This window comes from Mchenga conophoros, linkage group LG5 (genome assembly GCF_057382185.1).
Source record: "Mchenga conophoros isolate Kocher_MC1m ecotype Shallow Benthic linkage group LG5, M_conophoros_male_GT1.1, whole genome shotgun sequence".
NCBI lineage: Eukaryota > Metazoa > Chordata > Actinopteri > Cichliformes > Cichlidae > Mchenga > Mchenga conophoros.
In genome coordinates this window covers 22018544-22126022 of record NC_140530.1, presented here as the reverse complement: position 1 = coordinate 22126022, position 107479 = coordinate 22018544, and the positions used below count along the sequence as shown (strand labels likewise).

Below are 107479 nucleotides of genomic sequence, written 5' to 3'. Positions count from 1 at the left end.
TCTTTTAGCGCACCGGCCGGTCACGACCGGCGGGGGAAAAGTCACTCGAGAGGAACATGGGGTGCCACCATCATCCCACTTCTGACACCAATGTGGCGAGCTCAGACAACGAGGAGATGGAGGTGTCGTTTGGTCTTGCTTCCCGTGAGCTAGCCAGGGAGCACAGCCGTTTATTGACATCTGCAGAAGAACACTGCCGCTAGCTAACTGCTCAGCGCGGCAACCGCACAGCAACAACAACACACAGAGCGCCCTCTGACCCCGGAAGGACACACCGTCGCAGCGAGAGGGCGTCACCCGTCACTATGGCAACATAAACAAAACATAACTGTACAAACAGAACCCCGAACAGCCCTGACCCGCTATGCTGCTGAGAATATAGCCCAGAAGAAGCGTATAGTATAGCTTTTATTTTGGAAAGAGCCATTTCTCTGTAATAAACTCTCTTTTCCAAAGATGAGTGATTCCTCAATCAGATACAGGGCTTGCAAAATCGCTAGCCCGACGTCCTGGGGCTAGCGATTTTTCCAGTCGGGCTACCAAAATCTATCTCTGCCCTGCCCGTCCGGCTATTGTAGGAAGGAAAAATATATGTCAATGCTTTTGCATTCTTTCGGAAATGTAGCTGGGTAATTATGTCATTGGCATCGGTGAGCCACTGTCAATATGTGACATATTGAAATCGCGTTTGAATTTGCGCTTGTTTTTTTGCTTCCACTTTGCAATCGTGCGAACTGTGTATAGAGAGCGACAGTACTGATTGGTGAGTGATGATAATTTGCGCACCAATTCCTCTGACATCGTCTTATCAATCGTTAGCTTACTATGCAAACATGACAAGTGAAATCTCCTGCAGCAAGCTTAAACATGTGAGAGGTTGATAGCGCAGAGAATCGCTGACCGTTATGTGTGTGTGTGTAAAAGCAGCAGGATGTATATTTTAGTTCTGCTGAGCCAAATAAGACAGGTCAGGGTGAAGAAGTGACAGCCAAAGAAAAGCTTACCACAAAACGGAAAAGTTATGACAAATCAGACTATAAGGCAAAAAGAAAGTGCAGCTTTATGGTTTCATGGACAAAAGAATTTCTGTGGCTGCAATATGATGAGCTATATAACCGGGGCTGCACATAAGTGGTCCGCAGGTGCGCATTCGCAGTCAAAATAAAAACAAAAAAAAACGCGCACAAGATATGAAGTTGCAACGCGTGTTTGCATACATAAGATTTTCTGGAGGAGGACAGACATTTGTTTAAAACTCTTAAAGATGTCGAAGAAGCTCCTTTAAGCAATTAGTTGGTGTTCCTCTACCTCCAAACAAATGTCAGAAGGAGTCCGAACCACAAAAGAAGCGCGTATTCTCGGAAAAGTGGTTGCAGGAGGTGAGCTGGCTTCAAACAAATGATGAACGCACAGAGATGTGGTGCGGAATGTGCCGTGAAAATCCCACTCTAGCGGACAAAAACAGTGCTTTTTATATGGACGCAAACGCGCGTTGCAACTTCTTATCTGGTGCGCGTCTTTTATTTTGACAGCGAATGCGCACATGCGGACCACTTATGTGCACCCGTGTAAATAACATAATGTTCTGCCGGGTGTGTTGTTGGTTTTCTCTCGATTTCTGAGTCGACAAGCGCCTTTGTTACTGGGACCAGTCATTTTAAGAAAGGCCCCCATTAGAACCCATGAGAAATGCAAGAAACGCATTATTGCTCAGTCTGCAATATCTTTCCCAGAACAAACACCAATTGCAAATAACATACTAAAAATAAACCTGAAAAATCTGTTTAGAACAGCGTACTATGTTGCAAAGAGTGAACTACCACTGGCAAAATTTAGCCGTCTTTGCAAACTTCAAAAAGCAAATGGCCTAGATCTTGGTTCCACTTGCCTCTCACCCGTGACTTCAGCGGAAATTTCAAATTCAGGATCTGACACAGACTGATTCATGTCCTACACAGTTCTTACAAGTTCATAGAAATTTCTGTTCAATTAGAACCAAGTATTTGAGTTGATGATTGTAATTTTTATACAATGTTGTAATTTGTTTTTCAACAATGTTTTGATTAATGTTTTGTTTCCTTTACAATATTATACTTTAATGTATAATATTGTAAAGGAAACAAAACAGGAAACAAAACATCAATCAAAAAATTGCTCTCTTTTTTTATTCGGGCTACTTACATTTATTTTGGGCTACCAAAAACTGAAGAGTCCCTGCCCGAAGGGCTACCAGGGATTTTGAAATATTGAGAGCCCTGAGATATATTTATTTTTTTAATTACTTTTGTTTCAGCAACATTAAATTTAAAAACTGTACTTTTGAGTTAAAATATATATTTATAATTTTAATAAATGACAAATTAAAAAGGCATGAACATTTTTTTGTATCGAAAAAATATCGAACCGTGACACCAAAGTATCGAACCGAACCGTGAATTTTGTGTATCGTTGCACCCCTAATAATAATAATAATATATATATATATTCTACTATAATTCTACTTCAAAAGTGAGCAAATTTGACTGTTAGGTCGGTGTTTTTGCTACTTTACATCTGTCATGATGAATGTGTCAGAATCACAGACAGCAAGAAAAAGAAGAAGAGAAAGACAAGGCTTGCGTGCAGGCGGTCTTCAGTGCAGTACTGATAAAGAGGGTCAGTGCTGACTGATGTTCAGCAAAAAAAAAAAAAATAATAATATAATAATATAACCCCAAGCGCGCACCATCGTTCCTATTCATCTGGCCTTCTCTGCTCTAATGGGCATGTTGGTGGCGGGTGGATGGATGACTGGTTCTTGTCAGATCAAATCTTTGGGGCTGAGTAGCTAACACTATACAGGACTATTCCAGGAAGTAGACTGGTCACTGAGAAGGCAAGGTGATCTCACCAAATGTCAACACACCAGCAAATGAAAACGTTAAATTATTCAATATTACTTCAACAACCTTGAATACAGAGCCATTAAATATTTGGCATTTATGCTTAAAAATTGCTTTTATGATTATGACAACTTAATTGTTTATTTATTCTCTTCAAATAATATAAATGAGCAATATTTACTAGTTTACTTGGACTCTGATGCATTTATGAGATTTCAATTATATATACATTATAAAGAAGAACAGGTGACACCCTTTAGTGACCAGCTGCTGTCCAAATAAGAGATAAATAAATGACTGAACAGATTAAGATACATCACAACTGCCAGATACAAAATACAATGAGATTACATGCCTGCTCATACTTAATCCTTCATATTTTATACGTTTATTGATTCGTTTTTTCTAGCTATAGCTTTACAGGAAGTCACATGCTCAGTTAATGAAATAATATATTTATTTTTAGATTTATTTTTGGCATTTTTGCCTTTATTATACAGCAACAGTCAGAGGGAGAGAGAAAGAGAGGATGACAATTGCAGTAGGGACTCAGCTTGCGCTCAACAGATGAGCTACAGGAGCGCCCCCCCTCCCCGATTCAGATGTTTTAAAGCAACACAAGCACAGCTTTGAGCTGTGAAAATGAGAAATTCTTGCTTAAAGGCACTTTTACCTCAAAGGACTAAATTAGCTGCCATTGAAGTGTAGTGCTGCTGCACATCACACTGCTGCAAATCCTGCTTAACTGAGAACGGCTTAACACCAGCTTTTTATTACCACACACTAATACATCAAGTTGCCTTAAGAACAAAGAACTAATCGTGACCTCCCTAGACTTAAACAATCCCGCCATACATGAATCAGCAGCTGACAAATTAGCAAGCAATAGGTCCCTCTCCTGGCTTACAGAGGCTACAACACACTTGCAGGCATCCTGATACCACAAGCTGGGAAAAGATGCTGAATAGCTATGAAAGAGCACAGAGCAGTGGGTGTTTGTATAGTATGGCTCTGCCTCATGGAAACAAACCAGTTCAATAAATTACCAAATAATGTGCACAGATGGTTAACATAAATATACCAATGTGCCACTGCCACTTGCTATGTTACTGCTATTGATTTTGGCTTATTCATACAAACCCCTAAACAATTTTTCATTAAAGGTTTTCTAATCAGGACCAAAAACTATTCATTAATCATTTGATGTCTAAAAACATTATTCAGTCCCATGTGTGTCTAACACTAGCCACTCCCATTTTTACACTTTAAGTTAGCAAAATGACAAAATAACTCCAGTATGGAAAGTAGGGCCAGAAAAAAAATGAAAGAGGAGGAGGAGAAGCTTCTATCTTCATACCAAATCTCCTCAGACATATGTAATTATCCATTATTAGACCTAACAACTGAAATCCATTTAAGGGAGGCAATTAGAGCAACCAGCCTGAATGCAAGACTGATAAAAAGTCATCAACATTAAGTTTAATGAATATGCAAAAGATCAATAACATTCCTTGCCATTAATATAAATTTCCCTGTGTGCGATTTCAGTAATTTCTCTTTAACATAATGATTCAAAGGTACTTTGGCTGTACTGCAATTTCTGAGAGCAGATGTCTAAACTTTGGCCAAAAGTACCATACATTAAAACAAACAAAAACTGTGGCTTTTGTTGTTTCTATGGGACTGACTCAGCATATGATGAACTGGTGTTTCAGAATAAAGCTCTATATAAGGCATCAGGAGTGACTAAACTGAGAGTGATAAAGCATTCAGTGATTCTTTAAATATTTAAGTATGTCTTTAGAATTGATGTGGTTGTGACTAATTAATGAAAATAACTGTGTTGCTATGAAGCTAAAAAATGTCACACTTGAGTGTAAACTCTGGTTTCACTCCTTAAAAAGACCAGAAAGAACGATTACGGTTTTAAATATTATCGATGTGTCTTTACCTTGGTAGTGCTGTAGCATCTTATGTGATCTGATGTCCCACACCTTGACAGAGTTGTCAGTACTAGCTGCAGCAATACATGTTCCACTGGGATGAAAGTCCACATAGTTTGCATAACTTTTGAGAAGAGAAAAAAAAACAAAGTAAGGCAAAGTAAAGGAGAAACAGTGATTTAAAAGATTTGAAATCCTGGAATAACCCAGAAGGTCAATTCAAACAACACAAAAGCTTTAGTCATTGGTGGAAAGGGTTAATGATTTAAGGTTTATAGTGAGAAAGTTAACTATTTTAAAACACTTTAAGACACATGAAGGCTTTTGTGAAATTTCTTATTCTAAATGTTGGGAACTTAAAAAAATATATACAGCTTTCTCTGGACCCTTTTTCCCCCAATTTCATTTTTTTATCTTATGCAGTGGCATACAGCACCAAAATAAATTAAGCTGTGATTGGGATGTCTCCATTCCTGTTCACCTTAAACTGCTTAGACTTTCAGTACAACTGTGGGTCATGACACCTATAGAAATACTCTGATGATTGGATTCTCTGAGGAGCACTAGTAGATGATTTTGTTGAGAGGTCGAGAAAAAAAACGATAGATGGTGGTTGACCTGAGTCTATCGTGGGACAGGATGTTGATGCTAATCCTGACCACCCTCTGCATCACTTCCTACAGGCAGGCATAAAGTTTATTCTCTAACAGACTCTGCTGCCACAAGGATACAGGAAGTCTTTTATACCTCATGCCATCATCCTCTATAACAATGCTTTTTACTTGGAAGAGAGGCATTTTACATTAATGGTATTATTATCTCTAGTGTTTCAGCTGCTGTAAGAAACGATATGGGATAAAGTGTAGCTCATCTTATTATCATCTCAACACAATAAGCTAAAACTACAGAAAAGAAAGGAGCTCAGTATGTCAGACTCTAAATAAAACACAATAAAGTTAAAAAGAAGTAAGAAGAAAGATGTAAAACAGGATATTAAATGTATCAAAGACTCACACAGCCAATGTCTCATTAAAGTGTTTCAGTATAACAGACTGCACAATGTACAAGGGAATAGGGCACATGTGTAATGACTGAACAGGTGTTCAGTGCCTTCGTCATAAACATTTGAACAGGATAACAAATGGTTAGGGGATTGATTCTGTCAGATTTTTTCCAGCATTTACTGCCGTTGCATCAGTACACTTGTAAGGATTTTTTCTGACCTTACCAGAACACCAGCAGAAAACTGACAAAAATAAATAAATACTCCTAGCTCCTCCTATTCATCATTCAGGTGCTCGCAAGTGCTCACCCTGCATGTTCATAGAAAGAATGAATGCACTCTCTGCTGTTTTTGTCCCACAGCTTTATGGTCTTATCATCACTGGATGACACAATCAAGCGATCGTCTGGAGAAAACCTGCAATAATAATATAAAAAAATAAATGTAAATGATTAATGCTCAATCTGTATAAAATATGTTCAAAAATGCATGGTGTAATGGAAAAGGTCAGCTATACACCAGGCATCAGGAATAAAATTATGACCACCTGCCTAATACAATACAATACAATACGATTTTTTTTATATAGCACATTTAAAACCAGGGGGTACATCAAAGTGCTTCACAGTAAGGAATAAACAGTAAATGATTACACTGAACTGTAAGTCATTAAAACAAGCTAAAATAGAGAACAAACAAAAGCAAGTAAGTAGAGATAGAGAGAAATCATGATTATCCAGAGAAATGAGTAGCGAGCAATTAATGAGCAGTGAGAATTAGTGAGTTGGAAAAGCCAGGTCGAATAGGTACGTTTTCAAGTGTGCTTTAAAAGATTGAATGGAGTCAGAGGGATGAACAGTAGCAGGAAGACTATTCCAGAGGTTTGGTGCTACAGAGGCAAAGGCACGATCACCCCTAGTCTTCAGACGGTGCCTGGGCTGGGCCAGAGGTAACTGACCAGATGATCGTAAAGAACAGCCGGGAGTATAGAGACTGAGGAGGTCGGTGACTATCAAACACCATAATCTCAGTTTTCTTCTCATTTAAAATGAGAGAATTGGCAGACAGCCACTCTGTGACCTCTTTCAAGCAGTCAGACAAACAATTCAATGAAGGTGGCAGGTCAAAAGATAATTGGAAATAGATTTAATAATGAGTTGGTCCCCCCTTTTGCTGCCAAAACAGGCCAGGCCTATTGAGCCATGGACTCCATCACACCTTTGAAGGTGTGCTATGGTATCTGGCACCAATATGTTAGCAACAGAACCTTTAATTCTTGTAAGATGCAAGGTTAGGCCATTTATGGAACTTATTGTCCAGTACATCCACCAGATATTGGATTGGATTGGGATCTGGGGAAGATGAAACTTCCTTTTTTTGGATTATTATTGTTAGATACTGACCAGGAACAGCCCAAAAAAGATGCATTTTGGAAATGATCAGTGTAATTCTCTTTATCTGTCAAAGGTCATAATGTGATGCCTGAAGTGTAAATCTATCAAAATGTCCTAATATGATGCATTGTATCGTGTTAAATGTGTGTCTCATACTTGGCACAGCGGACCCAGTTGATGTGCTGGTTGAGAGAGAAGAGGAACTTTTGCCTGTGTGTTGTCCACACTTTAATTGTCTTGTCATCAGAGGCCGTGACCAGAGTCTGTCCATCACCAGAAAAGTTAACACTGCGCACAGTGGCAGTGTGAGCCCTGAATACTGTTGACTCAGCCTTCCTGTATGGACACAAGACATTACTTAAGTTTAAAACAAACAAGCAAAACCCAGAAGGTGTTCAGCAATGTGTGTCTTCCTCCATGCTGGCAGAAGGAGACAAACAATATTCAGTAGTTGCTGCTCTTTATGAGTCACCATCATTGTCCTCTGTAGTAAATCTGTGGTGGAATAAAGAACAGAAAAGACAGAAAGATTTTACTTTAACACCTACATGCTTGGCACCCAAAGACGTACAGTCTTGTCTCTGGAGGCAGAGGCCACCAGATGGCCTGATGGGGAAAAGTGGACGGAAAGGACGGCGTCTTTGTGTCCATCAAAACGATACGCTCGCATCTGAGGTTTCATGTTCCAGATCATCACACAGGAATCCATGGAGCCTGTGGCTAGGAGAGGATGAAGCACAGGTGTGAGTGAGAACATCATGTATTTCCAAAAAGGAAAAGACAAAGGCAACAGCAAACAGTTACATCTGAAGGCAAACAGATCATTACCAATTTGTTTCATGTTGCAGCTGAAGTCCACACTTGTTACGGTGTCCCTGTGACCCTTGAAATGTCTTTCTAGGGTTGGATCAGACTATGGGAGCAAACAGAGAGTCACGTCAAAATGTTAAAATGTCCTCATGACTACAAAAGCTACAATAATAAGCAATAAGTTAGACATCTGGGAAACAGAAAATTTGGTACTATTTACTAAGAGCTTATCACTGAAGAAGTGCTATTTCTTCCTCATCACGACTATGTGGGTGTATGATGTGACTAAAACTGGCCTGGAAACATGAGCAAAGAACCCCATAGTTATGATTTGTAGCTAAAATAATGAGGTCCTCTGATTTTGCGCAGTTATTCTTTTTTTACTCTCTTAAGTCTGTGGGAAAATAACACAGAGTAAGTTTCTAACTCTCCATAAAATCGCTAACAGCATCCCAACTACACACGTAAGGTTTAGAATACACAAGGCACTTCTATGACACCAAAGTAAAGTATGGGTTCACTCAATTAATGCTCTTTCAGCTTTTGATTTTTCAGACATGTCACACCAAACAAAGAAAGAAAGAAAGAAAGAAAGAAAGAAAGAAAGAAAGAAAGAAAGAAAGAAAGAAAGAAAGAAAGAAAGAAAGAAAGAAAGAAAGAAAGAAAGATTAATAAAAATACACTGTTTTGGTTTTAGGCTCCTAGAACAGGTTCACGGTCACGACTTAGTATGACACGTGAATGGAAACAAGTCTGTGTTTATGTTAGTAGTAACACTTGTGCTGCTAGTCAAAATGTTTACTGTGAAAGGCACCCACTGTGTGTGATACATCTCATTGCAAAACCCATGGCCAATAATATGTTACCATGGCTGCCTCTGCTATTCTGGGAAAGTTTTCAACAAGATTTTACAAGAAACAGCTGTCGACAAATATGTACACAAAAGCATGCAAACCGATGTTACACCACATTCTGAGGCTCAGCATATTAAGTGACCGAATTGATGCGTTTTGGGGTCATTGAGGTCATTGAAACGTCATGCTAGCCCTCCTCACCTCAACCCTCATCTTCTGAACGGAAGTCACCGCTCTAATACGTGAAAATGTGCATAAACATGCTTATTTATTCCAGATATCATTGTAGTTACTTATTATTATCATTAGCATTTCAAGGCAGTTAATAACAAGCCAGCCAAACAAGAACAGCTGGTTACAACCTAACATTATACCAGCCAGTGTTAGGCTTGAGTGTCTTAAAAATCACAGTTTCCCTTTGATAAACAGTTTGATTACATTCTCATAGTTTAATGTCTGTGAAGGTTCTCAGTCATCCAGGTCATCGTAGTCAAAGGAGCTTGCAAAGAAAAGCGTCTGGACTTCTTTCAGTTGCTTGAAGACGTTTCACCTCTCATCCGAGAAGCTTCTTCAGTTCTAAGGTCAAATGGTGGAGAGTCCAAGATATAAACCTAGTGGGAGTTATATCTATATCATAGTTTAATCACTATCTCAGTCTAACAATGTTCAATCCATTTCAAAGAACGTTTCACTAATGCCAGCAAGATCCTTGCGAGAAATACACTAACTTGTATATCAGCTAGATAAAAACAAAAATTATATGTAACAATTTTGTACAGAAATGCAACTAAAACTATATTCTGTAAGTGGTAAAGGCAAATTACCACTCAAGAAAGTTTTCAAATAAATGAAATAAAATGTTCCTAGGAGTACAATGTGATCTAAAAGTAGCAAGTTTAAATTTATTTAATTTCTTCATATCTGGTTCATTTATATGACAATGTGTCGAATATGTTTAGGCTAAAGTTAAAACTAATTATGCCTAAACAACTATTGCAAAGTTCAATACCTCTTTTTACAAATGTGCAGTCACATTTCACACTACTCCCAACCTTGGGTTTTTCATAAAATATCATTTGTATTTCTCATTTAAAATATAAAATAAAATACTGTATACATAAACCTTTTATATACTGTAAAAGGTCCTCCACGGAGTATAAGACTGTTTTTTCAGTGTAGTAGTGAACTGTGGAGTCTGAGCGCAGTACAGCCGCGTACTGGCGCTGTTTCACAGTGTAATTGTTCACAGACTCCAAACGCCGATTAAACTTCAGAGAAATTGAGCAATAAAGTCAATTCTTCGTCACGAGTTAATTAAAAAGTATTAATATGAAGAGGTGTTTTATGTCTTCGACGAACGGACTTTTGTAAACAATGCATGAAAGATAGAAACAACTCGGTCTATTAGGACAAATTTAACTCTGAGTTAAACCTGTAAGGGTGTAGTTCCAAATTCGTGACACAACCGCGTTTTCACCACACACGTTTATTATAGCTCAGGAATAATTCTGGCAATATTATAATTGGTGAAAATTAATTATTCACTAATGACAAACAATTTTATAAAGGTGAAGCTTAGGGTTTTCATAATGTTGGACGGCATTCGTACCGGAAGTGGTGCCTGCGAGGTCTAACTCAGGGGATTTGTCGAAAATCACGGTAGGCGGTTACCAAGGAGACGTTTAGCCGTTAGTTTAGCTAGCCGCTAAGCTAGCCGTTAACATCGGAGAGACAAAACAGGACTTTCCGTGCCACATTTTCTTGTCAAAGTGAACCAGTGTGGCATGGCAGAGCTGCACATTATAGGGCAGATCATTGGTGCAAGTGGTTTCCCGGAAAAGACTTTGTTTTGCAAATGGGGAATTCATACGGGAGAAGCATGGCGGCTTTTATCCGGGCTGAAGGAGGGTCAGACCCAGGTGGATAGCCCCCAAATCGGAGACATAGCGTACTGGAGCCACCCGATCGATCTGCACTACGCGACCAAAGGGCTGCAAGGCTGGCCGAAGATTCACCTAGAGGTGTGGCATCAAGATTCTTTCGGACGGTGCCAACTCTATGGTTATGGTTTCTGCCACGTCCCTTCTAGTCCGGGACATCACCGAATAAGCTGTGCGACCTGGAGGCCCGTGGGCTCCTGGCAAGAACGGCTGGCGCAAATGTTCGTCGGCGGAGGTCCCCAGCTCCTCAGCCCTGACCTGATCTACAGCGGGGCGGACAGATACAGACTGCACACCGAAGCCATGGGGACTGTGGAGCTGGAGCTGGGCATCATCACGAGACACTTTGACAAATATGGTGTCGAGTGTTGAGATTTTGAAATGGCAGAAAGACAGAAAGTAGAAACAGTTATAGATCATATTTGAGTCACTTGCTTTTAGTAGAATTCTGTACTATTTTTTTTTCTAAACTGCACTTTTTTTTTTTTTACAAACATCTATATGTAAATAAAGAAAATATTCTCTTACTGAAGTTGGTTTCTTGCTGATTTGTATTTTTTAATAGAAAACTGACTCTTATTAGCGATATTCCCTGTAATCATGCCTCATTTAATGCTGTTTTCTTAAATGCATCTTTATATTATATTATGTAAACCCACATTTACTTTTTATTTGGGATTTTAAGTTGTACGACTAACAGGATCGTTACTTGAATTAAGTTAAATGTCATTAATAACCTGCTACAAATTAGGAGTGGGGGCAAATACTGATACTGAAATCTATCATTTTGGTTCCACGTGTGATCCATTCACTGGCAGCAAATATTGTTTATCAAAAGATGTAGGAGTTCCCTGCTAGTCTGGCACACTTCACTACTTTTTAAGAAAATTATACAGTGAGTTATCTTACTTCATATTAACAATAACAACCTCACAAGGAAAGAACGGGAAAGACTTTTAAAGAGTATATTTTTTCCCTTCAGTTACCAGATACTGTGGTGTATGGTGCATGACTGTATTGCACAGAATATATATTGTCATAGTGTCTTATGAGTTACTCTTGGAGTTCATCAAAGAGAGGTTTTGACCAACCTTTCTTGAAAATGAGGTTTAGTTTATGCAAACTTAAAATAAGCTTGTTTTCTTCTTTGTTTGTCACTGGTTACAAGCATCTCTGAATGCACAACTTGTTGAGCCTTGAAGCACATAGGCATACTCAGATCTTAATCGAAAAGAGCACCTTTGGGATGTGGTGGAGCACGAGATTCTCATCATGGATGTGCAGCCGAAAAGTCTGCAGCAACTGCCTGAAGCGATCATGTCAATATGGACCAAAACCGCAGCTTCACATAAAGAATTAAGGCAGGTCTCAAGGCAAAAAGGCTGCTCAACCCAGCACTTGCGAGGTGCACCTAATAAAGTGGACGGTGAGTGTATGGTGGCATAAATTACTCTATCGTTTTTTCTTTTTCTTATAACTTCAATATACTGTAATTACCGTACACAGAATATCAGATTGTTGGCATATTAATTGCTTGTTAGTCACTTTGTCGGCAAAATGATGCATTTAATCTGCAAAGGCAATTTAGATCATGACAAATGAGTGAAACGATACCATTAAACTTTCACAAATGTATCATTTACATAACATATGTGGCTGTCATGACTGCACAGGGCGGTTGTTACATTAGTATAAATGTATATATTACATTGGACACTCAGCAGACTGAGTAATGAGTCACTTTGCTACGACTTCACAGACATTTAATCCAGACTAAGAGTAAAATTACCCTGATTTATAATCTGCTCTCGCTCTAAATAAAGCTAAAACAAGCAGCAAAAAGAAAGGGGTCCATATCAAATAAAAAAATATATGATGTATTGTAATAAATCTACAGATATATCGACCTTTAACTCTTAACCAATAAGCCACATTGTGGAAACCACAAATAAGAAACGAACTTCATCTCAGTGGCTCAAGCAGCAAGTTAAACTCACCAGCGCAGATGTCATTTTTGTTGATATCGGAGGCGAAATCCTGATGGAAGCGACTTGTTTACGTTCGTAGCTGTCCAAGCTAAATGTTACCGTGCTTTCCTCCGTTATTAGGACGAATGGGGTGCAAGATATCGCCTCTTTAGCTCGGTGTCCGGCTAACGCTAGCTAACAGTTAGCTCTTAGTTGCTGACAACAACAAAGTTCAGTTTACGCGCCGCGATTGGGCGCTGAGCAGCTGGTCGCCGCTCTTAAAGGGGCAGTCATCCCTTTAGCAAAGTTTCTGTCGAAACTGTCATTTTACTATTAACGTCAAAGTATTTAAACGATATGAAATATAGTCAAATAAAGTCCACACAGGTTTTACAAAATTATTCATGTGATGCTGTTCCATTAGGATACGTTACGCGGTAAATTCAATATCAGGCCGTTTGTAGTAACTCATAATTGCCACCAGGTGTCAGCAGAGGTACACTAGACAGAGTTGTAAATCAGCTTTATGCAGCTAAGTACATGAAGGCCTGTAACCAAGGCCTAACGTGGGTTTTGCTGTCGCCTGCTTGTGCATTAAAAAGTCTTAACCCTGGAGAACCCATGGGGTCATATTTGACCCCATGGGTTCTCCAGGGTTAAAATATGATCCATTTTCACTCAAGAATATGATATGTGAAGGCTGATGAAAAATAACTGCATTTTACTTTGGGACTGATCAGTCTAAACATGAGCCGCTCTACCTGACCCAAACACAGTGTTTGGGTCAGGTAGAAAATGTAGAAAAAGATAATCTCGGAAGTATTTAACAGAAATAATGACTATGGATATAACTAATGAATTTAAATGTGACCAGGGACCTGGAGTCTGTGGGAATAGCCAATGAGACGTGGTAAGCCACTCAAGGCCTGTGTCACCTAACATTTGATGGTCAAAATGAGCTAATAACAGTGAGTAAACCTGCTCTGTGAATCACAGCTACTGACGTACAGCAAACTTGTTACCATAACAAAGATTAGAGATACATTCCTGAGAACAGGTCAGATCATGATGTCATTTTAGCAGAAGTAATACAGAAAGTTAAACATTCAAATAACAGTAAGCACAGGATGAAAATATTTAGAATGGAGTGATGGAGTAAAAATCCAACACATAAACTAAAACTGAAGGATAATTTATTTAAGACTTATTCTTCTCTGCTCACCTATTCAATGTGTACATAAACTCATTCTTCAACTAAATCCCCACCCATGGTCTTTTTCAACCATAAGGTTGGTCACCTTGTAGCCAGTCATTTATACCACAAATACCAGTAATGCAATAACAAATATCACCACATAGTCATTCAGCATTACGAGCTATAATTATGTTATTGTCGCATTACTTTTAGAGTATGAGGTCATGTTTCTTTTTTCCCTATTCTTTAAAGCAAACTCACGGCAAGGCAGTGCAATCTGCTGCACACTCTAGAGACACTTGTTTAAAAATTGTAATAAAATGATTTATCTATCCACACTTCTTTCCAGAACTTGCTAAAATAGTTCAAATGTAAGGCATCTCATGAAGCTGCAGCAGGGTTACTGTAAGAGAGAGGGGCGCAGCACTCAAAAAATGAGAAATTACGAGAGATGTGAAGCAGCGAAAAGCAAAGATGGTGGTAGAAGTACAAGAAAGTCCAGGAAGCGGGGAAAAAAGTAGGTGATGACTTTGATGAGAAGGAAGGAGGAAGAGAAACAGAAAAACAATCTGAAATTCTTCTCACTGCAGCTAGACACTTAAACTCAGCACAGTTTACTTGCTCCTGCGTGATACAGAGAATCATGCAGCACGTTTACAGGGCAGTAAATATTCATACGTCTATCTGAAAACTGAGCATCTTATCAGTGTATGTGTGCACTGTTTACGGGTAGTAGGATGTAGCTGCAACGAATAATCAGAGCTTTGTCTACAGAAACAGTTTCCTTTTCAGTGCAGCGGGAGGATGTTTTTCATGGTGTGTGTTTTATCTCATGGGGTTCTTGACTCCTGTTTCGAATGGGCCTTTTTGTCAAACACAGAGCCTTTTGATGCGCAGTGAGAGAGGAAGCTGTGGGGACCGTAGCATGGGGCAACAGCTGGCTTAACACAGGCAAAGTTTCAACAGGTCCAGCGCTTTACATTTGCACACCGTGTGTTATGTGTTACACAACTGAGAGACACGTGGCCTTAGACTTCAAAATGACAAGTTCACCTTTGCGCCAGAGTTCATCTGGATAGGCTGGCAATTACATAGCTATTCAGATATTTTATTTCTAAAGATTTATTTATTTAATTTTTTTTTTAAACTATGGGTTGATTTTTCAGTGCATGAAATATTTTGATTCGATTAGCTGTTAAACTTTAAGTTGGGGCATGGGCTTATGTACCCTGCAAATATAAAACCCATATATCCTTAACTCGACTAATGTGAGCTCTCAGTATGTAGCAGTCCTGTTGACAAAGTCAATAATTTGTATATTAATGAATGTTAACGAATGTATTAACATTTTGAAATAATTAGTATTTTAAATATCGTAAAGGCAGTTAAAGTCATCAAAACCACTGAGACTAAAATTACAATATGACAGCATAGACGGATTTCTTATTTCCTTAACTGAAGTTCCTCTTTCCTTGGTATTCTATTCATCAAAAACATGACATTATCATATCATATTCCCTGGAAACTGAGATGTGATGGTGTTCATTTTTCTACCAGTAACAGATATGTCAACAATATGTCTCACAACTGTTTATCTTGTCGATAGGTGACAGCATATTAGGTGAAGCATGTGGTCAAAAGTGTCCTAAAATGCACTATGAACCTCGTAGGTTATGGAAACTGGCTTCTTTTGGAAGAAAGCCCCAGATCTATCATGTCTGACAGCTCTTATAAAACACATATGGTATTTTCAAACAATGCATTGCTTGCAGCAGCCAAGCATTCCTCAACATAATTTGTCATTAGGTGTTGAAAGGCATGCATTAAGCCTGAAAGCTTAACATCCGAGAAGAGAAAATTTTGCTTCTTTGTTTATTAGCTTTTGGGCAAACACAACAATGTAAGACTAGTTGGCTGGTTTATTTATAGCCACCAACCTGAAACAACGATAAACCTCGTGAATGAGGAAATGTGAAGACTGGTAAATCCACTCAACTTTTTACGATTGCTACACTGGTCTGCACCATTGTGCTGGTGTCTGTCACAACATGGTTTCACTCGCCAGTGAAATGCAAAACAGAAACTGCAATTTAAAAAAAAAACATTCTCTCTAGACATAAAGTAGATGAGATAAAGACTGTAAGTATTTAACGGTGGTTGGAGGGTCAAAATTTCTCTTTAAAAATGATAATTTAAAACAGACTTTTTTAGTTCGAGCGCTGTGTACTTTATAGATAAGGCTGCAGATTGCTTGTTACCTTTGCTTGCACTGAGAGAATTGATTGCCCTAAAGGCAATGAAGCTGGTTGTGTCATTATGCCATTCTTAGGGCGATCGTGGCTCAAGAGTTGGGAGTTCGCCTTGTAATCGGAAGGTTGCCGGTTCGAGCCCCGGCTTGGACAGTCTCGGTCGTTGTGTCCTTGGGCAAGACACTTCACCCGTTGCCTACTGGTGGTGGTCAGAGGGCCCGGTGGCGCCAGTGTCCGGCAGCCTCGCCTCTGTCAGTGCGCCCCAGGGTGGCTGTGGCTACAATGTAGCTTGCTATCGCCAGTGTGTGAATGGGTGGATGACTGGATATGTAAAGCGCTTTGGGGTCCTTAGGGACTAGTAAAGCGCTATATAAATACAGGCCATTTACCATGCTTTGGAGTTGCTGCCAACAGTGTTCAGGGTTTATTCAGAGCAGAGGACATTCGAGCACTCTCCGTCTTATTATATGCTGTGCAGTTACACCTGTGCCATGAGTGCTGTCAGCAGCAAACCTCTAGTGCAGTGATCTAAACGGTGTTTCCATGTTTTTGTATTTGACTTCAGAGCAGCAAGTTTAGTATATCAGCTCTGAGAATCTTCAGAATCAGAATCAGAAACTTTATTGTCATTGTCATGAGAACAACGAAATTAAGAATGGTCCCCGATCATTGCATCATCCCTAGCAATATCAAAATATAAATAAAACAATAAAATTCAATAAATAAAATAGATAGAATACTTAAAATACTAATAAGATATAACAGTAAAACATTCACATACATTCCCACACACATGCTTCAGACCGTGCATAGATTAACACAAGAGTGGCGTGATGGACATTTTTTTTGTAGTATTCAGATGTGTTATTGCAGTTGGATAACAGCTGTGTTTGAGTCTATTAGTCCTTGCTCTGATTGCCCTGTACCGTCTGCCTGAGGGCAACAGTTCGAACAGGGAGTGGCCAGGATGTGAGGTGTCTTTTATGATGTTTTGGGCCTTTTTAAAACAGTGGGCGTTGTGTAGAACTTCCAGTGTGGGGAGAGGGCAGCCAGTGATCTTTTGGGCGGTGTTAATGATCCCTTGGAGTGCTTTCCTCTGAGCCCCTGTGCAGCTAGTGTACCAGATGCATATGCAGTAAGTTAGAACACTCTCAATGGTGGCTCTGTAGAAGGACACCAGCAGTCTCTGTGTGATGTTATTCCTCCTGAGAATTCTCAGGAAGTACAGTCTTCCGTGACCAATACAACCACACTGGCTGACTTATTACAAATGCTGGTTGACAAATGGGAACCCATCCCACAGCAGTGTGTGTTACCAAGCTGGTCCTGTTGACAAAGTCAATAATTTGTATATTAATAAATGTTAACGAATGTATTAACATTTTGAAATAATTAGTATTTTAAATATCGTAAAGGCAGTTAAAGTCATCAAAACCACTGAGACTAAAATTACAATATGACAGCATAGACGGATTTCTTATTTCCTTAACTGAAGTTCCTCTTTCCTTGGTATTCTATTCATCAAAAACATGACATTATCATATCATATTCCCTGGAAACTGAGATGTGATGGTGTTCATTTTTCTACCAGTAACAGATATGTCAACAATATGTCTCACAACTGTTTATCTTGTCGATAGGTGACAGCATATTAGGTGAAGCATGTGGTCAAAAGTGTCCTAAAATGCACTATGAACCTCGTAGGTTAGGATTACTGTCCACACAGATGCAACACCCTAATAGATCATTCAGGAAATGATTCACAGTGGCACAAATTAAAAAAAATAAAAACATGGGTTGAGGCTCAGGGTCTTTTTAAAAATTTTACCTGCATAGTATAGCAGCTAGTTGGTGGCATGGAGAAGCACAGACAGGGTGTGGAACAAAGTCAAGCCAGGAAGTTGCCGCCTTTTCATGAAAGCTTAACATCTGAGAAGATTTTTAGTTCGAGCGCTGTGTACTTTATAGATAAGGCTGCAGATTGCTTGTTACCTTTGCTTGCACTGAGAGAATTGATTGCCCTAAAGGCAATGAAGCTGGTTGTGTCATTATGCCATGCTTTGGAGTTGCTGCCAACAGTGTTCAGGGTTTATTCAGAGCAGAGGACATTCGAGCACTCTCTGTCTTATTATATGCTGTGCAGTTACACCTGTGCCATGAGTGTTGTCAGCAGCAAACCTCTAGTGCAGTGATCTAAACGGTGTTTCCATGTTTTTGTATTTGACTTCAGAGCAGCAAGTTTAGTATATCAGCTCTGAGAATCTTCCGTGACCAATACAACCACACTGGCTGACTTATTACAAATGCTGGTTGACAAATGGGAACCCATCCCACAGCAGTGTGTGTTACCAAGCTGATGACCAGCATGACCGGTGGTCTTATACTATTGGCCTTAACATGATGTTGAGGCCCCTGTTTGTTAAATGAATAAAGTGTTAAATTGCCAATATGTTCTATTTCTTCAGACTTGAATCATCCAATCCAATAAACGACACCAAACAGGAATCAGTAGGAGAATATGCTGTTTGGCAAGATTTGGCAAGTTTTTCATGGCCACAACCCAGATGCTCAAGTCTGCTGCTCGACCCACAAATGCAGTTTTCTGGCACCATTTAAAGGGAGATAAACAGAGTTTCCAGTAGTATAAGATTTATTGCCAGGAAGTGTCGTTACAACAAAGAAACAATCAACCAAAGACACATTTCCTTGCTGTCTCTGTTATGTTTGTTTAAATTAATAAGGAAATGTCCACAATTTTTATTCACACATGTGGTACGATGCAGCCTTAGACATTTGTCGATTTATTTGAAAAAGACTACTGTGTAAAACATACTGGTTTGTATACATTTTATTTATTCTATTCTATTTTATTTTATTTTTTTAATTTTAAAACGATCAAAAACTGTGTATAAAAGAAATCTGACAGGAGAACCCTTGATTTAATAGTGCTATCTCGCCTCAGCATTGTACAGACAGATAGCAGCTGTATGTGGCATCCATACAATTAGATTACAATTAGATTCAATATCATCCTAAGTGAGCAGGTTCAAAGGTTCACAGTAAAAAAAAAAAGATTGTGAATGTAGAAAGTGAACGATTTGATAGCTCATGTTGTCATTTTTATCTCTGTGTTAAAGCTATATTTCATTTTGCAAGTACTAAAGTTTTTCCTCTTTTGTGCAGATTCTACTTGCAGAGGACTTTGGACTCAAACAATCACAATGCGTTTTAGGAGAGCTTCAATAATAAGTAATTCTTTTGAATAACAAAGTGTCTTCTGAGAAGTTTAGCAGGAAGAATAGCCTCGCCTTTGTGATGGCTTAAAATAATTCAGGAAATTCACTCGATTATTTTCCCAAATGACTTCCTTGTTGTTTTATGCTTGTTAACCCTCTCAAGGCAGGTGTTGCCGATTTGCAACAGTTAAAAACTAACAACCTGATTACCCCACATACATATTTTATGAGGTTTTTTATACTCAGAAGTACCACTGAAGGACTTGGTTGTGCATTAGCAACAAAAAGTTTAATTTGAGCCTGAGAGGGTTAAACCGGACAGTGCCAAATGAGCGACAGTAATGAGGATTACTGTCCACACAGATGCAACACCCTAATAGATCATTCAGGAAATGATTCACAGTGGCACAAATTAAAAAAAATAAAAACATGGGTTGAGGCTCAGGGTCTTTTTAAAAATTTTACCTGCATAGTATAGCAGCTAGTTGGTGGCATGGAGAAGCACAGACAGGGTGTGGAACAAAGTCAAGCCAGGAAGTTGCCGCCTTTTCATGAAAGCTTAACATCTGAGAAGAGAAAATTTTGCTTCTTTGTTTATTAGCTTTTGGGCAAACACAACAATGTAAGACTAGTTGGCTGGTTTATTTATAGCCACCAACCTGAAACAACGATAAACCTCGTGAATGAGGAAATGTGAAGACTGGTAAATCCACTCAACTTTTTACGATTGCTACACTGGTCTGCACCATTGTGCTGGTGTCTGTCACAACATGGTTTCACTCGCCAGTGAAATGCAAAACAGAAACTGCAATTAAAAAAAAAAACATTCTCTCTAGACATAAAGTAGATGAGATAAAGACTGTAAGTATTTAACGGTGGTTGGAGGGTCAAAATTTCTCTTTAAAAATGATAATTTAAAACAGACTTTTTTAGTTCGAGCGCTGTGTACTTTATAGATAAGGCTGCAGATTGCTTGTTACCTTTGCTTGCACTGAGAGAATTGATTGCCCTAAAGGCAATGAAGCTGGTTGTGTCATTATGCCATGCTTAGGGCGATTGTGGCTCAAGAGTTGGGAGTTCGCCTTGTAATCGGAAGGTTGCCGGTTCGAGCCCCGGCTTGGACAGTCTCGGTCGTTGTGTCCTTGGGCAAGACACTTCACCCGTTGCCTACTGGTGGTGGTCAGAGGGCCCGGTGGCGCCAGTGTCCGGCAGCCTCGCCTCTGTCAGTGCGCCCCAGGGCGGCTGTGGCTACAATGTAGCTTGCTATCGCCAGTGTGTGAATGTGTGTGTGAATGGGTGGATGACTGGATATGTAAAGCGCTTTGGGGTCCTTAGGGACTAGTAAAGCGCTATATAAATACAGGCCATTTACCATTTACCATGCTTTGGAGTTGCTGCCAACAGTGTTCAGGGTTTATTCAGAGCAGAGGACATTCGAGCACTCTCCGTCTTATTATATGCTGTGCAGTTACACCTGTGCCATGAGTGCTGTCAGCAGCAAACCTCTAGTGCAGTGATCTAAACGGTGTTTCCATGTTTTTGTATTTGACTTCAGAGCAGCAAGTTTAGTATATCAGCTCTGAGAATCTTCAGAATCAGAATCAGAAACTTTATTGTCATTGTCATGAGAACAACGAAATTAAGAATGGTCCCCGATCATTGCATCATCCCTAGCAATATCAAAATATAAATAAAACAATAAAATTCAATAAATAAAATAGATAGAATACTTAAAATACTAATAAGATATAACAGTAAAACATTCACATACATTCCCACACACATGCTTCAGACCGTGCATAGATTAACACAAGAGTGGCGTGATGGACATTTTTTTTGTAGTATTCAGATGTGTTATTGCAGTTGGATAACAGCTGTGTTTGAGTCTATTAGTCCTTGCTCTGATTGCCCTGTACCGTCTGCCTGAGGGCAACAGTTCGAACAGGGAGTGGCCAGGATGTGAGGTGTCTTTTATGATGTTTTGGGCCTTTTTAAAACAGTGGGTGTTGTGTAGAACTTCCAGTGTGGGGAGAGGGCAGCCAGTGATCTTTTGGGCGGTGTTAATGATCCCTTGGAGTGCTTTCCTCTGAGCCCCTGTGCAGCTAGTGTACCAGATGCATATGCAGTAAGTTAGAACACTCTCAATGGTGGCTCTGTAGAAGGACACCAGCAGTCTCTGTGTGATGTTATTCTTCCTGAGAATTCTCAGGAAGTACAGTCTTCCGTGACCAATACAACCACACTGGCTGACTTATTACAAATGCTGGTTGACAAATGGGAACCCATCCCACAGCAGTGTGTGTTACCAAGCTGGTGATAGCTAGTATAAGATTTATTGCCAGGAAGTGTCATTACAACAAAGAAACAATCAACCAAAGACACATTTCCTTGCTGTCTCTGTTATGTTTGTTTAAATTAATAAGGAAATGTCCACACTTTTTATTCACACATGTGGTACGATGCAGCCTTAGACATTTGTCGATTTATTTTAAAAAGACTACTGTGTAAAACATACTGGTTTGTATACATTTTATTTATTCTATTTATTCTATTCTATTTTATTTTTTTATTTTAAAACGATCAAAAACTGTGTATAAAAGAAATCTGACAGGAGAACCCTTGATTTAATAGTGCTATCTCGCCTCAGCATTGTACAGACAGATAGCAGCTGTATGTGGCATCCATACAATTAGATTACAATTAGATTCAATATCATCCTAAGTGAGCAGGTTCAAAGGTTCACGGTAAAAAAAAAAAAAGATTGTGAATGTAGAAAGTGAACGATTTGATAGCTCATGTTGTCATTTTTATCTCTGTGTTAAAGCTATATTTCATTTTGCAAGTACTAAAGTTTTTCCTCTTTTGTGCAGATTCTACTTGCAGAGGACTTTAAACTCAAACAATCACAATGCGTTTTAGGAGAGCTTCAATAATAAGTAATTCTTTTGAATAACAAAGTGTCTTCTGAGAAGTTTAGCAGGAAGAATAGCCTCGCCTTTGTGATGGCCTAAAAGAATTCAGGAAATTCACTTGATTATTTTCCCAAATGACTTCCTTGTTGTTTCATGCTTGTTAAACCGGACAGTGCCAAATGAGCGACAGTAATGAGGATTACTGTCCACACAGATGCAGCTAGTTGGTGGCATGGAGAAGCACAGACAGGGTGTGGAACAAAGTCAAGCCAGGAAGTTGCCGCCTTTTCATCCACAGTGTTATCAGACAACTCACAACACAGTTAAACCACATAGAGTTTAGCGGTCAGGACACTTTGACAGTCTGCTGAAAATACCTTTTTTTGATCTTAAAATCAAACAAATGCGCACAGGTTAGTAAACACATGCTGTTTTCCAAGGTTATGAGGGATTTAGCTACATGACAGATTTGTGTAATTGGAGCTTCTTATCAACAGACCTTTAATGCTGAAGAATGATGTGTTGCTTGGCCTACAGGGAGGAAATGGAACGACTGACTTCAGCCAAGAATCTCCTGCTGTGGCTGTTATCCGTTCATCAGCCCCCGGTGTCACGCACAAGCATACACTCTATACTCTGAATATAACAATGCTCTTTCTCTGTCCATGCAAACATGCAATCAAACACACAATCCTTTGTGAAGCGTTTGTGCAGCGCATTTAAACATGGACAGAAACCCTCCCCATCTAAGAAGGCCAGCTGCTCTTGATTTATTGAGTAAACTGTGTGCCTCATGTTTGTCAAACACACATTTTTCATTGTATTTTTTCTTTTTTCATAATTAAGGTTGCAACTTGTTTCGATATTTACACTACTGCACTTTTTTACTCCCCATAAATTAGTGTGGGAATGCAAAACGAGGATGTCTGAGAAAAAAAGCTCTGGAGAAAAGGCTACAGGGTTACCAGCGAAGCCTGTAATGTAGAGTCACAGTGACTGATGATATATAACCTTTATACATCCTTGTTCCTGTGCAGCCAAAGGCTAAGTCTGACACAGGTGAAGGTTGCAACACTTATGTGTGTGTGTTTTTATGGGCAAGTGGGTGTGAGTGCGTGTGTTTGCATATCTGAGTTACATGTTTTGATGTGTTATCGCTGTTTTGTCTAAGATGGCCTCTAATCTGCCTGTGGAGGTGCTTCTGACCAAGGACAGTAAACGTAAAAAGGCAAAGAGGAATATCCAGCTGTTGAGCATGAACTCTGTCCATTCTAGATCAGTCTTCACGAGGGACCGTCTGTGTGAAAGCATCCCTTTGCTACTTATTTACAGTGAGGTCACTGTTACCGTTTGACACTTTACATACCAGTATGAATTTCCACAGAATGTATAAATAAGGTTTCCATGGATTTTCATCTGCTGTGTAGCAAAACCATCCATGGGTATTGTAACTTTTTGTGACTCAAAGTTGCGCACCCATATGAACTAAATGAGTCAGCAACAGTATAATCAACTTCACTATGGAAACCCCACAACAGTTAAGTTACTTGTCTGACGTCATTTCTTTCTCTAAACATTCCTCTCAACTCTTCACCCCTTGAAAGCATACTTGGAAGTCCTTTTAAAAACTGCTTATGGCACAAAATAACTGGGTGTGCCTCAGAAGTTAGCCGGGGCGATCTCTTCTTATGCAGCTACCCTTGGAAAAACTGTGTCAAAACACGTCTCTCTCTATATAAACAGAGACAAAACGTGTCATTAAGGGTTGCATCAATAAGCACGAAACAAGCTTTAAACATCAAAATAAACCTGCAAAGAATTTAAATTTTTGTTGGAAGATGCCTCCGATTTCGTTTCATTGGTCAAATGCATGAAAGGAGTTGAAGCAAATCATAAGGAGGTCATTCATAAGTGTGACTTAGTGATTATTATAAAATATTAATAAAGTTTTTAATAAATGTAGTCAGCTCAGGTCAGTAATGCTTCTCAAAATGTAATTTCTAATGTTTTAGTTTTTAGTGCTGAGTCTATGGCTCAAACCTGTAGTCAAACTGGACATCAATTATTGTAATCAATATAAATGGAGTCCCAGTAAAGTTTAAATGACATCTGTGAGTTATATAATGCAGGATTCCACCACAAAAATTTTTTTATGGGAACTCAATCAGTCAAAAAAGAAAGTCAAAGTATAAGCTCTCAATTCTCGGGTTTACGTACAGCATGGCCAAACAGCCTTCAACACTTTAGAGCACAGCGAATGCATTAACATCTGTAACATAGCACATCTCCCTTTATCTGAATCTTCAAAGGATCTTTTTACATGCATATAATAGCATTAAGTCCATACGGACACGTGCACTCATGCCCTTGTAGATGAAACAGTGAGGTGGTCACATGGTAACATTCCAGGAGGCCCAAGGATGTACAGTTATCTTGACCCCGATGGGAACATTAAGGCAGATAAAGCAGAGTGAAAACCAGCCAAAACATGAGCTTTGCTTGAACAGCATATCATTTTTATTAAACATTAGAGCACTATTTTTTTTTTTTTTTTGCTTTTACAGTGACAATCGGCCTCTTTGAGCAGGATGACGTCTGATATGCTTCCAATAAAGCAGCTTTTATCTATTCTTATTCAGTGAATCCAGGAAAAATGTGCTCATGTTACATTTCAAGAAAGACTAATCTTGACAGATGACAGACACTGCAGTCATAATAAAGGACGCATTGTTTTCAAAATCCACCTGCAATAAGAGTCACTGCCCAAAAACCAGAGCATCGTTCAAAGCTTTGAAATTGAATCCCATTGTAATTATTCTAATCAACTTCATACTGTAGCAGACAGCCACACAAGGACATGGAGGTGGATAGTTTATTGAGAAACTGCATGATTTTGCTTGTTTGTCTAAAACACAGTCATTGTCCTTCAGCTCTCAGTGCTTTCTGTAGCAGAGAGAGACGCTGGCGTTCATTCAGTTGTTGAGGTCATCATGGAGCTAACCACTTTTGCTCTTCTGAGAAATGATAGCAAACTGCCTTTTAATTCAATTTTGTCTCTTCAACAGCCAGAGCATTATACGCTTTAAAGCCTACTTGATAGCTATTTTGTTTCCCTTAACCCTCAGTGGCCACATTTGGGCATCGGCACAATTATACGAATGGTATCGGCTGTGATTTTAAAAAACACAAACCCACAAGACTTAAACTTTAAACTTTCTAAATAATTTCAACAATTTCAACTTACCAAAATATAGCAGCAGAAGAAGATAAAGCTACCTAATAAATACAAATCGATTTATTAGTATATTATATAACAAAGAATATATATTATATTAGATATGTGTGTGAGAGAAAAAAAAAGGTTATTTTAGTCCTGCTTGAAATAAGCATCACACCATTTCCAAAACAACAACAATAAAGCAGGTATAACAAGAGAGGACACGTCTGACTGTGACTGGCCTACTGGCTAATGGTTTGTAAAATGAGATCTTATTGGAAAAGAGCATGTGGTTTCATACCACAATTAATCCTCGATGTTGAAACATGGTGTATCCTGGTCCTTTGCCATACTGTGAGTTTTTTTTTTTAATTAATCCCTCCACTGGTTCAGTGCAAGTAACTAGAATTGTACACAGGAAGTCGCTAAAAAGCTACCACACCTACAAAAACTAGCAAACATTTTATTCAGTTTAAACAGTTTCTGTTTTCAGCACAAATAAACTTCAGTCGAATTCAGTCTCGGTATATGTTCACTGAATGTATTTAGCTTAAAATCTCAAGTTAACACAAAAGAAATTTGTTTCTAAGTATCTGTCTGGTTTCTCATTCTGGGGTTTCCAAAGTGGAGTTACGAGCAGATGGAATGAATCAGTGAATGTGAGAAGTCTGTGACCCTTTCTTAACTCCCAGTGTTAGCCTGCCCTGGGTTTCACTGCTCCTGCTTTTGTCTGCTGTCTGAGAGTCTGGCAGCCATGCATGAGTCAGAGGCCATGGAACAAAAAAATAGCTAAAGGGTCAAACACTCAGTACATGCTGTGTTATAAAAAAAACCCTCAGGTGGGTTCCTCCGGGAAGTTCAGTAAGAGTATGATGAACAATATTCCCGTGTTCCTGAACCTTATCATGATTTAGCCTTGTATTGTTAAAATATGTTACACTTATTATTCAACAAATGATCACTTAGTGAACCAGTATTTCCTCCTATGGTAGAGAAATGCAGTCGTGTGAAAAATTAAGCCACCCTTACTGCTTCCATAGGTAAGCAGCCTCAGGTGAACTTGATAACTTATTATTAGCTATCGTAAGCAAGTCTTTTGGTAGTGCGCTGGTCTGGAGTATTCAGGTCTGTGCAAACACAATGTCACAATCTTCTCAGGACAGGTGGACAACCCACCAGTCTTAACCTAAGGTTAGATTGTGCAATGGGCCTACCGGCCTCAGTTAGCAAGTAATGATTTAAACATTAAAGTTTATTACAGTACAAGTAGAAAAAGACTGAACCTAGGAGGTCCACACATTATTAGATATATATACAGTACTTTGTAGTCTATGATTTTCTTAATATTTTGATATATTTGACATATTTTTCATCTAAAACCAGTTAGCTCTTACTGCCTCAGCTAATGGCCTTTTGATTTTGTGCCTTTTTTTTTTTTTTTGCGCCACTGTAGGTTCACAGATGTGAAGAAGAGTTCGAACACTTTCACATAAATCTTTTTTGATAGGTATAGCACTGCACCTCCCCGAGGTCTGGAAGACTTCTTGCTCAGTACATACAGGTTTTGGTTTTTGTAACTTTCCATCAGCTCTTGTCCGAATTGTAACAAAAAGTCAGCTCAAAAGTGGAAGTGAGCCATTTGTGTAAAGCAGTGACGGCTACAATTTCTTGTAACAACTAAAAGTAGTGGTTCCCACTTCCATTTTCAGTGTATCTCTGGTTTTGATGAGACAGCTATGTTAGAAAAGCTATTATAATTGACCTTTTCAAGACTGAGATTAAACCTTCATATCCTGATTTTTATCAGAATCTGTTAGAAAAATGTGACAATAAATACGTTTTCCTGTTTGTGCCTGTGTCGGTCACATTGCCTGTTTTGATGCATAGTCCGAGGCTTATGTGGACCCAAAGAAAATGGGTATGTGTGCCAATTTTGAGTGTATCATTGTCATTGTGACCTCCTTTATTCTGTGAATCTAGGTCTTACAGCTTTATCTATGTCATCTCCATGTGAATCCATGGGAAAGTAGGTTAGTAGGTTCTCTACACACAGTAAGATTTCACCAGATAGAGAAAGAGAAATTATTTTATTGTGGTCTTAAGTCACTAAATAGATATTTCTAAGAGCGATTATAAAAACAGGACTTCATTTATAATATATCTGATTGCTCATAAGGAGGCTCACACATTCAAACCAACACGCCTAAAGCAGCGTACACATAACCAACAACAAAATCAGTGCATTATTATACTGCAGTACCTGATAAAACTAATGAAGTACCAAATGTCTTGCTCGTTACAAAGTGTCATGACAGGATTGTGTGCTATGGTAAAGCAAAACGTTTTATAGGAAAACAAATTATAGGACAACTGAGATAAGGCAGAAGATGACAGAAATTGGTTATGACGTTGATGTTAATATTAAAGCAGTTAAATATGGTTTGTTTAAAGAAAAAATGGGTGAAGACAAAAGGAGACTCTTTTGGTTGATAATGTGTGTAATAAACACCCATATTTGGAAAACCCGTGCCAAAGGAGTGATAGAACAAAAGATAAGTAGTGATGTGGTGAGTAAACATATCATTACAGATCTATGGAGAAGGAGAACAATCGATCTGAAACTTGCAAAAGTTTTCCCTTGGGATGTATTGAAATTGTAAATTTAAGTTTTTAGTTGACTCAGATGCTTGACTTTCCTTTGTTTTCCTTTTTTTTTTTCTTAATGTATGGTATATGATCATGATTTTGTATACGTAAGTGTATGTAAATTTTATGTCTATCTAATTTTGTATACTTTAACTAAAGTGTTTTTAAAAAAAAAAAAGTAAAGAAAAACAAAAAAACAAAACTGCAACAAGACATTTTTCAGTGTTCCACTTTTCTCACAAGCACAAGCAGGCCAGTGGACTAGACATAATTGGATCAAATTATCAGCAACAGTTTAAAAAAAATAAAAATCAAAAACCTGGCATCTGCCAAGCATGTCCAATTAATGTGACCCATTTTTGTAGCTTTATTCAGTTATCATTTTACCCATCAGTAAAAAACCCATGTGACTGAGCATGATAGCACAGTGTCATCGGAGCCACATTTAATCAGTTTATACAACAGCCCAATGAAGAAATTAACTTAACAGTGGCCTTGAATCCTAGGGCAGTAAAAAGAAAACTGAGTGCATCCCACTCATTTCTTGCCACTCCTCACATCTTTATAAACACTTTCAAAAACCAAACACACACAGAGATTCTTTCCCATATTTTATTTGCAGTATATAGACCATCTGAACATAGATAATTTTAAATATGTGTAGGACAAATTATTAAAGATAATTAATACATTCTACGATAGTGACAGAGGAATGGGGCTTAAGCGTGGACGCGCTGTCTTCAGACTGCAGTGGGTGATTAGTGTTATGCGCAGGCTGAGATGAGGTGGCTGAGCCCATTGAAGTAAGACTTCTCTCGCTCGCTCATCACCTCGAAGTGTAGTGGCTGCTGGCAGAAGGTGCACTCTGCTGATGAGTGGGGCTTCAGCTCCAGGCCCACCTCCTTCCATGTTTGCTCCAGCCTCTCTGAAAGGGGAAAACAGATAAAGAGAGGTCAGTTTTACTTCAATGATAGAAAAGTACAGTTTGTTACAGGTTGGATGAAGTTACTCATGTAATGTAACTTTTGCATAAACAGCTACACAGTTCAGTTCGATCAAATTAAGACATAAATACTGTTTAACTTGTTGTAGCCTTCTTATACACTATCAAGTATTTCAAGTGAAACGTGTTACTTTGTCGGCTTACCAACAAAGTATTTCATCATCTCGGGGGTGTGGTGAGGGGTTGGGGCAATGCGCAGCAGCTCATCTCCCCTGGCAACGGTGGGATAGTTGATGGCCTGCACATAGATGTTATGGCGACGCATCATGATGTCACACACCTCCGTGTTTTTCTCAGCATTCGAAACCTAATTATACCAAAGAGACACACGCGCCATGAGAATCGAGCCGTTGTGACTTCATCTGCTTTTCAAGTTCCACACAATCAATTCAATCGCAGATTACCCGGACAGGGATGATGTGGCTGGGGCAGTGCACAACAGGCAACCCAGAGTCCATCAGCATCTGCCGGAGGAGCTTGACGTTGCGCTGGTGTTTAAGTCTCAGCGAGCGCCCCTCTTCCCCTTTAAGGATCTGGATCGATTCCCTGGCTCCGGCTAGAAGCATCGGGGGCAGAGAGGTGGTGAAGATAAAACCAGCGGCGTAGGAACGCACTGTGTCCACCAGGGCGGTGGTACTCGCAATGTAGCCACCCACACAGCCAAAGGCCTTCCCTAGAAAAGAACATAACGCTGATTATTACAACTCCTCTCGTTCAACATTACGGAGCCAGTGGTCTTAAAATAAATAAATAAATAAAAAATTTTTTACAGCCATTGTAATCTCAAACTAGAACCGCCTGAAATGTCAGCTGTGCAGGAGCTGTAGTGCTCTTGAGTTGGAAATAATTGTCCCCTCAGTCTGACAGTGACACGCAATCTGAGTAATTCCATAGGAGCACAACAAGAGCCTGTAGTCTCCTAGCAACAACAGAGCTGCTCCAGATTCTTTTCAGCCCTCTGGTATATTGGATGACACGGCTGAGGCCTGATCCTCAGTCTAATTCAAACAATCAAGCTAGACGAGTTCCACTAACCAGTGGCAGTTATTTGGTTCGAAAAAAAGAAATGAAACAGTACAGCAGCAGCAAGCTCTACATTTTTTTTTTTTTAGTAGAGATTGCGCACTTACCTAGAGTTCCCGAGATGATATCCATCTTGTCCATGACGCCATCCCTGTCGCCGATGCCCCCCCCTCTGGAGCCGTAGAGGCCCACAGCGTGAACCTCGTCCACGAAGGTGATGGCGCCAAACTCGTGGGCCACGTCGCACATTTCCTCCAGCGGACACACGGCACCTGTGTTACAGAAAGAAAGGCACACAAACCTGGTCAGACTTGTTTTTTGCTTCTTAAAGAGCACTTCATGACTTAGTTTGAATGAATTATTGATTTTGCAAGAACAGTAATATTTTCCAGGACACACGCAGTAAGAGAAAGTAAAAAAAAAAAAAAAAAATAGAAATATTAACATTTATCCAACAGCAGTGAAGCAGTAATTAGAAACTGACCATCCATGGAATGGACGGTCTCAAAAGCCACGATCTTTGGTTTTGTGGGATCTCCTTTCTCCAGGAGCTCTCGAAGATGGGCCACATCATTGTGGCGGAAAATGAATTTCTTAGCGCCGCTGTTCCTGATACCTTGAATCATTGAGGCGTGGTTACCTGCGTCAGAGTAGATTTCACAACCTAAAAGTGTTCAGAGGAGAGGAAACCGTCAATGAGACCAAACACGCTTACAGGAGGTTCGAATTACTGTTAAATACACCAAGTTTTTCCTTCTGCATACCAGGCAGCATCTTCGCAAGGGTGAAGAGGGTGGAGTCATTGGCAACAAAGCAGGAGGTGAACAGCAGCGCCGCATCCTTCTTGTGAAGGTCAGCCAGCTCTTGTTCTAGCTCCACATGGAATTTACTGGTCCCAGAGATATTCCTGGTACCTCCTGCCCCCGAACCATGTTTTTGTAAAGTATCCCTGGAAAGAGACAAACAGTTGCTCATTAAAATGCTGCAGACTTGTATGCAAGCTCAAACAAGCTGGGGCGGGGGGAGGAGAAGGAAAAACAACACCATCATCGTGACACATGAGGTTTAGGTGTGATCCATGTCCAACTCAACACCCACACAAATAATGGCCAGTATCACCAAAGGGTTCCAGGTTGCATCATGTAATTATGCTCTGAGCTGGTTTCTCTCCGAACTTAGCTCTCACAGAGGGACAAAAGGTAAAAAGCAATCAGGGAAGGTAGACACGTCAACACACCTTGACCCATGAAACTGGATTAACTACTCAGTTACTCACATGATGGACTGCACGACTCGAGGGTGTCGACTCATGCCCAGGTAGTCGTTGCTGCACCAAACCGACACGTCACGCTTTTCTTGTAAAGAGCTTGTGAAGTCGTCAGCCATCGGGAACTCGGTGGCCCGACGATTCACGGTCTTAAACACGCGGTACGTGTGATCGTTCTTCTTCTCTTCGATCTTCTTCTCAAAAAACGCATCGTACTGGAAGCGGGCCGCTGGAAGAGACAAGGAAGGTAAAAGTTGCTTAATGTGGCTTAGTGTTGCTACAGTACTGCAACTGATGGAGTAACTTTAATGTGAGGAAAGACTACACCCGTGTGCAAAAACACCAAAACATACTCGCAAATAAAAAAGAAGATTGTCATAGTAAGGTAGACAGTAGCTAGGTTAATCACAGGCTTGTAGGACAGTGTGGTTAGACTATCAAAATAAAACCTACTTCTTGCTGGTAAGTTGTCTTGAAGCAGGTGGCTGACTTTCTTAGGTCGCTGTTTCAGGAGGGTTTTCATTAATGTGGTTTCTCCTTCAGTAGTGCTGGCCAGGTTTGGCTGCTTTAGTTGGTCAGCAGGCACTTCTGTCAGGACAAAAACAAACTGCTATTAAATATTGTACGAAACTATGGAAAACTGATTTAGTTCTCAAAGAAAAAGAAAAAAACAACAACAACAAAAAAAAAACCTCACCTTTCTTCACAGTGCGGACTTCCTGTACATCCTCTTGGAACTCTATGCCAATCTGACGGACTACGCCACTGTTCTTCTGGCTCATCTCAGCAGCCAGGAAAGGGCATTTGGAGGCCTTCATCTGTCCCGGAGGTGGCATAGGGTGGCCAGCTGGCAGCTTGGACTCCACCTCCTTTTTGGGGGCTGCAAAGGGAAAAAAGTAAATTTCACATTTATCAATAATTCTATAATTACATGATTTATCTGACTAAATATAACACAGCTGTAGTGTTGATTAGAATAGCCAGTATGACCACCATCTTTATCACCCTCACCGGCAGACACAGTGTTCTCAGGCTTCTGGTAGGAGGATGAGGAGGAACAGAGGGCACGTGCCATTGAAGGGGCCATAGGTTTTGCAGCCAGCTCCATCATGATGGGACATCGCTGGGCATACGTCACCAGCGTCTTTTTGGACTGCTGGAGAAAGGCCTGGGGCATGCGAGCCAAGAAAGGACAGCGGCGCACTATTACATCCATAATCAGCAGCGGTGATGACGATGATTGTCTTGAGTTCTAAAGGAGAAAGAGAAAACTTATGTGAAACATGTCCTGCAGACAGTGTAGATAATGTCTTTGTCCCATAAAAGAAAGGAAAGAAGGCTTTTCAGAAGAAAAAGCCTGTCTGTTGCAAAAACCTGTTTAACAACATAGGTCAAGAAAGTGAGAAAATGCCGTTTATGGTCAAACACTCCTACATGGTTCAGCTAAATCTAGATTTTGAAAAACAAAAACAAATGAGAATGAGATCTGATTACCTGAGACTTTCAAAGGCAGGTGAGATGAGTTCACTGAGCCACTGATATAATAGGTGAAAGCTGAAAGACTCGTACGAGCCCACACGTTTGGCTACACTCACAATAGTCAAGTGTTACTTTAAGAAGCCTGCAGTGTTTGCTCATAGCTGGGTCGTAACCTTTCCCCAACAGAAACCAGTTCCCAGGTAGGACACCCACACCTGAACTTTGCTCCCTATGAAGTTCCAGAGAAATCTAACAGTGACTAATGTGGTGCATTGAAGCTGCTCTTTCCCTTATATACCCACCAGATAGAGATCAGTATGTACATAACATAAAAGTAATGCCGATGTTCCAAACAAAGAAAAGAAAAGCTAGTCTTTGTTTCTGTGTTTATTTATATGCCTTTAAAAATGTTTCCCACATTATTTGTCGAGCACTTCTAAAACTTATTTAAAGCTACTCAAAGTACTACTGCCGAAAGATGAAGATTATTATTATTGTTATTAATAATGAAACTTCTGTCTTCTGTCTGATTAAATACCCCTGCTTATACCCGAGTTGTCCTACAGTCCTTACTTTGACTGAACTCATGGGCGTCTCCGGGCTACACTAAAAACAGTAGCGCTCTACCTAAACAACGCTACTTTAGGATAATTATGGACATGATTTATGTTTATTCATAAGGTCTACCCATCTCTACTCAACCGGTGTTACAATAAAAATTTATTTATTAAACCCTCAACACTTTAAATAAATTCACTGGTTTAACGGGTACTTCCCTGTTTTGACTCACCATTTTTTGCGCAAAAGTTGCGCAACAGTCATACCTTATGTATCTCCGATGGTAATAAATTTCGCGATGAGATCGTTCTGAGACATAAAAAGTGTAAGCCAGGCTTTCCTATCGTTAGCCGGGCCCATCGTGATCCTTGCCGGTTGACTGATCTTAGCAGGACGGCTAACGTTAGCTAAGAGGCTACTAGAAATAGGGGTGACGATCGCGATTAGGTCAAATAAGAACACCTACCTCTTAAAACTTCACAGCTTCCGGTGTAACCCTCGTCGTGTTATAGTGACAATAAGCGATCTTAGGTGCTGCTCAGAAAAATAAAAGAAAACACGGCTTGTAGTTAACGGAAGCAGAGAAAATCGATGCTTCGTTATCCTGCACTGAGGACGAACGGAGGGGACAAGGGCGAGCCAGTTCTTATAAAGCAATGCCCAGACGAAGTATCGCGAGATCTTAATTCTGACGTTCTGCGTCATCAAACACTCTCGCCTATCTGGCAGCGGACCCAGCAAGGTTTTGTTAAGGACACTGAGTGGAAAGGATTTGGTCCTTACAAACAAGGTGGTGGTTTCCTTTACATGAATCCATAGATTTAATCACCAAACCTCCAATAAAACTATAAAAGCGATTTAGATGCCATTTATTTTGGTTTTGTACTTTTACGCAGGTGTCATGGAAAAGCATTTTGGTAAAAGCATTCTGGTTTTACCTCTAACAAGATGGTCTCAGAAATTTTTATTTTAATTTATATTTCTATATATTTGTATTTGTCATCTTATTTGGTTGTAAGAAATACGAGAGCAGTACCTCATCTGTTGGCTTTTACTCCTTGTCAGATGCCACATCCATAAATGTAAGCTCTCAAAAGAGAAGCCACGCTTCCTTTTTTTTCATGAAGGAAATGGAACTTTATGTGGCCCAATTTATTCTATTCTTCCCATAAGAAAAAGATATTGATATCTGTGATTTTTAATGTCTCTCATGACCCCGTAACTCTTTCACCTCATTGTTTTGTTCCGTTATGATTTAATTGATTTCCTTGCTATTATTTTTGTGTTATGCTTTTTTTGTAAAAGGGAAAAATAACATACCCAACGAGGCTCAGGGGCCCAAAGGTGTCGGACGGGGCTAAGGGACCTTGCAGAGTAAAAGGATTCCTTTGTTCTCATGCTCATAAAAGACCCACAACCACAAAGAGCTTCAGAAAGAAAGCAGCTCATGGAAAAGAGCCGTTGTAACTGAAACGTGGGAGTATTTCTCCACTTGGCTTTTCTAAAGGATATTTGGGTCTATGCCACAGCTTATGTTATGCCTGAAACTATGGCTGAAAATGTTTTATGTTTGCTTCTCTTGTAGTAACAGCCTATCACTTAATCTGGAGTTTGGAGGGATTTAATTCAATTATCATTCTGCTTCTTTTGTTGCTTTACTTTTTTTGTTTATCTTTTGATTTTTGCAATGCCACACCCAAAGCTACAGCAAAAATCTGTGGCTGATTAATGTGGGCTACACACAAATTAATCTCAGATGATATAAGAGACACTCACATGAGTTGGTGGATGATGTTTTAAAAGTTGTATGATGAAGGCCCTGAAGGTACATTATGATTCTTTTGTGACATTTATCATGTGTTTTGCGAGTTGTCAGCTCTTTGTCATGTGTCTCCTTATTTTGTTGCAGTGGCCTGAACTGAAAGTATTTATGGGGCTTTCAGTTAGTACAAACGTAAATGAAAATTTGTGTCCATGAGCATGAGTCAATACATTTTTTTGAATCTTTAATGAAATGCCATGAGATCAGGTTGGTGTGCTGGGGGAAGAGGGAGCCGTAGGGTTCCTCTTCATATTACCTGCAAAGCCCTACTAGAAGCATGAGAGTTATATTTAAATGTATTCAGTTGGACCTTAGTTGGGCAGTGATTTTGAAGAATTACTTAAATTTACTTTAATTGTAATTGTAATTAAGGCATAAAGACTGCCTGCACATAATTATGGGTCAAAATGTATTAAAAATACTTAAAAAGTTGACTGATTTTGCACAAAAGTAAGATTTAGAAAAGCTTTAACCCCATTGGAAGTCACCATCTTTATGAAATCTACCACAAATTTTATATATCTGAGCCATTCTTTCTCATACACTGTAAGTGAAAAACTCAGAATCTCAGTTTCACATAGTATTTCAGCATCAAGTACTGGCAAAGAAATAGTGATCAAAAAGACTTTAAGACTTAAATGAGCTTTATTTTTTATAGGAACTGTAATTCCCATTGTTTATAATCACCTATTGTGGCTGTACTGGTGCTGACTACAAGTGTAGTCAAAGGAGCTTGCAAAGAAAAGCGTCTGGACTCCCCCACACCCAGTTTCACACCTTGGCTCAGGCGACTAGAGGATCATCAGGGGGTCCTTTTGTCCCTCTGTGGGGGGATACTCCCACTAGGTTTATATCTGGGACTCTCCACCATTTGACCTTAGAACTGAAGAAGCTTCTCGGATGAGAGGTGAAACGTCTTCAAGCAACTTAAAGAAGTCCAGACGCTTTTCTTTGCAAGCTCCTTTGACTACGATGACCTGGATGACCGAGAACCTTCACAGACAGACTACAAGTGTATGTGGAGAAAAAAAACGCTTTACTCAGAACAACAATAATAGCAAAAATAATTTCAAATTTCTTACTCTAAAGAATTTACACTTGTCTCTGCCCTCTGGATCTGTGAGGTTTTTCATCTTCACTTCAGATTTATGGTTGCGATGTTTTGCTGCCCTCTGCTGATCTATTTTGACTTTAGCAGTGTTTCCTAAAGTTTTACCCTCATACCTGTACTTATGTCAAACTGTCTTATTTAAATGTACCAAAACAGTTACTTAAACTCGCCTTCCCTGGGAATGACCAATAAAATGAATGCCATCCATCCATGCAAATCAGTACAGTTCAAAGCTTTTATTTGTACCAACATTTACAATGACACTGAGCAGTCTGCGCTCTGAGCCAGGCAGTAAACATGAAATCTCAGTCATCCATTTTTTCCTCAGGTGTTCTTTACAAACACTGGATGATTGTCCCAGCTGACTGCAGGTTCACTAATGCAACATAAAAATGCCATGCCCCCAATGTTTAACATTTAAGATTCACATTTATTTTCAAAGCAAAAACACTGGAAAGTTATGTGATGTTGTTAACACAAGCACAATATTACAACCTGAAACATGTATTCTTTGTTATGAAATAACTTTGATTTGAAAATCATAATAAGAATAATAGGATGAGTGATTTATAAAACTCTGTGGTCATAATTATACCTACGTGTTTTCTGACTGATGTAAGCCAGAAATATATAAGAAGTAGAAACAGAAAATTATTGAAAGTTGCAGATAAGTATTAAATGGGTATTAAAACGCCGTCATAGACCGAGTTTTAATCTGGTTGTAAGCTATGGCACTATAGGTGGCAATAGTGGACTGGACTCCACTACAGTTCACCTGAATGCAGGTAATGTAAACTGCATGCATGCTGCATGTGGACCTGACAACTCTCAGGGTGATTAGAGCTCAACTAACAGGTTAAGAATGTTTTCGCTATCAGCAGCGAGTCAGTGCCAGATGTAATGACATTCATCCATCCATTCATCATCCACATGATAGCTATCAAAAATACTTTTCATTTAATTTTATTTTCCTCTTTATTCGTCAGGGATCATGTACAACAAACATTAACCTTCTAAAAGAAAATTGTACCTGATTTAGCTGATAGCTGATTTCTATCTGCAATCCCTGGACAGGTTTAATGAACACATCACCAATAAACATATTATATTAATGCTAATTTAGCTGACAATTCAGCGCAAGCGGACAAACATCCCAGCTAAAATAATTTCAAAATCCAGCCCAATATCACGTCCGCACGACGTCCCCTGGTGGACCAACAGGTCAATTACACGCTTTGCCTTGATACTTCTAAATCATATAATTGTTTGCTACATTAGCTAACTCAGGTAACTAATCTTCTACCTACTCTACCAGTTTTTAAGGTTAGTTAGTTTAATTCTCTTAGTTTAATTGGACTTATTCATTTAATTGTAAATGAACTGAAGCTTATGTTTTCTTACTCTGACCTAGCACTCTTAAAACTTCAAACTGTATCCACAGACACATTTTAGCGCTCACACGCAAACCCGGACGGGTTCATGTCTTGTTTAGGGACGTTTCATCTTATAGATGTAAAAACTCCAACCTTTGGAGTAGTAGACAACCCACTCTGAATCCTGAGCCACCGTAAACATATTTAATAAGCAGTCCACCCAGGAGTGCGATTTTAACAAATCACTCTATCACAAATCTCGCAGTCAACATAAGACATACTTTTTTGCATTCAAATGCGCGCCACAAACTTTTAGTTTATGCATGATTCATCTAAATGTTCTCTTCCCAAAATGTTGCGCTTTAAAAAGAAAGGAAAGCTGAAAACAATATAAGAGCCGCAGTGTGACATTTGATCACCTTTGCACTTCAGTTACGGGTGAATGATGTATGATAACTTGTGAATGAAGAAAGTCTGCCAGTGGGCTGGAAAATGAACCGAGTTAACGATCAGACCGAACATCAAATCAAACCTTTCCTCTAAGAGTATCGCAGTAGATTCCCAGTTCCTTTACTGGTTTGGGGAATGCGGGAGTAACCATGCCACCGGTGGTGTCCCATATTGTTGTGTTCACTCTCTATGTGATCCTGTCCCCTCGTGTATCCAGTAAGTTTGATTATTTTAATCTGTACATTGCATTAGATAAATCACAGACAATCAGTGTGTGATGTCATCTTCATACCAATACTAAACAGGCCGCTACCGTGTTATTATTATTGTTTTAAGTTGCAGTTTTGTGCTTTAAATCTTATAATAAATAGTTTGTTTAATGCAGTCATTTAAACATAATACTCACACGGACACACTGAATGTTAACCAGTGTCAATGTCTGGGTATTTTCTAATGCTATAAGTGTCATGGTCCTGCGGCCATGACTCAGTGACTTTGTGTTTATGTTCTTTATTGTTATTACTTTCATTATTATTCATGGCTGTTTTGGGATGGTTTGTGTTTGGGATTTTAGACACTGGGTTCTGGGTTTGTGCTCCCTCTGTTGGTCCCTGGTGTTAGTGTTCCCCTGTCTCGTCAGGTTAATCAGGTCCAGCTGTTTCCCCCACCTGTGTGTGATTTCCCAGTGTCTCTTTGTGTACTTATAGTGTGTGTTTTCCTCTGCTCCTCGTCGCGTCGTCTGTGTTCATACCCGGTGAATTTCCCTGCGTGCTCTCCCTGCTGTTCTCCCTTCATGTTCAGGTTTGCCACTCCTTTGTGTAGTTTCTCCCAGTTTAGTTCGTCCTTAGTTCTGTTTGCCATCTCCACTTTATGTTCAGTATTGTCAATAAATCACCCTTCACGTCTGAAATAGTGCTGCGTTTGAGTCCTCCTTCCACTCTTCACACGGCCGCTGCCCCGAACCGTGACAATAAGCTATGGTAACTCAAGTTGCCAGGTGATTAAGTACAGGCAAACCCATTATATACGATGTAAAGCAGCAGGCATAAAGAAATACAAATCTTTAAAGGTTATAATAATCATCATTTGGAAGTTTAATTTTGTATAAATATAATGAATATAACTATTTTTAAACAATCAAAGTTTTATTATTTTTGAACATTTAAACTAACATAACATAACAACACAAAACAACAAAAACCACACTCAGTGAGGAAAAAAATATAAAGTGTGTGTGTGTGTGTGTGATCAGTCAAGACTGGACTGATGGTCAGAGGGAGCGCACGTACTGCCCTATACAAGTTGTTACTTGGTTAAAATATGACTCTGTTGAATATGCATGTATCCTCTGTTTGAATTAATTGTTCATATTCGTCACATTTGTAACTGGATCCTTTGTAACTTCAGTGTTTTCAATATGTTTTTATCGCACTTTGGTTGTTTGGATTGTTTGTAGCTGCCTCCAGTGTGTGAATATGAGAGTGAATGAATAGTGGTATTGTAAAGCGCTTTGGGTGCCTTGAAAAGTGCTATATAAATCCAATCCATTATTATTATTATTATAATTCTGGAAAGATCTTAAAAGTGCAGAAACTGGTGAACAAATGACTCAAAACTGTTTTTTTTTCTGTGTAAGATTTTGCATAATCGCTTCTTTGATTCCTTTTAAGTTTGAACAATGTTCACACACTCACTTTACCCACTGCCATTGCTGTAGTGTTCGCTTTCTTTCCCTTTACGTTAATCTTCAACCTCATCAGCTGCTGTCTTTCCCTCCTGCTGCCTGTACAAGAGGTTCCGACAGCCACGGCGTAAGTACTCCACCACTAACAACTGATACTTCCTTATTTTAGAGTGATCCTTTAAATCCTGAGTATTGGACTCTTATGTGGACTCAGACTGAATGGTCACCCAAGTGTTAGTTGAGTTTAAAGTCTCTGCAGACAAGTCTGTGCAGTCATAGAAAACTGGCAGGCACACGGATGTCCACATGGACCCTCATGCTCACTGTCCTATGATGGAATTTACATCAGATTGTGTACGTCAGATCCAAAGGGCCTTGCAGACATGGGAAGGATAATCAAGGCCTTAAATATAGAGTTGCGGGCTGTTATTTTGTGCAAGTTTGACTGCCTTGTTGTTTAAAATGTTTCAGGGTCTCAAATTTGACTTTTTTCTGAGATTTATTGATTTTCAGATATCGATTTATTGGCGCGGCTCCTCATTTTATTAATATTTAGTGGCTAAAAGATCAGATAAAACCTAAAAAAAAAGTGCTTACATGACAACATTTGACTTTTTAAGAATTGCTTTAATTAACAAAACTTAATATTCTGTCCATCGTCTATCAGAGATTAAAAAGACAACTAAGACAACAGCATTATAATCATCATTCACTGATAGAAAGTTTCATGTTCATTTATCAGGAGACATTTCAGCACACTGTTTTGTTTACCTCCTGAATCAACTTGAACTGCTGCTGGTTCATATAAAAATAAGCAAGTGGAGTTGAGTATCTTTGCTAAGGATACTTTGCCATGCAGCATCCATGGATTGATCCCCCAACCTTCCAGTTAGTAGATACCCTGAGCTACAGATCCATAACAGCATCTAAACTCATCTCTGCTACATTCATTATTTCATACATTTCATACATTCATTACTACTCATAAACCTTATCACAGCATTGGGAGAAACTTCTAATTTTATGGTGACAAGTTGCATTGTTTGAAACATTTCAGCAATGACTGCCAACATGAAGCAACAGCAATGTTTTACCAATGATTTTGTAATAAAGGAATTGAGACACCGAACACAACCTGTTCTAATGTTTCAAACTACAATATACAGTGAGTTGTCAAGTTCATTTGACATTTGTCCTGGTTTGGCTTATTAAACAACATTTTGATTTTCAGTAATTTTCTTTTTGTGAGAGCGTAACCCACAGGTTGACGACTGAGCGTGCCATCAGCCTGTGGGATACGCACGCTGATGCCGCTTTGTTCGTTTCACTTTAAGGGCCATGTCGTTACTTGACATCTGGGTCTGCTTTCAGTGCTTCAAGGTGCTTCGAAACAGCTGTGTGGGTGTTTTTGGTTGTTATCAGTTTTTCTATTAAACCACAACAGTGTGCTTATGTATTTTTTTTTTCTTCTTCTCTCAAATCTCAAGACCACAGCCAGCAATAAACTGATCCTGTTGAGTACTGTCTGTCTTCCCAGACGATTGTTACTGTTATTTCAAATCTAGTGTGGTTGGGTTGATAATTTGCACTGTACTTTCACAGAGATGGGTTTACACTCTGATTATAATGATGGTTAATGGATGATTTTCTTCAAAAAGTATGAATCTCTGTGTATCTCATGAACAAATCATGTCATTGTTAGTTTCTTTGATGCAAACCTCAAGGAGATGATGATAAATGACTCAACTGATGCAATAAGTCAAAATCGCACCATTTGCTGCTGTATTTTCTTTCATTGGTATTCAGTCTTTCTTCCTGAGAAAATTACTTATAAATAATAATCCACATTGAAAGCTTTTTGGACAACAGGTGACATGTTTCTACATTTTCTGTTTTCTTGTACTTGTGGTAGCCGACAATACCCACACTACAGTGGTCACCACCACTCCTCAGCAGTACCCCCAGCAGCCGATTGCATTACCTGGACCCTCCCAGGGAGTGCCCTACCAGTCAGCAACTCTTCAGCCCTTGCTTTGCAGCTCAGTATGATTACCCAGCTCAGAGCCATGTCCACATCGCCCTATCATGGACAGCCATTCCCACTGGGACCACCTGGAAGCAAGTGAGAAAACTTTGCATCTGTGTAAATACTAATGGAAACACCCTGACAAACACCAAAAATGAAGAAAAAAGAAAAAAAATCAGATTTTGAATTCAAAGATCTCATAAATGTCTTAGCATAAATGTCCAAAATAAAAAGATATTTTAGGGTTGTAGATTTCTTTAGGAAACAGGGGTTTTAGGATAAGATAACTTATTACACATGCCACTCTCTAGAAACAAAAAAACATTTTATTTGCAGATATCACAAATACATTTTGTATATTTTATTTTTTTCAAAATATTTGTAATAAGATAATAGGGTGGAAATGCTGCTGCGTCATATTTATTGTTGTGTTGCAGAATTGCAGTTGTTGTTTGTGCAGGTGTGTCAAATCATTTTCAGTATGTTTGTTCTCATGCTTAGTTCACTTTCTGTTTCCAGTTGGTTCTGCCTACAGTTCACAGCTGATGCCTTACGGCCAGGTTGAATTCACCCATGCACAGCCGACATACCCTCTGAAACCTCTGGACCAGCAGCAGCCTGATGCACCACCTGCTAGCACAGCCTTCCAACCTCAGACTGCACCACCACCCTAGGCTGGATAGTGCACATATAAGTGCCTCAATCAGCGTTTGTGAACTCGGCTGAATTGGAAGTATGTACTTCGAATCAAGATCTAGACTAACTTGGTTTGTGTATTTGTAGGAATGTTATGGTGCATTTTAATAGTTTCTAAGTAAAAGAATTAAAATGAGTTTTTTACTGTACTGTGTAAGTTCATGGGAACAAAATGAAAGTGTGTGAGTTTTATCACTGGAGGATTTATGCTGGAAAGTCAACCACTCATAGTTTAAAAAAAATCAAAATCAACTTAATTAACATCAACAATATTGTTTTTTATAATAATACAAGTATGTTGCACACATTAAATAGAAGAAACCATTGTGCCTTCCAGGCACATTACCTGCGAAAGCATGTGTGTAATTTACATTGCCTCCAAATATACGTTTCTGCTTTCTAACTGTAAATAACTGTCATCGTGAATGCTGTTGACTCAAATGATCCAAAATGGTTTGGGGTGCCTTTTTAAAAAAATAAATGCTGCCATTGAACCTTATTTTTGACATTCTCACAACACGAACTCTTTTATCTTTGATGTTGTTTGAACTTATTAAAATGTATACAAGTGGACTTTTGTTTATGTGCTGTTTCATTTCTAATTTTGTGTAAAAAGAGGGGAAAAAAAGAAAATGACTTGAAAAATCATTAGCACAAAATAGCTCGGTCACGCTTCTTACTGAGAAAAAGCGTTTGTAGGTAGTCATTTATAAGAATGCCTTTATTTTGCATAGATTTTGCTTTTACAATTTCAGATGAAACACCATCCGGGGCGATCGTGGCTCAAGAGTTGGGAGTTCGCCTTGTAATCGGAAGGTTGCCGGTTCGAGCCCTGGCTTGGACAGTCTCGGTCGTTGTATCCTTGGGCAAGACACTTCACCCGTTACCTACTGGTGGTGGTCAGAGGGCCCGTGCCGCCAGTGTCCGGCAGCCTCACCTCTGTTAGTGCGCCCCAGGATGGCTGTGGCTACGACGTAGCTTACCATCACCAGTGTGTGGATGACTGGTTGTGTAAAGCGCTTTGGGGTCCTTAGGGACTAGTAAAGCGCTATACAAATACAGGCCATTTACCAGACAGCACACCATGCACTTTCTCTAAAATGTTTTCATGTATCACTTAGGTACTGTAGAATATCCCCAAGACTGTTAGGCTACAGTACAACATCTGTTAAATCTGTGTTCAGTAACATCATAGAAACACAAACAGAAACTGGTGATCACACACTCACCGCCCATTTTTGAACAGACTTGGCAAGGTGCTGCATTCCTCTGAGACTTTGGCCCATATTAACACAATGGCGTCACACAGTTGCTACAAATTCATCCCAAAGGTCTTCTGTTGGGTGGAGATCTGGTGACTGTGGAGACCATATAAATACACAAAACTCCAGGATCATTCTTGTCTTTATATGGGGACTATGCAGATGAATAGAGCTGCCACAGCCACTAGAGGACCCCCAAACTGCATGTTCAACCTCAATATATTTTGGGAGTTTGAAAATGACCTGTCTTTATTTGTAGCTGGCTCTATAGCCACGTCACGTGTTTAGTGAAGCACTTCTATGACTAAAAATTAAATTTAGGTTAAAAAAAATCAAGCTTCAATGATACAGAGACTGTGTCCTGTGTAATCACTACAAATTATTTTTTTGTTAGCACTTTGATATTTCTCTTGAAAAAAGTCTCAAAGTCTTTGTATTGTTTTAAATGTGATCTTTATGTTATTTGCACATCACTGCATTCAGTAATTGTTTACATTTTGTACAGCGTTTCCAACCATTTTGGAAATGAGGCTATAAGATGGGGAAAAAAATAAACGCCTTAGCAGGGAAGTCTTCTGTCCATGTGAACACAAAAAACATAACAAACAACAACTTTCCCTGTGTACAAGGCTTAGTTTGTCAAATTGAATTAAATAATGAATTAACAACAGGTGGTAAAATTTTTCTGTCTGATTGATACACTAAGTATCCAGCCTATATGGCAGAACAAATTCCTGGTTGTTTGCCGAGCTGGCGAGGAAGTCTGAGCTGTCAGTTAGAGCATTGGACTGTGGCTGGGCTGGAGGCTTTGAAGGGCACTCTGGCTGGCTGGAAGATTGGTTGATTGGTTGCAGAGGATAGGTGGGACCAACTGGAAAAAGAGAAGTTGGCATGAGATTGAAAATGCCATAAGATCTGTAATGTAAGAATCAACATTATCTAGCAGCAATGTCCACTCTAGTGTCTGATTACAGTTACTCAGAAGAGCAGAAAATGCAAAATAACTCTGCAGACCTTTGACACCATTTACTCAAGGTTGGTGTGCAGTGCATTTCTGCAAGAACTCTGTGTAAGCCTTGCAGCATTCAACAAACTGATTGCTTAGAATAATAATAAATCATTAAAAAATATATTTTAGATCGATCGATCGATCGATAGATCGATAGATCGATAGATAGTGTTCAAATCCACACTCACTTGCATCCTGATACGATGGTGGTGGCGTAAATGGCTGTTCATGGCTGAGTGGTATGGTCATGAGCACAGCTTGATTGCCAGGCATAGCTGGGTAACCAGGGTGCCCTGGTACTGGCTGGTAGGGCACTCTCTGATAGAACTGAGGGGGTACTGGGTACTGAGGGTACTGCTGTGGATACTGCTGAGGTGTGGCAGTGACCAAGGTGTGGGTAGCAGCAGCCACCTCAGCTGTAAGCAAACAAATAACAATACATGAGAAATGTGGTACTTCTAAGTTATTTATAGCTTGGGTTGTTTTATGTGTATTGAATAATACAGCTATGATCTGAATTATTCAGGTGTGAGGGGGAAAAATTGCTTCCATAAACATTCTTCAACACTCACAGAAATAAAGATGATGAAAGACTGTTTAAAATTCTACTAATTTTATATCCTGTTTATGTTTTTAAAATCTGTTTATATCCAGTTCTTCTTGTACACATTAGGAGTTAAATGCATGGAACAAAGGTCAAGGAAACAGAAATCTCAGCTTTTGTTCTGACTATGAATACAGACCTCAAATTAATAAATTATAAATGATTAATGTAAACATATGCAACTCATGTCAGGTTAAATCCTCATAATATAATAATATCAGACATACACAGCAAATACATGCTAGCTTTACTATGTTTGGCAGCGTCAAAGATTGAAAAATTTGGGGAAAAGGCTGCTGTAATGGGTCAAAATTATCTCAAAAGAAATTCCGCTATTCTTTCTTTTTGTACACAAATATATGAAAAATCAACAAACATAAAGAAACTCCAGTTGTTTAATGTCAGAAAGACAACAGCATTGTTTAGGAAAAAGCACTCACAGATCAAGTGTTATGCACTTAATGAGACAAATGATACCACTTCTCCCACTGGAGTAAATAACTTTAAAAAGGCCTGGGAATCTTTTTGGACTTCCTAAAAAACTTGGAAGTGAAAGAGATAACTTATGGATAGATGTTTAATGACCCGGCAGTATTTACTTTGTTATATGTTCTAAACCAACTCAGAACCTTCTTTTTTGATTCGCACCACCCTCTGAAACACAAACTCAGGGTAATCAGGACCCTGCAACACCGGGCAGAAAAGATTCCCTCTGAGCCAGAAGGGAAAGAAAAGAAACACATGGGTACAGAAAGTTCTTAAAACATGTGGTTATAACAACAGAAATAATCACATTACATACGGAACAACACTGTCATTCCTTATGTAGCAGGTTTGTCAGAGAAACTGCAAGCATGACATCCCAGTGCACTTCAAATCAAGCCTCACCCTCAGACAAAAACAGATTGATCCCAAGGGCAAGACTCCAAAACACAAGCTAAACAACATAGTGTATGCTGTGCAGTGCAGCGAGGAGTGGAGAAACCAAACAGCCACTGCATAAATGCATGGCACAAAATAAAAGAGACACCTCAACAGTACAAGACTCTGCATCTAAAGGTCAAAGGTCACTCTTTTGAGGATGCCAGTGTTGACATGCTGCACAGAGAAGACAGATGGTTTGAAAGATGAGTGAAAGAGGCCATCTACGTCCACTGTGAGCGACCATCTTTGAACAGAGTGGGTGGCTTACAAAACCAAACTCTGCCACCCGCAATGCAGTTTTGACATCCCTTCAACGCGCTTCAACCCTGACATCTTGCATCAGGTGACCTCAGTAAACCACATGACAGGATGAGGCAAGGTCTCATAGTGCTTTCACCCGAAACCTCTGGTGATAACGACGGAAACCTTTTTTACACCTTTGCTCATGTGATGATGCACATGATTAATAGTGGGTCAACAACCGTCCTGAGGGGCACCCCCACCAGAGTTACCTGCTCCACCTTTTGGTTTTAGAACTGAAGAATCCTCTTGGATGAGAGCGGAAACATCTTCACAAAACAGTTTGGAAAACTTTCTTTCCAAGCCCCTTGGACTACTGTGACCAGGATGACTGAGATCCTGCACAACCAAACGTGTTTTTGTCTTTATGATTATGTAGTTTTGAAGTATGTAGACTGGTATAGGATTGCATATTTTAATTTAAAGCCGATTGTTTGATTAATAGAAAGAAGAATATGTTAGTTAACATGGAATATCAGTTCCTGACGCTTACAGACAAAACAAACCCATTTGAATTTTCACAATCTAAATAAGCTCTCTGAAACATAAATTAAGGATTTATCATTTATATATTCACATCAAATAGGCTATTTAGACCTTATGAATTGATCTACAGTTCAAAATGTATTGTATACTCTTATTAGGAGGGAATTCATATTATGAAGACATACAATAAGAACATCATGTAAGGGTTAAGTGTGTAGAGAATCAGAGAAACACTGGGGATTCTTTATTATCATACTCAAAATATGAATTCATCTGTGTTTAAGTACAGTGAAAATGAAAGCATGAACCAAGAAAACAAAACTGGTGGGGAAAGAGGTTGTTTTCAACACAACATCAGTCATCACAACCACTTCCTGTAAATAACATTTATCTGATATTGCCTAGTTAAGAAAGTTAAGAGTTTCAAGGTTACAAATATATTAATGTATGAGGCAAACATTTCGAAAAGCTCATAACAAAGAAGAATTCATCACATTTTGTTATGTTCTAAAGCTGTGAAGATTTTTAAATAGCCTTGTTTGCTGATGGACATCTACACATAAATATCGACTAAGATCAACTCTTATGTGTTATCTTAAAGAATGAACAGCAAAGGTTTAACAGCGGGGCAGAAGAAACAAGATGCTCAAGACAAACTGGAACGTCTGCTGCTCAGAGGCAGAGCTGTTCATCCTTTGCACTGACCACAATTCATTTGCAGGAGCATTAAAAAAGAAACAGCAGAAACCACAACTAAGCATAGCACACAGTATGTTCACACCTGTCATTTCTATTTATATTCTGGGAAAAATAAATAAAGCTCACTATGGAGGGTTTATAGTGAATGCAGCATCAATGCTAGCTCAGTGGGTGTTTTAATAAACCAAAGTGAAAATGTTCTATCATTTTGTTGCTTTCAGTGGAAATACTGAAGTCAGCATTGGTTCCAATTTCCCCACACAGTCTCTGGCAATTTACTTCCTTAAAAAAAAACAGCCACAAATCACAAATTTCCATTTCTTTTTTTTTTTTTTTTAAATTTCATCTGTTAGTTCACATCTGAATTTTATTCAGAATTTTTCAGAATTTGAGAGAAAATAGTGAATTTTTCAGGATGACTTTCAGTAATTACTGAGTGTGGTGAATACAGGATGAACAGATATAAACGGCAGTTTCCATATTTCCCATAGGTATAAAATAAGTGTATGATGAACTGAATTATTGGTTGTGGTATTTTGATGACATTTAACAGAAGAAGGGAAAAAAATAGACACGCACAACAAACGACTGCTGCACCCACACAGCTGTTTTGAAGCACCATAAGAGGTCACTGAAAAAGCAAAGGTTTAGTCAAAAAGAACCTTAATGTCAAATGAGGAACTTCACAGCTCAGCAAAGTTAGCAAATCCTCTGTATGTATGTTATTACCCTCTGTATGATGCTGTGATTTTGACACGTTAGATCAGTTTGTGCTCTGTGTCTCAGTTCTTGTGTTTCTTGTCAGAGCAAACCTCTGCAGTAATGAAAGTCATGTGGTGGGTGAGCCAACAGACTTCAAGGGTAGCGTTTCAACCCTGTTCTCATGCAGGTGACCTACAAATGTGCAACAGCACGTTGCTCAACATCTTCACCTGCGTACAAGCTGTCGATAACTATTAGGAGTGATGTGGGTCAGGGTGAGCTTGTTCTCAGAGTTTGCAGACATACTTCATCTGTTTGAGTGTGACTGATATTTCAGTTTTGTGTATATTTTATCATGCAGACAGGATGTAAAATCCAGTATCTCTTTTATTTTTCAGTGTTTGACTCGTTTTTTCTGACATGGTGCTATTCACTAACTGAGAACATTCCTCCATTCAAAGGAACTGGGCTGCCATTTTTATACAACTAGTACTGGTTTCTTTACTACTTGTCACTTGTTGTGCTTAAATACTGTTCTTTAACATAAAATTGAGTGACTCCTTACATGTTTCAGATCATAACTGACGTGGTTTGAAATAGTTCTCGACTTAGTCTGGTCCTGAATTATATGAGCAGATTTCCTAAAGGAAAATTTGAGGGACTCAACCTTATGGATGGTTGGGGGGGGGGGGGGGGGGGGGGGGGGGGGTTGGAAAGACCCCAAGTTGCTCTCTGATGCAATTGGGTGCGATGGTTCATGCGTACACTGGCATGCCTACCTTTGTTTTTATGACAGCGCAGACCTGTTCGCAGAGACTTTACATCACAATGCTCAATGCATCTCCAGCCATCCATGTTAACATCCACAGCAGAGCGTAATCAATGCTTAACAAATTCCCTGCCACACATACACGTCCACACAAAAGAAAGTATCAGCTGTTGGCCATGGAGTACTTACAGTTTGGATTGGCAGCGCTCCTGCACAGACAGCTGCAGGTGAAGACACAGCACCAGAAGACAATGCCGAGTATAACATAGAGTAAGTTAAAGTCATTCATGACAGCAATAACAGGGAGAAGTGGAAGTGTATGATGGGAGTTCAACCTGAAAAGAGAACAAAGAAATTATTGTGCAAAACATTAAACAGAAGAAGAAATTGTTACATTGAAAAGAGTCATATTTTAACCAGCTAACAGTTTGTATAGGGGTGGTGTCAGTGTGTGCTCCTTCCTCAGTCCAGTCCTGTATGATCTTCTGACAAGATCTGCTTAATATCCTGAAAGTTGAAGTCTTGTACTCCTTATACTTTTGTTTTGATTCTTGCCTGGCTGACTGTCGCATAGTTTGTTCTCACTTTTCATTTTGACTCCTAGATACCTTTAAATATTACTGGGAAAGGCACTTTCCCCCCCTGACTTTTATGGAGGCCCTCTTTAGTAGCCTGGAGAATAACAGTGTGCAATTTTCAGTACTTCCAAGCACAATGAAATGACAATAGTTGAAATAGCACAACCTGCACTAGATAGAGGTTGCTACATGCAAACAAAAAACTAAATTCAATGTATTTTAAGTCATATCAAGGCCAGGAGGAACCCTGTCTGTTGGATTGTGTGTCCACAGGTGTTTGTACTTTGCGCCGTAATAAAATGACGGTAAAAGGCATCCAGGTCTTACCATGCAACGACTCTGTGAATGCACTGGAGAAGTGTAGTGGTAGAGTCCTCCGTCAGGAATGAGATATGTGTGTCGACTTTTTATTCTCCCTTAAGATTATCGTGCCATAACGCTGCCCAGAGCAGCTCTGCTAACAGGTTATGGGCCCAGAGCAGCAGGAAAGAGATCCTAGAGATCCCGTAACTGCCAAAGGAAGGGCAGCGTTTCCTGGAAAGCCGCAGGTTACCGGCAGGTGTTAAAAGTTTGGCACGATTGAGTGAGTAAGCGTTTTTGTGCATCATGAGCAGACGCACGGCAGAGTCGGGCAGTCGATATTCCCGTTTGCAGTTTGATGGAGATGAAAGGAAATATGAGATATGGGAAACGAAGTTCCTTGGTCATCTCAGACTACAAGGTTTGAAAGATGTCATCTTAAAGGCTGAGGGTGATGAAGAAGCCGATGGTGAAGATGATGACAAAAATGCAGAAGCATATGCAGAGTTGATACAATTTCTGGATGACAAAAGTTTATCGTTAGTTATGAGAGATGCAGTTGATGACGGACGGAAAGCCCTAAAAATTTTGAGAGGTCATTATGCAGGAGTGGGCAAGCCAAGGATCATAAGTCTGTACACCGAACTTACTTCTCTCACAAATGAAAAGAATGAAAGTGTGACGGACTATATTATCCGAGCAGAAGCAATTATCACAGCGTTAAAAAATGCGGGTGAGTCATTAACTGATGGACTTCTGATCGCAATGATAATGAGAGGTCTACCAGAGAGGTTTAAACCCCTGATTGTGCACGTTACACAGAGCGAAGCAAAAATCACATTCTCAGAGTTTAAAGTAAAACTCAGAAGTTATGAAGAAACCGAGAGAATGCGTGCGGCTGTAACTGATGACAACGTAATGAGGACAAAAGTGCAATTAGACCAGGATTCTACTTCATGGCGAGCAGATGACCGAAGATCAAAGAATAATGAGATTGTGTGTTTTAAATGTGGACTAAAGGGACACACTGCAAGAACGTGCCGATCCAGAGTATGGTGCAGTTTTTGCCGGAGTAGTACACACAAAGATGCGATCTGTAGAAGGAAGCTAAGACGGGATGAAGCGAGAGGGGTTGTGGAGAAGGACTACGCGTTCAGGACGGGCTCCGAACCCCAGAGGGTCCCGGACGGCGGCCAAGAGATGCTGAATAACCAACTACTGGTGGATACGGGAGCGACGTCACATATCTTTACGAAGATCGAGAGTTTTAAGACTTTTGATGACACATTTCGACCCGAGGCTCATTGTGTAGAGTTGGCTGACGGAAGGCGGAGCAGAGGAGCTGCAAAGCGGCGAGGAGATGCTGAGATAAGTATGATTGACAGTAAAGGACGCAGTCACAAGGTAACATTGAAACAAGCACTCTACATTCCATCGTTTCCACAGGACATTTTGTCAGTAAAAGCAGCTACTAGTAACGGAGCCACTGTGGTTTTCAAACACGGGGACAGTTTTCTTAAACATGTTGATGGAACAAAATTCCCTATATATGAACACGAGAGACTGTTCTTTATAAACACTGTGCAAGAGTTTGAAGAGAAATGTAATGGATGTTTTGATATGCAAACGTGGCATGAAATCCTAGGACACTGTAATTATGAGGATGTTCAAAATCTGCAAAATGTCGTTGATGGAATGGAAATTAAGGGTAAAATCAACAAAGACATGCAATGTGAAGCCTGTATACAAGGGAAGTTTACTCAAACTAGGAACCGAGAACCAGATGAAAAGGCCAGGGCAGCATTAGAGTTGGTACATACGGATTTAGCTGGTCCGATTACGCCGAACTCGAAAGAAGGGTTTAAGTATGTTTTGTCGTTTGTTGATGATTATTCAGGTGCAACATTTGTATATAATCTGAAAAGCAAAAGTGATACAACTCAAGCAACTGAAAGATTTATTGCAGAGGTGGCGTCATATGGGAAAATCAAGTGCATTCGTTCTGATAATGGAACTGAATTTACAAGCAGACAGTTCAGAGATTTATTAAGTAGACACGGCATTAGGCAGGAAACTTCGGCGCCATATTCGCCTCATCAAAACGGAACAGCAGAGAGGAACTGGCGTACACTTTTTGACATGGCGAGATGCATGTTAGTTGAGAGCGAATTGCCAAAGTCTTTATGGCCATATGCAGTACAAACCGCGGGAGTGATTCGGAACCGATGTTTTAACAAACGCACAGGTCAGACAGCGTATAAGATGTTAACTGGAAAAAGACCTGATCTTTCTAGAATGAAAAAATTCGGATCATTGTGCTATGCTTATAAACAAAATAGGGGAAAGCTGGATCCAAGATGCGACAAAGGTGTTTTCTTGGGATATGACAAAAATAGTCCAGCATATTTGATCTATTTCCCAAAAACCGGGAAAGTTGAAAAGCACAGATTGATAAAAATACTAAATCCCGCGACAATGGATCAACAAACACAGAGTGATCAGATGTATGAAGATGAGGTTTATGAATCCAGAAAAGATGGTGAACCCAAACAGACGAAGGATGAGGATATTCCAGATGGTAGTGAAAGCAGTCAAACTGAGTCCGAGGTTAAAACTGATGATAAAGTAGATGCTGGAGCTACACGTTATCCATCCAGAATCAGAAAGAGACCTGATTATTTGAGTGATTATATCACGGATGTGAAAGAGTGTGAAAATGAACAGATGCAAACCAGTGTTGATTATTGCTACAGATTGTTGTGTGAAATACCCACATCATTTAGCGAAGCTATTGTGTCAAGTGAGTCAAAAGAATGGGAAAGAGCGATGAATGAAGAAATCCAATCCCTTAAGGAGAATGACACATTTACTTTAACCAGAGGGTAAGAAAGCAGTGGGGGGTAAATGGGTTTATGCCGTTAAAAAGAACTCAGACGGATCAGACAGATATAAAGCTCGATTTGTGGCTAAAGGTTTTAGTCAAACAAAAGGAATTGATTATGAGGAGACTTTTTCACCGACTGCTAACTTATCGAGTGTGAGAGTTTTGATGCAGAAAGTGGTTCAGGATGATATGTTGGTTCACCAGATGGATGTAAAAACCGCCTATCTACACGCACCAATAAATGAAGAAATATATATACAACAACCAGAAGGTTTTGAGACAGAATCAAGTGAGACTAATAAACTGGTGTACAGACTAAAGAAATCACTTTATGGGCTGAAGCAATCGGGTCGTAACTGGAACCAAACCTTACATGACTATTTAAGCCGTTGTGGATTTAGACAAAATATTGCTGATCATTGTGTGTATTCAAAAGAAACTGAAAGTGAAAAAGTAATCATCATAGTGTGGGTGGATGATTTACTCATTGCAGCTAACAATGAAAATGTGCTTTCAGGCGTGAAAGAAATGCTCTCTTCTAAATTCCAAATGAAAGATCTGGGGAAACTTAACCATTTTCTAGGAATAGATTTTCTTCAAGAAAAAGAATGTGTCAAAATGTCACAGAAAATATATATTGAGAACATTTTAAAGAGATTTAACATGCAAAACTGTAAGCCAAGGTTAACACCCTGTGAACAGAAATGGACTCATTCTGATAAATTCGAGACATTACCAGATGTGAGGAGATATCGTGAAGCGGTAGGATGTCTTATTTATCTGAGCTATTGTACGCGACCTGATTTAAGCTATGTTGTCAGCAAACTGTCACAACATTTCAATGCGCCAACTGTTGATGATTGGACAGCAGTGAAACATGTTCTGAGGTATCTAAAAGGTAGTCGAGATAAAGAACTGTGCTTTAGGAAATGTTCAAGTGGAAAACTAGGTCTACAAGCATACAGTGATGCAGATTGGGCATCCGATGTTTCTGATAGACGCAGTATGACAGGTTATTGTGTAAGCCTAAATGAAAATGGTCCTTTGATCCATCCATCCATCCATCCATTCGCTTCCGCTTATCCTTTTCAGGGTCGCGGGGGGCGCTGGAGCCTATCCCAGCTGTCATAGGGCGAGAGGCGGGGTACACCCTGGACAGGTCGCCAGTCTGTCGCAGGGCCAACACACAGGGACAGACAACCATTCGCACTCACATTCACACCTTTGATATCATGGAAAACCAAAAAGCAGTCAACTACAGCACTATCAACTTGTGAAGCCGAATACATGGCATTAGCAGCAACAGTTCAGGAATGTATGTATTTGACTTATTTGATTCAAGATCTTGATGAGTTTGAGTATGAAATACCTATGATATTGGAGGACAATCAGGGAACAATCGCTTTGTCAAAAAATCCAGTGAACAGACAAAGATGTAAACACATTGATGTGAAATATCATTTTATAAGGTCAGCTGTACATGAAAGGAAAGTGCTCATTGATTACTGTCCAACTGAGTCAATGGTAGCAGATATGATGACGAAACCAGTTTCAAAGTCTAAGTTAGAAAAATTCTCTGTATTTGTGTTTGGAATGTAAGATGTTTTTTCCGGAGGATTGTTTTTCCCCAACCTGTGTACAAGTGGGGGTGTTGGATTGTGTGTCCACAGGTGTTTGTACTTTGCGCCGTAATAAAATGACGGTAAAAGGCTCCGCCCACTTCCCATCCAGGTCTTACCATGCAACGACTCTGTGAATGCACTGGAGAAGTGTAGTGGTAGAGTCCTCCGTCAGGAATGAGATATGTGTGTCGACTTTTTATTCTCCCTTAAGATTATCGTGCCATAACGCTGCCCAGAGCAGCTCTGCTAACACTGTCAATCCTCCAGCAGGCATGTAGAGACACATAGTTTAGGAAAGTTAGCGATAATGTGGGAAACAATCGAACAAACAACAAACCCCCACCACCAACAACAAAAACAACAACTGTGGCTCAACCTTTAGGTGGACTTCAGGTTTCACGTCCTGTTTCTCAACACCAATCGGAGTTTACAACACGCATGCACACACACACCTCTCTGTTCCTCTGCTGTAATTGCACATAGAGAAAAAGGGGAAAAGGGAACCATTTAAAAGAGAAATGATTTACCTTACACGACTGTCTTAAGGGTGATTTATTATAGATTGCAGGATAAAATAGAAAAATAAACAAAGTTGCTATTTTTTTTTCTTGTTCGACTTGACAAAGTGCTCCTCGTTAAAAAAAACAAAAACAAAAAAAACATACATTTAAAGGACAGGAGATGGAAATATCATATAAAAGAATTAGTTATTAGTTATGACGATTCACTGCTCAGCGTTGGTTGTAAGAGGTTGTTGATTAAACTTGAGTTCCGTTTCAGAGGCTGTGGTTCTGAGCGCTGCTGAACTGCACGTACAGAAAAATAAGGTGGAACCCCCCCCCCCCCCCCCCCCCCATGTTATAGTGTTAGTGAAAGGTTTAAAACACAAACGGTAACGTTAAAAAAAAATAACCTCACTGGCATCGCACCAATAACGGACTGCTTTTATTTTCGGTTTGAAGCCAACATCACAGACTGCATGAGACAGATGAGCTGATGCTGACAAGAACAACAAGTGTTTACAAATTTAAATGATCAAACTTACCGGATACACAAGGGGACAGGATCACACACAAAGCCAGCAATGACAGTTTTAGGGAAGTCTGGTCAGGAACTACTGCTGCAAAGATCTTCTAAATGTGCCACCTTGCTCAGTTCATGTCCCAACCCACTTTTTTCATTCACAGACTATTTATATTCATGATCTATAAGTACGTCTTTATACACGGTCTTTATGAACAACAATGAGGTCACTGGGGACCGGACGTCGGTATTTATTTCATTTTCATCTTTAATATAATAATATTAGTAATAATAAAGATTATTATTATTATTATTACTGAAAACAAGACAGTAAGAATTGGTAGGCTGCTAATCGATTACTAATCGGCTTTTATTTTGAAAATACTCTTCAGCGCGGTTTGCGGAACCGCACCGGAGCGACTGGGCCACTTTTATTTCAAGTGAGGAAAGAAAGAAAGAAAGAAAGAAAGAAAGAAAGAAAGAAATCGTAGTAAGCTTAACAGGTCGATTAAATTTTCACTTTAAGGATATTCCACGAAAGAAAGTCAAGACAAACACAAAATGAGTTGTCACAGTCGATTTATTAGTGCAAAGCCCTCTGGGTTAACCAAAGAGCCTCAGGGTAAATTCTCAAAAATGCTAAACGTGAGCGGAAAATATTTGGGGGAGAATTATTTATTTATTTATTTATTTATTTATTTGGGGGGGTGGGGGGTGGGGGGGGGGGGTGTAAGTGAAAGACGCAGTCAGTTGATTTCAATAATTATCACACAACACACAACAGGGGGTAAATTACAGAATTGAACACATCCAATAAGGGAGCGAGTGATGTCCTAACAGCAATAATACAGTGTAATCAGCACCCAATTTAAGATAAACGAGAGGAGGCTTATTTTGTCAAACTGTTTTTATATGTGCTGGTAGGCGAAAAACAACTTGAGGTTTTAAGGAAAATGAATCCAGAATAAACCCTCAGTGATGAATGTTTCACTCTTTGTTTCCAACAGACTTAGAAGGTAATCCACACAAATACAGAGGGGAAAAGGTTCAAGGCACTTCAAAGGTTTTTCTAGGAACTATAGGTGACACCACAAGAAAACAAATAAACTTTTCTTCAATGAAAAAAATAATTTTCATAATAAAAGAATATAACAAAATAATAAAAGAAGTTATTAAACTTCACAATCATGCCCAAACTGCAGTAAGTTCTTTTTTTCTCACTTAAACAACTGAAAATAAAGTGCTCTGCTACTAGAAAGAGATTGAAAAGAAGTTCCTGTAAAACCAACTGAGATACTTTACCTTAACAAACAAAAACAAGTGTTATTGTTCTCACTGATGCAGCTTTACTGTCCCAGCATTTCTACCTTTAGCCACTAAAATACATGAACCAAGTTACTCTGCAGTTTCTCATCTTCATTCCAATTCTGCCATTTGTGCCAAATATGTTGAATCATTTATGTGTCTGGTTGTGGCACTGTGACTATTAAGTCTAGGGTAGAACAAACTCAGGGTCGCATGCAGAGCTCGTTAGGAAGTCGGTGCTATCCAGTAGACCGTTGTACTCATGCACAATACCCTCTGAAGGGTACAGTGGATCGCTGGGGATGAACACAGTCTGGCTGGAATGCATCAGGTGGAGTGTACTAACTGGAAAAAGAAAGAGAACTTAGCGTGAGACCACAGTCACACTAAAAATAAATTTAACAGCAAGAATAAGTAAAATATTACACAGCAGCAATTTGAACCTTAGCATTAGATGACAAATATTCTGAAGAGAAAGAAACTACAATATTGTGTCTTAATCTGCAAACTTAATATAATGTGTTGTCACTGTAGGTCAGTGTGCTTTTGTGCAACTCTTAATCTTTGTTCAATAATTTGCAGATCTATTTGAGAATGCACCACTCTTAAAGTAACAAATTAGCTTCAATATCAGATTATGCATTCATTTTAAAAGTTATTATCTTTAATTGAAAGAAAAGTTGTCCTAATTTAGATTCAGTCAAATTCAAAAACATGTTGAATTTTGCTCTAATTTGTGTCATGTTTCTTTTTCATCATTTCTGTGTCTCTGGTGTTCGGCAGGACACTGATTACACTGCGTTGCACCCAAGTTTCTCTGCTCTGCATGAGTCAACAGAGTCTGGATGCCTGTAGAAAAGCTGACATCAATATTTCACTTATCCATACTAATATATTTTGGACACACTAACTTGTTTCCTCATACGATGGTGGTGGTGTTTGTGGGAATGGTTGTTCATGGTTTGGTGATGTGGTCATGAGCTCTGCTGGTGTTGGCTGGTAGGAGGCTCTCTGGTGGGAATGAGAGGTATGAGTAGCGGTAGCCACCTCAGCTGTAAGCATACAAGTAACAAGAGATAAGAAATGTTACAGCTTTGGCCGTTGTATATGAAATGAAGGAGTGCAGCTATAAGTATCACCTGTTAGTGGTGATGGAGTACTTACACTCTTCTTCATTGGCAGCAATCTTGCACAAGTAGCTGCAGAAGCTGATAAAGAATGACAAGATACCAACGAGAAAGACGTAGTACATTTCACTCATGACAGCAGTGGTAGCAGGAAATGGATGTGTAGGAACAGTGTTCAGTCTGAATAGGCAACAAAGAAATAATTATCTAATGCAAAAACAAAACTGAAGAAAATGTTGGGATTTATTGTTCACCAAATCAAATTGAGGCAAAGCATAGCGACCAGAGTATGATTAAAAACCAGTAAGAGAATACACAAAAATTCAGCAGTCATATTTAAATCAAGTAACAGTTTATATAGGGGTGTGCGTAATCCTTTAGGCAGTTCTGACAGCATCTGCTTAATGTCCCAATTGTTGAAGTCCTTTGCTGTAGCCTACTCCTTTTGTTCTGATCTTCACCTGCCTCGCTGACTGTAGCATAGTTTTTCTCACTTTCGATTTTGACTCCTACAAGGCGCATTTTTCCACCCTCGAAATTTCAGATTATTTCAGATAAAATAATAAGCAGTTGTTTAATTCGGATCAGAGCAGAGCAGAAGCACGTTGGCTTTATGGAGTTGTTAATTAAGCTCGAGTTTCGTTTCAGAGGCTGTGGTTCTGGGTGCTGTTTAACTGTACGTAAAGGGTGACTGAAACAAACTAATGTTAGAGAGTTAATGGAAGGTTTTTGTTTTTTTAAGTAACCTTATTGATATCGTCCTATAGCCGTCAGGGTTTTTTTTTGTTTTTAATTAAATTTTATTTTCGGTTTGAAGCCAAAATCACAGACTGCATGCCGAAACACGCAGTCCGATATGTGATGCTGATAAGAACACCTACACAGAGTTAAATATTTAAACTCACCGGATACACGATGGGACGGGAGCACACCCAGAGCCAACACGTCTTAGAGGAAGGGGTCTGATCTGAACCCCTTAACGCGAAACTACTTGCTGTAGATCTTCCACACACGTGGCCTCCACACTGAATGCATATTCCAGCCCACTGACAGCCTTCTTCCATTCACAGACAATTTACAATCATGATCTATAAGCACATCTTTTCTTATGAACATGGCCATAACAGTGAGGTCACAGAAGTCTGTTTGTTTATTTATTGTCGAATTAAAATCAAGACAGTAAAAATTGGCATGTTAACAATTAATTTTTGACGCTTTAGATGGCTTTTACTTTGAAAATTCTCGACTGCAAGTTTGGCGAAACCGCACAGGCTCGAAACTCCGACACTTTTATTTCATAAGAGGAAAAAAACATATTGATAGTAAGTTTAATCGATCGTAATTTATTTGCTACTTCAAAGGTATTCCGTGCCAGAAAATCAATAACGACAAAATGAGTTTTCACAACTCTCATAACAATATTTAGGCCAGATTAATTAATCTGGTTTGGTTTACCAGCCAGAGCTGGACTGGCAAACTGGCATACCTGCAATCTACCAGTTTCCGGCGCCCCGATGGGTAAGTGTATTTTTAATTATTTTTGTTGTCAATATCACTACACAGGCTAAGGTACAGGATGTACAGTACAGGGAGTGCAGAATTATTAGGCAAGTTGTATTTTTGAGGAATAATTTTATTATTGAACAACAACCATGTTCTCAATGAACCCAAAAAACTCATTAATATCAAAGCTGAATGTTTTTGGAAGTAGTTTTTAGTTTGTTTTTAGTTTTAGCTATTTTAGGGGGATATCTGTGTGTGCAGGTGACTATTACTGTGCATAATTATTAGGCAACTTAACAAAAACAAATATATACCCATTTCAATAATTTATTTTTACCAGTGAAACCAATATAACATCTCCACATTCACAAATATACATTTCTGACATTCAAAAACAAAACAAAAACAAATCAGCGACCAATATAGCCACCTTTCTTTGCAAGGACACTCAAAAGCCTGCCATCCATGGATTCTGTCAGTGTTTTGATCTGTTCACCATCAACATTGCGTGCAGCAGCAACCACAGCCTCCCAGACACTGTTCAGAGAGGTGTACTGTTTTCCCTCCTTGTAACTCTCACATTTGATGATGGACCACAGGTTCTCAATGGGGTTCAGATCAGGTGAACAAGGAGGCCATGTCATTAGTTTTTCTTCTTTTATACCCTTTCTTGCCAGCCACGCTGTGGAGTACTTGGACGCGTGTGATGGAGCATTGTCCTGCATGAAAATCATGTTTTTCTTGAAGGATGCAGACTTCTTCCTGTACCACTGCTTGAAGAAGGTGTCTTCCAGGAACTGGCAGTAGGACTGGGAGTTGAGCTTGACTCCATCCTCAACCCGAAAAGGCCCCACAAGCTCCTCTTTGATGATACCAGCCCAAACCAGTACTCCACCTCCACCTTGCTGGCGTCTGAGTCAGACTGGAGCTCTCTGCCCTTTACCAATCCAGCCACGGGCCCATCCATCTGGCCCATCAAGACTCACTCTCATTTCATCAGTCCATAAAACCTTAGAAAAACCAGTCTTGAGATATTTCTTGGCCCAGTCTTGACGTTTCAGCTTGTGTTTCTTGTTCAGTGGTGGTCGTCTTTCAGCCTTTCTTACCTTGGCCATGTCTCTGAGTATTGCACACCTTGTGCTTTTGGGCACTCCAGTGATGTTGCAGCTCTGAAATATGGCCAAACTGGTGGCAAGTGGCATCTTGGCAGCTGCACGCTTGACTTTTCTCAGTTCATGGGCAGTTATTTGGCGTCTTGGTTTTTCCACACGCTTCTTGCGACCCTGTTGACTATTTTGAATGAAACGCTTGATTGTTCGATGATCACGCTTCAGAAGCTTTGCAATTTTGAGACTGCTGCATCCCTCTGCAAGATATCTCACTATTTTTGACTTTTCTGTGCCTGTCAAGTCCTTCTTTTGACCCATTTTGCCAAAGGAAAGGAAGTTGCCTAATAATTATGCACACCTGATATAGGGTGTTGATGTCATTAGACCACACCCCTTCTCATTACAGAGATGCACATCACCTAATATGCTTAATTGGTAGTAGGCTTTCGAGCCTATACAGCTTGGAGTAAGACAACATGCATGAAGAGGATGATGTGGACAAAATACTCATTTGCCTAATAATTCTGCACTCCCTGTAAAGGGAGACCGAAGGGCCGCTGCACATCGATCTATCCGTGAGAAAATGTATATACAAAGGAGCAGTCAGTTCATTTCAATAATTACCTAGAGCATAAATTACAGATCCAGAATTCAGCTCACTCAATGGGGGAGCGTGTGATGTCCTAACAAAAATAATACAGTGTAAACGCATCTTTTACACACTGAAAACAACATGCATTAAAAAAGTGGAACTGTATGTGTTCAGGAAGTGTGAGTGATCAGCTGACCTGACATGAATGGAGAAAAAACCCTCAGTAATAAATGTTTGCACTCTTTGAATTCATTCACATGGGGCATGACTTACAAGGCAATGCACACAAATACACAGAGAAAAAGGGTTAACAGCACTTTGCAGGTCTGCAGTAAATTCATAGATAGCGATGAGACGATATCCACAGATACTAGAGACGCACTGTTTAACAACTGATTGTTTTTCTAAAATCTATAACTCAAACCGTATCCAATGTAAAAAAATATAATAAGAGACTATAATAAAATAATAACAAAAGTTATTAACTTCACAATGATTTTCTGTACAACCGCCTGACTTTAACGTCAGCTTCTTTAACGTGTTCATATTTATCTTGCATGTGCATCCATCGATGCATTTCTAATGAACACTGAAACACCTTCTAACTGCTGACAACTGAATCTGACTGTCAAGTACTTTCCCCGATAGAGAGTAAAGACAAGAGGGAGAGATCTTGAGGAATAAGGCCAAAGACAATTAGTGAGAAACAGTGACCTTGTGTTTCAATTTTTCTAAATAACTTGAGCCACTAAAAACTGGTTTAAAGAATAAAATTGAAAATACATCAAGTTACACTGCTGTGTCTCATCTTCATTCAAAGTACATACTTCCATTTGAGCCAAATATTTTGCATCATGTTTGTGTCTGCTTGGGGCGCTATGACTATTAAGCCTAGCGTATAACAAATTCAGGGTCGCATGCAGTGCTGGTTAGGAAGTCTGTGCTGTCCTGTAGACCGTTGTGCTCATGCACAGTACCCTCTGATAGGTACAGTGGGATGAACACTGTCTCACTGGAAGGCATCAGTTGTAGAGGGTAGGCAGGACCAGCTGGAAACAGAAAGACAACTTAGCATGAGACCACGATCATACCAAAAAACTTAATATTACCAACAAATGCAGTTCTGTAGTGTAAAAATAAATATTATACAGCAGCAATTGGAACCTTAACAGCAGAGGATTTCCAGAGAGCCACGGTTTTGGTTTTCAAAGCCTGTTTTGACCTGTTTAGTCTAAAAAATATATTGTTTTCATAGTTTTTGTAAAATACAGGGTTGATCAAAATCCAAACTAACTTGTTTCCTCGTATGATGGTGGTGGTCTTAGGAATGGCTGTTCATGGCTGGGTGATGTGGTCATGAGCTCAGCTGGGTCATCAGGCTGAGCTGGTGCTGGCTGGTAGGACGCTCTCTGGTGGGACTGAGAGGGCCCAGGTGCTGCAGTCGGTTGCTGAGTGTACTGCTGAGAAGTGCTGTTGACATTTATGGTGTGGCCAGCGGTAGCCATCACAGCTGTAAGCAAAGAAGCAACAAAAATGTTGTATTCATGAGGTATCTATAGCTTTGGTTGTTTTACATGAAGCAGCTGAGTTATTCAAGTGTGGGAAAAAGTGTTTAATTAGTTTCACTTATATCCAACACGTGTACAAACAGTGATAATAGAAGACTGTTTACCATGTCATGAATGTTAAACTACTTTTTTATTTAGTTCTAAACTGATTTTCACACACTGTCATTCTCTCAATTTAATAAATATGATGTAATTTCCTCTGTTAAATATAGAGGTTTACGTTGTTTTTCCACTGTACTTAGACTTCACTGTGTGAGTACAGTTGAAAATGGAACGGAAGAAAAAGAACTGTGGGAAGACAAGGTGTGAACAGAGTGGTAGTCAACAAAACCACTTCCCGTGAAGAACATTTATGTGGCATTGTCTAGTTAACAAACAGGTTCAAGGTACCAACAACAGTAACGTGTGAGGCCTATTAGTTACTTATGAACCTAACATTTCACACAATACAAAGACAAACTGATTACATGTAGTTAAGCTCTGGATCTGAGATTTATTGCACACTCTACTATCTGAGGTTTATTTTAGAAGATTTTTGAATAGACGTGTCCACTGATGGAGAACATTTACACATAAATGTAGACTGAAATTGATTCTCACATGTTGTCTTGAAAAATGCAAAGCAACAGCTTAACAGTGCAGCCGGTCACAGTCAGGAAACAAGAACACAATCCTAAATGTCTGCTGCTCAGAGGCAGATCTGCACTTTCTTTGTACTCACAAGTCATTTACAGGAAAATTCAGAAAGGAAACAGCAGAAACGATGAGCAAACACACCCCACAGTATGTTTACACCTGTGAGGTTGGTCCCTTTTCTAGGAATGTAAAACGAGTAGTGAGGGCAACAAAAAAAAGTTACTTCAACAGGTATTTAAACAAGTTTAATTCCATCAGTTCTTAGAAGATTCTTAAATGTTACTGAAGTATGTATCACAAACTTGGACACAATGAGGGGGAACATGATAAGGAACAGAGGAAGACTCAGACAATATACACACAGAGGATCGTGACGGGACAGGCCCCAGGTGGGTACGCAGCTGACGCTAATCACTCGCTAAGGAGACAAGGGAAGTAAAAAACAATACACACGAGGCAGGAGACTATCAAAATAAAGCAAACAGCACACACTCAGCTCTAGACTGAGACACGTGAACTTGACACTGGACTGGACCACAGATGAATTAATATGGAAGGACAGAGAGACCAGATAGACATGGGAACATGATCGGGAAAACAAAGGATAACGAAACATGGAGACTAAACAGACTAGAACAGGAGTCACTGATGACAATATAGATATGAGACCAGGAACAGACTAGACACTAATGGGAACTAACATAACAAAACAAAGAACCATGAACTAGAAATAAAAAACTCAGATGCACTAGAGAAACAAAACTCAAGACTAACTGATATAAAACTACTACTACTAAACCAATACAGAACTAGAAAATCTCTTATCCAAACGAATGATTCACAAGACCATAATAAACTCAAAAACTGGGTCAAAGACCGTGGAGCATGACCTGGGTTTTTGCTTCAGCTGCTGCCAGAACTGCACTCCCCTTAACCTGCCTGCACTTGTCAGGAGAACCTCAACTGGAATGCTGTTGTTAGAACTCAAAGATATCCCTGATCTGCCAGATATTCCCTGTCCAGATGAACTACCTGGTTGACCTAAACTCATCTAACATTCAGTTGATCATTAAGTAGCAGGTGTGCAAAGTAGTGATCAAATCACAATACTACCACGTGCAGGAGATATGGATATGTTGTTAAGTTAGTATTCATCTGGAACAAAGATACAAAAAACAAAATGTAAAAACTCAGATGCAAATGTTTTAGGGGGTATAATTTTTTTTAACATGTATGCTTGTTTTTACACATTCATACATATCAAACTTGGTATCAGTGACTGATGATTATCATGTCATTGTCTTAGTAGTCTTTTTGGCCTCTAGGAGAAGATGCACAGAAAATTGTGTTTTTCTAATTGAAACAGCATCTCAGCAATGTTACATTTCATTGTAACTGGCATTATAATTATGTAATCCAAGGTTTTAATTTTGTTCCCCCAAAGAGAGAGTATGTAATCAGTTCTGTCTGCCTGTCTGTTTGTTAGTAGTCTAGTGTTCACAGTTTTCAATGTTGTGTAATCTCCAAAGGTTGATTCTGTTCATCTGGACGTAGTGTTTTCATTGGGAGAAACGTTTTATCACTCATCCAAGTGACTTCTTCAGTCTCAGCTGACTGCAGGTTTCCCCAATCTTATAAACAGTACATTCGCACTCTGCCGTCTAGTTACACCTACAGGCACACTATGAGACATTAATCAACATGCTTTTTGAAAAAAGAAAATACACTCAGAATAGCAGAAGCTTAACTGAATTAAAAACAAAAAGTCAAAACAAAATAAAAAAACTAATTAGAAAATATAAAAATTGATGTGTAAATGTCCACAATAGTGAGCACCAAAGTATATCATCAAGTCTTAACTGATCCCTCCCTGCCACACCCTCCTCCCACTCCTCCCACACCCATCGACCCACCCACTCCACCCATACACACACACACACACACACACACACACACACACACACACACACACAAACAAATGAAAGTAGCAGCTGTGGAGTACTTACAATTTTCATTGTCAGGGCTTTTGCACATGTATTTACATATACAGAAAAGGACTGACAAGATAAATCCGATTACATATAGGGGGATTTTTATGTCATTCGTGACAGCCATGGCAGCTTAAAATGTATGTAAACAGCTTTCAACCTGGGAAAGAAACAAAGAAGTAATTATTTAAAAAAAAAAAAACATTAAACAAAAAATGTTCGCTTTATTGTTGAATTAAATTCAGGACCTTGTAATATCTGATTAGAATCACAATTATAGGTTATAGAATTATGTGCTGTGTGTCTTCATTCCAATGATGTATCTGATTAATGTCCAGAATGTTGTCTTTTGCTGCACTTCTTTACTTTTGTTTTGATTCTTCACCTGCATGTCTGGCTGTTTTTGGCATAGGTTTCTCTCAACTACTACAGCAGGGGTGGGCAACTCCAGGCCCCGAGGGCCGGTGTCCCTGCAGGTTTTAGATGTGTCCTTGAACCAACACAGCTGATTTAAATGGCTAAATTAGCACCTCAACATGTCCTGAAGTTCTCCAGAGGTCTGGTAACAAACTAATCATGTGATTCAGGTGCGTTGACCCAAGGTGAGATCTAAAACCTGCAGGACACCGGCCCTCGGGGCCTGGAATTGCCCACCCCTGTACTACAGGATACTTTGAAATATTGGATTACACTTCAGCCATTATATTGGTAAGACGTTACTTCTAGTTACAGGAAAATGTTTCTGATAAAATATTATTAGTTAAAAAAATCATTGTTCAGCGGCTGTGGCTCTGGGTACTCGTGAACTTTATTAGTAGAGAAAAAGGACGCTAAAACAAACTAATGTTACAGTGTCACTTAAAGGCTAAAAACACAAAACCGTAGCTTAAAAAATAACCTCACTGACATCGCACTCAGGGGTCTGTTTTATTTTCGGTTTGAAGCCAACATCGCAGACGGTCAGATAGCTGATGCTGACAAGAACAACGGCAGTTTATATGTTTAAATAATCAAACTTACCGGATACACAAATGGACAGGATCTGTTCATAGAGCCAACGCGTTTTAGAGGAAGGGGTCTGACCTGAACCCCTAAACGCGAAACTACTGCTGCGAAGATCGTCTATACACGACGACACCTCACTCAGTTCATGTTGCAGCCCACTGCCAGAATTTTTCATCCCTTTCCATTCACTGTTTGTGATCATAACTGTATAAGTACGTCATTATACGAGCTTTGTATCACAGCTACGAGGTCAACCAGGTATTTTATTTATTTATGTGATTAAAAACAAGACTCGGATGCATGTGTGACGCTCTAGATGACTTTTACTTTGAAAAGACCTTATGGGACCACGCAGGAGCGGCATGCATTTTCGTTTTCAAGTGAGGAACTAAAATATTAACAGTAAGTTAATCGGTTTCAGTTCATCAGCACTTGTAGAATTTGCCATGCAAGAAAACCAAATAAGACGAGCTGAGTGGACATGCCATGATAATATTTAACGCCAAATTTATTATTATAATAATACAGAGTAAGTAAGTAAGTCATTTGACACATAACACATGCAGGATGATGACTCAGGGAAGATACAGGACAGAGCCAAACTTTCAGCACTGTGCTCACAATTTTGAGCCATTCACTCACAGTTACGCACTCACTCTGAAAAGAAAAAGCATAATCTCATTCCCAAGAAATTCCCAACTATCACAAATCCCACAAACAAATTCAGAAGCTTTTTTATTAGATTTTTGTTTTTTATTTTTTGTTTTTGCGTTTTCTCATAAATTTCAGGAGGCACTCGCGTTTGTATGATTCATTTAAATGTCCAGCTGTTACAATACATGTATTCAAGTCTTTTAGTTGTATAACCAACTCTGACCCTTTTTAATAAATCCAGGTAGCTTTTTGACGCAAAGAAAGGATTTTGCGCTGGCGACCGTTAATAAATTTGGTGCTAGTGTTTTGTTTTGTGTTAATTAACTTTTACGGATGCAAAGAACAGGATCGAGTGAGTTTCAACAAAACAAAGCAGCTTATTAAAAAAAAAAGTCTCCGGTGTTTCAAAGTAAGCAGTGATGGTGACTTGCTTTTACGAAACTACCTAGAAACCAGGAAATCAATTCAATTTATTTTGCGCAAAATCACAACAGCAGTCGCCTTTAGGCTTTATATTGTAAGGCAGATACCTACATTAATCCTTTTCTTGTCTGAAGACGTATTCCTTTGCTTGCTGTTCATCATCACAGTCAGAGAGAGAGCGCGAAATCTTCTTGTTTCCATGATTATTCCTCCCACACACTTTTGTGTGATTTGGGGATGCTCAGTCATATAATAAAAATAATACATTTTAGATTATCTGGACTCCTGGGACAGTGTGTGTGACAGTCCAACAGGACTGACTTTGCTTTATCTGCTTTATTTCTGAAGCACTTTTTTAAAGCAAATGTAAAACGTTTTTTAAAAACATAAAACTGATATTATTCTGTTTAGATATATTATTTTAACTAAAACTGATGTAGGTCAAAATAAGTACATTGAAAATTAAAAACCACTCAAACTGAAAAAGGCATTAGCAGTGATAAAAAGGCAAACAATTCAAATATGTAGAGAAGAAGAAATTTGAAAGAACTCACAAAATTTGCACACCTAAAATACCCAGGCCGGACAGTCCAATGTGTCTCGCTGACGTTGAGCAGCAGGTCCTAAGGTCCCGTACATTTTTTACTACACATAGCTTGGGTTTGTTTGATTATTTCTTTGTTGTAACAATGCTTCTTTGCAATAAATCTTGTTGCCTTGCAAGTAGTTTGTTGGTGCAGCAGCATATTAAATGGGATTTTAGTCATCTGGGACAGGCTCCAGCCTCCCCCGGCTACCCTGAAGAGGATGTGTGTTTAACAGACTTCTCTCTTTTGTTCCCGTTTTGTAGACATCATAGCTGACTTTATGTTACTGTTTAAGTAAAAGGATATAGAGGCTTCAGTTAAGAGACCACAAGAGTCAGTGTAGGTCAGGCTCCACAACTTGATTAAGATTTACTGAAACTATGAAAAAAAGGAAGAAGTCATAACTTCAGCTGCTGGCAGCAAACCAACCTCTCCTGGGACACTAGGAGTATTCTGTTAGCAAACAAACTATGAAAGCTACCACAAATACCGCACTAAATGAACATACTAACAAATTATGTTAATGCAAATATTGAGAGAACTCCCAGTATATCCACCAAACCTGTGGCCAGAGGCCAGCCATGCACTCGCTGCAGGACTAGAAACAAAAAGGACAGAATGACAGTTATGCAAAATTCACCTAACAAACAGATAAACAAATGATACTGCAAATGAAAGCGAAAACATCCTAGAATCAGCAACAGTCAGTGCTCCACTAGGCAAAAGTGTAAATTAGGCCAAACCACAAGATAAATGAAACAGTCCAGGACAGTGGAGGGAAAATAATGATTATTGTTATTATTATTTACTTATTTGAGATTGTCACAAAAACTAAAAATGATTCAATGTGACTGTGTCATCAAATAAAAATGTCTTGAGCTTAAGATACAACTAAGACTACAACTCCCAGACTACAAGGCGGCTGTGTTTGGTGCTACCATCAAATAGGTATTTCCTGTTACTGCCAATGTTATCTCATAAGTGATTTGCTGTGTTATTCAACAACTCGTTTTAGCTGCTGTCACTTTCTGCTGCTGCTGACTTCACTGACTGTAACTACCGCTGTAAGTCCCTAATAAGGTAAACTAACTGTCAAGCTAAATGTTTAAACGTGTGTAAAAAGAAAGTGTTGTTAATGCTTCTTACATATTCGAGGTTTCTTTCGAAATTAAAACTTAAAAACTGTATAATAAAAGTATAACAAGTGTATTATAAGATAGTAAGCGGGTAGTTTTCTCGCTATCTTTTATTTGTCGTGGAAAAACAAACAAACAAACAAAAACCATCGTGTCAAAAAGTGTGTTTATTTAACGTCTGCTTGCAGATGATGAGGCTGCCATGGCGGGTACTGGCTCCACACACAGCACCTGTAAGGAGAGCCTCCTCAGTCCCTGCAGGGCTGATGAACTTTGTCCCCGCCTGCAGCACCACCGACGCCCACTCACTGGAGCTGCTGCAGGACTTTGTGACCCGAGCCAGACGCCTGTTTGTCATCACCGGAGCGGGTCTGTCCACGGAGTCGGGCATCCCCGATTACCGATCGGAGGGCGTCGGGCTGTACGCCCGCACTGACAGACGACCCATGCAGTACGCAGAGTTTGTCCGCAGCGCAAAGTCCCGTCAGCGCTACTGGGCCAGAAACTTCGTCGGATGGCCGCAGTTTTCCTCCCACTGGCCGAACTCTGCACACAAGGCCCTGCAGCGGTGGGAGGAGAGGGGCAAGCTGCACTGGCTGGTTACGCAGAATGTAGATGCTCTTCACTCAAAGGCAGGTCAGAAGAGACTCACAGAGCTCCACGGCTGTGCCCACAGGTGAGAACGCATAAACTCACATATGCATCATAGACAATATGCGTCAATTAAGAAGTTATGGCAGTCTTACAACAATACAATACAATGTACTGTATAAACACTACTTATTTATGAGTAAAAGCCATGCACTGAGAATGCCACGTAGGTAAAAGTTTCCAGGTTTCATTGGCAAAATGTTGATTACTTTAGTGATGTTTTCATGTGCAATCACCACTATATTCTACAGTTCTGTGAAAGCATTTACCCCCTTCCTGAAAAATGGACTTCACTGCCACTAATCGAGTCAATATATCATGCCACGATCCAAAGAAACTCAAGAACAGCTGAGAAACAGTCACTGACATCCATCAGTCTGTAAAGACATTGGTTTGGTGACAGTAATTAAAACACACACCCTCTGCATCACCAGGAGTTATTAGGAAATTCTGTCTGTTTGCATGTTAACTGACTAGAAGACATTTTGAGGATGAAATCTGGGCGTCCTCAGGGTCACGTGCCTTGGCTGTGGTGCCATCTCAGCACGGGAGGAGCTCCAGAGGCGATTTATATCTTTAAACCCAGAGTGGCAAGCTCAGGCAGGCACTGTGGCCCCAGACGGAGACGTCTTCTTGGAGGATGAGCAGGTCCTCCATTTCAGAGTTCCCTCCTGTGATGACTGTGGTGGGATACTGAAGCCTGAGGTCACGTTTTTTGGAGACTCCGTGAACAAAGCAACTGTGCAGTTTGTGCACGAAAGGCTGGCAGAGTCAGACGCGGTGCTCGTCATGGGGTCATCTTTACAGGTAGGTCTTGGATTAACTAGTAAACCAGTTTGTTAGCTTTCAGCAACACTGTTCCTTAACTGAATACGTTGTTCCTCGTTGATGTTTCTCAGGTGTACTCAGGATACAGGTTTTTACTGGCAGCAAGGGACAGGGAGATGCCGGTCGCCATCCTGAACATAGGGCCCACCCGAGCAGACCACCTGGCAGAGCTGAAAGTCAGCGGCCGCTGCGGGGAAGTGCTGTCAGTCATTCAGCCGCTCTGACTGACCGCAGCCTAAATAGCTTGAAGTGCTCTGCTGGTTAGGTTAAAACTACCTCAGATTTATGGAAACAGTTGCTCTTTGTTGTTACACGCTGTATGCAGGTGAATGAATGTTAATAATTGTGAGCTATAAATGTGTAAGACTTGAATCCAGCTGATCTTCATACAGCAGGTTGGTGTCAGGGAGCTGAAATCCTGTCTCTGCAATCAAATGTCAACCTACCAGGAAAACAGAAAGGCTGTGCTTTGTTGTGTGATTGCTGGTTTTAGGTTGGCACAATAATGGTGTGCAGGTCAAATGTGTGAAGTGAAATAATAATTTGCAGGCTTGAAGGAAAACAGAGGTACCCCGTTTCCTTCCTCAAGCTCTTTTCACTTTATAGATGGACTGCATTCATGTACAATGTCTTTTCAAGTCTTATCAAACACACAAAGCACCATCACTATATACTGACGACACCTTTGGATTCAAACGCTCTTATTCTGATAAGACAAAAAGACACAGGGTGGCTGCTCTGATGTAGATGGGAAGATGCAATATAAATGTTTATTTTCATGTTCTGCCACCAGATCTGTTTTAAAAGGTGCAATTTGTTCTTCTTCCTTTTTTTTATTACGCAATACTCAGATGGTTAGTATTTTGATTGATTTTAAATGCTGCCGTATTCAATTTGGCAGCATTTCCATTTTTTGTGAATTAAACCGCTTAAAGTAGGTTGAATTAAACTTTTTCAGGCTGGATTTTAAAGTGGCATTATGCTGTCGTTTTAAAGTTATGCAGTGGAAACTTTCTGTAATAAAATATTCAGAAAATAAGAGGTTTTGGACTTTATTATCACACTTGCAAGCCGGAAATATTCATCATTAAAGAAGTTTCGAACCTTGGTGTATCAAACATGAGGGCCAGAATCAGATAACAAAGATTCCGATCCGGCCCACTGCATGACTTTTGAAAACACAAAGGGTGTAAAATTTTGGACTGAATGTATTTTCATAAGTTTTCATGCTAATAAAGAGCTCCCTCATGGCTATTCATACTACACCAAAGTAATTAAGTCGTAGATAACAATGAAATTACAGAAATGTCTATTTTATGTGTGCATAGTAAGAAAAAAAACATCTGAATTTAAAAAACACTCTTTTCTAATTACAAGGTAGTCTGAGTAATGGGCTACTAGAGCTTTTTCTGTAACATTTCTCTCTCAAATTAAGCCTGAAGAGATGTGCTGACAGATTCTTCCATTAACTACAGCAGCATTTCTGTATCTGTGGAAAAACCGAGATATGCTGTAGAACTCGCACTGCTTTTTCTGATATTAACATGTCTCAGAGATTAAATGTGTAGTTAAACTTTACACTTGACAGAAAGCGGAGTTTCACTGTTGCGGTCTGCTGAAGCTCAGAGGGTGATGCATGTACAGTGGGGCAAAAAAGTATTTAGTCAGCCACCGATTGTGCAAGTTAACTCACTTAAAATGATGACAGAGGTCAGTAATTTGCACCAGAGGTACACTTCAACTGTGAGAGACAGAATGTGAAAGAAAAATCCATGAATCCACATGGTAGGATTTGTAAAGAATTTATTCGTAAATCAGGGTGGAAAATAAGTATTTGGTCAATAACAAAAATACAACTCAATACTTTGTAACATACCCTTTGTTGGCAATAACAGAGGTCAAACGTTTACTATAGGTCTTTACCAGGTTTGCACACACAGTAGCTGGTATTTTGGCCCATTCCTCCATGCAGATCTTCTAGAGAGCAGTGATGTTTTGGGGCTGTCGCCGAGCAACACGGACTTTCAACTCCCGCCACAGATTTTCTATGGGGTTGAGGTCTGGAGACTGGCTAGGCCACTCCAGGACTTTAAAATGCTTCTTACGGAGCCACTCCTTTGTTGCCCGGGCGGTGTGTTTTGGATCATTGTCATGTTGGAAGACCCAGCCTCGTTTCATCTTCAAAGTTCTCACTGATGGAAGGAGGTTTTGGCTCAAAATCTCACGATACATGGCCCCATTCATTCTGTCCTTAACACGGATCAGTCGTCCTGTCCCCTTGGCAGAAAAACAGCCCCATAGCATGATGTTTCCACCCCCATGCTTCACAGTAGGTATGGTGTTCTTGGGATGCAACTCAGTATTCTTCTTCCTCCAAACACGACGAGTTGAGTTTATACCAAAAAGTTCTACTTTGGTTTCATCTGACCACATGACATTCTCCCAATCCTCTGCTGTATCATCCATGTGCTCTCTGGCAAACTTCAGACGGGCCTGGACATGCACTGGCTTCAGCAGCGGAACACGTCTGGCACTGCGGGATTTGATTCCCTGCCGTTGTAGTGTGTTACTGATGGTGACCTTTGTTACTTTGGTCCCAGCTCTCTGCAGGTCATTCACCAGGTCCCCCCATGTGGTTCTGGGATCTTTGCTCACCGTTCTCATGATCATCTTGACCCCACGGGATGAGATCTTGCGTGGAGCCTCAGATCGAGGGAGATTATCAGTGGTCTTGTATGTCTTCCATTTTCTGATGATTGCTCCCACAGTTGATTTTTTCACACCAAGCTGCTTGCCTATTGTAGATTCACTCTTCCCAGTCTGGTGCAGGTCTACAATACTTTTCCTGGTGTCCTTCGAAAGCTCTTTGGTCTTGGCCATGGCGGAGTTTGGAGTCTGACTGTTTGAGGCTGTGGACAGGTGTCTTTTATACAGATGATGAGTTCAAACAGGTGCCATTCATACAGGTAACGAGTGGGGGACAGAAAAGCTTCTTACAGAAGACATTACAGGTCTGTGAGAGCCAGAGATTTTCCTTGTTTGAGGTGACCAAATACTTATTTCCCACCCTAATTTACAAATAAATTCTTTACAAATCCTACCATGTGAATTCATGGATTTTTTTTTTCCACATTCTGTCTCTCACAGTTGAAGTGTACCTCTGGTGCAAATTACTGACCTCTGTCATCATTTTAAGTGGGGGAACTTGCACAATCGGTGGCTGACTAAATACTTTTTTGCCCCACTGTAGTTTGACATCCCACTCTAACAAAACAGCTTTCTCTCACACTAGTCTTAACCTGAGTTATATATTGTCAGGTCATGTTGCATTATAGTCGCTATTTTCATGAGTGAGGTCAATGACAATATAGTTTATCAGTTAAAATGTTCTGATGAGAACATTTTTCCTCATGAATTTAAACACTTGAAACAGCATTATCTATACAAGGACACAAACACACACGCTGAAGAACGACATTAATGCACGTGTTCTGAAAACCAGGTGTTAACTCTGATCCATCTTGTGGAACCTGTCGCCCACATCAATGACCCAACAGCTGTTTTGACAGTGTTTATTACGGTCATAAATAATCCACAGCATTTGCTTTAAAGACAAACTTACATCATGTTCACAGACAAACTGAGGGCAGTGTGACTATAGATTGATTAATCGTGAGATCTTTTAGGAGGTTTTGCTGCTCAAATCTCTGCTGCAGACGGAGCTTCCAGGTTTCCAGGTCAGACTTTATCTCCTCTTGGAGAGCAGCCGGGACACTGAAGGAATACAGACAACATCTGTGAGCTGCAGTATCCGGCTGCCATGTTGCTGAAGCCGTAAGCACCGTGAGGGGAGTCATGGACAGACAGTTGTCGAAACTCTTAGTGTGATCAAACCAGTAAGTGACGGGGTAACCCAGTAAGAGCCCAAACACAGTGCACAGGTTCCACTCCTCACATTTCTCTCCGCCACTGAGAAGCCTCTCAACCCCTTCAAGCTGCTGCACCCCTCCCAGTAGAAGTAGTAAATCTTGTATCATGCGCTTCAGGTCTCCCCTCAGTGGGTCAGCGACGGTGGGAGTTTCCTGTGAGTGGCAGACATCAATCACAGCGACGCTGCTCCCGTCATGAAGAACCTGCTCTAGATTTGACTTGACTGTGACCGGATTAACAATGAGACCATTTCCATTTAAATCCAGCGTGAGAAGCGATTTAGACACAAGCTGGAGAGACTGTAAAGAGCTCAGATAGTGCTTCACTTGCTCTGCACAGGCACCATTAATATCGTACAGAACAGCAGGCTTCAACCCCAAATCTACAGCTGACACCTGTGAAGCCAGGTCCAGACTCTGAGGAGCAGAGAGGGACTTTCTACCAGCAGACAGATATTTACGAGCAGCAGCAACAAAGAGCTCTGAAACAGACATGACTGCATAAAAATCACGTCACACGAGACTGAGGAGTCAAGCAGCAGGACTAGAGATATTTCTATTTAAAGTAACTGCTTAGCTGGGAATCAAGCACAAAAATTAAATGTTTTTTTTAAAGGTAATCTACACTTACAAGAAAGGTTTAAAAAAACTAACAAATGGTCAAAAGGTCAATGGATCTAACACAAGTAAACAAGACAAAAGTTTTCAAACTAAAACACGTCATAAAAACTGTTTCATGAGTTTATTTGTGTCCACTGTTTCTTCTTTGTTGGTCCAAGATGCCTAAAGGAGAAGAAATGTGTCAGTCAGAATAATCTGTAGAAAAACAGCAGTTATTCCGTGATAAATTCTGCTTTTGTTCATTAGAGGTGTGCAAACAGATCACACCTCTCTCCAGCTCTAGTAAAGAAGATGACCTCACCATCATCCTGGTTGTGATGTATTTGGGTCACGCTATGTCACTGGCTGAGGAGACATCAGGTCAAAATCGGAGAGATTTCTTGCAACCCAAACACCAGCTGCAAACAAGCCCAAATTCACCAGAAGATTCCTTAAAAAAGAAAAGAAAAAAGGTTTAAACAATCAGTGATGCCATCAACAGCAACAATACCCTGTTCAACCTGTGGCTACAGGTTGTGCTGTGCGGGGAAACTGATCAAACATAAATTTATAAGACAACAGGTATCTATAACCTCACCCATCTATTAATTTATATTCTTCTCTTTATCCAGAGCTAGGTCCTGGAGAGAACAGCCTAAGCAGAGAAGCTCAGCCTTCCCTCAGAGCTCCCTTCCCAGCCACCTGCTCCGGGTGAGATGCCAAGGCTTTCCCAGGTCAGCTGAGCAATATAACCTCTCCAGCATGTCTTGGGTCTACCCCACAGCTACAGAGGCTGGCTATTTTTTTTAAATAAATATATGAATATATAAATATATCTTATAGGCTTAACATGATACCTAGTATATCCGGTGCGTGACATTTACCTTAATCCTTGGGGAGCCAGTATTTTGGCATATTTGGTACACAGTTGTTGAGAATTCTGGTGTTACAATGTGCTGCTGGGATCCAACTGTCTGAACATATTGGCCATTAAACATTGATTAACTAGCTACCCGTCATACTGTATACATTAAGCTTCCTGAGGGCCTTTAGAGTAGAGACTAGACTCTCCCTAAAGTTTGACAAAGTGGTTAATCGATGAGATTAGCCCATTTCTTCTGTTCATTGATAAACAAACTAAAAACAACTATTACGCTGGTAATATTATCATACAACTCCATTAAACTGATGATCATAATTGTAATTTTATTGTCTGTTTCTGTACTTATAGTGTAGCCTAGTGAGTGAGAGGACAAGGACAGATTCCTTCACTGGCACACCAGTGCTAACGCTAGCAACACAGCTAACCGCCCCAAAACCCCTCTTACTATCACTGCTGTCTGCTCTGTCTTACCTTCTGAAGTCGTTTCTATCTGTTGCAAACCGACAGGCCGAGCTGATCCACTCCACCACACCGGAGGAAGAGCCCTTTTTAGCGTTTGCCCCACTCATGTTGCTAACGTGTGTGCTGGGAGTAGAAAAAGACAACGGCAACGAGGGCGAAGAGTCAAGGGGGAAGGTTTTTAGATGTTACACAACTACGGCGTGCGATAAAGCTCAAACCCAAACATACGTCCTCCTCGCTCCACTCAGGACGTGCTGTTACATGACCAAAGATGTCGGCGACCAGGTACCGTCGGTTTCTGAAGCTGTGTGAGGAATGGCCCAGAGACGAGACCAAGAAAGGCCGCGACTTGGGGACCTTTCTGCGGCAGAGAGTCGCCTCTGCCTTCCGAGAGGGTGAAAATACTCAGGTAATGAATTTTAGCTGGTAGCAACACACGGACTCCTGTCTGCTGTAAACAACCGAAAGAAGCTAAGAGGACAGCTTAGTTAGAAGAGCAAGCAGCTGACAACCTAATCCAAAGCAGATTTCTGCGAACTTCAAGACTAGTATTGAGATGTTTGAGGCACTAATGTCCATCAGTCCACCGCTGGTTTTTGCAGCTGGGTCCATCTGAAATCATCCAATGTTTAGAAAATTTTCTACTCATCCGCCTCTGATTTACAATTTGGACATTTATAATCATTGCTGTGAAATTTTAGCTTCATATATCAACAGATATATAAACTTGCTGGAATGGGGTCAGTGGAACACCTTTCACAAATATATCTTGAAAGGTATTTGATGTATAAAGCTAAAATTTCACAGCAGTCATAAATGGCCGAGACTTCAAGCCGTAAAAATATTTGGGGTAAATGAGTGATGGTCGAACAGAAGATCCACAATGATTTGAGATGGAACGACCCAGCTTTGATGCGCTTTTTTAATAAATCTTGAAAATAAAATAACTATCAGCGTTTGCAACCAAGTAAACAGCCTTTAATTTGTTTCTAAAACATGAAGTTTCTGAGAAGCCAACCATTTGAGCACTGTAAACCATAACATGTAAAAAATATCTTGCCAAAACAGCTGGGATAGGCTCCAGCCCACTACCAACTCTGAACTGGACAAGTAGTAACGAAAAGGAATGGAAAAAGATGGTTTTTGATAATCATAGGTGTTTGATGCCAGCAGAATCTGAGGTGCCAATAAAACACTAGTTTATAAATAAAGGTTACACTGACTCGCTGCCCCATCTTGTGGTACAAATTGGCATTACACTGACGTTTTACCCTGGCTCTAGTTGAATTTCACCTGCCATCTCTTAAACACAGTACAAGCATTATTTTGCCTATTGATTCTGTACTGTGTGTTATCTGACCAGTAAGAATCAGATTTAAAAAATGTAACCCACAGACACCAGAGATACGGTGGCATAGTGATTATTTATTTTTATGATGGCATAGTAGAGCACAAGTGCACATAGCATGGCAGTGCATCGCACATCCTCGTGTCTTTTTCACGGAAACCAAAATGACCTGTTTGGAATTTAAAGTTAATAATTAAAATAATGAGAAGATTATTTTTTTCCATTTAACCCTTGTATGGTGTTCGGGTCTGTGAGACCCGTGTTCAGTTTTTTTCAAAAGAAAAATTAAACAATTAATTATTTTTTCACGTGTAAATGTGTTGTGTCTTTCCACTCACTCCACTTGATTATAACTGATTTATTTATAACATTTTATATAAAAGAAAAACGAGAAGCACATTAATTCATAAATATGATCTAACAAAGGTAAAGGGAAAAAATTAACCATGTTTGCTGTTCATATGTCTTGTAATTGGGATGAAGTAAACATCTGTTGAGTAATTTAACATAAAATTGTTTGATAGTGTTAATTTGGAAAGCCAAAACTCTAGCGGGTCCACCAGACCCATGAACACTGGCTGAGTAACAAAAATACGAACACCACACAAGGGTTAAAACATGTTAAGTGAGTAAAATCAAATCTTAACCACTTCAATGTTTCCCCATTAGATCTCAGATCCTGAGAAATGTGATCAGATGTACGAAAGTCTGGCACAGATTAACGGCAACATATACAGACAGCGGGTAAGTACACATGTGCATATGTGAGGTGCATTTCAACTTCATTATATCATCATACAAAAAACACATTGCCCTCCACTGCTGTCGTTAACCTGAGGTCTGTCACCTAGCGAATGACTTCTCCATTCTTTAAGATTGCAAAGGTGTAGTTACTTTTTTTTTTTTTTTACCTGTGTGGAGATAAAGTGTGTTTACAGTTAGTACAAAGGTCTAAACAAACACACGAGGTTAATGGTTAAAAATTGTTAAGCTTTAAATTTGAACCATAAAGATCCAGAGATCAGCAGATGTCTGTTTTGCTCCTCTGAATTACTCAACTGTAAATAGGGAAGTTTTACTTAATATAAAAAAAGATTTTAGTAGGAAGACTATTAATTTGTCACATTGCTGTAAGGGGATATTTTCCTTGTGCATGTGAAATGCAGAAAATGGAAGCTGACTTCTTCAAATACTGTGCACACTCCAAATTATTTGAGTACATAAATGAACTTGTATATAATATTTGACTTTTTTCATTTGGAAAGAAATTTCTGTGTGAAAACTTGTCGAAGGCTACAAGAATTTTTTCTTTCTCTCTTCAGTTTCCTCGTGTGAGAGACACGAGCTTCACTGGAGTCACAGTGGAAGAGTGTAGATTGCTTTTGTCAGGTATGGACTCGCATGTGCTGTCAATTCTCGGTTATTTAATAAACATAATGTTGTTATGAGGCCCCGGGAACTTGCTGTAACTTAGACCCGACTTTTAAATTTTACAGGAACTATGCAAAATACGGACGAGGAAAAAAAGGGTCTGTGGAAGTCGCTAATGCAGAGATTCTCTTCGAAATCACCAGAAGACGTCCCAGAGAAACCTGCAGAAAAATAACTTTTTCTCCCAATCTTCTTTTCCTATATGTATAGAAATAAATCTTATTGTTACCATTTTGGACTCATTTTTCTATATATATATATATATATATATATATATATATATATTTTAGCTTTAGAAATATTTTTGGATATATTTTGGTCCATATTGACATGAAAGCATCACAAATTTGTTGACTGCACATCTTTGAGTCTCCTGTTCCATCACATCCCAAAGATGCCATATTAGACTGAGATCTGGTGACTATGGAGGCCATTTGAGTTCAGTGAACTCACTTCCATATCCAAGAATCCAGTTTGAGATGATTTTCATTTGCGATGAGATACATCATCCTCCTGAGACCAGCCTGAACTGTTGATACAAGGCAGGATGGAGACATGCTTTCATGCCATTCACACCAAAGTCTGACCATCATCTGAATATTGCATCAGAAATTGAGGCCTATCAGAGAGGCAACATTTTTCCAGTCTTGTTCAGTTTTAGTGAACTGTAGCCTCAGTTTGCTGTTCTTAGTTGACAGAAGCAGCAAGCAATGTGGTCTTCTGCTGTTGTAGGTCAGCTGCTGCAAGTTTTGTGAATATTCGCTGGTTGGATGTTGTTGAATCAAACTAAATATTTTTATAAGCCTTCACTGGCTGTGTGGTGGAAATAACCCACAGTCATCAGTTTGTAACACCAGTGTTATTTTACAGTCTTAACAGATTACAGAACTCAATTTCCTGGAGTTTTTCTATTTGGTCAGACTTGAATTTTTTACATATAAGAAATTTTACATTTAAACAAGTCTATAGAAACAATGTTGAAAAACATTTTGGTCTACATCACGGCCGTGAGTTGGCTTACCAGGCAGGATTTAATCAGTTAAGCTTGTGTCTGTTTGAGAAATGCACCTGACCATTAATTCAAATTATTTACTTGCAAAGCAAAAATGTTTCATGGACTAGTTTACACAGTTTTCTTATTTAAGAAAAAAAAAAAAGGCAAAAACTTTCAGTTTTAAACTGAACAACCAAAACTCCACGTGATGGGGTGACTTAACTAATTTCAATGTAATCACATATTCTGTTCATATTACAGTTTTTCCTATTAGTAATGACATTTCTAAAATTCTTAAGGGATTTTTTTTTAAAGGAACAAAGTAAATGTATTAGAAGCAGGCTGTTATACAGTATCTAAGCAGATAAAATAATGCCTGCTCAGATCTAAAGTACTGCAGATGTTAAAGAGGATACCACTATTTAGAAATGTCGTCTTTATTTATTTTTCTTCTTTTTATTTTGGGCAACATATACGCAAGTATTAGTAAGTCTGTGACCAGCCAACAAGATCATAAAGCAGCTGGTAAAGTCAAAAGTGAGACTGACCGGTTTTTTTATTAGTATTATTTTTTTTTTAATAACATTGTGTACGTGATTCAGAATGTAAGTATGTTCCTCAAAACACACAGTCATGATCCCTACTCTTCTTTTTCCTCTGGGTTGTCTCTCCATATGCAGTAGTTGAGGCTGGTTGCAAGGCACAGCCAGCCCAGATAGGGTGCCAAGAGCATCGTGGCGGTGCGGCTGATGGGATACCAGGACATCATGGTGGCTCCGACAGTCCCCGTGAGAAGCACAATCTCAACGAGGGACTAAAAAGAACAGAAAGAGGGCATGTCAGTGACAGCGATGTATACAACTATGCTGCCACACTTACCACACCCCTAATTATTGGTGTCCAAAAAAAAAAAAAGTACAGTTTTAAGTTAAATTTACCCATTTCAGCTTGTGTGCACCAAAGAAAATGGGAGTCCAGGCCCAATTCAGAGCTAGCTGTGTCCCATAAAGCCCGAGTGGAACTAGTGCATCGTCAGTGAAACCTCCAAGCTCCTTCCACACCAGGTATGAACCATAGCTGGAAGTGAACGACAAAAACAATTCACACGAGATCATTAAGATAAGGAGGCTGCTTCACAGATAATGCAGAAATCAGTCACAATGTGCTTACCCCATGCCTGTGTACAGACACGTCCACACTACGGGGAATGCTTTGTTTGGTGGGCGCCATGATGGTTTCTTCAGGGTTGGGTACCAGGTATCTACCTCTTTGCGTGTGAGGTAACCACCGTAGAGCCCTCCCAGGTGTGGCAGGGCAGTGAACCCAGCTATTTGCAGCCACATTTTCTGAGATAAGAAAAAGACAGCCGTTTAACTTCCACTAAGGGTGGATATTCATAGGTATAAGTAGCAAATTTTTCTGCCTAATGCGTCTGCTGTCCCATGACTGACTAAACAGAATTCGCAGTAACAGAAAACGTGAGGATTTTGCTATGCGGACATCCCCAATCAGTTTAGTTTTAGACTTCTTTTTAAACCATTTTTTTACATTTCAAGGCAGGCATCGGGCATATGTCAATTTCTCTGTTAAAAATTACATTTAACAACTAACAGAAGCATGGCATCATTCAATTTGTGCAGACCAAATGGCCAGCCCTGTTACAGTTCAGCACAATAATAAAAACTCACACCACATAAATAAAAGCTTATACTTCATAACCAACCAGAATGGCTAAAACACATTAAAGGCATGCTCAATACATCATTACACAACCGACGTTAAATCAAAATATCACTCCTGTAAAGACCACTTTAAATCCTTAGCCAAAGCAACTATCAGCTAACATTACAAGGTTGAACCATTTCAGCTTAATTACACCCCAGAGAGTTAACCAAACATACTCCATATTCACACTGATTGGCCTCTTTGCACTCATTAGCCTCAGAAATACAAGCTGTGGGTTTGTTTGTTTTTTTAAGTAGCATTCCAGTTTTTAATCAGTTATCAATGCATGGAAATGGCTCAAACAGTTTGTGCACTGTTACAGAGTACTTGCTGGCCAGAAATAACAGGGGGATACATGTAAACAAGATTTACCTTGATACAGTTAAGGTTAATAGTCTGTGTTACCTTTACTGCTATTTTTAACCATCATTTAAGAATTAAAAATGTATGTACTCAAGCTTAAATATACAAGTAAACGTATTCCTTTCCCTTAACATAATCCCAAACCCTTTTTATTTTAATAAGCAGGAAAAGAACAATACCCGCATGAGTCTAATGTCGCTTTCATTTTCTTTCTTACAGCAACGTTACAAAAACTATACTTTTACAATAAATTTAAGCACGTTTGCTGTTGTTCTAGCGCAGCAGTGAAACATGCTAAGTTAACGCTAATTAATTTTTCTTTTACGTGTTCGTGCTCCCAAACATTACGTGCGCTGACTTTCTGAAGTCACGCCGCACTTCAGTGACTCTAGGTCAAGGTTTGGCGGCGCAAAGTTGCATTAAAGCTAATATTGATGTCAGGTCACTAGCAGACATAGCTTAACTTCTTACCTCACTCAGTTAACAGCAGCGTACAGTATGAATGTCGTATCGAGGACTGAACCTACAAACTTACAGCCAAATCTTTAAGCACACTGTTGTGCTGTGATATTGTTTGTTGAGTGGGCAGGGCCACCTTATCGGAGCAGTCAGAAACACTCCCCTGACACTCCCTGGATAACGAGTGCTACTTGCGCTACTGAGCCAAACAATGTCACGTTGGAGCGTGGTTACCAACGATTGGTCACGAGGATAACATCAGGAGTTACTTAACGGTCGAAAAAACCGGTTGTTAGCTAAATAAATGTGTTGCACAAGACCTCGGTGACACAAATGTTAAAAAAAAAACGCGAAAAACGTATTCGCTCACTGCTTTGTTTGTTGTCTCGTGTCCTTTTTGCAGAGGAAGCGCACGAAGCTTGTTATGTGACAGCAAAGATTACAAAAACGTCAAGATAGTTACCCTCCGTGTCGTCTGGCAGGCGTTACAGTGCTTTCCTTTCCTGTTCCAACAGTTTAAGCTAACAATTGTTTCCGCCACCGAAAAAACTTCCCCAAAATTATGACTTATGGGTAAGTCATAATGGGAAAATAAGTTCACATTTCTAGTTATTAAGTGAAAATGTTTAGACAACTTAAAATGTCATCTATTTGCAGGGGTGTCAAACATACGGCCCGGGGGCTAGAATCAGCCAGGATCCAATCCAGCCCACTGAATGGCTTTGGAAACATTTGAAACATTTTACTGTTTTCCCTCGTGTTCTGCCCGATGGCAATTCACATTGCACTGAAGTAATCAATTATAGATTTCTGTAATTTTACACATTTACTTTATTTACAATTTAAGCCCAGTCGTGCTGACATGACAGACTTGTTTCATTTACTATGGCATAATTTCTTTGTAATGTAGAAAAAACGAAAAATACCGTTAAAATGGTGCTTCTTTGTTTTATGTTAAAATGTTGCAGAGATTAATTATGTAGTTAAACTATTTTACACTGACAGAAATAGGAATGTCACCAATCCTGCCCATATAAGATCAAAGTGAGCTGGATGTGGCACAGTGTAAAATGAGTTTTACATCCCTGCTTTATGAACTATACAAACTTATTTCTATTAATTTTCTTACCTTTTTTTTTGTACAGTTTAGGCTTGGAGGATAGTCATAGCCTGTTCCAGCTGTCACAGGTTAGAGCCAGGCCTAACTCATAGATTCAAGTTACCATGCACACTACAGTCAGTCTATTTATTTTTATTTTTTTATCTATTTAAGCTTGAATTTGTCCACCTGTCACACAGCAATACAGAGCAGACTTTATATTTCTAATACTTACTGGTGGAGTATGCATGAGAAATAACAAGAGTGGGGTTGAGGGAATACCTCTACCAGCGCCCTTATTCACATCACAATACTGTTCAGTAGCCAAATACAGTTATTTCTTTATCTGTGCAGTTCTTGCAACACTACTTGTCTGTCTTCAAACCGCGTGTGTCAGGTAAGGAAACAGATGCCAGTGTTGAGATCCAGTTGCATGAGCAGATTTCTGAGAGAGTGCAGAGAACTTCCTCTTTATGTTTGAAGCAATGACTGTAGAAAACATAATGAAAAGCTGTGAAACTTGTGTAGATACAGTTAAAAGTCCAACATTTCTACTTATGCTTGTTTGTGGTGAGCAGCAGATCAAAAAAGTTTAGGATTATAAATGGCTTCAAGTGCATATTCAGGCCTGTGAGACTCATTCAAACATTTTCACTTGTTACCTCACTTTTCCCGGACACACTTGCGTCTGCACATACTTTGTCAGTCAAAAACACTGTTAAACACAGTTGCAACATATGCACAGTTAACTTGTTGGTTTGTGTCAAATAGTCTTGAGGGTGGAGTGTGCAGTGATTGAGTACTCTTCTACTTTATAGTGGAAGGTGTAAAACTGTCCCTATATTGAAAGTCCTATTTATGTGATCATTAGTATGATTGTGATGTTTGCTATTTCATTTAAAGAAACTCAGTCATTCTCTTTAACTACCCCAGTTTCAGACAAGCTGGAAGGCTGTGTAAAATGTAAACAGAATGCAATGATTTGAAAACTTCATAAATCCATATCTTATTCACAATAGAACATAGAAAACACAAAACATTTTTAAACTGAGAACATGTACAATTCTAAGACAAAATGGTCATTTTGCATCTGATGGTAGCAACACATCTGAAAAAACTTGGGACTGGGCCATGTTTACACTGCGGTGACAACAGTCTGTAAACATCTGGGAACAGAGGAAACCAGCTGCTGGACTTTTGGGAGAGGAATGTTGTCTTGTTCTTTTCTGATAGAGGATTTTAGCTGCTCAGCAGTCCTGGGTCTTCTTTGTTGTAGCTTTTACTTTCATGATGTGCCAAAGTTGGTGAAAGGTCTGGACTGCAGTCAGACCAGTACAGCACCCAGATTCTTCTACTGTGAAGCCTTGCTAAAAAAATGTCCTCTGCATGGGAGCATATATTGCTCTCAAAACTCTATATACCCTTCAGCATTTAAGCTGCCTTTCCAGATGTGCAAGCTGCTAATTCTATAGGAACCAAAAGAGATGCAGGCTTTTGAACTGAGTGTTGATAACAGGCTGGATGGTCCAGAGGCAATTTTTGCCCATTTTTGTCAAAACATTTCACATTTCAATTTGTCTCCCAACAGAACAGTTCTCCACTTTAATGCTTCAGTTATTAAAACAAACAAACAAACAAACAAACAAACATAAAATGTTGCCTCACAGAAGACAGAAGCATTTCTGGATTATGCTCACACATGGCTTTTTCATTGCATCATATGGCTTTAAAATACAGTTTGTGGATGGCACGTTGAAGCACGGTGAACTGTGTTCAGTCAGTGATTTCTTAAAGTGTTCTTGAGCCAATGCAGTGATTTCCATGACACAATCATGATTTGTTTAAATGCAGTGCTGTCTGAAGATCACAGCCATCCAATATTGATTTTGCACAAAGAGAATTCTCCAGATTCTCTGAATCTTGTGAGGAAATTATGTTGTGTGGTGATGAGCTATTTAAACCTTTTGCAATTGACTAAGAAGCTCTGAATCTCTAAGATGCCTGTTTTATATTACTAAACTGTTGTCAACTAACCTAATTATTTGTAAAATAAACCAAAATAAAAAGAACCACTTACTTTTCAGGCCCTTATTGCCCCTTTGTCAACTTTTTTGGGACACGTTGCTGCCATCAAATTAAAAAAAAAGTACATTTGTTTAGTTGATTATTTCTTAGTTGCAACAATGGTTCTTGGCAATAAATTCCATATTTTTGGAAAGCCTGTTTATTTCCCCTTAAATGGTTCCAGATGTAAGGAGTTTATTTATTTGTAAATAACTATATTTGTGGGTTGAGCAGCAGATCTGAATATGTGCTACATCACTCAGTTGGCATCTGCTTACGTTGCTTGGGTTGTATTTATTCTTTTAAACATCATCTTAAGACTAATTTATTTAGACTAGCTTTTAATTAGATGTGTGCTGCGTGTTTAATTGTACTGTTTTATGTTTATCTGTTTTATATTATTGTGAAGCACTTTGTGGTTTTTATCCTGTGAAGAGTGCTATATAAATCAATAAAGTAAAGTAGCTTCAAGCATGCCACGTTTGACTGATCTGGATAGGGCCTGTGCCATGGGGCAACTTGAAGTTGAAGAAACCAAGTTGCTGCATTATTTGGACTGAACTGCACACAGCCAATCGCCATTCTCAAAGGGCTGCCAGGAGGCCTGTCATGACTGCTCTTCATCCTCAGGCCTGTTTGCATTGGTCTTGCAACATGTGCAGTAGAACCTAAACAAGTAGAGGAACATTACGTTCAGTGATGAGTCCAGATTCTGCCTACGGCAGCTGGATTGTATGGTCAAAGTGTGAGGAAGATGCAAAAAACACTATGCTGGTTGCTCCCCCGATAAGGTAGCAGCTTTTGATCTCCTCTACTGGAAAATTATTGGAGGCAATCTTGATACAGAGATATCAAGATAAGATTCTGCAACCAGTGGTAAACCCATATTACCACAATCTGAGAGACTATCGCCAGAATTTGGGAGTGGAGAGAATAGAAGCTGACTTGCAATAAATACTGGTGGAAGAATGGGATATCATCCCACAGCAGTGTGTGACCGAGCTGTTGACCAGCATGAGGAAAGGGGTCTGGCTGTCTGTGTCTGTGTATGGTTGTTCCACATGCTACCCTGATTGTTAAATAAATAAATTGTTAAATTGCCAACATGTCTTGTTTCTTAAGACTTAAACCATCCAATCAAATAAACCTTTTACGGACTTTTTTCAGTTTTAGTCCTTTTAGACATCAGTACTGCTTTGATGTTGTAGCTCATATCCATTTAAATCTTATTTAATCAATAGACACTTTACAATTAAGCTGGGAGACACATCATCCTGACATACTGCACTCTCAGGTGGAGTCCTTCAGGGGTCCATTCTTGGCCCACTCATTTTTTTTTAAACTTAAATACCTCCTCTAAAGGCCTTATTGGACTAGGTAGCACTTCATAATAATGTCACACTATTAAGCATTAGTAAGGTAAGGTATTAGCTAATTATCATATCATTAGCGTATTATAATTACTCCTTAGTGTGTCATTTATAAATACAGATATCCCAGCTTCTCTGAAATTGAGGTTGTATTTAAAAAGAATGCCTGAATTTCTTTACATGAAAACCGCACACATCATAATCATACCAATAATGACTTAAACAGGGCTTCAACTATAGAAACAGTAGAAGAGTACTGCATCACTGCACACACCATCTTCAAGACACAACCCAACAAGTTAACTGTGCATACACTAACTGCATGCATAAACAGTGTTTTCACAGACAAAGTGTGTGCAATAGTAACTTAAAACTTACAGTGTGTACAAATGCATCTGCATGATTATTTATTTCATGTTTGGCTCGTGGCTCAAAGCTTCATTCTCTGGTATTTATAGCCCAGTTTAGCACACTGTCTTTAAAAAGTTGTACTGTTAAAATGACTCAGACCGCATTCTTTGGGTAAGAAGATACACATAAATCTGATTTTTATGAAAAGGGAACTTAATGAGCAGAAATCATGAGTTGTACACCCCTGGGTATTTTTATTTTGGCATTTGAGTGAGTTTGATTATTAATACATTTCAAAAATTGGCATGTAGTTTCCTGTGAGCAAAGCAGACGTGAGATTGTGTGCTGTAAGTTGTAGATGTGTAAACATGTAAAGTAATTATTTCTGAAAATCTGTTTTTCCATGGCTTATGATATAGATGGCTTTACTGAAAAGTCATTAGTCTGTGACTGTCCTGGATACTCCGAAATTCTGACTCGCACTCCCCATTCATGCAAAATTAGTTGAAACTGGTGACTGAGCCAATACAGTCATCAGAAAAGAATTTACTGAGGTCACAGAGCCAAGTTCTTGTGTAATTTGGCACAGATAAGACAAAGAAGCAACATTGTCTAATTACTTGTGGCCTGAGTTCGACCTAATGCATGAATAAATGTTTGACTTTCTGTATTCTATACATAAACGTAACGTCTATATTTATTGTTAATGTGTGGTTTTATTCAAACTGTCAATCACTTTGTTACTGTGTGTTTTTAAAAAGTGCTATACAAACCAAAGTTATGATTATTATTGTTACCATTATTATTAAAGTGGTGAGGTAAAAGGACTGGACTGCATATGAGTGAAAAAGCAGACAAAACCCCCCAAAAACTTTGAAGACCTTCAGAAAACTACTTCAGAGATGCTGATAAGTTGATTTTGTCATCTTTGAACAGAGAGCAGTGGTCAACCAGTTTTATAAGCAACTACAACCTGCTGCATGAAAGTTTTAACTATTCTAATAGATTTTTTAAAACATTTTTGTTGTTGTTGAATTATTCCTTAAAATAACAGCAAATTTAGAGACTAAAACAGCCGCTTAGTCGTCAGCATAGGTTAAGAATTTTTTTTCTTATGGAGGAGGAGAGAAAGAAAAAAAAACCAAACACAAACACACACGTACATACTAACAGTCAAAAGTTTGGACACCTTCTCATTTGATGGTTTTTCTTTATTTTTCCAACTTTCTACACACATACAGAAGACATCAAATATATGAAGCAAGATATATGGAAATGTGTAGCAAAGACAAATTTGATAAATAACGTGCTACAAACCCTTGGCCATCTCTCAATGAGCTTCATGTTATTGTCACCTGAAATGGTTTTCACTTCACAGGTGTGCCTTGTCAGAGTTTATTTGTGGAATTTCTTGCCTTCTTGGAGACCTGTGCTTTGGTCTGATGAGTCCAAATTTGAGATCTTTGCTTCCACCCACCGTGTCTTTGTGCTTGAACGGATGGTCTCTACACGTATGGTTGCCAGCGTGAAGCATGGAAGAGGAGGTGTGATGGTGTAAGGGTGCTTTGCTGGTGACACTGTTGGGGATACACCACTACATCCTGCAGTTTGCAATGCACTTGATGATTTTCATCTGTGGAAACCCATTCCATGAAGCTCTCTACGCACTGTTCTTGAGTTAATCGGAAGGCCACATGAAGTTTGGATGACTGATTGTGGAAAGTTGGCGACCTCTGTGCACTATGTGTCTCAGCATTCCCTGACCCCACTCTGTAATTTTAGATGGCCTACCACTTCATGCTTGATGTTCCCAATCACTTCTACTTTGTTATAATACTACTAACAGTGTGGAATATTCAGTTGTGAGGAAATTCCATGACTGGACTTGTTGCAGAGGTGGCATCTTATCACAGTATCATGCTGGAATTCACTGAGCTCCTGGGAGCGATCCAGTCTTTCAAAAAGAATAGATCTATCTCACTTTCTTTATTTTTTTTTCCAACTTTGTTTTGTTGATTTCAACCATGACATACAAAGTTAGCAACAGCAAAGTCAATTTTGATTTCAGAACAATTGTATGTCCATCACACCCTCCAACCCCCCCATCCCGAATTCTCCCTCTTCCAGGTCCACACTAGACAAGACACCGCGAAGATCCAGTCGCCGCACATAAAAATATCTAAGCCACATCATCCAGTCACACACCCGTACACACATACCGCACACACAAAAGAAAATGAGTAACAAGCATAACAAAAACAAAAAAACAACTTTATAATGTTGCCTCTCTCAGTTCACTTCACTCTCAGGAAGTAAAGTAGTGGTGTCAACCAATACGAGAAATGATTTCCAGGTTTTGTTAAATTTCCTAATAGAACCTTTTAGTGAGAATCTAAGTTTTTCTAACTTTAAGTTAGTTAAAGAGTACTTCCTTCACCCAATGGTCATCAGTTGGGGGGTGGGGAAGCTTCCACTTCAACAGAATAAGCCTCCGAGCTAGTAGAGTGGTAAAGGCTAAGGCCTGTTTGATGGGGCTAAATACGTTTAAATTGGGGGGGAATGCCAAAAATTGCAGAGAGTTGGTTAGGAGGGACAGTCTGGCCATATGCTTGACTAAGTGTGTCGAAAATATCCCTCCAAAATGCACTTAGTTTAGAACAAGACCAAAACATGTGGACATGGTTTGCAGGTGATAGTCCACATCTGTTACAGGCATCACTAATGGTTCCATAGATTTTAGATAATTTTGCGTTTGTATAATGTACTTTATAGACCACCTTGCACTGAATCAAAGCATGATGGGCACAAATTAAGGACGAGTGAATCAATTTTAAAGCAGAATCCCACTGCTGTTCTGGCAGGGTTGTCTGTAACTCTTCCTCCCATCTCAGCTTAGTAGGAGAAATAGATTTGGAAACAAATGTATCTAGTATTTTATACAAGGCTGATATAAGTCTGTTTTCATGAGGGTTCGTCTGCAGGATGATATCCAGATTTTTTTCTGGAGGCCGATTGGGAAAATCAGGGAACTGTTCTTTTACAAAATCTCTAGCCTGAAGATAACGAAAAAATTGGAATTAGGCAGGTCGTATTTAGATGATAGGTCAGAAAAGGATAGAAAGGTGTCATGACTGTACAAGTCCTTAACAGTCCTAAGTCCTTTATCTTTCCAAATTCTAAAGGCCGCGTCAGTGTTTGAAGGTACAAGATTGCAATTCTTTAGTAAAGGTGTTAGCAAAGACGGCCCAAGTAGCCCAAAGTATTTTCTGAACTGTTGCCAATAGTTGCCGTTCCTTAGCTATTTGATTCTCCCAAACAAGGGTTGGAGAGATGGGGAGTGGTGAGCTGAGCAGTGATGGGAATAACAGCGTTACTTTTTTCAGTAACGAGTAATCTAACTAATTACTATTCCTATCGTTACAACGCCGTTACAGTTACTAACAAGAAAACGCGGTCCGTTCAACAAACAGACGGTTGAAGCTGTGTTCAGCTTACCACATCTTATATCAGTTGCACGGAAGTAGCTGACTACGTAAGTAATCTGGACACTACCCGGTTGTTCAGTCTGACGTCACTAGCCATGTCTGGGCCTAAACTCCGCTGCAGGTCCATATATCAAACGATCACTGTGGCATTACTGAGAGTTGAAAAACTGTCTAAAGTCTTTCATCTTTAATAAAATGATCAGCGTTCTGCTCTACCAGGTGTAACAATTGAGTTTAACATCCAGGCATCCATGAAAACGGAATTTATGACATTTAACAGAGTTAGAAGTTAGCAGGGAGTTAGCTCGCTAGCTTCTATCTAAATACAATATAGCATGTCCTGACTGCGGGGTTTTGGAAACAAATTAAAACGTACAGCTCTGCTATCACTTCCAGCATAAATGAAGACAGAAAACTAAACAGCAGTGACGGTTGTAGGGTTACTGAAGTTGGGCTAACTGGTATATAATGATGTGCTACGTGACCGCTAGCGACACAGCTATGTTAGCATAATATAAACAAGCTAACTTTTTTTCCACTCGATAAAAGTTAACGTGAGTGTTCTCGGTGGTCAGGAACAAATGTAATCGCATGGCAGGATGCTGTAAAAGGACCAAACTTCAGCCAGGAGAACAACTGAGATAATCCATCCACAATATGAGGTTAGTCATTCATATACTGCTGCATGGCTGGGCTGTAGTTACATCCTAAGGTTTTAAAAACGAAGCTTAAATAAATGATTAGCGGTAATAAAAGCCGAGGGAGGTCAACAGGGATTACTGACTGTTTTAGGAGCTTTTTGAGATTAAATAGAAGAAAATACATAACATTAAACATGTTAACAACACAAAAGCCATATTAAACGCAGACTACTTTAGACCCGGAAGTAGGATTCGTCGCGTCATCACTGAACAACCGGACAGCTTTAAGCAGCTACGCGCACTCCCACGGACGGTAATCACAATCACCGTCTAGCACATACCTTCCCAAAGTGTGGGGCCCGCCTAGGGGGGGCGCAGAGCCATTGCAGGGGGGGGGAACAAAACGCTAGCACAGGGCGGCCACAGAAACACAAAGCATACAGGTAAAATAATCACACCGTGACGCCTTTGCCTTTGTAAATGGAGGGACAGTAACTCCATGTGTATATGTAAGCGTGTAATACCTGCAGAAAGTCAGATTAACAGCATTTCGTCTCTATCTGCTATTCTGCAATTCATCTCATGGAAAGAATAACGTGGCGCACAGCGTGACGTGAAAAAAGGCACTCACCTTTGACGTTGTGTGACGAACTCTGTATTCCTTGTCCACAGGAAAACGCAAAAAAGGAGTTTTAAAAAATCTCAGTTTTCGGTGATTCGAAACACCATTTACGTGTGGACGAAACAGCTGCGTATTAGTAGTTTATTTTCTTACTACCTGTAATTTATTGCAGATTACTTGTATTTGCTTAATTGTTTACTAAATGTTTGAGGTGTGAAATAAACCGCAATGGAGCAAAATAAGGGTGTGTGTGGTTGGAGTATGTGTGCGTGCGTGTGGTGCGCGCGCGCACGCGCGGGAGGGGATGGGGGGACGCGAACATTTTTCTTGTAAAACAAAGGAGGGCCCAGCAAAAAAAGTTTGGGAAAGCTAGTCTAGCACAACACCTGGAGCTAAGGGGGCAAAACAATGGCATGAGTGCTGCTGTTTCACTCAGGAAGAATAAAGTAGTCGTGGTAAGCCAATCACATGACCACTTAAAGACAAAGCAACAAGGTGATATATACCAGTTTTTAAATTGTGTTTATAGGCCACGTAAAACCAGAGTCATGATAAACAATATATACGCAGCATTTTTTTCATCAATAGTTTTGTCACGTTTACTGTCTAAGGACAGCGCTAGCAAGCACTCTCTGCTTATGAGCCAAAAAAAAAAAACAAAAAACTGGGAAGTTTTAGGAGTGACAGAGAGAGAGAGCGAGAAAGCAGAAAAAGAGAGAGAGCGAGTTTTGAGATGTGAGAGATTTGTGACGTTTAGCGTGTTTGGGCTGTGTAATTAATGTGTTGTTTTGTGTAGTTACTGTAGTGTGTAGTGTTGTGGATAGTTTTGTGTCGTGTGTCAGAACAATGAGGCGACTGCTGTCTCCAGGTAGGAAAAAGGAGTGATACACCTGCTGCTGTCAGGCCTGCAGGTATCAGGCTGTGATGTTCTCCTTTATAGTGGACAGAAATTATTGTTTTGGAGTGGCACAAATAATTTGTGTGGCATCTTATTGAATGCAGAACAGCTGATTGTTCTGTAAATAGTTTGAAATGGTTATTTAAAAAAATCAAGGTAAAAGGTAAATGGATGCAAATAACTTTGTTGTTTGCAAAACTTGTGCATAGGATTTTAAAATTGACAAGTTATATTTGCATTTAAAGTTCTGAAATATGATTCATTAAACATGTTTGTGGTTGTTACAGTAAAAAATATAACTTTTTCTACTCTGATTTTATGTTGTTTGTGTGATTTTAGATCAATTGGGTTAATACAGTATGTCAAAATGAAAATGTAACTGTAAATTCAGACACGTGAGGTTGTGCTGAAAAGAATGATACCAAACAAGGCAAAGTAAATCGTTTTTAAAGGTAAAATGTGGAGGGAAAATCAAAAGTAGTTAAAAATGGCCAATTATACCCTGGAGGGTTAAATTATTATTTTTTTTAAATAACAGATTAGTTAGTTTTCGAGTAATTAATTACTTTTAGAATATTGTAACTCAGTTACTAACTCAGTTACTTTTTTGAAGAAGTAACTAGTAACTATAATTAATTACTTTTTCAAAGTAACTTGCCCAACACTGGAGCTGAGTATTGATGATAGTAAGTAACAGCTAGATGCTGTTTCCATTTGTACCCGGGCCGGTACGGGGAGGTCATTGTGAACCCAATGTAAGAGTTTTTGTATGTTAGCTGCCCAATAGTAGTGTCTAAAATTGGGCAGGCGAAGACCACCGTCATTGAATAGATTTACAAACTCTAGCTTGTTTCCCACCCCACATGAAATGTGACAGAATCTTTTCTAACTTATTGAAGAATGCTTTAGTAAGAAGAAGGGACATGTTGAAAAAGATACAAGAATTTGGGGAGGACATTCATCTTTATCAGATTAACTCTGACAATGGTAGTGAAGTCCAATGGTCACAGTCTTTCCCAACGTTTTCTAATAGGGATAGAAAATTCTCCCTCATCGTTTTAGGTATAGAAGAAGAAATAAAAACCGACAGATATCCAAATCTGGTTTCTGTCCACTTAAAGCAGGGGTCCCCAATCCCAGTCCATGTGGGCCGGTGTCCCTGCAGGTTTTAGATGTGTCCTTGATCCATCACAGCTGATTTAAATGGATAAATTACCTTCTCAACATGTCTTGAAGTTCTCCAGAGGCCTGGTAATGAACTAATCATGTGATTCAGGTGTGTTGACTCAGGGTGAGATCTAAAACCTGCAGGGACAGCGGCCCTCGTGGACTGGGATTGGGGACCCCTGTTCTATAGTCTTGCTAATGACCTACTAGGTGTGTTGCAACAGGGACACATGGAAAAGTTGCAGGACAGCGGCCCTCGAGGACTGGAGTTTGAGACCCCTGCCATATAGTATAGCTGCCAATGGACAGATTCAAGGTTTCGATGGTTACAACCTTGTGCAGTAAAGAGGATGTTGTATTACAAGATACAATAAGCCAGCTGATCGAGTTGTTTCACTAACTCATCTACACAAGACATTTTGTATCGCAGCCATGGGAGCTGACTTGAACTGACAACTTCAATCTCCATGTTTCAACTTTATTGTCAAAATAATTTAGAGTTAAATCTCGTAATTATGACTTTATTCTCAAAATCAGTTGCACATTGATGATTTTTGATGGCTACAGTCTAATTGTTTTATATTTCAACTTTCCCTCATATATTGTCTTAAAAGTCTGATGGATGATTATAAAGAAATTTAAGTTTTCCCCACATGCAGCTGAAACAGTCATGCCTTGAAAACATGCTTTCTTCTCACATTCATCCAGGCTGCTAAATTCTTCTGCTCTGTGGTGCTTTGTAGTTTCTTTACCTTTTTGTCATCTCGCTTAGACGTCCTGTCTTTTTTTTTTTAATTAAAGCAGACTTCAGCACTTCATCCTTTGTGATTGTAAATGCTTAAATAAAACAACTTGAAGAAACAGGTGTGACTCTCCTTTTCAACAATTTTAAGTACACATATATTTGTAAACTGTATACATACACAGCCTTCTGCTGCTTACATTCTTTCTATTTCATCTGTAGATATTTTGAACATCTTATATCTCTATTGTATTTCTTCTATTGTACCCATTGTAGTTCTTTATAGTTGTTTCTATTGCTTTTAAATAATCATTTATCCTATTTATGCATTTTAAGTGGATTTTTTCACAGCAAAGGAAGAATGTCATTGCACAGGGAAACAAATATCTTTACTCTGCATATGACAATAAAACTTTGATACACTAAATTATGTTTTTTTTCTTACGTGGCCCTCATTTAAAAGCCCCCCCTCTTTTTTCCCTTGCCCCTCCTCTCCTTCGGCCAAAGCAGGCACACCTTTCCCTCCGTGGTCCTCCAGCGTTTCTTACCTTCTTGTCGCTGCTTTGAGCCTCGTTGTCTGGCTGTGAACTCTCACCCCAGCTGCTTGGGAAATGTCATACAGGCAGAGGCCCGTGCTGCAGTAGGGGGGCGTAATAGGAGGAAAAAATAACATTTTCACTGCTCTCACTGCATCTTTTTTTATTCGCGTCTCTGAGGTGCAAGTGCCACATCCCCGCTACCAACACCACCACCAGCAGCAGCAGCCGCCGATAACTAACCGCAGTCTCAATGCTCACCTCGCATTAGGACTGATATTTAAAAAAAAAAAAAGAAAAGAAAAGAAAAAATCCGTGCCAGACATGTGAGTAGCAAACCATCGCTTGTCGCTCTCCACTTACCCGGTGATTGCTGTGCGCTCTCGCTATTGTATCCTCACACCAACGAGAACAGATGGTCATTGAACTGTGTCGTTGTGCTTTTGGTGTCACTGTGCTGTTTTCGTGGCTGCACGATCGCGTTTGCGGGGCAGGCGGCAGCCTCGCTGGCGGCTTGTTTTGGGCTCTGCGTCGGCTTGGCTAATTGAGCAACGAGGCTGTGATTTTTCGGCTGTAAATAGCTCAGTGGGAGGGAGACCCATTCATTCAGTGGCCGTGTGATAAGTGTGTGTGATGTAGCTATTAGCTCTTTAGCCCGCTTGCACTCATCCCCCCCCCCTTCCAAGGTAGCCGTGGATTTGGTGTGGAGACAAAACCAGCCTGGTGTTTCCAGTCAGATGCGGAGGCCCAGGTTAGAGCGCACATAATGCGGCGGTGTTGATGTGAAATGTGTTTTTGGCCCCTCTGAGGAGCACAAACTGAGCTGGAACTACAAAGCTGATGCAGATGCGTGCACGGGGACGCAGGGGATCATGCAGGAGGTCTCGTTATTCGCTTGTGATCTGGGATGTACTTCAGTGCAAGGAACTCCCTGTACTTTTTTTTGACTGACTGTAGTATTCTTAAGTGTTCTGCGGGGTTTGTTTGGATTATTGCAACGATTCATTGGTGTACTTACTTCCTTTAAACGCCCCCCTTTTTTCTTTAAATCCCAAACTTCCACATTGGCATTACCGGAGCTGTCTATTTCCTCAATTCCTCTATTTCCCGCATTTGATTGGATGCTTTGGTTCTAGAAAGCTGGCATGATGAGTAGAAATATAACTGCAAGATACTGTGTTGCATTCTTAGGCTATAATTTGACTAATTAGGGTATTTACTCCATTATATATCTAGAAACACTACTGACATCCAGCCATTACACCGTCATCTCTAAACAGTCATGTTATTATTATTATTTTTAAATAACCTTAAGAATAAATAGTCTTATTACAGTTTTTGGTCCTCAAAGATTATAAAATAGCTACATGAAGTTCTGAATTTATTGCTTTTTGTAATTAAATTTGTCAGCATGTAGTTGAAAGGTGATGGGAAACGTGCGGAGGAGGAGATGACATGCAACAGGTTCAGAGTTTTAAAACTCTGGGATGTTCACAATGACCAAACTCATGCTTTCCATATGGTTGAAGACAAGGTTCCTGCAATGATTTCCAACTCTTCTACTCCTCCGTCCCTCATGGTTTCAGGGGGAAGAACATTAATCCTCTTTGGAAGATGTCAATCCAGCAGACTAACTGGCTTGTGATGCCAATGCCCAGCAGAAGATCCTGGGACTGAGACGCGGATCCCTTTACACTGATGGCCTGGACTGAGTAAGTCATTCAGTGTTTGTTTATTTATTTTTATATGAGCGCTGTGTGTGATAGTGTTTGCTTCATCCGTGACAGGTTTCAGCTGGCCTGCTGAAGCTATGGGGAGCTGTTGGAGCTGTCTATACAGAGACCCCATCCGAGACAACCATCTCACCAAATTTAAGGTCAGGAATCCCCCAAAATCTTGTATATGTTTTTTTTTTTTTTTTTTTTCCCTCCTTACATAACAACTGTCCATTTGTGTCCATTTAAACTGTAGTAAACTGACGTGCCTTCCCCTTCACTTCACGTCATGCTGTTTCCGCCTCTGCTAGGTCACAAATGTAGACGATGAGGGCAACGAGCTGGGCTCTGGGATCATGGAGCTCACCCAAACTGAGCTCATTCTTCACACACGTAAGAGGGACGCCATCCGGTGGCCATATCTCTGCCTGCGTCGCTACGGCTATGACTCCAACCTGTTTTCTTTTGAGAGCGGCCGCCGCTGTCAGACCGGGCAGGGTGAGTAACATTTTCTCTGATTTTCTGCTTTGGTTACACGCCTGTAGAGTCGCTGTGGAAATTGTTGTTGTTTTGTATGTCTTTTTGTACTAACCTAGGTTGTCCTTGTAGTATCTTTAGGTGTGGGCCACTTTGGGTAATTTGAAAGGATTCAAATGTAAGTCATGCAATCTGCTCCAATTCATTGAACACTCATCAAAGGATGACTTGGTGTGTGTGTGTGTGTGTGTGTGTGTGTGTGTGTGGGGGTGTTTGTGAAATTAAATACAACTCTTATTTTAAAGGCAGTCAGAGGTGAGCTTGCGTGCTTACATTTGTGGAGAGCAGATTACTGTGTTCAAGAATTAGTTTGAAGAAAATCTGGAGCTTCAGGTGAAAAACAAAGCAGGGAGTTTTGACTTTTTCTCCTCAGCTCTGGACAAGAGCTGTGATGATCTGCGACACAGGAACTCAAATGGGACATAAACTGTTAACCGACGGCTATCCGTCGATGTCCACCCGACAGGAAAAAAATGTCAGTCTTTTGAAGCAAGTGATAGATGAAGTGACCGAAATTAATCCAGAAGTGAAACTGGTATTTTTGCATTGCACCACAAATCATGTGGTGTCATGTAAGTCGGTGCTAAATATTAACTGTAGTTGATGTAACTAAAATAATTAACTTGGTCGGACTTTGGCTTCACTGCTGGTCGAGCACTTCAAGTCCCTGCTGGATTTTTTTTATTCTCCTCTCAAAGAGGAGAAGTTTACCCACATGATGAAACATGCTCAGAAGATGTTGGCTCTCTTTGGATCTACCTTCATATGTGAACAAACATTCTCAGTGAGGAAGTTAAACAAATCCATATACAGAACCTCTCTGTGGCCATTTCCACCTGAGGCACTGAACCTGACTTTAATGCAGTTGTTCAAGTCCCAAAACAAACCAGACTTCTCTCTCAGTGATCGAGAAAAAAGGAACCGACCACCTCTGTAATATGGCCGATGTCTCTTTCAAGTAAGAAGAGACCTTTGTACGTCCTAAACGTGTTGTCATTGTGCTCTGGGTTTTTTTTTTTTTTTTTTTTTTTTTTTTAAAAATAGGAATCTTTGCATTCAAGTGTTCTCGGGCAGAAGAGATCTTTAATCTGCTCCAGGAGCTGATGCAGTGCAACAGCATCAACGTGGTGGAAGAGTCGATGATGATGAGTCGGAGCGGTCACACACCAGAGATGGACATGTCTCGCACACCACAGACACCCAACAGTGAGTCACACAACACCAAACGCGCACACAAACAAAAGGATGCACTTTGAGACTAATTGCAGATGTTAGATGCAGTAATCCGTCGCTAAATTTAGCAGAACTTCTACAAAAAAGGCTTTGCAACTTTATTTTGGAGTGTTTTTCTTAAGCTGATGAGCTATTTTCCCACACACTTTCTCAGAGTGATGAGTCTATCACCATCTTTACTTCTGAATGACTCAGCCTCTTTAGGAAACTCTTTTTATACCAAGTCATGCTACCGAGCTGTTGCCAGTTAACCTATTAAACGGTTTCTTTGAGTCTTTGGTTGCCACTGTTTAAACAGTTCCTGGCATCAAAATGAGATGAAACGGCTGCCTGATAAGTTAAATGCCTAATCAGTGTGTGAGAAATGGAGGTTTCCATGTCACATTCTTCTAAATGACATATTAGACCTTTTCATTCTTGAAATGCTTAATCTTGAACTCATAATTGAAGAAAAGTTGTCAGTTTCTGGAGGAAAAACAAATGAGCCTCTTTTCCCCATTAGGAGTTTTATGAGACGCCTTTCAGGTTATGAAGTTTGCCCCAGTTTGGTCATATTTGTTTACAGTCTCTGCTACTTTAGTGAGAGGCAGGTAGCCTGTCCAGGGCCTAATAGCAAAGTGGAACGCTTACTGAGGAGCCTTTAGGTTAAAGAGCCCAAGATTTCCATTCAAAATCAGTGAACACCAAAACAGAGCCAGAAGAGAGTCAGTGTTGAGCAGTCATGTTGCTCATTAACGGTTGCATGTGTTAAAGAAGACAACAGTTTGGCAACAGGTTCACTATTTGAAGGTAAAATAGTTTCTACTGCCCCCAAGTGGCGACAACATCAATTGCTTCAGGTTTAACCAACAAATGCGTAGTGACATCTCATCTCATTTCACACTTTGAAGCGTAACACAGCCAGAAAGACTTGCTTTCATTATTACATTTACATTACTGTATTAGGAAAAGACACTACCATGTCAGCTAACTGAACCTCTGTAAATGCACTTCAAGCATTCCTTCAAGCACTTCAAATGGTCCTAAAAATGGATATCACTGTTATCCTCTTTGGCTGGAGGATAAAACAAAAAAAACAAAACATGAAAAATCAAAACATTGTCATATTTTATTTTTGATTGTGAAAGTGCTGCTGGTCTTAAAAGGTTTGCTTTGGTGAAGTTCCTTCTTCTTTGGTGATTTGTTATTCTTGTTGATATAATCCCTTTTTAATGTTGTGGGTTTTTTTTGTTTGTTTGTTTTTTATGTATCCACTGATTTACTGCAAAAAGGATTTTAAATAACACTTTAACATTTAATACTTTACGTGACAGCCTCACTTGATTTATTTATTTATTTTTCTTTACCTGTACCAGCTCCAGCATTTCCTATCCAGGCTTTTCCCAATGGATACCCTGGTTATCCAATCAGAGGAGATTCCTCTCAACCATCGATTGCTGATGATCATGGACATAGCCTCATGGGTTTGGAAGACCAGGTGAGACCTCTGAGTGCGCTTTTAACTGGACTTTAGCTGTGCTGTTTCGCCAATGTAACAAAGTCTTTATTTTCTCTTACAGACCCACACCTATGTAAATACTGTGAGCATGGAGGGGGATCTTTCCATGCGTCATTGTGTGCACTCTCTACCTGAGGTACGGCCTAGCACTTTTCCTGAAACAACACGGGGAGCCATGCCTGTAGGGGGCCAAGGAAATCCGCAGTCCAACCTGCGGTGCTGTCCCCTCGAGGAGCATAAAGATCCTCAGGTGTTCCTACAGACGTCCTCGCAGGAGGTCAAATTCATGCTGGGTCCCACTCCAGCGCAACGGCATCTGCTGGAGAGAGAGAGGGAGAGGCACGGGCACAATCCTCACAACCTTCAGCCAGTAGAGGGCGCAGCAAGCTCAGAGACGGAAGGAGACGAGCCCTCTATGCACCTGTGCAACTCTCACTCCTACCACCATTTCCATCATCACATGCACCGGCACCTGGGCCATGAGCACCAGGAGGGCTGCCAGAGTGGCGAGCTCACGTACGAGAATATCAACGGCCTGCGAAGTGGCCGTAAGCAGCGTCTGAGTCCCAGCAGCGTGTCGCAATCCGTAGGTTCAAGCAGCAGTAGCAGCACCGGGGACAGTCATTCTCACTCCCTCTTACACGGTCACGGGCCGACATCGCTACCCCCGCAGGGGTACTCCTGTGAGAGGGGCATGGGTGGAGCTCATCGTCGGACAGCTCTGCTTAACTACGAGAACTTACCCTCTCTGCCGCCGGTGTGGGAGTACAGCGCTCTCCAGCGGGATGATGAGCAGGAAGAGGAAGACGATGACCAGGATGATGAGGAATATGAAGAAGAAGAGGAAGATTTTGATGAGTACGAATTCTCAGAAGGCCCCGGGACACCCAATGGTTACCATCAAGACAGCCGGGGCATACACAGAGACGCCCTGCAGAACTATGTCAACACAGAGCAGGTTCAGCCTCCCCGGCTTCGACACGCCTGCCCCCCGCATCCACGGCCGTGTCACCCAGACAGAGGGGGGCGAATATTTAGCTTTGATTTCCGCAGACGATCGAGGTCAGGGGTTGGAGGTTGTGAGCACAGCCACATGCCTCCTTCGCGGCAGCTGAATTACATCCAGGTGGACCTGGAAGGAGAGCCTCCCTGCCAAGCCCTCAGCAGCGGGGGTGCCCAGACCCAGCCACAGCACCAGCGCCTACCACCCAAAAAATGTGGTCCGCAGGCACCCCGGCGCAGCGAATGCTACGCAGTCATTGACCTAAAGAAGACCGCTGCCATGTCCAACCTGCAGAAAGCTCTGCCCAGGGATGATGGGACTTCCAGAAAGACTCGCCACAACAGCACAGACCTGCCTCTGTAAATGGTGTTCGAACTGAGAAGGAGCAATGAAGACAGATGAAGGCTTATCCTCATCTTAGCACACTGGACCCTTCACTGTCATCCATCCATTCAACTGTCGGGCTGATCAGTACAGTACAGGTACCTAATTAGAAACTTACTGAAACCTAACTGTGCATATACAAGCAAAAGAGAAATCTCTGAGGAGAATTTGCCATTTTATTTTGTGTTGTCAGATATTTGGTGTAAAGCTCTCTGGAGAAATCTGCATTTTTTTTTGTTGCAGATAATTGCTGGATATTTGAATATTATTATATCTAACCATAAAGTCACATATGTGTATGTAAAATATATGTATATTTGACTTTTGGCTTAGTTTGGCCGAGAGTTTAGCAGAGAGTTATACGTAGAAGCAGTCGTTGCCATAATGTTTTAGTGCAAATCTTTTAAAACCATCCACACTCATAAATGTTGTTGCTCCTATCATATAGTTTGCCAAACACTTTGAGTGTCAGAGTTATGAACCTCATCTCCGAAATTATGTTGTTAGCATGAAGGATGGTAATGGTTCCTCCCAGATACTGGTCAATGTTCATACCTCATCAAAAGCACTTAAATCTAATGTTGTGGCTAGTAGAAGAGACCATTATTTGTTACTGTATGCCTATAGAGCATTTTGCACACAATCCTATGGAATTGTATTTCATCTTTTTTTTTTTTTTTTTTTTTTTTTTAAGGAGTTATTTAGTTCAGTCCTAGCTTAAAAAAAATGATGGCTTAAACAAATCGAAGAGAATGTGATATTTGAAGAAATATACTAAACTAAATGATGGTGAAAGTAGCACACATGCATTAAATGAGCTTTAGCTCCCTCCTGTCAACATGCAGCAATTGAAAAAGTAGCATATCAACTTTGATCACACCTCCTGCTTATCATCTCAAACCTGCAGGAGGTTCACGCTTGTCACGTTGCACTTTTGACCCTGGGCCGCTGAAACGCTCTTTGTCACCACTCCCGCGCCACTGGAGCCACAGGTTGTGTCCTTTTACCAAAAACAGGGGTTCAAATATTTCCCGGAGATAATAATGTAGATAGTTTATTTAAATGTTCTTGAAAGAGATGCTGATAACCTCAAATCGTGGCATTAAGCTATAACCTCACACAAAATGTTGTCAGTTATCAGGTACGGATGTTCTGTTTGAAAAGGGTTGTCGCAAAATCATCCACTGAAGATTTTTGTGAGAGAAATTGTCAACCAATTAACAGATATTTATTTATTTATTTATTTATTTCACTTTAATTTATTCTCTCTCTCTCTTTTTTTGTTTTGTTTTGTTTTCCACGTGACGACCAGCGTTTTGTAGTCCAGTTGGTAATATGGAGACCAAAGTTTCACCTCAGATTACCACTGGACACTGATGTATTACTGTTATAACTGTGCTTAATTATATTTTAAACAAAAGAAAGACTGTATTTATATTTTAAGTGCCAAAACTTAATTCCAAACTGTACGATGAATAAAATCAAATGTGCCATTTGGGTTGGTAGAAATCTATAGGACAGAAAGGCATAAGAGGAGAACAGTCAGAAGACAAAAAGGAAAAAAGAAAATCCTGCTTTTTAAGGATAACACAAGCTAAAATAATAAAATCTGCACATTCCACCTCATCCACATCGACAGCCATTTCGAAGGGGCATATAAGAATGGTAATCTTGTGGTCTGATAATCACTGTTAGGGTGGTTTTTATGCTGCTACTTGTACATACTGACAGTAGCCCATGTAAGCTACATGAAAAAAAATGTGATGTCAGATCCTTATCATATCGTTGATAGAAGTAGCATTGTTGTGTTCTCCTGAGATTTTTTGTTTTGTTTTGTTTTCTCAGAGCTGTAGAAATGTCACGTACCATTTAATTGAATGTTTTATTTGACCAATATTTCATGTAATCGAGATTGTTTTCTGATTAACTAACTGTCTGGTATGGGGAGAGTTAATGGAAGCACACAGATCTCTTTCTTTGTTCTGCTTTTTTTTCTTTTTTCTTTTTTTAAATGAGCGTTCACATCAGGGTGATGTTTTCAGCCTATAAAGGAAGGCCAGATGTTCTATGTTTACACATGTGCAGGCCTTCAGATGCAGATGTATTGTGGCATTAAGCTGAAGTTGGTCTTTTTTTTTTTTTTTTTTTTTTTTTTTTCACGCATTTTTCTAAGCATTTCCATTAAATGAGACAAAAATGTATTTTTTAACATCTGTGCATGAATTGAAGTATTCAAGCTGAGTGGAAACAACCTTTTAAAATGTGTTAAGAATAAACAGAGCCCAACCAATTTATTGGTGTGCAGATGTTATCGGACGATATTAGCTGTTTGCTGATATATTAGTGTTAGGGTTTATAATTTTCAATAAATAAAAATTAAAAAGGTAGAGAAGAGACAAAAAAAACCACCCTTCAACCATGCTGTTGATGTTGCATAGTTTGTCCAACAGAGGGCACTCAACAGCAACAAAACAACCAGCTGATCCAAACAGAGTTGGCCAGAGTGTAAAGTCATAAATAAATAACAAGAAAAAAAAATGCTGGGTAATTCTTTTTGTTTAATGTGCCTGAAAGAGAGAAAACAAAATAAATGTTTATATTGCAGTATTGGATATTAGTATCTTAAAAATTTGTAAGGACTCTTATGTGCTTACGTGAAGCTGAAACCTAAAACCTAAATTCTTCTGTTCCCTGAAACTATATATTATCATATTTCAATTCCCACTTCAGATATTTTCCTCAAATAGAAAAACAAAACAGAAATAAAAACTTGTGTGAACCATTATAGATGTAAAATTTTGAATTATTGCTCAAATATTGTTGTACTACTGTTACTTTCAAGATAAAGTAGTAAATGTTCAGATTTTCTAAAATTTGATAATATGTAACCAGCAAGTTTTTTTTTTTTTTTTTTTATAAAAATATTTTTGCCCTAATTACTTATTTAAAATCTTCAGATAATTAGTTAAAAGATGGCTACCAATATAAAAAAAATCTGCTACTAATGTTTTATTTTAAGTGATCAAAAGGATTTTACAACAACAAATGTTATCTATCATTTTTTTAACAATCCATTTAAAACTACAAACATTAAACCTGAAACTGTGAAACTCTCAAATGATTGACAAAGCAGTTAATCAGCTTTCATTGTAGTAAAATAAGTGTAACTTAGCTTCCTAACTTTACATAAAAGTTGCTTGTTGTTTTTGATTTTGTTCTTTGACAAAAAAACACGTTAACTCTCCTATTTATAAAGGGGAAAAAAAAAAAAGACCAACTTGTAGCTGCCGTTTTTGCTAGATTTGTGAGGACATTGTTGTGATACATCAGAGGGATGTTTACATTTTTTGCAATAATATGTAATTCATTGTTTTGCCAATCCAAATTGGACCAATATTTGAAGATTATTGAAATGTATAGTCTAAAGAAGTGTGGTCTTAATGTATTTAATCATGTTTGTCTATGAATCTTATTATTTGAGATACAATGTTCATTTGTCAGCCTCAGTAGAGTGAATTTAACTTTAAAAAGAAAAATGTTTTCTTGACTGTCAGTTAGCTCAACATGAACAGTGCCATATATTATGTTACCATTGCCAATACTTCAGAGTTTATTGCATTACATTTTTCAAAGCTGTGGTGATGTATCATAAACGACTCCGTAAGTCAATCATTCATTTTCTCAGAATAATGTTACGTGTGGTTTTATAGGTGTTATAAAATTCTGCACCATTACCGTGATTGCCACTGTTTATTGATTAATAATCAATGACGTTTAAGTAATTGTTTTTCAAATCATTCAGCTTCAAAATACTCGCTGCTGAGGTCAAACGAACTCGGGGGCCATAAGATAACGGCACCCACCTCATTACTCACTGTGATTGGCCTGGTGCCGATGCTATCTCAAGCATTTACTTTTCATAAACTTTAGTATTTATGCCTAAGGCATGATTCACACAGGTGTCTATGAGGTTGTCAGTGTGGTGTGGTTGTTTCTGCTTGTGCAATCTGCAGGGCAAGTGGCAACGAGTCCTCCCATTAGGTTCCCCAAAACAGCATTTATTTGAAGGGGTTGTTTTAAAATAAAAGTCAAAATAAAAATAATATATATTCTTTGTGTTTACTGTGAAAGCGTAATTGCATACCTTATCCATTAAAAAATAAAAAAATAAAATCTTGTTGTGCCTTGCATTTTCAAGCTGAAGAAATATCTTTACTGCCATTGATTGTAGCATCCTGATGGAGAAAAGAAAGTCAGCACCTCTTGAAGGTTTGGAGACAGAAAGCAAAATAGCCTTTTAGTCTTTTGTGTTGTACTTTGTAGTCAATCCTGATGGTCAATCACTGTATTTTTTTTTCCCTCTTTATTTTTCTTAAATGAAGTTTGTTAAAAGAGAAGTTTGGCATTTTCGGAAAAATGAATATTTGCTTTCTTACTAAGAGTTAGATTGATGCCACAGACACTTATGTGATGTGAAAGATGTAGACATAGGTTTGTGAAGCCCTGGTTTGAAGCCTCAATTTTAGCATGTCATCTGCTGCCATGATGGGTTTTTTTATTTGGCACATTTTGAACAGAGGGTGACATGCTAATTTATCAGCTAACGCTGGCAATCTTGGGTAACTTGGAGAGCACATTGGTGTTAAGTAACATAACACTAAAATACTAAAAGAAAATTTAAAAAAAATAGAATTTCATTTTGTTTTTGTTTTTTTTAAATACTATTTTACTGTTTAATTATTTGAAAAAGCATAGGGGAAGGCTAGTAGACAGCTAATGCTAGCAGCCACTTGTGTTGGTAGGCTAACTACCTTTTAAAATGCTGTTATAAAAATATTCATAACTCACCACTTTAGAGTTGTTATGAAGTGATAAATTGATTCATTTTTATTTTATTTTAGTTTACACGGTTTAAAAATGCTTATT

The 107479-nt window shown here is 39.5% G+C and overlaps 11 protein-coding genes and 1 long non-coding RNA gene across 19 annotated transcripts in view; 4 read left to right on the top strand and 8 right to left on the bottom strand.

The window, feature by feature from the left end:
- The window catches only part of poc1a (POC1 centriolar protein A), a 52249-nt gene extending 39066 nt beyond the window's left edge, over nucleotides 1-13183 (bottom strand). Inside the window, exons 1-6 of one of the 3 annotated variants that reach the window (XM_085274254.1) lie at nucleotides 12824-13183; nucleotides 8051-8135; nucleotides 7771-7942; nucleotides 7379-7558; nucleotides 6138-6245; nucleotides 4834-4949 (exon numbers count right to left, since the gene is read on the bottom strand). In XM_085274254.1, the coding sequence (XP_085130380.1) occupies nucleotides 4834-4949; nucleotides 6138-6245; nucleotides 7379-7558; nucleotides 7771-7942; nucleotides 8051-8135; nucleotides 12824-12838 (676 nt within the window). In that variant the 5' untranslated portion in view covers nucleotides 12839-13183. Of the gene's footprint in view, nucleotides 1-4833; nucleotides 4950-6137; nucleotides 6246-7378; nucleotides 7559-7770; nucleotides 7943-8050; nucleotides 8136-10495; nucleotides 10601-12823 lie in introns of those variants that run through there. The other 2 variants (XM_085274256.1, XM_085274255.1) reach the window with 2 other exon arrangements.
- On the top strand, nucleotides 10644-11358 carry b9d2 (B9 domain containing 2). The gene has a single exon (XM_085274257.1). It carries the CDS (start codon nucleotides 10671-10673, stop codon nucleotides 11196-11198), a length of 528 nt encoding a protein of 175 aa, XP_085130383.1. The 5' UTR covers nucleotides 10644-10670; the 3' UTR covers nucleotides 11199-11358.
- Nucleotides 13184-28846: 15663 nt separating the features above from the next.
- alas1 (aminolevulinate, delta-, synthase 1) lies at nucleotides 28847-34211 on the bottom strand. The gene is made up of 11 exons (XM_085274253.1): nucleotides 34045-34211; nucleotides 32553-32793; nucleotides 32239-32421; nucleotides 31995-32129; nucleotides 31551-31770; nucleotides 31039-31223; nucleotides 30759-30938; nucleotides 30382-30546; nucleotides 29656-29924; nucleotides 29396-29558; nucleotides 28847-29173 (listed from the first exon to the last, which is right to left on the bottom strand). The coding sequence occupies exons 2-11, from the start codon at nucleotides 32755-32757 to the stop codon at nucleotides 29013-29015; spliced, it is 1866 nt and encodes a 621-aa protein (XP_085130379.1). The 5' UTR covers nucleotides 32758-32793; nucleotides 34045-34211; the 3' UTR covers nucleotides 28847-29012.
- Nucleotides 34212-44432: 10221 nt separating this feature from the next.
- LOC146574525 (uncharacterized) lies at nucleotides 44433-56031 on the bottom strand. 2 transcript variants are annotated; one of them, XM_085274251.1, is made up of 4 exons: nucleotides 55925-56031; nucleotides 49685-49830; nucleotides 45200-45427; nucleotides 44433-44873 (listed from the first exon to the last, which is right to left on the bottom strand). In XM_085274251.1, exons 2-4 carry the CDS (start codon nucleotides 49782-49784, stop codon nucleotides 44704-44706), a joined length of 498 nt encoding a protein of 165 aa, XP_085130377.1. In that variant the 5' UTR covers nucleotides 49785-49830; nucleotides 55925-56031; the 3' UTR covers nucleotides 44433-44703. The 2 variants fall into 2 exon arrangements, with proteins under 2 accessions (XP_085130377.1, XP_085130376.1); XM_085274250.1 differs by lacking the exon at nucleotides 55925-56031 and adding an exon at nucleotides 50401-51149.
- Nucleotides 56032-56647: 616 nt separating this feature from the next.
- LOC146574524 (uncharacterized) lies at nucleotides 56648-59282 on the bottom strand. Its single transcript, XR_014892476.1, has 4 exons — nucleotides 59240-59282; nucleotides 58372-58415; nucleotides 58119-58259; nucleotides 56648-57552 (listed from the first exon to the last, which is right to left on the bottom strand). It is a non-coding gene; the product is annotated as an uncharacterized LOC146574524 (long non-coding RNA).
- A 124-nt stretch (nucleotides 59283-59406) lies between these two features.
- LOC146574523 (uncharacterized) lies at nucleotides 59407-68569 on the bottom strand. 2 transcript variants are annotated; one of them, XM_085274248.1, is made up of 4 exons: nucleotides 66751-66853; nucleotides 65749-65890; nucleotides 62833-63048; nucleotides 59409-62587 (listed from the first exon to the last, which is right to left on the bottom strand). In XM_085274248.1, the coding sequence occupies exons 2-4, from the start codon at nucleotides 65855-65857 to the stop codon at nucleotides 62430-62432; spliced, it is 483 nt and encodes a 160-aa protein (XP_085130374.1). In that variant the 5' UTR covers nucleotides 65858-65890; nucleotides 66751-66853; the 3' UTR covers nucleotides 59409-62429. The 2 variants fall into 2 exon arrangements, with proteins under 2 accessions (XP_085130375.1, XP_085130374.1); XM_085274249.1 differs by lacking the exons at nucleotides 65749-65890; nucleotides 66751-66853 and adding an exon at nucleotides 68367-68569 and having other exon boundaries at nucleotides 59407-62587.
- A 787-nt stretch (nucleotides 68570-69356) lies between these two features.
- Nucleotides 69357-72212, top strand: sirt4 (sirtuin 4). 2 transcript variants are annotated; one of them, XM_085275572.1, is made up of 4 exons: nucleotides 69357-69479; nucleotides 69724-70211; nucleotides 70699-70993; nucleotides 71086-72212. In XM_085275572.1, exons 2-4 carry the CDS (start codon nucleotides 69724-69726, stop codon nucleotides 71236-71238), a joined length of 936 nt encoding a protein of 311 aa, XP_085131698.1. In that variant the 5' UTR covers nucleotides 69357-69479; the 3' UTR covers nucleotides 71239-72212. The 2 variants fall into 2 exon arrangements, with proteins under 2 accessions (XP_085131698.1, XP_085131700.1); XM_085275574.1 differs by having other exon boundaries at nucleotides 69382-69463.
- Nucleotides 72213-74572: 2360 nt separating this feature from the next.
- Nucleotides 74573-75522, bottom strand: lg5h1orf74 (linkage group 5 C1orf74 homolog). The gene has a single exon (XM_085274241.1). The coding sequence runs from the start codon at nucleotides 75436-75438 to the stop codon at nucleotides 74644-74646; it is 795 nt and encodes a 264-aa protein (XP_085130367.1). The 5' UTR covers nucleotides 75439-75522; the 3' UTR covers nucleotides 74573-74643.
- Nucleotides 75523-75670: 148 nt separating this feature from the next.
- Nucleotides 75671-77085, bottom strand: tomm6 (translocase of outer mitochondrial membrane 6 homolog (yeast)). Its single transcript, XM_085274247.1, has 3 exons — nucleotides 76898-77085; nucleotides 75866-75994; nucleotides 75671-75726 (listed from the first exon to the last, which is right to left on the bottom strand). The coding sequence occupies exons 1-2, from the start codon at nucleotides 76993-76995 to the stop codon at nucleotides 75898-75900; spliced, it is 195 nt and encodes a 64-aa protein (XP_085130373.1). The 5' UTR covers nucleotides 76996-77085; the 3' UTR covers nucleotides 75671-75726; nucleotides 75866-75897.
- An 11-nt stretch (nucleotides 77086-77096) lies between these two features.
- uqcc2 (ubiquinol-cytochrome c reductase complex assembly factor 2) lies at nucleotides 77097-79898 on the top strand. The gene is made up of 4 exons (XM_085274246.1): nucleotides 77097-77297; nucleotides 78906-78980; nucleotides 79559-79625; nucleotides 79733-79898. Exons 1-4 carry the CDS (start codon nucleotides 77160-77162, stop codon nucleotides 79840-79842), a joined length of 390 nt encoding a protein of 129 aa, XP_085130372.1. The 5' UTR covers nucleotides 77097-77159; the 3' UTR covers nucleotides 79843-79898.
- An 848-nt stretch (nucleotides 79899-80746) lies between these two features.
- On the bottom strand, nucleotides 80747-83798 carry tspo (translocator protein). Of its 3 annotated transcripts, none has more exons than XM_085274244.1 (4): nucleotides 83672-83798; nucleotides 81832-82007; nucleotides 81600-81738; nucleotides 80747-81475 (listed from the first exon to the last, which is right to left on the bottom strand). In XM_085274244.1, exons 2-4 carry the CDS (start codon nucleotides 82002-82004, stop codon nucleotides 81302-81304), a joined length of 486 nt encoding a protein of 161 aa, XP_085130370.1. In that variant the 5' UTR covers nucleotides 82005-82007; nucleotides 83672-83798; the 3' UTR covers nucleotides 80747-81301. The 3 variants fall into 3 exon arrangements, with proteins under 3 accessions (XP_085130370.1, XP_085130369.1, XP_085130368.1); XM_085274243.1 differs by having other exon boundaries at nucleotides 83579-83687; XM_085274242.1 differs by lacking the exon at nucleotides 83672-83798 and adding an exon at nucleotides 83221-83547.
- A 12192-nt stretch (nucleotides 83799-95990) lies between these two features.
- frs3 (fibroblast growth factor receptor substrate 3) lies at nucleotides 95991-105800 on the top strand. Its single transcript, XM_085274240.1, has 7 exons — nucleotides 95991-96509; nucleotides 97770-97895; nucleotides 97971-98059; nucleotides 98210-98396; nucleotides 99480-99641; nucleotides 101024-101145; nucleotides 101228-105800. Exons 3-7 carry the CDS (start codon nucleotides 97994-97996, stop codon nucleotides 102530-102532), a joined length of 1842 nt encoding a protein of 613 aa, XP_085130366.1. The 5' UTR covers nucleotides 95991-96509; nucleotides 97770-97895; nucleotides 97971-97993; the 3' UTR covers nucleotides 102533-105800.
- Nucleotides 105801-107479: the final 1679 nt, after the last annotated feature.

Coding starts and splice junctions, on each gene's coding strand:
- tomm6 (XM_085274247.1), bottom strand. CDS start 76,995: ATGAGTGGGGCAAACGCTAAAAAGGGCTCTTCCTCCGGTGTGGTGGAG. Junction 75,995..76,897: donor GATAGAAACGACTTCAGAAG/GTAAGACAGAGC, acceptor TTCTTTTTTAAG/GAATCTTCTGGTGAATTTGG.
- b9d2 (XM_085274257.1), top strand. CDS start 10,671: ATGGCAGAGCTGCACATTATAGGGCAGATCATTGGTGCAAGTGGTTTC.
- alas1 (XM_085274253.1), bottom strand. CDS start 32,757: ATGGATGTAATAGTGCGCCGCTGTCCTTTCTTGGCTCGCATGCCCCAG. Junction 32,130..32,238: donor AGTCCGCACTGTGAAGAAAG/GTGAGGTTTTTT, acceptor TTGTCCTGACAG/AAGTGCCTGCTGACCAACTA. Junction 30,939..31,038: donor CCTTGCGAAGATGCTGCCTG/GTATGCAGAAGG, acceptor GAACACTTTTAG/GTTGTGAAATCTACTCTGAC.
- uqcc2 (XM_085274246.1), top strand. CDS start 77,160: ATGTCGGCGACCAGGTACCGTCGGTTTCTGAAGCTGTGTGAGGAATGG. Junction 77,298..78,905: donor GAGAGGGTGAAAATACTCAG/GTAATGAATTTT, acceptor TTTCCCCATTAG/ATCTCAGATCCTGAGAAATG. Junction 78,981..79,558: donor GCAACATATACAGACAGCGG/GTAAGTACACAT, acceptor TTCTCTCTTCAG/TTTCCTCGTGTGAGAGACAC.
- tspo (XM_085274244.1), bottom strand. CDS start 82,004: ATGTGGCTGCAAATAGCTGGGTTCACTGCCCTGCCACACCTGGGAGGG. Junction 81,739..81,831: donor TGTCTGTACACAGGCATGGG/GTAAGCACATTG, acceptor GTTCACTTCCAG/CTATGGTTCATACCTGGTGT. Junction 81,476..81,599: donor GTGCACACAAGCTGAAATGG/GTAAATTTAACT, acceptor TGTTCTTTTTAG/TCCCTCGTTGAGATTGTGCT.
- lg5h1orf74 (XM_085274241.1), bottom strand. CDS start 75,438: ATGTCTGTTTCAGAGCTCTTTGTTGCTGCTGCTCGTAAATATCTGTCT.
- LOC146574525 (XM_085274251.1), bottom strand. CDS start 49,784: ATGAATGACTTTAACTTACTCTATGTTATACTCGGCATTGTCTTCTGG. Junction 45,428..49,684: donor GAGCGCTGCCAATCCAAACT/GTAAGTACTCCA, acceptor GTTTGCTTACAG/CTGAGGTGGCTGCTGCTACC. Junction 44,874..45,199: donor ACCATCGTATCAGGATGCAA/GTGAGTGTGGAT, acceptor CTCTTTTTCCAG/TTGGTCCCACCTATCCTCTG.
- sirt4 (XM_085275572.1), top strand. CDS start 69,724: ATGATGAGGCTGCCATGGCGGGTACTGGCTCCACACACAGCACCTGTA. Junction 70,212..70,698: donor CTCCACGGCTGTGCCCACAG/GTGAGAACGCAT, acceptor GGGCGTCCTCAG/GGTCACGTGCCTTGGCTGTG. Junction 70,994..71,085: donor TCATGGGGTCATCTTTACAG/GTAGGTCTTGGA, acceptor GATGTTTCTCAG/GTGTACTCAGGATACAGGTT.
- frs3 (XM_085274240.1), top strand. CDS start 97,994: ATGGGGAGCTGTTGGAGCTGTCTATACAGAGACCCCATCCGAGACAAC. Junction 98,397..99,479: donor CCGCTGTCAGACCGGGCAGG/GTGAGTAACATT, acceptor TTTTAAAAATAG/GAATCTTTGCATTCAAGTGT. Junction 101,146..101,227: donor TCATGGGTTTGGAAGACCAG/GTGAGACCTCTG, acceptor TTTCTCTTACAG/ACCCACACCTATGTAAATAC.
- LOC146574523 (XM_085274248.1), bottom strand. CDS start 65,857: ATGGCTGTCACGAATGACATAAAAATCCCCCTATATGTAATCGGATTT. Junction 63,049..65,748: donor AAGCCCTGACAATGAAAATT/GTAAGTACTCCA, acceptor CTTTGCTTACAG/CTGTGATGGCTACCGCTGGC. Junction 62,588..62,832: donor ACCATCATACGAGGAAACAA/GTTAGTTTGGAT, acceptor TTCTGTTTCCAG/CTGGTCCTGCCTACCCTCTA.